This window comes from Leuresthes tenuis, unplaced genomic scaffold (assembly GCF_036924035.1).
Source record: "Leuresthes tenuis unplaced genomic scaffold, fLeuTen1.0.hap1 SCAF_1, whole genome shotgun sequence".
Classification (NCBI taxonomy): Eukaryota; Metazoa; Chordata; class Actinopteri; order Atheriniformes; family Atherinopsidae; genus Leuresthes; species Leuresthes tenuis.
The window spans coordinates 29,014,076-29,125,379 of NW_027325355.1; the positions used below are offsets into that span (position 1 = coordinate 29,014,076).

At 44.3% G+C, this 111,304-nt stretch overlaps 5 protein-coding genes and 1 long non-coding RNA gene across 8 annotated transcripts in view; 2 read left to right on the forward strand and 4 right to left on the reverse strand.

Moving 5' to 3' along the window:
* Positions 1-4,104: 4,104 nt before the first annotated feature.
* LOC140282819 (von Willebrand factor D and EGF domain-containing protein) lies at positions 4,105-36,197 on the reverse strand. The gene is made up of 33 exons (XM_072377424.1): positions 35,979-36,197; positions 30,976-31,160; positions 30,594-30,822; positions 30,414-30,470; positions 30,094-30,326; positions 27,269-27,358; positions 27,033-27,174; positions 25,209-25,426; positions 24,379-24,452; positions 23,976-24,249; positions 23,624-23,826; positions 22,640-23,541; positions 22,231-22,367; positions 21,989-22,150; positions 21,797-21,901; positions 19,239-19,353; positions 18,373-18,632; positions 18,047-18,266; positions 17,825-17,962; positions 13,399-13,857; positions 11,966-12,136; positions 10,904-11,271; positions 10,385-10,832; positions 10,115-10,210; positions 9,938-10,033; positions 9,672-9,767; positions 8,500-8,595; positions 8,333-8,428; positions 8,127-8,222; positions 7,680-7,775; positions 5,478-5,573; positions 5,194-5,291; positions 4,105-4,196 (listed from the first exon to the last, which is right to left on the reverse strand). Exons 1-33 carry the CDS (start codon positions 36,064-36,066, stop codon positions 4,176-4,178), a joined length of 6,165 nt encoding a protein of 2,054 aa, XP_072233525.1. The 5' UTR covers positions 36,067-36,197; the 3' UTR covers positions 4,105-4,175.
* A 16,986-nt stretch (positions 36,198-53,183) lies between these two features.
* LOC140293983 (uncharacterized) lies at positions 53,184-55,025 on the reverse strand. The gene is made up of 3 exons (XR_011912731.1): positions 54,856-55,025; positions 54,395-54,524; positions 53,184-53,984 (listed from the first exon to the last, which is right to left on the reverse strand). It is a non-coding gene; the product is annotated as an uncharacterized lncRNA (long non-coding RNA).
* A 396-nt stretch (positions 55,026-55,421) lies between these two features.
* On the reverse strand, positions 55,422-58,857 carry LOC140282677 (uncharacterized). 2 transcript variants are annotated; one of them, XM_072377317.1, is made up of 8 exons: positions 58,069-58,247; positions 57,732-57,986; positions 57,417-57,665; positions 57,020-57,277; positions 56,464-56,766; positions 56,100-56,369; positions 55,675-55,758; positions 55,422-55,535 (listed from the first exon to the last, which is right to left on the reverse strand). In XM_072377317.1, the coding sequence occupies exons 1-8, from the start codon at positions 58,125-58,127 to the stop codon at positions 55,469-55,471; spliced, it is 1,545 nt and encodes a 514-aa protein (XP_072233418.1). In that variant the 5' UTR covers positions 58,128-58,247; the 3' UTR covers positions 55,422-55,468. The 2 variants fall into 2 exon arrangements, with proteins under 2 accessions (XP_072233418.1, XP_072233344.1); XM_072377243.1 differs by lacking the exons at positions 57,732-57,986; positions 58,069-58,247 and adding an exon at positions 58,514-58,857.
* A 1,041-nt stretch (positions 58,858-59,898) lies between these two features.
* Positions 59,899-75,734, forward strand: cyp27a2 (cytochrome P450 family 27 subfamily A member 2). Its single transcript, XM_072377531.1, has 10 exons — positions 59,899-60,186; positions 60,756-60,946; positions 61,626-61,825; positions 61,901-62,098; positions 62,194-62,357; positions 66,326-66,492; positions 69,994-70,075; positions 70,155-70,364; positions 73,227-73,348; positions 73,831-75,734. Exons 1-9 carry the CDS (start codon positions 59,941-59,943, stop codon positions 73,341-73,343), a joined length of 1,575 nt encoding a protein of 524 aa, XP_072233632.1. The 5' UTR covers positions 59,899-59,940; the 3' UTR covers positions 73,344-73,348; positions 73,831-75,734.
* A 1,720-nt stretch (positions 75,735-77,454) lies between these two features.
* Positions 77,455-106,715, forward strand: tmem198ab (transmembrane protein 198ab). Of its 2 annotated transcripts, XM_072378585.1 has the most exons (6): positions 77,455-77,867; positions 85,464-88,557; positions 102,824-103,078; positions 103,170-103,751; positions 103,943-104,145; positions 104,313-106,715. In XM_072378585.1, the coding sequence occupies exons 3-6, from the start codon at positions 102,937-102,939 to the stop codon at positions 104,463-104,465; spliced, it is 1,080 nt and encodes a 359-aa protein (XP_072234686.1). In that variant the 5' UTR covers positions 77,455-77,867; positions 85,464-88,557; positions 102,824-102,936; the 3' UTR covers positions 104,466-106,715. The 2 variants fall into 2 exon arrangements, with proteins under 2 accessions (XP_072234686.1, XP_072234617.1); XM_072378516.1 differs by lacking the exon at positions 85,464-88,557.
* A 555-nt stretch (positions 106,716-107,270) lies between these two features.
* The window catches only part of LOC140284845 (desmin-like), an 11,058-nt gene continuing 7,024 nt past the window's right edge, over positions 107,271-111,304 (reverse strand). Inside the window, exons 4-9 of the mRNA XM_072378885.1 lie at positions 111,006-111,238; positions 110,094-110,219; positions 109,794-110,014; positions 109,672-109,715; positions 109,429-109,511; positions 107,271-107,396 (exon numbers count right to left, since the gene is read on the reverse strand). Of these exons, the coding sequence (XP_072234986.1) occupies positions 107,355-107,396; positions 109,429-109,511; positions 109,672-109,715; positions 109,794-110,014; positions 110,094-110,219; positions 111,006-111,238 (749 nt within the window). The 3' untranslated portion in view covers positions 107,271-107,354. The remainder of the gene's footprint in view (positions 107,397-109,428; positions 109,512-109,671; positions 109,716-109,793; positions 110,015-110,093; positions 110,220-111,005; positions 111,239-111,304) is intronic.

Consider the following 111,304-nt stretch of genomic DNA (forward strand, 5'->3'; position numbering starts at 1 on the left):
GCAAACACTCGCTCTCTGTGGAGGATATGTAACGGGTCGGCCTGAGCTTGTCTCACAACAGACTGCTCATAAATCCACTGCAGTGTCCAAAGAAAATCACTTCTCTCTGTCACCCTCATGATGATGTTTACAAGCTTGATTTTTAGTTGCACAGTGAGATACAAACTGTGCTGATAACCCACCAAACACTGATCCAGCAGCAGCTTCAGCAGCAGCTTCAGCAGCTTCAGCAGCAGCTTCAACAGCAGCAGCTGTAGCAGCTTCAGCAGCAGCAGCTGTAGCAGCTTCAGCAGCAGCAGCTTCAGCAGCAGGAGCTTCAGCAGCAGCTTCAGCAGCAGCTTCAGCAGCAGCAGCTTCAGCAGCAGCAGCTTCAGCAGCAGCAGCTTCAACAGCTTCTTCAGCAGCAGCAGCTTCAGCAGCAGCAGCTTCAGCAGCTTCAGCGGCAGCTTCAGCAGCTTCAGCAGCAGCTTCAGCAGCAGCTTCAGCGGCAGCTTCAGCAGCTTCAGCAGCAGCTTCAGCAGCAGCTTCAGCAGCAGCAGCTTCAGCAGCAGCTTCAGCAGCAGCAGCTTCAGCAGCAGCAGCTTCAGCAGCAGTTTCAGCAGCAGCTTCAGCAGCAGCAGCTTCAGCAGCAGCAGCTTCAGCAGCTTCAGCGGCAGCTTCAGCAGCTTCAGCAGCAGCAGCTTCAGCAGCAGCAGCTTCAGCAGCAGCTTCAGCAGCAGCAGCTTCAGCGGCAGCTGCAGCAGCTTCAGCGGCAGCTTCAGCAGCAGCAGCAGCAGCAGCAGCTTCAGCAGCAGCAGCTTCAGCGGCAGCTGCAGCAGCTTCAGCGGCAGCTTCAGCAGCAGCAGCAGCAGCTTCAGCAGTTTCAGCAGCAGCTTCAGCAGCAGCTTCAGCAGCAGCTTCAGCAGCAGCAGCTTCAGCAGCAGCAGCTTCAGCAGCAGCTTCAGCAGCAGCTTCAGCAGCAGCAGCTTCAGCAGCAGTTTCAGCAGCAGCTTCAGCAGCAGCAGCTTCAGCAGCAGCAGCTTCAGCAGCAGTTTCAGCAGCAGCTTCAGCAGCAGCAGTTTCAGCAGCTTCAGCAGCAGCTTCAGCAGCAGCAGTTTCAGCAGCTTCAGCAGCAGCAGCTTCAGCAGCAGCAGTTTCAGCAGCTTCAGCAGCAGCTTCAGCAGCAGCAGCTTCAGCAGCAGCAGTTTCAGCAGCTTCAGCAGCAGCTTCAGCAGCAGTTTCAGCAGCAGTTAGGTGCAGTGATGGTTTCCTGTGTGACTTTAGTCTCTCACATGGTTGAGCAGGAATCTTGGCCCACTCTTTAAATAACTCAGAAAAGGAGGGAGATTTTAAAACTAAGTGGTCTCAAATAAAATATATTTGTAGTGGTTGTTTGGGAGGTTTATTGATTTGCATTTTCTTCCGGTGGAGTGCTTTTATTTTGAAGGCTGACTCCATACTTCTGCTGATTTGTAGAGGCAACACACCTGTCATTGATTACCAAACGTTTAACTTTGGCTTTCTTTGAGCTCTGCTCCCTTTGTGTTAAGCAACTTAAGCGTTTCGCTCATAGTGGAAACACGGCACGTGGAATCCGATTCGTAAGTTTGTTTTAACGTATGATGAAAGGACACAATAATGCAGCTTGCACTGGATGTTTGACTGACAGGGTGTTTTGCTCATTTTGTCTGTAAACATACCGTCATATGTGTGTTAATGGCACAACGTAAGTTTAGGAAATGAGTTATGATCTGTCTGTGAAATGGAAAAAACAATTGTTTTTGCTTATTTAGCTCTTACATGGAAAAGAAGATAAATAAAGCGATTCATGAACCATCAGAGGGACAATCGATTCAGCGGAGGACGCCACACACTCTTCTCTCCAGCGCTGCTTCAGCTCATTGAGGTTTGCAGCATTGGTTTCTGCACAGCTCTCTTAAGGTCCCACCACAGCATCTCAGTCAGGCTGAGGTCTGGACTCTGACTGGACCATTGCAACACCTTGATTCTTCTCTTTTTCCCACATTCTGCTGTAGATCTGCTGCTGTGTTTGGGATCTTTGTCCTGTTGATGAGCCAGTGTCAGCCCAGCTTTAGCTGTGGGACAGATGGCCTCACATCTGACTCTAGAATACTTTGGTATCCAGAGGAGTTCATGGTGGACTCAATGACTGCAAGGTGCCAGGTCCTGTGGCTGCAGAACCAGCCCAGATCATCAGCCCTCCACCACCGTGCTTGACAGCTGGTATGAGGTGTTTGTGCTGATCTGCTGTGTTTGGTTTCCTCCAAACGTGCTGCTGTGCATTATGACCAAACATCTCCAGTTTGCTCTGGTCTGTCCAAAGGACATTGTTCCAGAAGTCTTGAGCCTTATAACCCTTCCCAGACTGATGGGCAGCAGCAGCTGCTTCTCTGAGATCATTGCTGGTGTCTTTCCTCCTTGGCATCGTGTTAAACTGACAGAACTCCTGCTTTTATAGAGCTGCTCACACTGACTGATGATCAGTTAATCAGAGCATTGATCACCTGGCTGCTACTCTTAATGTGGAAGCAGTGAGGGTTCACTTAGTTTTTCACACACTGCTTCTGTGTTTTGGTTTGCTCTGTTGAATCGATAATTAAACTGTGTTAATCTGAGGTTGTATTTGCCTTCTTCGTTTCCACTGCAGTTCTAATTATCCTTCTTTCAGGATTTTAATCGCCTGTCGTATCAAAATAAAACACGTTTCTCTCAGGTTTAATCCTCTGACTTGGCTGCTGATCACTGCGGTTCATTCAGAGTCTCAGCAGTCCACCGTGTGTGTGTCTGTGTGTGTCTGCTGGCATCCAGGCCGAAGGATAACTTGCTGCTTTGGCCGTCAGCTCTGAGCCTCCCCTGAGTGAACAGCCCAGGTGTACCAGCTCGTCCCGCTCCCTCAGTGCCACCATAATGGACACACACACCCTCCTCCACCTTGCCCAGTGCCATCTTTGGGGATGGATATAAATACCCGTGAAGGGATGATGCCTCGTGTGGGCTGCTGTTGAAGCTCACACTGACCTTGTCATTTTCATTCATTTCTGACAGAAAGATGGAGCTGCTTTAGGCCGGTTGCTGCGACTTGGTGGGACTTTACTTCCACTCGGCTTTGCTCAAACACACAGCAACAAGCAGTGAACTTATTTTCCACCCAAGTTATTCATTTTGTTCAAAGTTTTGTGGTTTCTGTACGTTTTTGACATGATTATAATTGTCGCCACCAGAGGGCAGTAAATCCCCGTTAATTCTCTCTTTAGTCTTTCCACGGGGGGGGGGGGGGGGGGGGGGCGAAGAGGGAGAACATTTAGCAGAGAAGAACCCGTAACTATGAACAGAACATTTTAGCATAATTAAGGCGTTTAAACTAACAAACCATCCCGCTCGCAGAAAGTCTCCGACCGAGGAAACAAAGAAGTCATCTTAATTAGAGCAGAGCTAATGTGGCCCCATTAATCTTTTAATCCTCCTTTCCTCGCGGCCCCTGGGGCCCCGACCTGCTGGCCATGAACTTGTCTGGCTCCTGCAGCAAAGTCAAATGCCTCTTTGCAGCTTCCCTGCAGCAGCCAGGAAAGTAAAAGCACCTACAGGTGGAGCTCCACACCAGTTGTGTTTGATTCACATCGACCAAATGAGTTTAGAAAACTTTATTCAACATATTTTACTTCAATCCCTCACATTACGACTCACAAACTTAAAATATGTGCTCGAACAAAAAGATGAAACCCAGAGAGTCATTTAAATGTTTAAATTCATACCCACAGAAATAACTTTTGATTACTGTTTTCAGCCTTTATGCTGCAAAATAATGTCCTTTTGGTGATTAATACAGAATTACTCGCTTTATTTCAGTGTTTTAATGACAACCAAGCTGAAATAAACCGATTTAATCAGAAATCTGCACCTCTGAAGGATGTTTATTTTCTCACAGAACAACCAGAAAACTGATTTTTGGTTAAAAAAACAATAGATTACACTGATTAAGATATATACAGCAAGAAATAAGTGACAATCTGAAACAACGAAATAAATAAATACTCATGGAGAGGTTTGGCTTGGTGCCGAAGAACCTGAACACGGACGTATTTACAGTTCCGGCTGGTTGTGATGCGTTTGCTTTCCGATGTTTGGATGTAAAACTGAAAGTCAGAATCTTTGCAGTTCAGCTGCTGGGCTGGAGGTCAGCCTCCGGCGATGGGGAGCTGGAACGACAGGAAGTAGCAGGTTCAGTTATCACAGGAGGCAGGAAGGAGACGTTTTTGGGTTGTTTTGCATCATTTTCTGTCCTGTTACGGGAATCTTTCTTGTGTTTTTATAATTTAGTCTCTTTTTGGTCATTTTTATGCCATTTTAATCCTTTACGTTTGTGTCTGAGTCAGTGTTTAGTCTCATTTGGGTTATTTTGTGAGGCTTTAACGTCCTTTAACTTTTTGGTTTATTTAAACACCTTTTTTGACATTTGTATAATTTTTTGGTCTTTTTATGTGTCTGTAAGTTTATTTTTCCCCTCTTTTAGTCTTTTTTTGTTTTTTCATTCTATTTTTTGTCATTTTGTGTCAGATTTGATTAATTTAGCTCCTTTGATCATAATGTCTCTTTATTCTGTCTCTTGTAGGCATAATTGTTGCATTTGAGTTAAGGTTTCATCTCATTTTGGTTAGTTTGTGTGTTGTTTTGGTCATTTTTGTATCTTTAAGATGATTTCATGTCTCTTTTCGGTCCTTTAAAGTTTAAATTAATTTGTTTTGTGTCCCTTTGTGTCTTTTTTTTTTTTTGCTTATGTATAATTTAACTGTTAAATTCTTATAATTTCTATCTTTCTTGTCTTTCTTTCCGTCTTTGCCCTTATTGTCTTCATTTTACTTCATTTTGACGTCACAGTTTGACCATCTGATGTCTTTATGATTGTTTTTGAGTCCCTCGAGGTTAGTGTTGTCCATTGTTTGTCTGTTTCTGGATAATTGAAACTCTTTTCTGATCACTAGCAGCTGAGGCTCCTTTTTCTGCTGATATAAAGGCTGACTGTATCTGAACGGGTCAGCAGAAACTCACTCAGCTCGCAAATGATCCAGAATATCTGTTGCGTTTAACTGTGGAGGCTTAATACTGCCGGACGGGCAGAACAACGGTCCAAGTCACTGTACGTCAGAACAAAAGCTGTTTTTATCTGAAAGCGACGCTCGGTGCGGTCCTTCTTACCCTCTTGGAGCACAGGGAGCCCGAGTATCCGCTCCTGCAGGCGCAGACGTTCGGCCGCACACAGCGACTGCCGTACAGACACTTCTGTTCACAGAGAGCTGAGAAGATGCACTTTTTCAATTAAAATCAAACCCACTTTAAACAAGAGCTGCAACCTCATCAACACCTGAACTTTCTCTGAGCACAAAGACGGAAGTCGGGAGGAAAAGTGGGATTAAAAGCTCCTTTTTACACGTTTAATGGTGCCACTTTCCCACATTTCTTTGAGTGCCTTTAATACTCACGGATCTGGCACAGCATGCCCTGCCACCCGCGGGCGCAGTGGCAGGTGTTTGGACCCACACACTCCCCTCCGTTCAGACACTTCTGGAGACAGCTGGCTGCGGGGCAACACATTCAAAGTCACCACATCTTTCAGGTGAAATGACTGGATCACAATGGTGGCTTTCAGCTGCCTCTTCAACCCAGGTATTTATTTTCAGACTGTGTGCTTCGCTACCAGAAGAATGTGTGTTTGACTCTTCATAAACACAAAGTCATTTCTAATTCCAGCTCACATTTTCTTGTGATTTCACTTTTTAAAATAACAACGAACTGCATCCTGGGTGCAGTTTGGGCTCAAATTTAGATCCTCTGTTGGCACATTTCTCAACAAATTTCCACTAAATTTAGATTTTCCACGTCTTCACTGATCAACTTTGTTTCATCTGGACATTATGTAGAAATGAATCAAATATGATGCAGCGACACAACCCCAAAAAAAGCTGATTGTGTTCCTTCAGCTTCCCTTAATGATGCTTTTTAATGCTTTGAACTGAGTTTTTCACAGGAATCTGAGTCCATTCCTGCTGAATCCCAGATTCCAGCTGCTCAGCAGTCCCTGGTTGTCTGGTTCTCCTCTTCATGATGCTCCAACATCTGCAGCAGGAGACAGATGTGGACTGCAGGCAGGCAGCCGAGCTCACACACTCTGTGTGTCTGAAGCTGCTGGAAGTCCTGCAGAATGAGGTCTGGCATCGTCCTGCTGAAATAACCACGGACCTCCCGGGAAAAGACGGCACCTTGATGGCAGCATCTGTCTCTCCAGAACTCCAACATCCAGCTGTGCATCAGTGGTACCTTCACCCAGATGAAGCCCTCCATGCCCTGGACTCTGCTGCAGCCCCAGACCATCACAGACGCTGGCTTTAAACCTTCCTCTGAGAACAGACGACAGTTTTCTCTGACCACAGAACACGTGTCAGCTTTTAATGCACCAGATTTCCATCACATGGTTCACAAAAAGAAGTCTGCAGGGGATTAATTCTGCAGATGGTGCTAACGTTTGCAGCGAGAAAGCCTTGTGAGCAAATACTACGTCTCAGATGTGTCTCCCTGCAGTGGTTTGTCTGTTTTTTTGTGAGCAAAATCCATATTGAAAACTTGAATTGTTCGGTTTAAACAGGGAACATATTTGGGATAAGTTGTAATGTAGCTAATTTAATAAACATCTGCATAGATTTTACCAGCGGTTGTTCTACTTTGACATAATCAATCCTCTTTTTTTGGCAGATTGAAGCAGTGTTTTGTCACTGAGCCGAACTTTTGCAAAGGAGATCTGTGATCACGGTGAGATCTGGTAAAATAAAGGAGGTGTGTTTGTGTGGGCCGGCATTATAACAGGCTACAAGTTCACATCTTACTGGTCTCGTACAGTTTTATCTCATTAACAGACGGATAAACTGAGAACAAAACCTTGTTCTGTGCTTTTCTGCAGATGTGGCGTCACGCGTAACCGTGACGACGTGGAGCATCCGCAGCTCTCTGTAACCCTGCTTCCTGTTGAGTCCAACAGCTACGGCTTGAAAGGACATTTCAAACACAGCAAGTCTCCAGCTGGCACCAGTTAAGCTGCTGATTGTAGAATCTTCCACAACAACTTCACCTGTAGCTCTTATAAACGTTGTTCGGGTCTGTGGGTTTTCCTGTTTTTGTTTCTTCTTCTTTGTTTTTCCTGATACGCTGCTGCTCCAGCTCCTTCCTTCCTGTGGCTGCACTGATTACCTCCATCTTCTTTAGCCTGGAGCTGCTCTTTCCATGCGGCCTAAGAACTGAGTGCTCAGTGATGAAGTTATCTGCCTGCTCATCCCGTTCCCTCCGTTCAGGATCTGCGTCTCTTGTTCTTGGATCTTCAGGAGCAGCTCAGCATCTCTCTCTACAATAAAGGAAGTCCTCGGCACTCTGCACCACCACTGCTACTGACGAAAGGAAGCATTTGATTCGTGCTTTTTGAAGCAAACCGCTCTCGGTCAGTGACATTAATTTACTCATCCTAAAGATTCAAGACTGCAAACTTGTGCACGAACCTCTGAATTCTCCTCCTGTGCCGTTCACACTAACCCCCCCTAAGAGACATTTGGTAAGAAATGAGGAAAAGTTCGGATGTTGGACCCCAGAGTAAACGGTCCATGAGTGTTTGGGAACATTCCTTGTAGGACTCGACTTACGTTTGTCGCATCTCTTTCCTCGCCAGCCGGACGGACAGTCGCAGACATCAGGACCGACGCACCTGCCGCCATTCATGCACATGGGCTCACACACACCTGGAGAGGCGGAGGAGGGAGGAGAACACGGTAAGAATCAGAATTTGTGAAGCATAAACTGACCTTTTAATGACCAAAATTACACAAAAATGAACATTTTAGGTTTTTTTAGTGTGAGTCACATTAGCTTCAATGCAGAAACTCATCCTGAAATGACCGTAAATGGCAATAAAGTCATCAAATCTTCCTGGTTTGCCTTTACCTTAAAATATGTAGAATAAAGGAATAATATAACCTTTTCAGAGGTAATATGGTGGACAAACGGATCAGAGAAGAGGAGTTTAGGATGAGAAAGTAGACGAAAGTGTTGCTGGGTAAAGGAAATGAGTAAAACTTTGACAAAGGACTGACTTTTCTCACAGCGTTTCCCCGTGTATCCCTGCAGACAAGAGCAGACGCTGTTCCTCATGCACACGCCGCCGTTTTTACAGGGTGGACTGCAGACAGCTGCAGGCAGGAGAGGATTAAACAACGGCATGTAGGACCAAACTGGGGGGCTTTTGTGTCGGATTCAGCGGTGATGACGTGCTTGTGAAACGCAGTAAGTGGTCATTTACCGTTGTGACACTGGGCTCCGTAGAAACCGTGCGGACACTCGCAGGTATTTGGGCGGACGCACATCCCGCCGTTCAGACACACGGGAGAGCAGAGAGCTGCAGCACACAGAGGCGGGTTAGAGCAGCTTTAAACTCACCCGCAGACCTGCTGATTGTCCTGGACTCACCGGTCTCGCAGGACGGGCCTGTCCATCCTGGCAGACACGTGCACTCGTCTGGGGACGCACACTGGCCTCCGTTGTTGCAGTGGCGACTGCAAACCACTGTGGAAACGCAGAGCATGGTGTGATCATTGGGCTCCTGGACACACCTTTGAGTTGGTTGTGTTTGAAGTAAAGTTTGACGCAGAAGTTTGAAATGTTGCTGCAGCGAAAATATGCATCAGGCTGGTTTCAGAGAAACAAGTCCTCAAGTCAAAATAAGCAGATATTCATTCTGTTTTAAATATGAGCCATAAGGACTTCAGAGAACCCCAGGTCTGCCCCGAGGCCTCCTCCTGGGGGGGTGTGTCCACCACGGGAGACCTCATCCTGACCAGATGGCTGAACCACCTGAGCTGGGATCCTGCAGATGTGACTAACCTGACAACTGAACTCCTTGCTATGAAATGGGATCTGGCAGTACCATTAGTTCAGTAAGTCTATAGTCTAAGTTATACAGCATCTCTGTACACATAAACCTGTTCTGTGAGGCCTCAGAGTGTCCAGAGGACAACTGTGAACGCACACAAAAAGGCTGCTGTTTACAGAAAGGCTTGTGGGAGACTCCTCAAACATCTACTGGTCAGAACTGTGGGAATGATGGATGGTGCTAAATTCAGGGAAAATCTATTTCAGTCCATCAGAGATCTGAGATTGGGACCAACTTTTATTATTTTAACTGTTTTCTTATTGAACTTTTTAAGATTAATGAGCAAAACGGAATAGCGGGTACCACGATTACACTGTTGCAGGTTCCCATCGCTGCTCGTCTTTTTGGGCTCTTAAAGCGAGGAGAAAAAGTTAATTTGGCCCAACTCTTTGGGTACAGTCGAGATAATACTGAGGCGGTTTTGCATTGATTGGACCAACTGTTTCCTCACCAGATGACCAGCAAAGTTTTCATAAAAAAGGTAGAAAAGTAAAGGGAAAACTGACGATTAAAGCAGAAAAAGAGCTGCAGGTGAATTCAGAGATTTAAAAGGATGGAAGAACTTTGACTCTATGCCTTTTATACAGGTGCAGCACCTCGAGTTTAGAGGGAATTTCACCTTTAATTTGGAGCAGGAGCTGCTGCTTAAAGACGTTTTTTTAAAATGGAACGAGAACTTCAAATGTGTCGATAAAGAACTTGAACTCACTCGTCTCACACCGGGGTCCAACAAAGCCGTAAGGACAGGAACAAGTCTGCGGTCCCACACAGGCGCCTCCGTTTTCACACGGCAACCTGCACAGAGCTGCAGATGGATTTTAAACGACATGTTTTTGTTATAAGCCCCTAAATGTGAGATTATACATTTTACAAGCTGCAGAGGTCTGTGGTGTAACTTCAACAGATCACTTCTAAAAGCAGCCTTTCAGAAATGAGGCTGTTGTGTAAATTCATGACTGGATGAACAAGCTGTACCTTCCTGACAAACGTCTCCATGGAAACCTGTGGGACACTGACACACAGCTGGGGCGACGCAGACGCCCCCGTTCACACACTCCGGCTCACAGATTGCTGATAAAAGGTTGAAAAAACAGTGATTTCCAGCTGAAGTTTTGAAAGGCTGAAGTGAATCTTCCCAGCTTCGTGTCTCACCTGTCTGACAGCTGGATCCCGTGTAGCCTGGCCTGCAGCGGCATGTGTTGGGCGCAGCGCACTCCATATTTCTACCACACGGATGTCTGCAAACGGCTTCAAACAAACCATTTCGGTGTTAATCCTCTTTAGCTTCATCCTCAGTTTAACAGCCGTCTGGCTGTTTAAACTGTTTAAAGACAACTTTAGAGGTACCTGTTTTGTTTTTGGTGACGGACACACTGCACCCGAGCTGTTTAAGCTTGTGTCCCGTTGAGGCCACACACTCACCTTGACAGGTCTGTCCGTCTCCAGTGTATCCCACAGGACACCTCCCACAGCGAAACCCCCCACCCGTCGTCTGCTGGCACTGGACACCAGGAAAGCACGGCCGGTCAGCGCAGGTTCTCACGCGTTTGCTGGCTGTTGTGCCGCTCCTGGCCCGCTCCTGGATGGAAGTGGCTCCCTGTGGGGGGGGGCTGTACTCGGACTTGCCCGGGGTTGTCAGGGTTATCGCCGGCACCTCTGGGCCCTCTGATCTGGGCTCAGCCTCGTCTCCGTCTGCAGAGAACTCGGACTCGGACAGCGAGAAGGACAGCGCGGTGAGGGCTGCGGTCAGAGGCACGGCCGGCCTGGGGGGGGTCCGAGGTTTGGCCCGGGTGGATGCTACGTGGTTGAGCTGCGGCTGGGCTTTCTGGTTGGGGTGCGTCGCTCTGTCAGGCTGAATGGATGGAGTTACCTTGAGGAGAGAAGCGAGGGGAATGAGTCCAGAACTGTGGCAGCTCAACAGCACAGAAACATTCTGCTCACCTTTGGGAGCAGCTCTCTAAAAGCAGGGATTCTTGATCTGGTGTACATCCTGGCATCCAGTACGGGGTTTGCACTTTTATGGGTGATGCGAGCATTAAATGTGACATGGAGGGTACCGACCGGTGTCCCAGGAGCATCTCTGGAGGCAGAAGTCCCCGCCTCCCTCCTCCCGGTCCCGGCTCCTCTCTCTGGAGGATTCTGAAGCGGTGGATTGTCTCGGTGCGCTCTGGTTACAGACGAGGAGAGGCGTTTGATGCTGTGCCTGATGGGGAGGCTGGGCAGGTGGAGCGTGGAGGCTTTGCTGCTGCTTTTGTGGGAGGATCGGCTGGACTTCCCTTGTGTCTGCTGCTGAGGGAGGTGGTTGGATGCTGGGAAACACAGGAGGTCAAATTAGGGCCTTCTGGCAGATTCACCTCTCCCTGAAACTGTTATCATCCAGTCTGAGCTCAGAAATCATAGCCTTTGTGAAGCTTCAGCTTTCTCCACAGGGTTTATAATTAAAGCAACGCTGCATATTTAAAGAGTTTGGAAGGCGGTTGCCTGTATTTATCCAGCTAAAAACCAGCAATATTACCAGAATGGTGCACACAATCTGTCCTGGCAGACGGCACCATCTGCATCAACACTTTATCTCGCTCTGACTTTCCAGACAAACAGGATCCACCACAAAAGGATTAAAGCTGGAGTTTTTCTCCCCTCATGAGAACTGTTCATTACATCCAGGCAGTCTCCAACCACAGATGCTGATCTGCTGCTGTAATAAAGGACATTCTTCCCAATCAAGGAAACACACAACACAGGGAAACTGAAACATAGGAAGAAAATGAGGATCTTTAAAGCAACCCACAGTGTATGAGGGGGGTTGCATTACCCAGGGACGCTTTCATCAACTTTCTTTGGAAAGAACAACGTGGAAAAAGCTTTTTGGGATTAAAATACAAGGAAGAGTGGGACGTACATGTTGGATAATTAAATTACTCCTAAAATAACTCCTAAAACTCACATCTTTTGCCAAATGCATTTGTAATTTGACTGGAGGAGCCAAAGAAAGGAATCCTCTACCTTCTTGGGAGGTCTTCATGCAAACGCGGCCGTTGCCGTGGAGTCCAGGAGGGCAGCGACCGCAGACGTAGCCGACATGCGGCGGCCTGCGGTTGATGCACTGGACCCCCGGGAAGCAGGGTCGGCTGGCACAAGTGGCTGATGTATTAACGGCTGGAGACTGAGCGGATCCTGGAAGAGACGAAGCGTGTGGTCAGACGCTGTCCTACGGCGAGCCTCGCCAACATTTAACCATTTAAACCACATTTACCCATTTAAACCATACCTATTACCACATTTAACATGTGGGGTTAGGGTTTCCTTCACTTGTTCGCTCTTTGTCCTCACTAGTTTGGCATTTCACTGCAGTGCATGAACAGAAACTCTTACACTGTCATGATTTTTGGCAACTCTTTGCACTTTTGTCCAACTAATGCGAGCAGAAGCCCAAACATTTTCAGCTCAAGTCTATAAAATGTTCTGCCTTAGTTAACATCTGGAAATAAAACATCTGTCTCTGTTTTTTTTGGGTTTTTTTGGACCTAACTAGTTAACCAATAAGACTATTTGTGCGTTACTTGTCATCGAATACAGTGAAAAACATCCCGTCTGGTGTTGCTCGACATCAAAAGTTAATTATCTTTTATCTAGTGAACTTTTTAGCCTCTTGAGTTGACAAAAAGTTCAAAGTTCACAAAAAGCTGAGGAAGTTTGGATCCTGTAGGTCAACAACTCTAAATCCAGATAAGTTGGCATTTCAAACTTTGAACTGAAAGAGCCATAATGTGAAATAAATACTAAACTACATAAACGGCTCAATAGATGAAATAATAAGATGATAAATGCTTTTAAAAAGTAGTTTCTGCTCTGATAAATGTGTGAAATAAGAGTATTAAGACCTTTTAGTTTTATTTATTTTACTAATGAGGTTTTTAATTCCTTATTTTCTTATTCTCTCCAAATTATTCATTTCAATTTCACAATAAATAAATCTATTTCTGGATGTTTTTATTGATCTCTGTCCTTCAGAAAGTGGAAACAAACCAGATTTAACACAAGTCTAAATGATTAATTGAAAATGAAAGCACAAAAATTAATTCATTTCACATTTTATACTCTTATTGCATAAATACGTTATTTTTGCAGCATTTATTGCCATTTTAACTTATCTTTTGAAACCGTCCTCTTAATGAGTCTCACTGCACACTTCCTCCACCTCCTCAGCAGTATTCTGAGCAACGAGTTAACTTTTGGGCGCTTTGGTTTGGATAATTAATCAGTTCTGTGGAAATGGTGTGAAAATGAACTCGTCAGCAGGCTGTGGTTTAAGTGACAGTCGCTCACTAACCAGGCAGCAGTATCCGTGCTGACTAGTTAAATGCACCACTGGGGTTCAGGGACATTAAAAAGCTGACATTTTAGAGACCACATGCAGTTTGAACTGTCCAGCTTACCTGCTGAGGCTCTGCTGTTTCCTGACGATGCAGCAGAGGTTTTGCCAGCTGTGTTGCTTATTTTAGGCTGGTCCAGTTTCACTCGGTCTGGTGTAACTTCTGCGATGTTCTTCGAGGTGTCTGTGTTGGACTTGGATGGGTTTGGGGTCCCTCCGTGAGTTTTCCTGAAAGGATGACTCACTTTTTGGGACACGTCCGCGATGCTCTTGTTGGTTTCTGCTGCTGCGAGCTCTGGGTTTGGGCTAATTCCTGGAGTTCTCCTCCAAGAGGTGAACTTGGTTTCTGGGTTAGTTCTTGGAACGGTCTTACCTGCCTCGGCTTTCATCTGCAGAGAACTACCAGCTGAGGCTTTCTGGAAAGTATCGGCCTTTATTTTGGGGGCCTGCAGGAGAACATCTGGTGTCTTGTAAACAGTTGTAGGAGAAGCAGATGTGGGGATGATGGCAGCTGGTCTGAAGTCTGATGCATGAAGAAAGACAGAGATTTCACTTTGGATTACTTTGTAGCACCTTCATATCTGATATTCTTTCAAGACGCATTACAGTGATGGTGCAACAAGGGAATAGGGGTCAAAAAGTGGTTTCTAAAAAGTCAAACCCCCAAGAGAGACCCCATCCAGGGATGAGTTTGTTTAAAGATCTCAGTTGGGCATCATCACAGCCTATCGACACAATTGCAAAGCAGGAAACAATCTGTGATTTACAATGACAGATGGCAGACATGGCAGCAAGTCAAATAAGCCTGAATTTGATTTATCCTGCTTCAGCGCTGCCAACACTTCTGGCACAAGGAAGGCAGACCGCATCATTTGGTAAGTTTGGAGTCCAGTTTCAAAACTGCCGACTCTTGTGACCGAACTTCTTTAATCTATTTATAGGATGTGGAAGGTGCTTTGTTGAGGAAAACCTTGTTGGGCCATTTTACTCCGCATCCATCTGATCCAGGCCTTTGCTTAGAATTTCACTTTATTTAGCTTCAACTTGTGTGTTTTGCCTGCAGCCCTGATCTCAACAGGCGGCTGCTGAAAATACAACTAAAGGAGGAACATTCATCATTCACCTCCTTCGCATCTCTGACATTTAAGCTCCCTCACTCATAAAGTTGTGTGTCTTTTGCGCTGAACTGAGCGAGGAAGTCAAATAATTCAAGACAAAGTCTCCAGGAGGACTTAGAATAAGCAGTAAAACAAATGGGGGTGAGGAAATCCAAAGATCTGTCCTCATTGGCTCCATAAAAATGATAAATATATTACTGCTCTGTACTCTGTTGCTGGACAGTCTTTCTATCGGGGGAAGGACTAGTTCCCAGTTTGTGTTTGAGCTGAAAAACATGCATGTAAACACAATGCCTGAGTTATTAAGCTTGGCTGGAAGCAAGCGAGGCACATGCAGGAAGGCAGCAGTATCAGCTACTATCAATCATCTGGTTTCATTCAGCACAAGCGCTTCGTCCCTGCTGAGCGCCCCTCAGAGGCTCTGCAGCGCTGAACAAATTCAGCTTTTTCTGTTGATGCTGTTGTTCAGATTTATTTGGTCCAACAGAACACGCTGCAAGTTATCAGGAAAAAGGTCAGAACCATCATCACAGCCTCGTGAAGTGGATGGTTTTATCTTATAATCTGAGACTTTAGGACTGGAGGTTGCGCAATCTCTAAAACTGCAGTATCTGATGAGCTCATGCCGACTAATGGGATCCAGGTTTAGGAGCATAAGGGGTCTCGTGTGTGACTGCTATTATCTCAGCATCAGGAGAGGGCTGTAAGATAGCACAGCATCTTAAGGTAGCGATTTCCTCAGCTTGTAATGTGAGATGACGGTTGATAGAGGCGGGGGTCAAGTTGGGGTCTGAAGGATTATCTAAACTTTGTGCAAACTTGAACAAATCAAAACAGTGTAAAAGACTTTCAGAGTGGTGGTGCATTGTTCTGTCATAAGAGTGGTAAAGCAGTGTCGGATAGATGCTAACGAGCCTCGAAACGAGCCTGATGCAGTTTGAAAAATGACTCCAGGAAAACGATCCTCATCGCACCTTCAGACCAACAGTCGTGTCTTTTGTGTTTGAGTTCAGACTTCTTGGATGTACATCATGTCCTGTAATGTCTTTAGGTTTTATCACGTTGACTGACTCAGTCCTTTCTGTGTTAAGTGCGTTTTTGCCCGGTATCGTAGCCAACTTTACATTCTTTTCTACTTCATGCTCCCTTTGTTCATTCCAGACAGTTTTAATTTTTGCCCTCCGGTGTACATGTGTTTTGTGGACTTGGAAATCTTACGACTTTGTCACTTGGGGGAGTCTGTGAGAGGTGCTGTGGGTAAATGGGGTTCTGCAGTTGCTGTTAGGTCTCTTTCTAACCAAAGCAAGAGCTGTGCCTGCACCTCGGCACAAAGTCCTGCTCAGTCCGATGCATGTTGGGCTCCTCCTGAGCCGCCCCTTGTCACTGATCCTGTTTGTGCTTCTCATGGACAGGATCTCCGGGTGTAGTCGGGGAGAGGAGGGGGTCAGGTTTGGCATCTCTGCTTTTTGCTGATAATTTAGTTCTTATTCGGCTTATTCAAGCCTTCGGTGCACACTGATCAGACCGCAGCCGAGTTGAGATGAAAACTCAACTGGAAACGGGTGGTGTGCTCGATCTATGTTGGGGATGAGTCTACACCTCATGCAGAGGATTTAAGTATCTTGCTTACAAGTGATTGCAATTTGGAGTTAGAGATGGACAGACAGATGGGGGCTTCGTTAGCCGTAATGAGGGCGCTGCTCTGGTCTGTTGTGGTGAAGGAGGAGCTTTCAGTTTACTGCTCCATCTTTGTTGCTGCTCCTCAGCCTTAAAGGGGAACTCCGGTGTTTTTAAACCTTATTTCTGGCATGAAATACGTTCATCTGCTCACCGAGAACAGTTTGGTGAAAGTCGGCGTCCTTCAGAAGATATTTAGATAACTGGAGATCCATCTAACGGAGTGAACGGGGCTTAGAGGATGCAGCCTCTAAATAAGGCATTATCCGTCTTTATTTCACCAATACTTTAAGAAGAATGAATGAATGAACGTGTGCTATAGCTCTGTTAGCTCATAGCTGCTGTTAGCTCATAGCTGCTGTGTTGTTGTTATTGGCGGCTATCGGGGGGCTTATAGAGGGCTTTCTACACACTCAAAGTTGTCGTCTAAATCTGATAAATATCCTGCCATGTTGCACAAAACTATCAGCAGCAAACTCTGTGTGAAGTTAGCCGACTGTCACAGCACACGTTCATTCATTCATTCTTCTTAAAGTATTGGTGAAATAAAGACAGATAATGCCTTATTTAGAGGCTGCATCCTCTAAGCCCCGTTCACTCCGTTATATGGATCTCCAGTTATCTAAATATCTTCCGAAGGACGCCGACTTTCACCAAACTGTTCTCAGTGAGCAGATGAACGTATTTCATGCCAGAAATAAGGTTTAAAAACACCGGAGTTCCCCTTTAAAAGGAGTCGGCTCAGGTGGTTCAGGCATCTGCTTCGGATGCCTCCCGGTCGCCTGCCTTTGGAGGCTTTTCAGACATGTTCAACTGGAAGGAGGCGCCGGGGCAGGCCCAGAACTGACTGGAGGCATTATACATCCCTTCGGACCTGGGAGCACTTCAGGATCCCCGAGGAGGACTTGAAAGTGTCGCTGGTGAGAGGGATGTCTCAGGGTTGCCTCTGCAGCTCTTCTTGTTTCTTAATCAACTACCTGCTCCTGCTTTTGTGTCCTCGCTCAGCCAAGGTAACTGATGACAGGAGTACCTCAATAAGAGCATTCTCAATGTTACCGTAGACCTCATGATTAACATCTTGAAATGGGACCTCTGTAAAGCAGAGCGTGCAAGACGGCCAAGAATTTCAAATGGGTGAGAACCCAAATATCTACATCATTCACTTTGGATCACCGCTGAATAAAATCTCTGAGATCCCAGCATGAGACTGTTGGTAAAAGTTGCTCTTTTCTGCTGACCTGTATGTTTGTTGACATGCTGTAAACAATCCAGCGATTTCAAGCGGTGTACTTTAAGCACCGTGTGCTGACTCATGGCTGCTGTGGACAGACGCTCCCCCCCAACCCCACCATTGCATTCCTGACAGTCGGAGCAGGAAAATCTGCTGCTGTTTGGTGTGACAAGCTGCTGCTGAACAAGTCTGGAACAGATTTTCTGCACCTTCTCTTGAAAGCTTTTGCACGAATCATACTGGTAAATCTTTTGCTTTGAGTACGTCTTTTTATTTAAAAAAAAAAAGTCAATCTTGCTTAACTTTATTCATTTTGGAAATCGGCTTATTTTTCATCCTCCTGGATGTTATGACCAAGGGTGTACAAACTTTCACATGACACAAAATGACTGGAAACCGAACCTGGTAAATAATGAATGGATCTTCTCCACAGCAAGATTACGGACTCTACAGAGTGGTCTTACCAGTACAAGTAGTCCCATTTCCCAGCATGCCTTTGGGGCAGGGGCCACAGCCATAGGAGCCAAAGCTGTTGAAGCACTGGACCCCTGGAAAACAGGGCTTCCTCTCGCACTCATTGATGTCCTCCAGGCATGTTAATCCTGCCAAACACACATGTATAAAGTGTAACTGTAATGAATCCTCCTCATAAAGGCTGAAGCTTCATGTTGGAGTTGAAGTCTTACCGCGCAGCCCTGCAGGACAGCCACATCTGTACCCGCTGGCTGTGCTGATGCACTTTCCCAGCCCACACGGAGCCGACGAACATTCGTCCACTTCCTCGTTGCAGAGTCTCCCCCGCTTGCCCTCAGGACACGCGCACAGATACTTCCCACTGCCGGCAGGAAAGTTGATGTCTGTCACGCATGTGCCGCCGTTTTCACAGCCACACGGCACCACGTCAATCTGTCACATGAAAAAGATGCTGCCGGGTCACATCCTGCTGGCATTGCTTTCACTTTCAGAAATGTAAACCGGGTATTTTGCTGCTGCTCCCCGTCTCCAACCTCACCACCACAGTGAAGGTGCTCTGGGCATTGCACTCGTCAGACAGGGTGAAGCGGAAGAACCGTCTCTCCACCTCCAAGAGCGAAGGCACCTTCCAGATAAGGAGGCCGGCAGGGGAGAGCACGGCTCCCTGTGGCCCCTCCTCCAGCTGGAACAGGAGCGCCGATCCCTCAGGGTCAGACGCTGCAAACTGGAAGACGAAGTTCTCTCCGGCAAATGTCCGCAAGTTGCTTTGAGGTTGGTGGAAAGATGGCGGCTCGTTGACTGTAAACAGATGGAAAAACCTGAGGAACACAACTGGCTGGGCCACCACTTTATTTTGTACTCGTCTCCACCTGCAAGCTTTCGATGACAGAACCTTCCTGTCCTGAAAGAAACTCTTTACACACAAGCTTGGTTTGGCAAAAACATCCTCAGGCTATTCCTTGAAGAATGATTGTTGGCATCCATGTCCAGTTGGGAAGAGTCTCCAGTTTTTCTTTCCACATCATGTACCATCCTCCGCTGAGATCACACTCCCCTGCAGACATCCACTACGAAGAAACTGATGTCTATAGCAGCAGAGACCTGCTCTGACTGATGGTCATAAAGTGATGGGGATAAATTCAACCCCACAGCAAGGAAATTCAAGTTTTCAGGCTAATTATTCTGTTAAGTTAGATGCTTATGTCTGTCCCACTGTGGAAACGAGTTATGTAATTTACCCCCATTCCTCACTCATAGTGGTTAGGCAACAGCTCAAGGCATGCGGGAAAGCTACTTTCATCCGCTACTAGACAAAAACCGAGCTACAGACCTCCAGGAATGGCACTAATAGCGTAGAGTTGCATGAAAAACTGTAGGAAGAGATCCACAGTAAATGGTTGGTACCTTGGTTCACAGACCAGGTGAACTTGGATGTGTCGGGCTCACAGAGGAGGCAAGGACTGCCGGGGTTGGTGTCTCCAGCTGTGAAACACATCCCATCGATGTTACATGTCCTCTCCTGACAAAAACAACAACAGACACAGAGAACAGATGAAGATCTGTTAATGTACTTCCTCTTTACTCAGAGTATAACAGGTAGGCTGCAGGACTTCAGCTCTAAACACTGGTTATCTGCTTCATTTCCAGGCACATTCTCATCTTTTCATGGCTGTTTGTGCTTGTTTTTCTGTCTACACTCAATTTTTTTTCTTAAAAAGCAACCCCCCCCCCCCCCCCCCCCCCCTTAGTCCTCTTATACAAATTAAGTCTTTAAATATTCAACTGCAGCGTGGTGTGAGGAAGGGAACTCTCTGCTTTAGTCATTCAATAAACTGCAAGTATTTCAAAGTTTTAACAAGCATTTCCACTAAACACCCACTGAATCACATCTGGGTTTTCAATCTGCTTCCTGTCTTTAAATCAACAAACAATAGTTTTATTCATAAGAGACTCGCTGAGACTGTATGAGTGATGACCCCCTCTTTTAATTCTAAGGCTTTTCTATCAGGATATAATCGGAAATCATCTGGTTTTTACCAGCTCCTAAAATGAGATAAATGCAACCTCAGATGAACAACACATGACATGTTACACTGTCATTATTAACTGGACCAAAACACAGAAGCAGGGAGTGAAAAACTAACTGAACCCCTGATGAGGTCTGGACTCTGACTGGACCATTGCAACACCTTGATTCTTTTCTTTTTCCCACATTCTGCTGTAGATCTGCTGCTGTGTTTGGGATCTTTGTCCTGTTGATGAGCCAGTTTCAGCCCAGCTTTAGCTGTGGGACAGATGGCCTCACATCTGACTCTAGAATACTTTGGTATCCAGAGGAGTTCATGGTGGACTCAATGACTGCAAGGTGCCCAGGTCCTGTGGCTGCAGAACCAGCCCAGATCATCAGCCCTCCACCACCGTGCTTGACAGCTGGTATGAGGTGTTTGTGCTGATCTGCTGTGTTTGGTTTCCTCCAAACGTGCTGCTGTGCATTAGGACCAAACATCTCCACTTTGCTCTGGTCTGTCCAAAGGACATTGTTCCAGAAGTCTTGAGCTTTGTTCAGATGCAGCTTTGCAAACCTAAGCTGTGCTGCCATGTTCTTTTTAGAGAGAAGAGGCTTTCTCCTGCAGCCCTTCCAAACAAGCCATCCTTGTTCAGTCTTTTTCTAACTGTGCTGTCATGACCTTTAACCTTTAACATGCTAACTGAGGCCTGTAGAGTCTGAGATGTAGCTCTGGGCTTCTTCACCTTGGGGTGACCTTTAACCTTTAACATGCTAACTGAGGCCTGTAGAGTCTGAGATGTAGCTCTGGGCTTCTTCACCTTGGGGTGACCTTTAGCCTTTAGCATGCTAACTGAGGCCTGTAGAGTCTGAGATGTAGCTCTGGGCTTCTTCACCTTGGGGTGACCTTTAACCTTTAGCATGCTAACTGAGGCCTGTAGAGTCTGAGATGTAGCTCTGGGCTTCTTCACCTTGGGGTGACCTTTAACCTTTAACATGCTAACTGAGGCCTGTAGAGTCTGAGATGTAGCTCTGGGCTTCTTCACCTTGGGGTGAACTTGCTGGGACGTCCACTCCTGGGAAGATTGACAGCTGTCCTGAATGTTTTCCACTTGTGAATAATCTTTCTCTCTGTAGAATGATGGACTCCAGATAGTTTGGAAATGGCCTTATAACCCTTCCCAGATTGCTGATGTCTTTCCTCCTTGGCATCGTGTTAACACACACCTGAATGCTGCAGAGCAGCAAACTGACAGAACTTCTGCTTTTATAGAGCTGCTCACACTGACAGATCAATTAATCAGAGCATTGATCAGCAGCATCTGGCTGCTACTCTTCATGTGGAAGCAGTTAGGATGGATTTTAAAACCTGGTAAGAACCAGATGGTTTTTAAAATGGTATTCAGGTCTGCAAGACCTTAGCTTTTAATGAGAAAGTGCTCTCTTTTTGACATTACGGTACAGCTTTAACCCAAAACACCTGTAAGGTGTGAAAACAACCTCAACATTGAAGCCTCTAACGTTGTTACTTTGTCATAGTTTCAGACGGACTGAATCGATTTGCTATACAGTCTTTGCCTCAATATCTTTTACACCTGAAGCTCCTTGAGGCAAAGACATCCAGTTTTGTGTCATCGTAGTTTGAATTAAGCTGAATTCTAACACCTCGGTACAAAGCCTTATTATACCCGTTTCACTCAAACCACACAGGAGACCAAGAAGCATTTGGTAGCAGATTCTACACATTCAAATGCAGATGTGTTCATGAAAAATGACTTTCTTGTTCAATAGATTTGATTTGAAATGATTGTGCAGTCGTTAAAAGGTTTGTTGCCCTGAAAGTTGTAGACTTTTTGTCCTCAACCGAGTTGAAATAAAAGCTGAAATCAATCACATGGATTAGAGTTTCCACTGAATACTGAGGAAAAATATAATTCCTTTTGCGGCTGCAAGTTACCTTTAACTTACAGAGTCCAGAGCGCGATGCTTCACAGACCTGGCAGACCCCATCATAGATGGTCAGAACTTTTTCCTGGCTGTACTGGGAGCCATCATTGGTCACCTGGGACAGGAAAGTGGAGTGATATTCTGTTGGAATTCTGTCAGGAGACCACTTAAAGTTATGGGAAAAAACAAGATGCAGTCTTGCCTTCATCTCCCAACGAGCGTACGGTTTGTCGTCCATCATGAAGTCTTCTGTGTTGACGGCGGTGTTGCTCAGAGACGGCACAACACAGTCCAAAGCCTTGGAGCTGAGAAAAGTGGCTTTTGTCCTCTGTTTTTCCCCTGGGACCCAAACTTTGTTTATGTACTGTTAAGGCAATTCAGAGGAAAAAGCAACGTTTTATCTTTTAGGCTCTAAGACTGACGTGTAACCTCGTCTTTTCTCACCTTTAGTCTGGTGGCGTGGCAGCTCAGCTCAGGAGAATCGATGAAGCCGAGGCCAAAGACCCGAACGGTGCGACAGTTAAAACTTCTGATGTCACACAGTCCACTGTTCTCCAGATCGGTTATTTCAACGGGCTGGCCTGTTGGAGGAGAGGTTTTGTTTTTTTCCATGATCAAAATTTACAATAAATGTTGATCAGAAAAAAGTTTACGATGAGTGAGGCTTTTAACCAGCTAAAATCCAGCTGTTGTGAATTAAGTCACAAAGAAACCCTTGCAGGGGGGCTGGAATGCATTTTTTTTCTTAGGAAACACATCTGCTTTAGTGATATCCATGTCGTGATTCAACCTTTCTAGAAAACCTAGATTTACAACCCCACTGTAGTGCATTAAAATGTCCACTGATACTCACTGATGGTGAGGCTGCAGTCATGGAAACTGTAACTGGGATAGCACTGGCAGCCCCACTCTGTACACTCTCCGTTTCCATTGCAAAGGTTTGGGCAGCGCAGCGCCTTCACTACTTCCCCAGAAGCACCTGGCGAACGAGCCACCTCCAAAACTCGTTGTGTGCGGTTTTCTAGCAGCCGCCGCTCGCACTCGTTCTCCAGGTAGGGCAGCAGCGCCTCTTCCCAGCCCAGGTCGTCTTTGAGTTGCAGGTCCAGCAGGCAGAGATCCACGGCCTCGTCCAGACGGCGTCCCAGCAGCCCCCGGCACACTGCACCAACGGTGGAGTTTGCCAAAGCCATCTGGCACACTTCCAGGGCTTTGGCCGAGGTCAGACCGCTCGGCGTGGGCCACTGAGGCTGCACCTCTGATCGAGCCTCTGCCAGGTGATCCTCAGGGAAAAAGTAGGCAAATTTCTCCAAATCAGCTTGGCTGAGGCTCTGTGTGGCAAAGACAGGCCGAAATTCAAATGACTCCTGTCTCTTTGGCCTGTCAATAGAAAGAAGAAAGTCCTCCCTGAACTCACCAGCCAGTTCAAAACCCCCCTCACCATTTTGATTGTGCTGGCCTTGAATCCAAATGTGCCTCCTCTCCAGCGGATGATGACTGAAAGCAGTCATCTCAAGGATCCTTTCCTCTCTTTCTGGACTCTTAATATGTTCCAATGTTGTATCCATGGAGGGGAACACAGATGTGTAATCCACATTATCATATGCAGTGCAGTCAGAGTGAGCCAAATGATTTTTGTGCAAGTTCATCATCCCTGTGCTGGCGCCATATCCTCTGTGGCACTGGCAGAAAGGCCTCCTGACCTTCTGTGTTGTCCCTGGAGGGATTTTATCAAATAAACTCTCACCTGGAGCTATCCTAACACACAAAGAAGAAGAGAAAACCACAGTAACAAATCATTTCAGGGAAACTTGAGTCTAAATTGAAGTCACAAACTGACCTCCAGTCCTCTATGAAGCGATGCAGCTCATCAGGGCCGTAAAAGCCACCCTCAGACCCCTGGAAGTCGTTGTTGCCGTTGCGGTCGAAGGTCCCGCAGAGGCCTTGAGTGTTGCTGTAGTCAACGCTGGGTGCTCGGACAGACAGGCTTATGCCCCAATCAGCCACATCCGCCCTAACAAAGGCCCCGGAGGGAAAGATCAACTGCAAGAGGAGAGTGATATCCAGCAGCTCGTTAATATTATGCAGTGGAAGGAAAGATTTAGAACTTAAATGATCTCCAGTTAGAGTTATTATCCCTCAAGGAACTGATCCTTTAGAATACACCAGTCTTAAAATGTTCGGATACCTACGGTGACCTTCTTCCCCTGGTGGGACTCCAGCACCCTGACCCGACTACCCTCATCACCATGGTTCTTCAAGGTAAGCTGTGGCCTACTTTCCTGAGGTTGGCCGTTGCACATGTCAAAGATGGCTACATCGTTCCCCTCCCGCATGGCAACGCCACAGTTGCAGGCGACGGGGTAGTGTCGACTGCCGCAATCCCATTGGCGAGTATGGACCTCAAACTCCCGAGCAAGGCTTCGGTACAGGACAAAAGTGCCAGTCTGGTGGTTCTCGTAGCGCCTGCACGTGGCAGATTGATGTCAGGACATAAATTAAATCAAATTAAGTTTGTCTGGTGTTTAAATGCCAAAGTGAAGGTCAGGTGATCAAATGTGAGAACTGCCGATAGCTGATGAGGTGGTAAATTACCTGCCATCCAGTGTAATGACATGTGGGTCAGTCAAAGAGTAGCACATGGATGTTGGAACGTCCTGGACCACGACCTTGAAAAAGAGGACAGGACAACACGGATCAAGGAGGCTACACCATCTGACCTCAGGTTTCACTGTTTTCACTAAACAGAGACTGGAGACCCCTAAAGAAACTGAAAATCTTACATGGGACACAACTAATGACCGTTTGGGCTCTTTAAAGCCATTAAGCCTCCCTTCTAATGTTGTGAACAGTAGCATTACTGTCTATATATCAACAATATGACAGTGAAACCTGTAATTTGAGCCATCATCCAAATAGCCCGTGATTAAAGTAATATTCTGATTATTACATCACAATGCTGTTATTCATAACTTGGCTTTGGAAACCACTGTTTCTTCCAGGAATCCACAAAACCACCACAGAAATGTCCTTAAAAACCCTTTTGAACTGTGTCAGGAAGTCCAAAGACTCCATTCAAGGACCCTGCTCTATGCCCAGAACCCTAATATTGGCAGCCAGTGGTGCTACAAAGACCACTTTTATTCACCCGTGACCTAGAAGAACACATGAAAGCGACTCATGTGCCTTTTTAAAAAAAAAAATTATTTAAAAATCTCCATTGAAGACCTAAAACTTGTGGAAGACCACTAAAAAAAACCCTTAAAGTTTTTATTTGTATTATTAATGTGTTGAAAACATTCAAGGATCTTCCAAATCCCCTAAAGACCAGCTTTTTTGCTGTTTCTGTGTTCCTGGAAAGCGTGCAACCCACTCATTTCCTTAGATTTAATCTAATGACCAACCTGTGACCATAAATAACTCACTTTGAGGGATGTTGGGACGTAGCTCCTCCAGAGTCGTGGCGCACCGGGTCCGGGCAAAGCCCCAACCAAGCTGGGACGGTTCCCGTCTCGTGTGAAATCGGTCACAGCCGTGACAAAAAACTTGGCCCAGCCACAGCTGCCCTCCCTGCAGGGTTTTGGTTGGATCTCCACCTGGCAGGTGGACAGCGCCACGTTGGAGGCCTCACGGTCCAGACTGTCTGTGGGTGTCAACACGGCACGAAATTAGTGTTAACGGACGGCACAGCTGCTTCTGAACTACTGTAACAATAACTTCCTATCCTTCTCTGATGTGATGACGTACATACAGACTGGGGATAGCACAAAGAGCACCAGAGCAGGGAAGAGGAAACTGTAAGTCAACAGAAGATGAGAAGTTACCCTTTTACATTCATTTTTAGTAGATAAGCTCTAAGTGCCAAAACCTCTGATTCATAGCTTTTATTCAAACATAACAAGCTGTTCTGGTAAAAAAATGATTAATTAGGAGCTGTTGTTTGAGTACAAGCTGAAAACAATTGATAGATACAGATAAAGTGTTTAAACTGGTGGCAAAATAGACAAATACACAGTATAAATCCATAGATAAATGTACAAACCCTAGATATTTGGTGCCAAGCTGAAAACGGTAGATAAATACATGGATAAACTGTTCAAACTGGTGTCTCATTTACAAATGCATGGTTTTATTGGTATATGAATTGATTTATAACCCGTTTTAAATGGGGGCAGAATTTGTGAACAAAGGTTTGTGGCTAAATTTACAAATTATGAGTTGGGATCGGGATAAATGTACGTATTTCCACCGGGGACGTGATCAGCAGTGGCTCAGCAGCGTTGCTGAACCGCGTCAAGCTCAACAGAGCATATTGTACCAGCACATGACACAGAATTAACTAAATAAACTTCCGCCCCCTTTCAAAATAAAACATCAATTACACAAATATAGAAACTGACTAGCACACTTATGAAAGAAGCCGAAAAGTAGAAGATAGATGGTCAGATAAACAGGTTATTCCACGTTGGAGAAGCAAATTAAGCTGTTTATTGGTGTTTCCTTTATAGGCACAGTTTATCGCGCGATCTCGCTTACGTTCCGGATTATCGCGGGATCTGGTGATCTCGCGGGAATACGGTTTGCTCGCAAGCCAGCGCTCCGCTGCTGTTACGCGCCCGATGGGGATTGACACCGGGCAGAGGACGGAGCAAAATCGTGGCGCAGCCGTTACGTCCCCGGTGGAAATCCCCAGTAAAGCGTTTGCTGAAACCACTTATTTCATTGTTTGAATGACACCAGGTCATGGATGAGCTTAAACTTCCTGAAGTTTAATCAAAATAAGACAGAGGTAATACTCTGTATTGTATGATAAGGTAGTCCAAGGCCATTTGCTTGTAATATTCACGCTTCTATGAAGGATCTTGTTGTATATTTTGACAGCTGCTTTTAAATAAGATCTCAGTCATCTGCTCCAGTTTCTTCCAGTTAAAACTTATAGAGAGTCTGATCCAACCTTCCTTTATGTCTCCAGAACCAACCAGAACCAGATGAAAAACAAACGCTTTCACAGTTGCTGCCCCTGCATTGTAGAACAGCTTCATTCCAGAACATTTTTATGATGTATTATTTGTTGTTTTTCCTAAGTAACTTCACTCATTAAGGCCAAAGACGGGCTTGTTTGGTTAGCCAAACTCCATTTCAGCAGCTCAAGAAGGTGGTAAACTGGCATTAAATCTTTTCTATTCTGTCCTTTCAGATCAGTAAAGGGATGACGCGGACACTATCTTCTGTTTTCCAGCAGGTCTGACCTGGGTCATGGACACTGAGCGCCAGAGGGACTCCGCACTGATGGCCGAGGTCGGAGTCGAAGCAGGGGATGGGCACCGTGCTGTGGACAGTCACCTCATGCTCTTTGCTGTTTTCTGCTATGTGGAGGGCATCTGGAGAAAACTGAGGACAAAGAAGGGAAGCAAGGCTTGATTATTTTTACTCTACATGCAGTAAAAGATGAGCGTGGCTGAAAATAAAGCTGAAACACGTTTACCTTCAGTCCAGCGTAGAAACTCTCGCTTTCTTTCGCAGTTGATCGGAAGTGGCTGGAGTTGACTCTGAATGTCGACACGCTGCAGGAGAACTGCAAAGTGAACGTTTCTGAATAACTTATAAGTTGAAGAGTTTATAAACCTCCTTCAGACCACATCTTTTGCATTCAGCGCTGGGGTTTATTTGTGCATTTGAGGGAACATCATGTTCGAGTTATCAAAAGTCTCCAGTGAAGTGTTTTTGATCCCATTTCCTTTGTACAGCACATGCTTGTTGGCTGTCTGTGTAGCTTACAGTGTGTTGCCCCGCATGTTCGAATCAGAAACATTCAACTCACACTCATAACTAAAAATGTAGGTGACCTCTGACTCCAGTTCAGCTGCTACATCAACATGTGTGAAAGACGGACCCTGTGAGCAAGCCCAGCTCTCTGCTACGTGTCCCAGACCCAACAAATCTGGAAAATCAGCAACCTTGTGAGGGTGAAATCAACTGAAAATCACGTAACTTTGTGTTGGATTCACCTAATAATCTCTCCAGGAAATGAGAGCCCAGAGCAGCCTGCATGTGAGGGTTGTTTGGAAAATAGGCCGAGCAGCTGAGTGTTGACAAGCTGGAAACATGAAACTGGACGGCTCCCGCTGAAAGATGCACGCTTCATGGATAAATCGGATCTTATGAGCCCTGCAGGTACGAACGTCTTCCTCTCCGTGATCCAGGATTTAAAAAACGGCGAATGGCCCTCCTCTCATATAAAGTTAATCCCTAAAAATGTACAAAGGCTGACAGATAAAATGCTTTATTTATATATTTATTATATAATTCATGTAGGGTGAACGGGAAAGTAGAGAAGTGGCTTGAATGGAGGAACCACAGACAACGATACTGGTGGGAACATTAAAGCCTCCTTTTGTTTTCTTCCACATGTTCAATTATCATGCTGGAAAAGATTATAGAAGGAAATAACAGATGTACAGCGCTGAGAAAAACTCACTACTTTATATATTTCCAGGAAAATAGGAAATAAGTGCAGTGTTTTCTTGAAACGTGTTCAAACATAAATGGAAAAACAGTATATGATTAAAAAAGGGGAGGATTCATCCCTCCATAAGACCTGTTGCCACTGATTTTCAGTCCACTTCTTGTGTCATTTGGCACAGCTCAGCCTTTTCTCCCTGTTTCCCTTCCTTAAGAACGGCTTCTTGACAGCCACCCTTCCATGGAGACCATTTCTGATGAGGCTTGGGCCAACAGTAGATGGATCAGCTGAAGGTCCAGATGCATCTCTCAGGTCCTGTCAGGTCACAGCTGGATTTTTTCCTCTTTCTTAAGGACATCACTTTCAGATCCTGTTCATCTGCTGGAGATAGTTTTTTAGGCCTGACACTTCTTCTTTTGTCCTCCACTTGTCCAGTTTCCTCAAATGTTTTAAGGACACACTGCACACCATGCTGAGATATGCCAAGTTTTCAGCTAATAGCTCTTTGGGAATCACCTTGTTGCTGCAGAAATCCTATTTTCTGTCTGTCAAACTGTGTTTTCTTTGCTGTTTTTCATAGATGCAGCTAAAGAAATGGGAACAAATGAAGTGTCTTTGTGACAAAGTGCCTAAAGATCCAGTTTAAAATGGCTTCTTTGCTAAGTTGTCTGTTCTGTGTCGACACAAGAACCAATAGCTGATGGCAGCAAAGTAGGAACAGAATTTAAACCATGCATCTCTCCCTTGAAAAAAGGCTCATTCCCCTTCATGAGGACATTTTTGTCCCAGTCAGGAGTGGAAACTTTCAACATCATCTTGAAGCAGCTTGGAGCTGTTGCAGAAGAAATCAATGGAACCAAAATATGTTTTTTTTAAGCCTTTTTCCTGAAACTGGTGTGTATTTTACAGTCTGTAAAGCGATCATGCCACTCTGGTTCATCCCTTAGGTTTGGGGCCTTCTTCATGCTTGAGTGACTCACAGGTCAGAGTTAAAAGTGGCTTAACAAACACATTCCTCTGAAAATGGACGGGTACAAAAACTGGACTGCAAATGAGTGAAAAAAGCAGCCGACCTTCAGAAAGCCTGGAAGAACTATTGATCAAAACCACTTTAAAAGATGACAAGAAAGTGTGGCTGCTTGGAAGGAAAACATAAAGAAATGAGGGCTGGATCAGGACTTCTGCTCAGTACTGTACCTCAAATCAAAGATGATTCCCAAACAGTCATATCTTAACTCTTAACTCTATCTTAAAGCCCAGTTTTCCTTCCTCTCTTGCTGGGTTAGTTGCTCTGTATGTGATGATCTCTGGTCTGACTGTCCCACACACTTAATCCAGTCCCAATGCCATTTTTAGTTGTTATTTTTTCTGGTGTTCAATAATGCTAAACTCGGAAGGAAAATATGAAGCTACTACGAAGTGTTTCCCACTTCTGTTGGAACAGAACAAAGATGGTGAAACATCCAAATGCAGCTGCCCTGTTTGCTTTCATTCATTCTCTTCTTATCTCCTTGTTTTCTTTAGATTCTCCCATAAAATCAACCTAGCAACAGCTTTACACATGATCTGTGTGTCTGAAATGGCTTCCTTAATATTCACGGTTCAAAGGGGACTCACGGGAAGGAAGGCTTTTCCAACCTGCAACTGATTTAACTTCCCCACCTCCCGCTTGCTTTCTCTTCACTGGACGTGACACATATTGCTTCTCTGCCTTTACTTTGTGAGGCTGAACCCGGGCGAAAAGAGGTCGGCGTGATCCAAGGCTTACGTTTCCCGCTGGAGGTGTCAAATCCTCCACATGTGCTCTCCTGAAACAGCACAAATCAGCACAGTCTGGCAGGAATTACCTTTTCTCCGAGCCTGAAGTGAACGCCATCCATCTCCACCAGAGAGAAGGGCTTCAGTGTGGATTCCTGCCTGATCTCTGCCTTCATGCTGTGGCCGATGTGTCTGGCCCAAACCACCTGGAAGCCCAGTGTCTGACTCCACGGCGGCGGGATGAAGGAGCACCGGAGGTGGACGCTGTGCCCGATGATCTCCGGGTTGATCACCGGCCTGGAGGGCAGGGACGGCACGGTAGCTGAGGAAATCATTGCAACAGTGCTGGTTAGGCAGTTATTTGGATGCAATATTAATGCTCAAGAGTTTCTTTCTTTCAGGTTCATACCTTTGCATCGACCACTGACTTCTACTTCCCCTGGAGGGCAGATTCTGGATTCTAAATCTGGAGCAAGTGAAGTTAGTTGACCCAGATACCATCTTATCAGCAGGTTAAAGACATTTTTAATCTTAGTACTTTGAAAAAAAGCAGGAAAAACAGAATGGAGCTGTAACAACAGTTGGAAACCTTTGGCGCAGTATCCCATGCAGCCCTGCGTTGGCTGCAGATAGTAGACGAGGAACTCGCCGCAGTGCCGTACGGTGATGGGGATGCGGAAAAGGCAGCAGTCCTTGGCGCTGCCGTGGAAGAACTGCCAGGTGGCGCAGGCGGAGAGCTGGCGAACCTCTCCGGGCCGTGGCATGGAGGTGTCCTTCAGCGACAGCCACACTGGAGCCTGAGTACCACAGCGGTTCATCTGCAGGGGCCCAGACAGTCATTATCCACAGGAAGGGGGTTATTACACCCTGCATCTGGGCTGGAGGTGCTTATTACACCAGCCTGCTGCAGACGAGGTGTTTGATGCCTTTAGGACATCAGGACGCACAAATGACAGATTGTGGTGTTTTACCTCAACGCAGGTGGTCGGCATCTCTGCCGGCTTGTTGTTGATCTTGAATCTGTACCAGCCAGGTGACAGCGAGTGGTCGCAGATCAGGTCCTGTATGGCCGTGTTCTGGATCTCTGTGGAGTCGAAGTCGACACTGCGATGAGGATTACGCAGAGTTCGATGTCCCCCTGGGTGGCACTCTGGAGCTGTGAATGAGGAAGACATCAAAAGAATGTGGAAAAGACGCTTAAAAGCTGCTGTGTTTAAAGCTGCTGACTGAGAAGCAGACTGTGTATGTTGTTGTTTCGGGAAATCCTCAAACAACAAAGCAGCTCTAAATACCTTCTAAATTATTTAAAGGTTTGTCTCTGCTGGAACATCCGTTATTCCCAGCCTTGAATCCCTTTGTGTGAGCTCTGTCTTTGAGTCTCTGGAAAAGTAAACTGAAGCATTTCGGGCCTTAAAAGGAGCTTGATGTTAGACAGAGTCCAGCTGTTTGGCCGTGCACAGAACAGCGCTGAGACAGCGGACCTTCCAGAGGTAGACCAAACAAAAGAAGCTCTTGATGTTGCAGGAGTCGGCACAGAGATGTCTGGCTGTCTTCAGCCTTGTCACAAGTTGAGGGTTATTGAGAATTTTGGACCTGTGGCCCTCAAATATCAAACTTGGAGTAATCTGTGTCCAGATGTACTTGGCTTTAACCACCAACTCAGCAGCTGTTATTTAGAGGTACCCAGATATAGTGAAAATTATAAATTGCTCCACAATAAACCAAATCCATGTAGAAAATTCTGACAGTTTTTGTCCTAATAACGAATGAAAGAGAAAATCAGAAGTCCTCTGATTTTTCTACACGTGCTGCAATGCTGTTAAATCTCATAAAACCTGGCTCCCACCTGACGTTGTGCATGTTGAGACTATTCCATCCTTGAACAAAATATGCAGTTTCAACGTGTTATTAGGGAAATTACCAGTGAGCTGGTGGAACAACGATGACTTTAATCCTCTATGGAGGAGTAAAAGTAAAAATCAGGACAACAGGGAAGCAGATGTGGCCAACGATGAGCCTGGGCTGGAAACTGACGGGTCCAACCCGCTGCATCACCAGCAAACTAAGGATGGGACCCTGTGGACTGGACTGAAAAGCCTCTTGATGTTCTTGTAGCCACCACTAAGTTAGTTTCTTTGTGGCCCTGTTCTGGACTGGCGACCCATCCAGGATACCTCGCCTCTCGCTGAATGGCTTGAATTAAATCAGGCGGACATAGAAAATGGATGGGTTATAAACTCCAGAATACAGGTGCTTCTAAATGTTTCTTAGGCACAAGTTGGCTTTCCAAAAGACTAAACTTTCACTGATTCTCTTTTACTTTGCTGTCTTTGGGTTTAGGCACCAAAAGCACCTGCTTAGCTGTAGATAAAACTGCTTTGTGGGGTTAGGAAACCACTTCTTATACCCAGCTTTCTGGGGTACCTGGACGGTGAGTCCTGCCCCATCAACAAACATCTCAAAATAGATTGAACGAAATTCCAGTGCGCTGGATGTCCCAAACCCCCCCAAAATGATACATCTAGTGTCCACCTACAGGACAAAAAGCCTTTGATTTCATGACTCTCACACTTGGCTGTAAGAGGCTGCACACCATCTGGGGAAAAAGGTGACAAAATCATGTTTATGTTGAGCAGAAAGGATCATTTCACCCTCATGAGTTATCTAAATTGCCAAGAATAACAGACATTCCTGTGAGCCTCTTAAATCGCCCCAGGAAAGGACACTAAGATCAATGATGCATGACTAACGCCGCCCACCGCCAGAGGCTCCAGAAGCCGGGGAAATGATTTGAGCAGAACATGTAGCTTCCACACTCTGGAGCTCTACAGCTGAGGAGTGAGATGGTCAAAGTTGTTATCAGTGGTCTTTGTCTTTGTTTTACTTCCAGAGGACAAGACGTGTTTGACTGCGTCAGCTGAGCAAAGTCACACGAAGGAAAACAAACACTCAGAACATTTGGGATCCTGAATCCCCCCCAAAGCTGTGAAAGAAAAGCTTGAAGTTACAACCTGTGATCCCAAGCCCAGACAAGGCGGGTGTTCATGTTGACAGCCTCTTGAAAGCAAACGCTTTTGTTTATGTCGTCGCCTGTCTGAGTGAACACCCGTCTGGAAGCTCCGCTGACAAGACTCGAGGTCACAGGTTGTCCAAACAACCGGGTCTTCAGGAAGGAGGACAGTCGACTAGACTGTGGTTGCTGGCTTAATGAGTTTACAGAGCCGGGAGGGGGAGGGAGCTAATGAACCGGCCCCCTGGGGTGAGAGGAGATTCCACAGGGAGGGAGGCCATCAGCAGCCCAGATGTTTGGGGAATTCTCCAGTTTGTCAAGAAAGAAAAGTAATTTGGGAGATTGTGGCGTTAACACAACTGAGGTTATGGGTGTAATTCCCAGAGGACTTACAGACCCTACAGTCAAACTGAATAGACTGGGAGTCTTAAAGAGACCTGAAAATGCATAGGAACCTCAAGTTATTTATGATTTAACACTTTAAATCCTAACTGTCTTCAAGGTCTGGTTCAATGCATCTGGTAGTGAGGATGTTGTGATGATGGACTGCCTTACAAACTTTTCCGTTGGCACAAAAACTGTCAAATGAAACGATAAGACGAGCGATATAGTGACTAAAAGGTCAACAGGATGTAGTGACGTGTCGTGGCACAAATTACAAACTGCAACAACTGGCTTCCCTCCTCCTACCTGCAGACTAGTGTCCTCAAAACAAGGAGATAAAAGGGGAGAACGGGGTAAGTTGACACACCCTCTGCATCTGCCAGACTGTTAAAAGAAGAAGCTCGTGAGGGGAGTGATGAGCACCAATTTTATTAAAAAATGGTCTTCAAATGACATCTTTTCAGATGTAACGGCTGCTCCGTCGGTGCCAGTTTATCGAGGTGTGACACACGAGGCTAATGCTAATTTACAAAGGTGACGACCCCTGTTCAACAAATTCTTTAGATTTTTAAGGAAAGCTTTTGATTCGGGTTTTAATCACCACAAGATGGTTCAACTCACACCTGCTTTGGACCAACCTGGAGCAAACGGAGCCAGAGGAAAACCTTGTGAAGAAGCTGTATTTTCAGAATACTTCTTCATTTACATTGATATCAAACATCCTGAAATTTGGTTGGTTTCCTTTATGTGTCTTATTTTCCTTCATTTTATGTAAAAAATGGTTACTTATTCCAATCTTATCCAAATGCAGAAGAAGCGTTTGGTTTGTCCATCATGGGGCACCGTAGTAACATTGAGAGGGACCAGCCTGCAGCATCTTTGGATATAAATGGCTTGTTCTCGGGTAATCGCAGCAGTTCTTATTTCACAGGGTGCATTTGTGTTGTTTCCATGCTGATGAACTCTCACTGTGTTGGTCGACTGACCTCTTTGGGTTAAAGTGCGACAGATTGTTCTGACATTTACATTCCCACAGGGTGAATGCTACTCATTTTGGTGATCAAGGGAGATTTTCTTCTGCATTTTGTTCAAATAATCATCGTATCCACAAGATTAACCCAAAAAAACTGCCATAAAATCTAAATTTCTGTCTGATGACTTGTGTTATCTCCGTATTCTTGATTCTTTTTTATTTTTAAACACAACCCATCAGGCTGAAACGCAGCAAACGGATAAAACTAACTCTGCTCAGACGTCTGTCTTCCCCCAGCTGGTTCGAACACATGGCTGCACTATGGATTTCTTTACAGCTTCTTTAAACTACTGTCAGCCTGAGATATTCGGCAACGGAGCAGTGGTGACGATGAGCAGGTTTGTTTTTAATGAGCGTCCTACTGAAAGGTCAGCAGGGTTAGAGGTGTTTTAATACCCGAGGAAGAATCTAGACAACTTGTTTCTATTTGAACTTCTCTAAACAAATTCGGTTTAGACAAAATGGATCCACATGAGTTACAAGAGATGTGGTAGACTTTCCCACAGTGTTTCATTTTACGACGGCCTGCCTTAAAGTTTACAGCTGCGTGCTTTGATAGGTTGTTGGATGCCCCGGAGACGAAGATGTGAGCAGGATAGGAGACTTGGTGGCAGGTCGAACTGACCTCATTTAGTTATTTTACCCCTATCTAATGCTCTTGTTCTGACGGCTGGAGAAACAGCAGCTCACCAAATTGTCACATTTGAGTTTTATACAAAGACTTTTGTAAAAAAATGTTTTGTTTTGCTCAGATTTCGCAATTCTCTTTTAAATCCAGGACCACATGTATCATGGGAGAAAGACTAGAGCATAATGAGAAGAAAAACGGCATGAAGCAGTTAACTGGATTACTCAGCATTGAGCAACAAGTGTATTGTGGCTGAAGAATGAGTCATGTTTCTGTTTTCTAATCTTGTTTCAATTACAACTAATGTAACTTTGTGACTTTTATCTTTTGTTGTTGTAGTTTATGCAGTTTTTGGGCTCTTTCTGTGAAGTAGTTCCAGTCTGTAAAGGGAGTCCTTCCCATCGCAGGATTATATTTCTTGTAAATGAAGTGGAAAATTAGATAATTGCCTCCAAAGAACACTGAGACTAGTGATCAAATAAAGAGTAACTGCAGCTTATTCTGATCAAAGTAGACGCAAATCTTAACGTTTCTTCGTGCGGAAGATTAACGACGCCTTTCTTTTTCTTAAATTCAACCACATCGGTGTTGTTCCTGTCGGTGTTTGGGACTGATTTGCTCTTGTCTCGTGCCTTTGAAGGTCCATCTGACCTCAGGAGCTGAGTGATGGGAATGCAGCCCCGCAGGCCAAGTCACGCAACTCTGCAAAACCCCCGAGTTTTACAGCCAGGATGTTCTTACCTCCACTTTTCATGTAAAAAATGTTGAGAGGTTCTGGGTCGCATTAGACACGTGCTTCTCCTTCAAACGCCTCTGAGCACAGAGGTGGGATGCTGCAGGTTTAATTGTCTGCCATCCTTTGTTTCCTGTGTTAAAATCAAACAAATCGTGATTCTTGAAGAGTTTCACAGCCACCTACCGTGTTGCGCGAACACCCCTAATTGCACGACCCACAGCAGCGCCACGCGTAAATATCCAAGAACCGAACCAAGTGCGCAACAGTCCATGGCTGAGGCTTCGGGTTAAGCAGACGCAGCGGGCTCGCTTCAGTCGCCAGGTCCCATTGGAAGTTTGGAGAAATGTTAGAAACAGAACAGCCTACACTTTCCTTTCCTTCACTTTTGGTAATTAAAGCAAGTCTCCGCTCACCGGAGACTGTTTTCCTGTGCGGAACGCGCAGGATGACGAGGCGTAGCAGAGGGGGGAGGAGGGTGGATCCTCACAACAAAAGACCCTCTCAAAACATCGCGTGGATACAAATCTATCAATCAGGCATCCCGAAGCGTTTTAATCAGAGCTGGAGACCCTCCGCAGCGTCTCCATCACGGTTCCGTCCTGAATAAACACGTTCCGCTCGGTGCGCTTCCGAGCTTCAAGGACCGATTAGACTCACGTTTGGAAGCGCGAAGACACAGAGCCGACAGTTTAAAATGAAGATTCAGTCAGGAGAAAGGAATCAGACATACAGCTCAGAGCAGCTTCCACGTGTTTAAGTGTCAAGTTTGTGCAAAGGACCCAGAATGAAGTGACTCCTCTGTCACCCAGTGAAGAAGTCTGAGTTTATCCATGTGCTCACAGCGTGTAAAGAAAGAAAGAAAGAAAGAAGAAATAGCAGAAACCAGTGTAAATATCTTATTGTTTTGTGCTTTTTAATGTAACCGGACTTAGACTCAACTTAAACGCACATTTAATCCTGAGCTTTTCTGATCAGAAATTCCAGAAATGCGTCCATCTTTTCCTTGATCTGACAGGATTAGCATCAGCAAATGACAGGCAGCCTCCTCTGAACCTTTAGTCTCTTCATGTGACTGAAGGCGGTTTGTGACTGAGCTGATTTCCCTGCAGGGGGAGCGTGAACCTGCAGAGCTGAAACAGAGGTCAGCCTCCCCAGTGTAGAGTAAATATCAGGTGCTGGAAGCCGCAGAGAAAACTACATACCTTTCCACTAAATAAGAGACCTAAGTGGGGCAGCAGGTGTTCTGCAGGAGCCTTTTCATTGAACTTCCCTTTAACTCTGTGAGAAAGGCTCACGGATAGATGTTCATTACGGAAGCCTCGTGTTGTAAAGGCCACTTTATAGTGAGAGACTTTCTGGGAAAGTTGACCCAGAGCTCTTAAAATTCTGATTAAGTCCCCAAGATTTTCAGACTGAGAACTTCTAATGACAAATAATCGTTTTTTAAGTGATGAGAAACGTCAGAATTGATTGTTGATGAATGGAAAATAGATTAAACACTCAAATATTTACTTAAAATCTAAAGACTTTTATTTGTATTGAGTCAGTTTTTCAAAAACACAGAAGCAAAGTAAGAGTCAGAATATTTTAATACTTAAATAAAAAAACCAAGTCTTAAATTTAATAAAAATGATCAAACGAGGGAAATTAATCTAAAACGACTTGCTTGGATGATCAAAATAATGAGAAACTTCACAAGAAATGAACCAAGTATCTGAAAAATATTGACTCTGTTTTACAGAATAATCAGAAAACCTTTTAAAAATGATAATTTCTCTGAATATCGGCTCAGTTTCTCTGAATAATGAGAATCTTCTTCACTATGATAAAGACCTGGCAGGTTCTAACTGTCCACCTTTCTGGAAGTTCTTTGGTCTTTTTATTGTACATCTGAGTGTATTTTGTCATTGAAAAGCAACTATTTGTGGTTGTTTTGCATTTCTGCTCCATTCTTATGTTTGTCACCATTCTGTGTCTCTTTTTAAGTGGTTTTGTGTCTCATTTGAAACCTTCTGTGTCTGAAATTGGGTCATATTGGGTTCAGCATTATTGTTTTAGGCCTCAGTTTTCCTGTTTGTTTCTTTCTGCAGACATTTGTGTTCCTTTCTGATTGCTTTGTGTCTGACTTTGGTTATTTTACATCTGTTTGTGGTCATTTTTACAATTGTTTCACATCAACATTTGTGTCTCTTGTGGATGTATTTTGGTCTTTTTTGTTGGTGTCTTTATTGGTTTACAGTAAAAATGATTTAGTGTATCACATATTTTCCTTCAAAGAAACCATGTTTTTGTTTGACCTTAAAGATGCGACTGAAGGTCAGCGCCTTCCATGCTGGTTAAAGCAGGACTGGGTGGACTTCCTGAAACTAAATCTCCTCAGCAGGGACGACTCATGGCACAAAACCATCCAGCACAGATGCTTCGATCTCTCAGGGCCTTCGAGATATGTTGGTGAATATGTGGTTAGTGTTTATATCTCACCTCAGACGTGGTGATAAACGTATTTTGATGTACAGTTGAGGTTGAAATCAGTGATGGATGATGTATTCTCGTACAGAAGTTCATAAAGAAGAAACCGACCAGCTGATGGAAATAAGGAATTAATGATTCTGTTAAATAAATTATGAAAATAAAGAAATATGTAGAGAAATTCACATTTATAACACATTTATTTAAAGATAAAAATCTATGAAATGCTTTTGATTGATCTCATTGATTACATTTTGGGTTTATTACCTCCTTTATTTTCTTTTTTTCTGACACACTTATAGTTCAGCGTTTAGGAAGGTGAAGATGTTGGCAGGTTTTCTTCAGATGTGCCACGTAAAGACATTTTTATCTGTGTTTTTTCCAGATATTCAGACAGAAATGAACACGCTTTTGGACTAAAATCTCTCACAGAATACGTTGTCATGCTGGAAGACGACAGAAATTAGAAGCCGACAGCCAACATCCTGCCACCCTGCTCTGAAGCTTCTCCCGTCCTGTAACTCAGCACCTGTCCACCACCGCCTCGGTCTCATTACGCTGCAGCCTCGCTGCTGAAGAGGAGCGAGGACATTATCTGCTGCCTGCTTTGAAGCCCTGAGAAACGACAAGGGGGGAGGTTTCAGCGCCGCCTCCTGAGCACTTCCAGATGTCACACATCCTCATTTTACTGAGAGAACAACAAGGGAGGAGCAGGCTGGAGGCCTGTCAGCTGTGGCCGTGCCCTCAAACATCTTGGGACCACATTGTTTCTGCACAAACTGTCAGTTTGTGCTTGCCTGCTCTCGCTTGGAAAGTAGCTCCACTGTCCTGATGTTTCATGATCATCTTTAAAGTGGAACGGAGCCTGTTTTTGGGTGCTTTGTTTGTTGGTCTATTTTAAAGGAGTTGCAACAAATGAATTGGTGATAATTCTAAAAATGGAGCTCATCTTCAAAATGGGGACAGGCAGGGATCTGTGAGAGGGGTCAGAGGTCAAGCGGCTCGACCCAGAGGGAATTTCTGTGGTTTTTACGACTGGTGTGAGGCTCCAGGTCATGGTCATTTCACAGGTCATACACGTATGTGAGAGCTCAGTCACTCAAGAGACAAAACTGAAACTGTTCCATATTTCACATCTGTAAGAGGCTAAAGTATCTCAATCTTTTCTGTTCACCGTTGAGGTGAAATTAGAGGAGTTTCTTCAGCTGAGGGGATGACGATCAGCTTTGAGAACAAGGATCTCGCGCCTCACGTGTTTGTGTAAGCGTGTGATGACTCAAACGGAGGAGATTTCTGGGCAGAAATGAAGATGTCGACGCTCCTCAGGCTGAAAAAGGTTACGATCCGTCCCTAAAGACTTTCTAAACTTTCAGAAAACCTGTTGAAATCTGTCTTTCTGGTGAAATGGAAGTGTCCTTGCAGTGGCTCCAGTTTCAATGAGGGGGCTGCACAGCTCCCTTCTTTACATAAACACATTTAAAGAGTCTGACATGGAGGCTCTGAAACTCTTAAAGATATCTGAAATCTTCAGCAGGCTGGTCAAAAACAGGTAAATCTGCTCCAACACAACCTGCAGGAAGCAGTGTTATGACTTCCCCTCAGAGGTAGTTGGTGAACTCAAAAACTTGGTGTTTTGGGGTTTTTTCTTGTTACTTTTGGTAAGAAATTGGTCTTCGCTTCACAGAGTCCAGGCTCAAAACCACCTACTAACCTACTCCTTCCACATTTATGTCCAATACAGATTTATGACCCACGAATTTCTTTGCAACATGTCCAACTGCCTCCCCGGGAAGTTTACACCAGGCTGCAGGAGAGGACTCTGACCGGTTGTTAAGCGTCTGATCCAGGAGGAGCAGAGTGGTTTTCATCCAGGTCGAGGAACCGGATCTTTACCCTCACAGAGTAACTAAGAGATTCGATGGAGTTCCACCATCCAGTCTGCGTGTTGCTGGAAGAGGCTTAATGACCAAAGCAAAAGCTGTGTCCACATTCTGGGCTGCAGGTTGAACTCGTTTCCACGTTGGACTCCAGGGCTGCCCTTCGTCACCGATCCTGTTTGTGATTCTCAGGGACAGGATGTCGAGGCGTAGTCGTGGAAAGCAGGGGGTCTGGTTTGGGAACCTCAGGGTTACATCTCTGCATTTTGTGCACGATGTGGTTCTGTTTTCAATCCAGGATCTTCAGTGCAGCTCACAGCTGAGTGCGGTAGTTTTTCTTGAGACATTTTCTGCATTTTCACTCATTTTCAGTGGACTGGTGTCTTTTTTTTTTTTTTGCTTATGTTGAACCACTTAACTCTGACCTTTGACCCATTCAGGCAGAAAAAAGGCTCCTAACTCAAGGGATGAACCAGTGTTGTGTCGACACATAACAGACAACTTAGCAAAGAAGCCATTTTAAACTGGATCTTTAGGCACTTTGTCACAAAGACACATCATTTGTTCCCATTTCTTTAGCTGCATCTATGAAAAACAGCAAAGAAAACACAGTTTGACAGACAGAAAATAGGATTTCTGCAGCAACAAGGTGATTCCCAAAGAGCTATTAGCTGAAAACTTGGCATATCTCAGCATGGTGTGCAGTGTGTCCTTAAAACATTTGAGGAAACTGGACAAGTGGAGGACAAAAGAAGAAGTGTCAGGCCTAAAAAACTATCTACAGCAGATGAACAGGATCTGAAAGTGATGTCCTTAAGAAAGAGGAAAAAATCCAGCTGTGACCTGACAGGACCTGAGAGATGCATCTGGACCTTCAGCTGATCCATCTACTGTTGGCCCAAGCCTCATCAGAAATGGGCTCCATGGAAGGGTGGCTGTCAAGAAGCCGTTCTTAAGGAAGGGAAACAGGGAGAAAAGGCTGAGCTGTGCCAAATGACACAAGAAGTGGACTGAAAATCAGTGGCAACAGGTCTTATGGAGGGATGAATCCTCCCCAGAGCCCGGACCTCAACATTATTGAAGCAGTGTGGGATCATCTGACAGAGAACGGAACAAAAGGCAGCCCACATCCAAAGAAGAGCTTTGGGATGTCCTTCAAGAAGCCTGGAGAACTATTCCTGAAGACTCCTTAAAGAAAGGACAGAAAGCTGGTCTCAGAGGGTTCAGGCTGAGTTGGAGAATAAAGGAGCTCAGACCAGAGATTCACTTTAAAGCTGCTGAGAACTGAGAAAAACTCTGTTTTTGTCTTACTGTCAGTAAACTACTGAACCTGTTTCCTGATTCATTTCATCTATAACCTTTTCTAAAACGCACAGCAGCTCTCCTTCAATCTACAACATGATTTCAGTGACTGATAAATGTAGAATTAAATTTATTCAGACCAGTGTTCCTGAACGCACCATCTGAGATTCTCTTTAAAACCCTAAAAATGTTGTGAAACTGTTTCTCTTAATGTGGGAGTGTTTTTTGTACAGCAGAAGACCCGATTTGGAGTCTGTATATGAGCTGCTGGGCCTCCCTGAGGCCTGCTGTCACATTCATCCTGCAGGTCAGAGTATAGCGAGACCTTCTAAACCTTAAAAGCTTTGGCTTTTCTCACTCTGTCATGTTTGGTTAGGAGACATTTCCCAGAGAGTGAGGTGTCTCTGAGTCGGTGTCAGTTTGCTGCGAGGAAAGGGCCTGTTTTATCCCTGAATGGGTGATTACAGTAAACACACCGCTCATCACCACTGTACAGGCTCATCTTCATCTCTTCTTAAATGCAGGATGAAAAACAAACTGCTCCTGGAAACCGAGCCGCCAGTTCCAGGGTGCTTTTTTCTTAAAGATCTTAAAGGTTTCAGCGTGGGCAGATATGTTCTACGTTACAAAACGTAACTATTTCCAATAAAACAGTTAAAAGAAATAGAAATTGTGTGTATTTTACAGGTTCTAGTCCAGTGTGTGGGTGGAAAATATCACCTTCAGCAGCTAACGTGATGAAATGAAAGCTGACGGCTTGGTGAACTGTGAGGAAGGAGTGAATAATGAGGTGGAAGAAGAGGAAGCTGAGGACCAACTCAAGGCCACTTTGGTGGTGGAAGTCAACATTTTTACACAGGGACTGAATCGCTAAGGTTTGTTATGGTGTTTAGCCACATTTATTTCATTGTAAAAAGAAAGTAGTCGTCCCTAGAATCATATTATAGCAAGAAGAAGAGTTATTTTCTCGTGTTTTCTTTAGATTTAAAGCGTGTAGATTGTCGTGTTGTAGGAAGCCACTGTTGGTCCGTTTTTCTGTGTTTTGGTACATTTTTCAAAGCAAAGATTATGAGATGTTTACAACATTTGACTGGTGTTTAAAGTGCCTTTTTTTTGTTCAAATGGCTGTTACAGGTGCACCTGGATCCAGCACCAGCGCACATCTGTTCATCTTCAACAGTGAAAACACCAACATGTGGCTCCAGTTGCTGCTTCAGCCTCTAAAATATCCAACTCTGTCATTATCGAAGATTAGATTTCAGTTAAAAGATTCTTCAACTGTTTTCTTTATTGTTCAGAGTCGATATAAAGTCTCTCAACTCGCATGACAACACCTCGCTGCCATCTAGTGGATATTAGCAAGAAGCATCACCCAACCCAGCTTTGCCTGTGGCGATAAACTGGCTGTGAAATGGACTTCCTGGGTTATCCATGTTGCCCATGAGATTAGGTCCCCCCCCAATGTTGACTCCATGGTTACGGCCTTGGCTCTAATGGCTGCCAGGTGGGCCTTTTGTGTGTTTCCTCGTTCATTTTCTAAAGCCAAATGGACCCTGTTTGTATTCCCCCTGTTGAGCGATCACACAACTTTCCCAGCACTCACTCAGGTGGGCACACCTGGATTTTCCCACATGGATTTGACCTTTTTACACGTATATTTTCAGCCTTGTTTGATTAGCGAAATGCAGATACAAAAACAGATTTGGTCCTTTCCCAAGTCCCCCCTTGGCCCCTTTTCTGTTGGGGATCAACCCTTTAAAACTGGGGCATTGGGAGCTATTTGGGTGGCTTGATGCTAAACTAAAAGGTGCAGCTTACCTCTGCAGATCAGAGAGTTGGGTCCAAAACAAGGAACTGGGACTGGCTGAGGGGGAAGGCCAGCACCCGTCCCTGTGGTTTTCCCAGGGACAACTTGCCCTTTTTAAATGGGGGCACAGAAGTTGTGGTCACCCAAATGTCTCTGTTTAAAGCCTGTTTGATCGCCTCTCATGGGGCGCCTTCACCCTGAGGAGCAGGAGGAAAAGGCCGAGGCAGCTCAGGACAGGAAGTGGGATTTGGAATAAATAAAGTCTCTCAGAATCAGATGCCTTTCGTGTCTTGTATGCATGTAAACAATGTCCATCCTTCTGTTACTGGCCTTATTCACATCTTATACTGAAACAAGGCCATGTTTGAACTACTTTTCCATGGTTTTTCTTTTTTCCTTTGCTTCTTCAGTTTAGTGACGCCACCTTCAGGACAGACAGATGCTCTGCTGCTGGGGAGGCCGAGTGCGCCTCAACACCACATTTCTCTCAGAGACACAACTGCTAACATGTAGTCCATGAACTGAGCTGTCAAATTAAAAAAATGTCGAGCTGTCCTTGTGGATCTGATCGTATCTCCAAGTAAAAACAAAACAACCAACATCAATCATGTGAACTGGGAATATTTTAGATGCAAAAATAGTCAATTTCTTAAGAAAAATGCATTATTATAAACATAAATATAGGATCAACACTAACATAAAAAAAACCCGCTTCGTATTATTTGGGAAGCTTTTATTTTATGTCCTTACCGGAAGTGATGTGTAATGGCGTCACTGCTGACTTGACAGACACTTTGCATCTGTCTCTATGCTGCCCTCCTGTGGCCATAAGCTGTAACTACACCTTCAGTCAGGATGAACATTGAAATGTGGGAAATCTTTATAAAATAAGGTTTTATGATGGAAAAGAGCAGTTATATCAATATTTGAACAACACTGTCATATTTAGTTAAGATTATGAATGCTGGAGTTTTACCACAGCTTACATTTCTTATCATTATTCAGTGAAGATGGATCGATGGAAAGTAGGACCAGTTTCAAACCTGCACAGTAACTGTTAAAAGCCTTTAAGGATGAAACTCCTCGTAAAGATTGTTGTACTTTGTCAGTTTGAATGTTTTACTGAAAGCATTGTTGTCCCGTTGTGTCTGAAATGGAGTGAAATCTGTTTGTTATAAAGTCATTTTGTTCATATGATGAAGGCAACCAGCTGCAGTCCACAGATTCAGTCTTTATACTGTGAGCAGGGCGTTTCTGCCCTCTAGCGGCCACAGATGGTATCTACAGAAAAGGTAAAGCTGGAGATATTACAAATGACTGACACTTCCTGTAAGACTTTCAAAATAAATTATATTAACGCTGTGCTGCACTTAACAGACGTAACATAAAGCTATTTGATCTGATAACAGCGGAGAATTGTTTTACGGATTAGTGACTGAATGTAAATAAATTGGTGGCCTCTTTGTGTGAAAGGCGCAGTTTTTTCCTTCAAGTGTAAACCAAGCTACAGTTAGCGCTAGCTAGTTAACGGCAGTTAGCATCTTTGTTTTCTCTGCTTCTATTCAGCTGAAATGATGAGTCCAAAAATGAGTGAATGTGGAGCTAAATCGTGGCTACTTCATGTGACAGTAAATTTAAACAGAACAGACTTTATATTTCTCGCTGTACCGTGGTTCTGGTAATCTAACTTCCGGTTAAATCAGAAAGCACTGATTAATGTAGCTGCGCAGTTTAACCGCTAGAGGGCAGTAATAAACGGCCATTTTATTTGGGCTCTGATCGGTCCCACATTCATTCTGCAGCAGGACAACCGGCCCAAACATCCAGCCAGAGGAATAAAGAACTATCTTCAGTCGCCAGAAAAGGGTTTTCTGTTCAGAATGAGTGATTTGTCCGTTTGCAGACTGTCTGATCTCAGAGGATCCTCTCTGGAGACTGGACTCTCAGGTCTTTATCTGGATACAGAGCATGAGACAGAACAGTCCCAACCCAACACAGCTGAACAAACCAAAGACAGTTGATGAGCAAAGCTGCTTCCCAGGAAACATTAAAACACTGTGGTCATCAGTCTCAGGTACAAAGTGCCAAGAAAAGCAGCTCAAACCAGCAGAGCCGTAACTCAGAGGCTCAATAAACTGCTTTGGGACTCGGAGCTCATAGGTTCAAGTCCTGTGAGCTGCTTAAAGAGTTTAAAAGTCTTCAGGTTTTAGAGGCCAAAGTAAAGAGTGAAAAGCTTTAAGGTGGAAAGTCTCTGGTTTAATGGCTCAAACTGAGCAGCTTTTAGTTTGTGAAGACGACAAAGCTTAGAGGAATAAACTCTGCAGTTCAGCATCCGAACAGAAGGATGGAAGCAGCTCAGAAAGGAGGCTGAAGCTGTGGTTTGGAGGCTCAGGTGCATACGGAGCAGCTTCTGGGAGCAGGGGGGGGGTTCAACTCCTGGGGATGGCTTTTATAGAAGGAGGCAGGTTGTTCAGCTCAGAGTCGGCTGGGCTTTCTGAAGCCAAAATAAAAAGAGAAACTTTAGGATTCAACCTTTCAGTGAGTAGCTGAACAGCTCAGGCTGTTGGGTGAAAGCTTTGAGCCTCTGAGACGTGGAAACACTCCGAGAGAGTAGCTCAGGATGATGGGACGCTGCCTGGGGTTGGACTCTTCACGGGTTCAGTTCCCTCAGATGCTCTGTGGGCTGCCAGCCTTCATTCTTTAAGGAATATAATCATCATTTCTGTCAGGGACCAACAACCAAAGTCAGCTTTGTGTGAGACCCTTAAAGGGCAGATAGCTCAGGCTGATAAAACACTGAGCTGCTGTTTGGGAGAGTTGGGATCAAAGCCCACAGCTGCAAAGGCTCCAGCTGTGGCTGCTGTCAGGTGGACACTTTAAACTTTAATGACTTTTACAGTCCAACACCTGGAGGAAGATTTAAAAGCGCTCCGAGAACTTCTCCAGATGCCCAGAGGACTTGGTGGCATCATGGTAGATGTCAGAGACAGAGAGCTGTAGCTGGAGGAGACCTGGTTTGAGTCCAGGAGCTGTCAGAGAAGAACAACAGAGAGGAGAGGGGGGGAGGAGAGAGATTAGAGAGAGGAAGAGGAGTGGATAGAGAGAGGGTTGGAGAAGAAGAAAGGAGGAGGGAGAGGAAGAGGAGTGGATAGAGAGAGGTTGAGAAGAAGATAGAGAGGCTGAGATAGACCTGGTTTGAGTCCAGGAGCTGTCAGAGAAGAACAACAGAGAGGAGAGGGGGGGAGGAGAGAGATTAGAGAGAGGAAGAGGAGTGGATAGAGAGAGGGTTGGAGAAGAAGAAAGGAGGAGGGAGAGGAAGAGGAGTGGATAGAGAGAGGTTGAGAAGAAGATAGAGAGGCTGAGATAGACCTGGTTTGAGTCCAGGAGCTGTCAGAGAAGAACAACAGAGAGGAGAGGGGGGGAGGAGAGAGATTAGAGAGAGGAAGAGGAGTGGATAGAGAGAGGGAGAAGAAGATAGAGATGGAGGCAGGAGGAAGAAGATACTGGTGAAGAAGAGAAGAAGAAGACAGAGAGTGGGGCCAGGTGGCCCCCAGAGAGTTCCAGAGGCAAAAGTAGGGGGTTATGCTGAGATTTTACAGTTTGTTTTAACTGTTTTACAGTTAGATTTACTTATTATTATACAGTTATATTGGACTCTTTTACATAATCATTACATTAGTATATTTACATTAGTTATAGCTATAGTTATAACTGTAAAATCTCAGCATAACCCCCTACTTTTACCTCTGGGACTCTCTGGGGGCCACCTGGCCCCACTCTCTGTCTTCTTCTCTTCTTCCTCCTGCCCCTCCTCCCATCTCTATCTTCTACCCCTCTCTCTCTAACCACTCCTCTTCCTCTTCCTTAACTCTCTCTGACAGCTCCTGGACTCAAACCAGGTCTATCTCAGCCTCTCTATCTTCTTCTCCCTCTCTCTCTCTATCCACTCCTCTTCCTCTCTCTTAACTCTCTCCTCCCCCCTTCTCCTCTCTCCTCTTCTTCTCTGACAGCTCCTGGACTCAAACCAGGTCTCCTCCAGCTACAGCTCTCTGTCTCTGACATCTACCATGATGCCACCAAGCCCTCTGGGCATCTGGAGAAGTTCTCGGAGCGCTTTTAAATCTTCCTCCAGGTGTTGGACTGTAAAAGTCATTAAAGTTTAAAGTGTCCACCTGACAGCAGCCACAGCTGGAGCCTTTGCAGCTGTGGGCTTTGATCCCAACTCTCCCAAACAGCAGCATAGTGTTTTATCAGCCTGAGCTATCTGCCCTTTAAGGGTCTCACACAAAGCTGACTTTGGTTGTTGGTCCCTGACAGAAATGATGATTATATTCCTTAAAGAATGAAGGCTGGCAGCCCACAGAGCATCTGAGGGAACTGAACCCGTGAAGAGTCCAACCCCAGGCAGCGTCCCATCATCCTGAGCTACTCCGTCACACTTCAGAGGTCTGGAATCAGTCCGTTTCTGTCTCAGAAAAACTCCTTTAGACTCATTAGAATAATCTAATACAATAAGCAGATGTTGCTTTGACTGTGGGCATCGAACCAGCGTCCTCCAAACCAGAAACCTTCATGCAGCAGCCTGAGCTAATCTTCCACTCTGCTGCTTCCTCCGGCCAGAAGCTTTTATCTCTTTGAGTTGTTGGTTTAGAAGTTGAAGACATGTTTGAGTGGAACCTGGTAAAGACTTGAACTCGGTCCCTCTGCCTTCCCAAGCTGATCTCCAACAGCTGGAGTTGTTCTTCCTGACAGAAGTTTGGTTTTTCTTGAAGCTTTTGTCTCTTTTTTGGAGTTTTGTCCTTCAAAATGGAACCTGGTAAAGACTTGAACTCGGTCCCTCTGCCTTCCCAAGCTGATCTCCAACAGCTGGCACCATCTGAGCTCACAGCTGAGCTGCTGAAGCAAACAAGCAGCCTTCTTTCTGAGAGCATTTCACTCTTTCTTTCATTCTTGGTGCTTTGACAGAGTTCCAGGAGGGCTCTCAGTCATCAGGACTCTGCCTTTCCTCTGCTAAAGTATCTGATGATGAAGAGGAGGTGAAGAGTTCTCTGTATTTATTCTGAATGTCGCCTCAGGGTAACGATGCAGCAACTCAACACTCAGGAAAAAACACGTTAAAACCACTTTAACTGTAAGAAATGATCAGAACGATGAGTTTTAGTTCAGTTTAGTTTACAGCTGAGTGACTCTGTGGCAGAAACACACCTGGATCTCAGAGGCCTTTTCTGTACGACCAGTTTACACCAGAAACACTTTGATCTGCTGCTGATGAGAAGAAATGTTCCTCCGTGTTCATGGACAGCTGCTGATGGACTCATTCATAAAGAGGCAGAGCCCCGAAGCTTCCAGCTGTTATGTTTCAAACTTTATTTCATCATGTGGAACAGATATCATGTAATTCTTTATTTTCTGTCAAGGTGGCAAAAAAAGGCTGTGGAACTGCATCGATTGCTCGAAGCTCAGTTTTAACAAAGATGGTTCCTTTTAATTCTTCTTCTGAGCATCATTTGTTTGTCTCAGACCACCCAAGCCTCCTTCCTGTTTTACTCAAGTTTTCTGACTTTTTAACATCGATACGCTCCAAATATAACAGCTTTTTAATAACTGGTGACTTATGCAAGTTAAAGTTGATTTTTACCTGCATCGTGTGATTTTGTTGTTGATTATTTTAACAGCAAACTGAAGTCAGACTGCTGCAGCTCCATTTAAAACTAAATCAGTAAAAGATAAAACTAAACCAAAGTGGAGAAATGAGAGAATCAAACAAATGAAAAAAAAATACAGGAGAGCAGAAAGAAAATGGAGGAAAACCAAAATAACCATTAACATTTATTACAAGTCCCTCCATAACCCGGAGAAGAGTCTTAATTCTACCTAAACACGTGTTACAGTCCAGAGTTTCATCATGCATCATGTTTGTATTACACAGACGTTATTGTGTGTATTTATTCATTCATATCTGCCATGAAAAAGCGCTGGAAAATAAAATGGCCGTTTATTACTGCCCTCTAGCGGTTAAACTGCACAGCTACATTAATCAGTGCTTTCTGATTTAACCGGAAGTTAGATTACCAGAACCACGGTACAGCGAGAAATATAAAGTCTGTTCTGTTTAAATTTACTGTCACGTGAAGTAGCCACGATTTAGCACCACATTCACTCATTTTGGACTCATCATTTCAGCTGAATAGAAGCAGAGAAAACAAAGATGCTAACTGCCGTTAACTAGCTAGCGCTAACTGTAGCTTGGTTTACACTTGAAGGAAAAAACTGCGCCTTTCACACAAAGAGGCCACCAACTTATTTACATTCAGTCACTAGTCCGTAAAACAATTCTCCGCTGTTATCAGATCAAATAGCTTTATGTTACGTCTGTTAAGTGCAGCACAGCGTTAATATAATTTTATTCTGAAAGTCTTACAGGAAGTGTGAGTCATTTGTAATATCTCTATCTTTACCTTTTCTGTAGATACCATCTGTGGCCGCTAGAGGGCAGAAACGCCCTGCTCACAGTATAAAGACTGAATCTGTGGACTGCAGCTGGTTGCCTTCATCATATGAACAAAATGACTTTATAACAAACAGATTTCACTCCGTTTCAGACACAACGGGACAACAATGCTTTCAGTAAAACATTCAAACTGACAAAGTACAACAATATTTACGAGGAGTTTCATCCTTAAAGGCTTTTAACAGTTACTGTGCAGGTTTGAAACTGGTCCTACTTTCCATCGATCCATCTTCACTGAGTAATGATAAGAAATGTAAGCTGTGGTAAAACTCCAGCATTCATAATCTGAACTAAATATGACAGTGTTGTTAAAATATTAATATAACTGCTCTCTTCCATCATAAAACCTCCTTTTATAAAGATTTCCCACGTTTCAATGTTCATCCTGACTGAAGGTGTAGTTACAGCTTATGGCCACAAGAGGGCAGCATAGAGACAGATGCAAACTGTCTGTCAAGTCAGCAGTGACGCAATTAGACATCACTTCCGGTAAGGACATAAAATAAAAGCTTCCCAAATAACTGTAAATAGTTTGGATCTTATATTTATGTATAATAACGTACTTTTCTTAAGAAATTTACCATTTTTTGTATATAAAATATTCCCAGTTCACATGATGGATGTTGGTTGTTTTGTTTTTACTTGGAGTTAACATTTAGAAGACATGCTTTTTTTTGTTCTTCTTTATTTAAAGTAAGTACAAACACACAAGGCGTATAACAATTAAACATATTCTCATAAAGAGTGAAATTAGAAGACATGAATCTTGAATCTAGTTTTCCTTTTCCTGCCTCGGCTCATGTCCCACACTCCAGTCCACTTGGTGGTAATAATCCACCTTGAAGCTGGCTTTCTTGGTACAATCTGGATCCCTCCTCTGTAAATGTGACTGGAATCTTCCACTTCCTGTCTGTCAGTGTGGAGTTTCACCTGCAGCTGCTGGGATGAGAACAGGATGAGAGGAAGAAGCTCTCAGCACCGTCCCCTCATTAAACTGCTTTCAGTAAATTTCCAAACTGATGTGAAGTTCAGCTTCAGTCCTGTTCTCAGCTGCTGATCTGCTCACATCTGACTGAATATTTCTGGGATGTGGCTGCTCACTCTGACCACACTCCACCTTACATTAGATTCAACCTTTTTGTCCTCACACATGTACAGAGCAACAAAGTGCAGTTTAGCATCTGAGCAGAAGTGCAACAAGCAGTGAGTGCAGCAGCATAAATACTGTGGGATACGGAGGTATGTCCAGCTGCTTTTTATAGCACATGGACAGCATTTACAGATGAACATCTATGTACAGGTGATGGAGAAATACACACCGTGACTGATATGCTGCTCAATCACCTGAATACAATCAAACATGGAAGCGTTGGATGTGGATGTGACACACAGTACGTGGCGGTGAGCAGGACAGCTGAGCGGCCTCTTCTGCTCGCCACTGAACGCAGGTTAAAGGGTAACAGCGGCTGTCCCTCACTCATATACAGAGCTGAACAGCAAAGGGTGGAGCTCTGAGTGCGTGAGCAGCTAACATGGTCCTTCTGTCAGCCACAGCATCTACAACCCTGCAGACAGTAAAGAGTCATCACTGACCGTTACTCTGAGCTCTGACCTCACCTGCAGCCTCCTGACAGGAAGCCATTATCTCAGCAGGGCGGAGCCAGCTGCTTTCCTGAGGATTTACTGAGAGCTGATTGGTTGACACGGTTTCCCTGAGAGGACCGATCCTGCTTTAGAGCGAGGTTAGTAACGCCCACCTTATTCCCACACACCTGAGGGGAAAAGGGCGAAGAAAAGTCTATTATCCAGTTAAAACCTGTTCTCTGACTGCTGTTCAGTGCTCTGCTGAGTCCAAATGTGTGACCAACAGGTCTGTAATCTACAGGATTCCTTCTGCCTCTGTTCTATAAGAACAATCAGTGGTTACAGGTTATTAAAGATGGATACCATCACAAAAGTCTGGAACAACAACTGAAAACAGCCCCTTCCAGTAGTTATTGATTCATAGGTTGATGTATAAGTTCACCCACTGGAGCTGGTCTCATAAACACTCTGTGATAAAACTTTCTCTGCAGTGATGTGAAAACTGAGATTAAATACACACAACAATAAATACAGAGTAAAACAGTTGAAGTAAAACCACCAGCTGACTGTCACAGGAAGACACAATGAGGGAAAAAGAAGAAAAGCAGCTGTTAACTGATGTTTATTTCTAAAAGTAATATCTTTTTTGTTGGAAAATCATGACTCAGTTTATGTAAATAGGGAATATTTTTAAATACAAAAAAATAGCACATTTCTTCAGAAAAGTACATTATTGTTCACATAAATAAAGGATGAAATTTACCTCCATAAATAGAAATGTAGAGTATTATGGTAAAATATTCTGTTCCAGCAGTTAGACTGATCCACTGGAGAAGTTTACTAATATAAAAATGAAACCAACAAATGAAATAGTAAAAATTGTATCTGGTCCTTTGGGAGTGTTTGCTTGTTTGTCTGACAATTAATTATTTGGGAGACTTTTATTTTTTAGTCCTCACCGGAAGTGATATCTAATTGCGTCTCTGATAACTTGACAGACAGTTTGCATCTGTCTCTATGCTGCCCTCCTGTGGCCATAAGCTGTAACTACACCTTCAGTCAGGATGAACATTGAAATGTGGGAAATCTTTATAAAAAGAGGTTTTATGATGGAAAAGAGCAGTTATATTAATATTTTAACAACACTGTCATATTTAGTTCAGATTATGAATGCTGGAGTTTTACCACAGCTTACATTTCTTATCATTACTCAGTGAAGATGGATCGATGGAAAGTAGGACCAGTTTCAAACCTGCACAGTAACTGTTAAAAGCCTTTAAGGATGAAACTCCTCGTAAAGATTGTTGTACTTTGTCAGTTTGAATGTTTTACTGAAAGCATTGTTGTCCCGTTGTGTCTGAAATGGAGTGAAATCTGTTTGTTATAAAGTCATTTTGTTCATATGATGAAGGCAACCAGCTGCAGTCCACAGATTCAGTCTTTATACTGTGAGCAGGGCGTTTCTGCCCTCTAGCGGCCACAGATGTATCTACAGAAAAGGTAAAGCTGGAGATATTACAAATGACTGACACTTCCTGTAAGACTTTCAGAATAAAATTATATTAACGCTGTGCTGCACTTAACAGACGTAACATAAAGCTGTTTGATCTGATAACAGCGGAGAATTGTTTTACGGACTAGTGACTGAATGTAAATAAATTGGTGGCCTCTTTGTGTGAAAGGCGCAGTTTTTTCCTTCAAGTGTAAACCAAGCTACAGTTAGCGCTAGCTAGTTAACGGCAGTTAGCATCTTTGTTTTCTCTGCTTCTATTCAGCTGAAATGATGAGTCCAAAATGAGTGAATGTGGAGCTAAATCGTGGCTACTTCACGTGACAGTAAATTTAAACAGAACAGACTTTATATTTCTCGCTGTACCGTGGTTCTGGTAATCTAACTTCCGGTTAAATCAGAAAGCACTGATTAATGTAGCTGTGCAGTTTAACCGCTAGAGGGCAGTAATAAACGGCCATTTTATTTTCCAGCGCTTTTTCATGGCAGATATGAATGAATAAATACACACAATAACGTCTGTGTAATACAAACATGGTGCATGATGAAACTCTGGACTGTAACACGTGTTTAGGTAGAATTAAGACTCCTCTTAGCTGCCAGCAGCTTCGTCTCCAACAACTTTCTGCTTTCAGCCTTTCTGCTGCACAGGATGCAGAAGCTGCAAACCGTCTTCAGAAACGTTGTTTTTAAAATCTAATTCTTTTTCAGTGGTTTTCACAGTTTTGACTCTTGGATATAAGGTCACTCAGACACACATCATCATAATCAGAGCTCTACGTGATGAAGGACACTGCTTGGACACATATTTGGATACATGGCTGCTAATGGAAGCTGAAGTCAGACCCGTTACAGACTTTGAATCAACTACAAATCCTCCCTCTCTGTACGTCGTCTTTTCCCAGTGTCTGAATCCCCCCCCCGGCGAGTCAAAAACTGTCTCTTGGCTGTTGGCTGAAATGTCTGCAGGCAGAACAATATGACGAGTCCAGCCTTTGGGAATACTCCAGCCAAGGATGAATGTCACACCAGGCTACTTTTAAGCTTCGTCTCCTGTCCCCCATCAAGGTCCTTGGAAATATTTTCAGCTTTGGCTGCGCTGCTGCTTCTTGCCAACGTTTGCTGATACCTGGAGAAAGACAAAACATATGTCAGCAGATACACTACAGCAGTGTTTCTCAATCCTGGTCCTCGAGGCCCCCCCGCCCTGCATGTTTTCCATGTTTGCCTGCTCCAGCACAGCTGATTCAAATGAATGGGTCGTCCTCAGCCTGCCACAGAGCTTAAATACCTGAAACGCTGTACTTCAGCAATAAAGAAACACCAACAGGATATTTATAGACCCATGACATTTAGAACTAAATGAGACTTAACATGTCTACATGAACACATTGTTGCTAAACTCTGTTCTGTCAGCATCACTAAGCTGATGCTCCAGTGCATGTAGATGAGGAAGCTCTATCCTCCGCCTGTCTGCATCTGTTCTTCTGTCTCAGCTGTGCTTTCTTCCTGCTCAGTTCCATCACTTTCATTGCTCACCTCTTGACCTAATTCCTCTGGATTCCTCTCTTCTTCCAGCCGCCTCTCTTCATTTCCTGTCTGTTTTTTGTGTTTTGGGGCCGGGGGACGAAATAGGACATAATGTCCCCCTTTCTCTTCATTTTGACAACTGAAGAGCAAAAAATACGAGACAGTCAAGCAAAGGGACAACACTGAATTAAATATTAACTCAGTACTGTTGCTGTTGGCTTGCATTAATTAATATCATAATGTCGCTGCGATTCTTTTAAAATTATATGTCGAAAATGAAGGAGCTGAAATCATTTCACTTTGTAACATGAACCATCGACTCGGGCCAAACGTTCAGAAACATCTGAATTAAACCTTTGAAAAACGGAGTCTCAGTCTCCTGCGGAACAAGCAACAAGTCAGCAACAACATTTTCAGACCAGGTCAAAATCTTGTGTTTTCAATACCAGGCGAAAAATAGTTTTCCTCACCTTCAATTGTTTGAACGAGAAAATGTTTCGCGCTCTTTTCCTCCGCTTCCTTCACTCACTGGAGTCCGCTCGGCTCTCTTTATAATGTCCATGGTTCTGCTCAGAGCTACAGAGTACATACAGGTGTAGATATATCTGTAGATACTCCATAAATCTGGGTCGGCTCTCTCTTGGCGGCGCACAGTGTGCGCTGCTCTAAGTGGTCCGACCAGAAACCTGCGTAGACGCTTTATTTCCGCCTTTCCCTTCAGTACAAAATCATCGCAAGAGTCATTTTATTACTGATGCAGACGCTTTGTTCGGGGAGGGGGGCCACAGGGGGCCACTGGCCCCATTCCGCAGACTTTACGTGACAATAAAATAGATCTACATTTCTGCAAACATTTTTGAAGGAGCTCACAAACACAAAGCCGCCGAACAAAGAAAAACAAAAACAGTTTATGAGCAAAGCTCCTGAACATGAAGGTAAAAAGATGTTGAGAAACTAAAGACCACTGGAATGGAGAGTTTCAGTTATCAGAGTCTGTGGGGGTCGAAAATAATCTGAAGGAAGTTTTCTCTCCAGAAAACAGCGACGCCCCGATGGTCACATGACCACCGACTGACGGCTGCTTCACCAGATTTCAAACTGCTTGTTTTTCTTAAAGGGAGTTCTGTCCACGATGCTGTTGCTGAAGAGTCTAGAAAGAGAGCGAAGCAGAGAGCAGACGTCACTCATTCAGACACAACGACACCAGTCCAGCTCACGTCAGATTACCCATGATTCCTCTGTGAGGAGAAGGCTCTTCTCTGATGGTGCAGTAATGGATGCTCGCTCACCTCACAGTGCTGATGGAGGGGCTGATGGAGAGCAGCTGGAGTAAGCCATCAGTGGAAGCATCGGTGATCTTATTGTGACTCAGACTGGAACACAAACACAACACTGAACGTTATGTTCTGCTCTGCTGAGAGCAGGTTCATGACAAAGAAAAGTAAAGATTCAAATAAAAGTGAAGCACAGTTTGATGTTCTGTTACAAACATCTGTAAACGCAGCCCTGCTGTGCAGATGTGCCTCTCCTCTAACAGGAGCGTCTCCACATCACACTAACAGGGACTCAGGCTCTCCTGAATGTGGAGCAGCTTCACGGCTCCTTGAAGGCATGTTTGGGAACTCTGTGAATGAGGTGCACCGCTTTATTTGGGCCCCGGTATCTGAACAGATGCTTGTGTTGGTCTCCAGAGGGAACAGTTTCTGACACTTACTCCAGGACGCAGACTTTGTGCAGATGTGTGATGAGCTGGAGCAGCAGCTGGTCAGTGAGCTGACAGTGACTGAGGTCCAGCTCTGTCAGATCTTCACAAAAGTCCAGCATCCGGAGCAGAGCTCCACAGAGCCTCTGATCCAGTGTGGTGTGACTCAGATCCAGCTCTCCACCCAGGGCTCTGCCCAGGAACTCCGCCCGTCTCACTGTGTCCCTCTCACTGTTCACAGGAAGCAGGGACAGCAGCTGGAGGAGGACAGTCTTACTGACTCTGAACAGGAGGAACAGAGCAGACTGTTAGGATGCAGCAGCATGAATGTGAACAAGCTTCTCTCTGGTTCAGCTTCATTAGTGGTCCCTCTCACCTGAGGCAGACCCTGTCTAGGACAGGAAACAGCAGGTCCAGCCCGCTGTCCTCCACCTCACAGTCTCGTAGGTGGAGCTGTGTGTCCCGGCTGCTGTGTCTCAGGATGGTGGAGACGGCCCTGCAGTCACCGGCACTCAGACTCAGAGGCTCAGTCTGAGCCTCCTCTGAGAGCTCCACACAGGAGGAGCAGGACAGATCCAAGCTGTGCTGCAGGGTCCTCAGCAGGTGTGATGCTGCCTCCTGCTGGCCGCCAGAGGCAGCACAGCAGTGGAGGAACCTCAGCAGCTGCTTCCTGTCCACACTGGTGGAAACATTGATGCAGGAATGAACCAAATCAAACAGTTCACACACAGATAGAAACTATTTCATTTATCTTCATTGATCGGTTACCAACATGATCTGCAGATATCCCAAAGATAAGATACTGCTTTTATCTACTTGGTTTCTGTGATCACTGCAGTCAGACTGAGTCCAATCTGACTGTCTGTTTGGGCTGATGAGGGGAGAATCTGGATGTTATTCACAGCACTGAGAAACAAGCTCTGATATCTGACCTGAGATCAGAAACTCTGTCCAGCGTAAAGAGGATGGACTTGGTTTCCTCAGCTGGGATGGAGGCCCACAGCAGCTTCAGCTGAACTCTGTCACTGTGTCTGAGGATGAAGAGCAGAGCAGCACAGTCCACTGAGTCCAGCTCTGTGCAGCTCAGGTTGATCACATGATCCAGTGACCTCAGTAAACTGGGCACCATGTGACTGGCATGAGCTGAGCAGAGCTCTCTGATGAACGTCCTCACAAAACTGGGACTGGGCCTGAAAGCATTCAGAGGAACACTTTCAGTTCATCAATTCATGAACTGATGATGAAAGATGAGCCACAACATTTCATTTATCATTAAAGAGGATAAACAGTCTTTATCTGTAAAAAGGTGAAAAAATCTAAAAGGACCACCTTTTAAAAAGGATCCTGTCCAGAAAGGGCAGCAGAGGAGCAGCTCTGTGCTGTAAGAAGCGGTTCTTCCTCAGGTTCACAGCGATGATCTGAGCTGACGACTGCTGCAGCAGATGGTGAAGAAGCTCCCAGTTCAGACAGCAGGAGCTCAGGTCTCCACCGAGCTTACTCAGGAAGGACAAAGTCAAGTCCTCGTCCTGGACTTCATGGAGGAGGGACAGAAGCTGCTGGAGGATCTTTTCATTCAGTCTGAAGATTTAAAACATAGAAAAATATCTCCATGTAGTTCTGAGACAGTTGAGGAAAGACTTTTACCTGACTGTGAGAGAACCATCATGAAGCAGCAGTGTGATGAGATGCTGAGCAGGGATGCAGGACTCAGTCAGCTCCAATCGACCGACTGTCCAGTGTCTCAGCAGAGAAGCCAAACTGCTGACAACCTTCAACAACACTCTCTCTGATGGCTGAACTTTCTCAGACTCAAGAGAAAGCTCTTCAGCAGCCAGTGGAAAGACCAGTCTGCCTCTTCTGACCCACTGAGACAGGAGCAAGGCTGTGCTGTTGGAAAGCCTGAAAATCAGAGGCGATCAGAAGAGACGGCACCAAGAACTGAAGCTGGTAAATAGTGTTAAAGAGGGACTGCACTTCCTACCTCAGACTGTGCAGCTGTGTTGTATATCTGAAGAGGAGGGAGGCTCCTCTGAGAGACATCCTGCTGGCTGTGAGGAGGAGATCCACCTTAGAGCAACACAATCTGAGAACTCTCCCCACAGAGCAGCAGGTCTTCCTGGGTAACTCTCCTGTTAACAGAAGCTGGAAATCCAGGAGCTGCAGCAGCTCCTCTCTGGACCTCACAGAGATGGAGGAACACACACTCTGGAAGAACTCAGGACCACAGCTAATACACAGATGAGGGCGGAAAAATTAGGGAAAATGGCAGGATTATATGTTAATAAACTGTTATTTTTACATTTTGTACACTGATAGATCACTTTGAATGGAACAAAGTATGTTATTAGATATGAAAACATCACAATATATTAAAAATAAAACCCAAAAGAAGGTGTTGTAACACTGAAAATGGTTGCCATGTTTACCTGAGCTGTGAGATATAAGGCAGACACTGCAGGAAACTCCTCACTTCACTCTCTTCATGTGAGCAGCCTGTCAGCTTCACTTGCTTCTTCTCTGATTGGAGTTTCAGCACTTCCAGGAGGATGGAGGTCTTTCTCTCTGAGAGGTTTATGGACCAGACTGCAGGAGCTGACTGGAAAACTGACTGTAATGATGGAAGGACACTCAGACCTGTTTCACTCTCACAGTCCTTCACATGGGCGTAAAGATCCAGCAGGAAATCACACTGACGTTTGTCTTCATGATGAAAAGGAAACCTTTGATATCTGCACACTGATGATAACAGCTCCAGCATCTTCTCTCCTGTCTGCTGCACACAACAGATTCACAAAGAACCTGGTTTCTTCTTGAAGATCTGAGCTCCAACGATGAAATGTGGAGCCCTGAAAGGGCAACAGGTAGAAATCCATTTTATTTGCACTCAGACAGAACAAATAAAGCTCCACAAAAGCCTAAACCCAACAGGAAGGTGGCCATTTGAGTCAGGAAACTAAACATTTTGTGAACACAATTTACTGATATTACAATCTCCAGAAAGAGTTTTCTTTAACTGGTCACATGTGGCCGTCTCTAAATAAAGATTATAAAAAGCTCGAGTGTTTCTTCAGAGCTGAAGCCCCTGAAATCTTAACTGAAGATTCTCAGTCATCCAGGTCATGGTAATCATGCTCTAAGGACTTTTATTTGGATCGTCAAGATCCAAAAAGATTCAGAAAGAAGTCCCTTATTAAAGCTCTTATGAACTCACACATACAACATCCAATCAGCCTCAAAGAGACGTAGAATCTCTGCAGGCACCTAAAGAAATCTACATGTCATCACTGTCTCTCTGCCACAGCCCCCCCACTGCCGGCTGGGAGTTACATGTTTCCCTCTGGGACTTATTACCCTGACCTTTATACAGTCTTTATAAATCACTCATGGGTCAGAACGGCACAAAAGTTGGACGGTTTAATCACTGATGCACCCTAAAAAGATCAAAATACTCACATCTGTGTATATATACAGATATTTATGTAAAAAAAATGTCCGAATCAGTTTATAACAGCTGAGAACATGAAACTCGCTGGTGTTTGGGGGCTCAGAAGTGTGGGTAAAATGCAGAGAATGTGACCACCAGATGTCGGTGAAACTTCATTAATCATCTTTATGATGTGATATTTGTCACGAGGCACTGGCCACCTTTACTTTGGAACCTTACAGCGTTTAATGTGTGTAAAATGAAAGCCCGTCATCACGATAAGTCTCATTTTCTGCTGATTAATCCAAACACTTTGATTGTGGGGTGAACAGAGCAGTTGCTGCAGTTCTGTCTGCAGGGGGAGACACACAATGTAAGCTCTGAAGCAGCATTCCTCCGCCAGCACTCTGCAGACACACAGCTTCCACCATGAGCTCCCGGGCGGCCGCTGCCCGGCTTCACCGTCTCCCTGCGCTCTGCTCGGGGACACTGTGGCTCCCCCCGGCCGGACAGGGGCTCCGGCACTGGGCCTCCAGGAGGAACCTCAACGTCCAGGCGACCACTGAACAGGCGGAGAAGCTGAAGAGCATCGATGACCTTCCGGGGCCCAGCTGGTCCACCACCTTGTTCTGGCTGTTTGTCAAAGGATATGCGGACAAAGGCCACCTCCTGCAGGTAGAAGACGAAGGCAGCTGCTCTGGAAGAGAGAGCAAAGTGCTTCATGGCTGCAGGCAGCTGTTTTAGAGCCAGTTCTATCCGAGAGACGTTCAGACAGAGAATGTATTTGTACTGCCTGAATTATTGAGCTAATTTAAGGGTTTAAAAGGCTACAATCAAATTGATCAAAGCACAGCTAAAGTTGCAGTTTTTCTTTATGTTGTCTCTCTAAGATATTAAAGATAGAAGGCAGTGAAGCAGCTACATATCAGTCTTCATTTGCAAAATTATGTATTTATAAAATCCTCAATAAGCTTCAATGATCTAAAAATGTTTACTATTTCAATGACTTTTTAAACCATTTCTAACATTATGGATAAAACACTTTAGAAAATAAAACCATAACAAACAAATCAACAGGTCCGAAATAACCTATTAAAAATGAAACTAACTCAGTCTTAACTGATGTGGAACAGATTCTTTATTAAACTCAATGAACCATCTCAGGTTATTAAATGAGGGAGTTCTGCAGTTCCAGACTTGTGTGAAAACATGTTCAACTCTGACACAGCAGCATCATTTCCCAGCGTTTACAGAAGAGTCTGTATGGGCCCATCTGGCGCTCCAGGTTCGGACCGTACGATATTGTCAACGTGGCGTCTCCAGAGCTCATAGCTCAGGTGATCCAGCAGGAAGGCCGCTACCCAGTCCGAGTTGAGCTGCCTCACTGGAGGGAGTACAGGGACCTGAGGGGCCAGGCATACGGCCTGCATGTGGAGTGAGTGACACTGCAGTAACATCTGTATCTGACACACAGCTGCTGGGCTCACATGTACGTCGTCATGGTTCATCACTTCCTGCGTTGACTCAGGTTTAGTAGATCAGTAAACTTCTGCTGTCCCAAAAAATCTCCCTGAAGTTAACACGTTAAAGGGGAACTCCGGTGTTTTTAGACCTTATTTCTGGCATGAAATACGTTCATCTGCTTACCGAGAACAGTTTGGTGAAAGTCGGCGTCCTTCAGAAGATATTTAGATAACTGGAGATCCATATAACGGAGAGAACGGGGCTTAGAGCCTCTAAATAAGGCATTATCTGTCTTTATTTCACCAATACTTTAAGAAGAATGAATGAATGAACGTGTGCTATAGCTCTGTTAGCTCATAGCTGCTGTTATGTGGCTACTTGCAGCTAAAGGAGAGCTAACGAAGGGATTTCTACACAGGCACTCTACTGGGACCACTTCATATACCGGAGTTCCCCTTTTAAGGTTTTTTAAGTCTGATTTCATAGAAGCTTCTTAACTGAGGTCGTTGGAACTTACTGAAACCTTTCAGAGTAAAAGCACTGCATCTGAGACTGGTTCCCTCCCTGAAGGAACATTTCTTACTTCTTTGAGAGCTGCATCCTGTGAGGTCACAGAAATAAGATCCTTATTTCTCTTTGTGACTCTGCAGCACAGGACCAGAGTGGTACCGAATTCGCAGCGTCCTGAACCCCAAAATGTTGAAGCTGCAGGAGGTGTCAGCCTACGCCCCCATCATCCACCAGGTGGTTGGAGATCTGCTGCGACGCATCGAGTTCCTTCGCAGCCGCAGTCGGGACCGGGCCACAGTTCCAGATTTGGCAGCTGAGCTCTACAAGTTTGGCTTTGAAGGTGGGAGCTGCTGCGATCAGATCATCAGACGGTTAGAAGAGCCTTCTTTTGAGTCTTTTACCTTCCAACCTACAGGGATATCCTCCATCTTGTTTGAGACCCGGCTGGGATGCCTCCAGGAGGAGATTCCCCAGGACACGCTGCGCTTCATCGCTGCCGTTAATGACATGCTGATGCTGTCTGACATTGTCATCATCTTCCCACGCTGGAGCCGCAGCATCGTTCCCTTCTGGAAGCGCTTCGTCCAGGCCTGGGACGACCTCTATGATGTGGGTACGTCTCGGCATGAAACAGCAAAATCACGCAGCCTGAGGCCCCAGCTTCGGCCCGGCTGTGGCTCAGTTACACGTTGTGCTTTTGCTCCGCAGCCCAGACACTCATCGACAGAAGGATGGCTGAAATAGAAGCTCAGGTGTGCAGTGGGGAGCCTGCAGAGGGCATGTACCTGACTTACCTGCTCGCCTCTGACAAGCTGAGCAGAGCTGAAGTCTATATCAGTGTGACAGAGCTGATGCTGGGAGGGGTCGACACGGTGACACGTTCTGCAGTGTTATTACTGATATTACTGACATGCAAACACATTAACCTCACAGCAAGCCTGGAATTTATCTGGAATCCTGATTTTAAAACACGTGACGTTGGTGGTTTTAATCTGAAAGTGTCTTTCTTATCCCCAGAGGTAGTTTTTCAGGGATTAGTCTCAAAATCTATCATTTGAGCTTCAACTAATGCCTTCTGGTGGTTTTCTAGGTGGGAAAAGTTTAAGAAGAATCAATGGAAAATTTCTAATTTCAGTCCAACATTAGATTAGACACAGAAGTGCAAAATAATGCACAGGTCTTAGCTGAGTAAAACCGCACTGTTGTGCAACTTATCAGTTGACTTTGTTGCTTCACACTTCTTGAAAAACGCTTCTGTCACACCTCAACGTGGGAAACATTTTGCTTCTTCAGTTCTGACCAGAATGAATAATACTTGTGGTTCCCAGAGTTTCTAAAATCAGAATGGGAGGCAGAGCCTTCAGCTATCAGGCCCCTAAAAGCAGAATGGGAGGCAGAGCCTTCAGTTATCAGACCCCTAAAAGCAGAATGGGAGGCAGAGCCTTCAGTTATCAGGCCCCTAAAAGCAGAATGGGAGGCAGAGCCTTCAGCTATCAGGCCCCTAAAAGCAGAATGGGAGGCAGAGCCTTCAGTTATCAGGCCCCTAAAAGCAGAATGGGAGGCAGAGCCTTCAGTTATCAGGCCCCTAAAAGCAGAATGGGAGGCAGAGCCTTCAGTTATCAGGCCCCTAAAAGCAGAATGGGAGGCAGAGCCTTCAGTTATCAGGCCCCTAAAAGCAGAATGGGAGGCAGAGCCTTCAGCTATCAGGCCCCTAAAAGCAGAATGGGAGGCAGAGCCTTCAGTTATCAGGCCCCTAAAAGCAGAATGGGAGGCAGAGCCTTCAGCTATCAGGCCCCTAAAAGCAGAATGGGAGGCAGAGCCTTCAGTTATCAGGCCCCTAAAAGCAGAATGGGAGGCAGAGCCTTCAGTTATCAGGCCCCTAAAAGCAGAATGGGAGGCAGAGCCTTCAGCTATCAGGCCCCTAAAAGCAGAATGGGAGGCAGAGCCTTCAGTTATCAGGCCCCTAAAAGCAGAATGGGAGGCAGAGCCTTCAGCTATCAGGCCCCTAAAAGCAGAATGGGAGGCAGAGCCTTCAGTTATCAGGCCCCTAAAAGCAGAATGGGAGGCAGAGCCTTCAGTTATCAGGCCCCTAAAAGCAGAATGGGAGGCAGAGCCTTCAGTTATCAGGCCCCTAAAAGCAGAATGGGAGGCAGAGCCTTCAGTTATCAGGCCCCTCTCTGTGGAACCAGCTGCCAGTTTGGCTTCAGGAAGCAGACACCCTCTCTACCTTTAAGATCAGGCTGAAAACCCTTAACAAGGGTTATAAGGCCATTTCCAAACTATCTGGAGTCCATCATTCTACAGAGAGAAAGATTATTCACAAGTGGAAAACATTCAGGACAGCTGTCAATCTTCCCAGGAGTGGACGTCCCAGCAAGTTCACCCCAAGGTGAAGAAGCCCAGAGCTACATCTCAGACTCTACAGGCCTCAGTTAGCATGTTAAAGGTTAAAGGTCACCCCAAGGTGAAAAAGCCCAGAGCTACATCTCAGACTCTACAGGCCTCAGTTAGCATGTTAAAGGTTAAAGGTCACCCCAAGGTGAAGAAGCCCAGAGCTACATCTCAGACTCTACAGGCCTCAGTTAGCATGTTAAAGGTTAAAGGTCACCCCAAGGTGAAAAAGCCCAGAGCTACATCTCAGACTCTACAGGCCTCAGTTAGCATGTTAAAGGTTAAAGGTCATACATCTCAGACTCTCCAGGCCTCAGTTAGCATGTTAAAGGTTAAAGGTCACCCCAAGGTGAAAAAGCCCAGAGCTACATCTCAGACTCTACAGGCCTCAGTTAGCATGTTAAAGGTTAAAGGTCACCCCAAGGTGAAAAAGCCCAGAGCTACATCTCAGACTCTACAGGCCTCAGTTAGCATGTTAAAGGTTAAAGGTCACCCCAAGGTGAAAAAGCCCAGAGCTACATCTCAGACTCTACAGGCCTCAGTTAGCATGTTAAAGGTTAAAGGTCATGACAGCACAGTTAGAAAAAGACTGAACAAGGATGGCTTGTTTGGAAGGGCTGCAGGAGAAAGCCTCTTCTCTCTAAAAAGAACATGGCAGCACAGCTTAGGTTTGCAAAGCTGCATCTGAACAAAGCACAAGACTTCTGGAACAATGTCCTTTGGACAGACCAGAGCAAAGTGGAGATGTTTGGTCCTAATGCACAGCAGCACGTTTGGAGGAAACCAAACACAGCATATCAGCACAAACACCTCATACCAGCTGTCAAGCACGGTGGTGGAGGGCTGATGATCTGGGCTGGTTCTGCAGCCACAGGACCTGGGCACCTTGCAGTCATTGAGTCCACCATGAACTCCTCTGGATACCAAAGTATTCTAGAGTCAGATGTGAGGCCATCTGTCCCACAGCTAAAGCTGGGCTGAAACTGGCTCATCAACAGGACAAAGATCCCAAACACAGCAGCAGATCTACAGCAGAATGTGGGAAAAAGAAAAGAATCAAGGTGTTGCAATGGTCCAGTCAGAGTCCAGACCTCATCAGGGGTTCAGTTAGTTTCTCACCCACTGCTTCTGTGTTTGTCTCAGTTTTTCTTCAGTGAATAATGACTCAGTGGAAAAGGTTGAAGGTTGATGTTTAGGAAGAAGGAAAGAAGGTCCAGATGGTTTGTGGATGTGTTAAACCTCAGAACTGAAAGAGTTTCTTTTTCACATGACTGTCAGTGATTATCATCATGCAACATATGAAGGGAAACTGACACCTGATGTGTGTTTGGCTAAAGTAGAAGAAGCAGAGTCCTATTTTCTTATATATATATATATTTAGCATTTCCTGTAAAAGAATACATTTCCTGTAAATATCTAAAGTATTTTTAAGCTATTTTTTCATTCCTAAGCCAGATTCTGGTGTATGGCGGACATTTAGTGCAAAACAGCTGAGATACAGCATTGAGAAAGTGAAATGGAGTTTTTAAATGAACAGCCTACGTTCAGCTCGTGGGGAAACCAGATCTGGGACTTGTTCGTCTTGACTTTCAGCTTCTCTTTCAGCCACATCTCAGGACTTACCTGCTTCACACAAAACAACAGCGTGTGCACAGGGACGGCATCATATCTCTGCCTGTTGTCCCCTCCAGGAATTAAAGATAGATCACATGCCCAGACACGACGAGCAGGAGACGTGAAGCCAAACAAAGTAACTTCTCCTTTGTGTGTTGTGTTCAGCAGGGATATTTATGTTGTGAACTCCTGGAAGCGCTGCGCCGCTCACAGTCAAATTACTCCAGCTAATCACTGAAATATGAACACACATTCCTTTCTTGGACACTGAAATATTCACAGTATTTTCTTCATAGAAGGTCTGGCAGCACCTCTGTCTTGGATTTCACCTGCTGGAACACATCCTGATGCAACTTCTGCTGTTAAATCGGATTTTTCTTAGATTATCAGCGATGGAAACATGTTTAAACTTTGAATTTTTATACCTTTTGAAGATTTTTTTTCTTTTTCTGTTGGTGTTGAGTAAGACTGGAAAATCTCCAGAGAACAGGTGAACTGTGTGACCGGCACACAGCTCAGGAGCAGGTGGTGTGGAAGGATGAAATGCTTCACAGATTATAGGTCATTTATGTGAATCCTGAACCATATTTGTCAAAAACTAAATTTCAACATCTAATAAGGCTGAAAATGGGCTGAAATACGCAGTGGTTTGATGCTACATTGTGTGAAAAACTCGATTTTCAGTGAGTGGATCAGATTAAAATCACTCGCTCTGAGCAGCATTTCATCAGGTAACAGTCGGGCTCAGCTTCAACACGCATTCAAAGCCCACCTGTTGGTATTTACTGCATCTTATATTCTTCCTTCTCCTCCTTCTTCTCACGCTTGATCTCAGACATCCAACACCTTGTCCTGGGCCTTGTACCATTTGGCGAGGGACCCTGGGGTTCAGGAGCGTCTTCACACTGAGGTGAACTCGGTTTGTCCAGACAGACGGGAGCCGACCACAGAGGACCTGGGCAGGATGCCCTACCTGAAGGCGGTCATCAAAGAGACATTACGGTAAATACAGCTGTCTGGAGCTGAAAATAGATCTCAGCTCTCTTATAATCAGTGAGGGGGCGTGGCTTCTAGCTGAGCAGACTCAGCATCTGTCTCTGGTGCTGTTGCTTTGTCCAACTAAAGCCAGGTTCAGTGGCTTTTTTTTGTTTTGCATTTGGAAGATATGGATAATACATATTATAAAATAATAATAAAACACAGCTTCGTTCCCATGACGGCAGATCTTCCTCTCAAACATGGTTGTCCAAAACAAACAAAGCTTTCTTCCTAAAGCGAACATTTAGAGCCAATTTTGAGGTGGAGCAGGGAAGACTGAGAACTCTGAACTCTGTACTTTCCCCTTCAAATACTGTTTTCAAAGGCTTGAAAAAGGAAAAGAACAAGAAAACAGTGGAGTGCATAAAAAAACCCTCAAATTCCCTCCCACTGCCGGGGGGACGGCAGGATAAATGTGATAGTCTGATGGAAGATTTAGCATTTTTGAGAAATGTTTTCTTTTTCTCAGTTTGAGATTAAAATCGACAGGAAGCTGCTCCCAGTCTGGGCCTCTGTCTGCTTTTGTTGTTGCAGAATCTCGGCATGTTCCAAAATGAACTCTGTTGGTATTTGCACATCTTCAAGTTTCTGCTTGTGTCAGTTACATCTTTTCACTCAAATGCCAAGGCTGTCCTTTGCACCAAGGCTTGTGTGTTTCTCAGCTTGCAGGAGGAACAATCCTTGGCCCTCATTTCTGGAGCCAGCATGTAAGAACATTCCCACACAATGTGTGGAATTCAGCCAGCTGTACTGAGGAATGTGTGAAAATACACTGAGTACAGCTGTGACCGTGCACACGCACAGTGTTACAGCCAGAGATGTGTGGCAGCTGTGATCAGCATTATTAGTAGATCATGCAACCTTGGATGGGCTTAATGTGGCTGTTTGTCCTCAACGTGTGACGCTGTGACACAGAAAAGATAAGATGAGCTTCCATTAGCGTCAAACAGGAGGGTTTCTTCTTCTTCTTCTTCTTCTGTGTACCCAACCTTCTCTATGACACCATTGTAACAGGCGCCCCTAGTGGCAGCGTATGGAATTGTAGGGAATAACACTAAAGCGCTCTCTGCAAAGAATAACTAAGAACAGAAACATAAAATAACGTTGGGGTGCCTATTTTTATACTTAGCGTTTTCATTTAGTTGTAACAACTTGTTTTCACTCCTCTACACGTGCGCTCTGGAGCGCGTGCGTCCTCAGAGAGCTGCTTTCCAAAAGATCCAAGTGAATTTTTGGCAGGAGAAAGGGCCCAGATGTGCTGTTTCCTGACCGTCACTGAGCTGGGTTATGGCATCATTACTCTGGGCCTAAAACAAGTGGATCTTCTTTGGACAAACAGGGGAGAGCTGTCAGTGTCTGTGTCCAACGGTGGGAGTTGTGTTGTTCTCCGCCCTCCTTCAGTCGCAGATATCTGTCACGTTTTTGGCTTTGATATCAAACCATTTCTTGTTTTTTTCTCTCACTGACAGCACTAACTGCAGCCTTTCTCTCAGCATTTGTTCTTTCCTTTTCTTAGTCACACATTTCTTTGTGCTGTGAGTCTTTTTATTTCAAGCAATCTCCATATGATTTCTAAAGGGACGTTTGGTACCATATTTTGTTAAATGAGGGCGTTTCTGAATGCAAATGGCCTTAAGCAGTCCTGAATGTTCTGTTGTTTAGCTTTAAAAACTCACGTCACACTGACTCTGACAGTTTATGAGATCTTCTGTCCTCACAAACTGTGTCTTAACCATTGAAAACTGCCAGTGCTCTTAGTAGGAAGCACGAGGCAGCTGACGGTGCCTGAAGGCTTCTATATTTCTGCATACATGTGATTGAAAACATCATCAAGTCTGTCCATCCATCCATTTTCTTACTTTATCTCAGATTGGGTTTTTTTTTCTTCACCTTTTTTCTCTTTTGATATTTAGTTTGATATTTGATATGATTCAGAATCCATCAGTGATGTAAATATGATTTATTTTACAGCCCTTTACAACAATCCATTTCTGTACCAAAGTGCTTTACAGCAGATAATAAATAAAGAAAAGAATAAGTACAAAACAATAAAATAACAGTAAACGCAATAAAATACAGCAAAATTGATTAAGATAATATAAAAGAGTCTCCATACTACTGGGTATTAAAAGCCATCTGAAATAAGTAGGTTTTTAGCCCTGATTTAAAGAGGCCCAGGTCAGAAATAAGATGCATCTGGGGGGGGGGGGGGGCCTTATTCCAGCAGAAAAGGCTCGGTCACCCCAGGGCTTTTATTTTGACCTGAACACTTCCAGCAAAAGTTGATTTGTTGACCTCAGAGCTCTGCCAGGGTTACAGTTAAAAGCTCAGATAAATACGATGGGGTGAGGCCTTTAAGAGCTTTAAAAACAAATATTAAAAGTTTAAAATCAGTTCTATAAAAGGACAGGAAGCCAATGAAGGGGGTTAAGAACAGGAGTGATGTGCACAGGTCTGTTAGTGTTGGTTAAAAGCAGCATTTTGCACCAGTTGAAGGCGACTGAGAGAAGCTGGGAGACGCCGACATAAAGTCCATCGCAGTCGTCTGACCTTGAACTTATTAGGGCAGGGAGGCTTCTCAAGGTCGTCACGGCTTAAAAACATTTGAACTTTGGAAAAAACTAGTCCTGACAACATTGTTAATTTGTTTGTCAAACTTCAGATGAGTGTCAAAGGTCAAAGGTCACTCCCAGATTTCTGACGGTTGACCTGAGCTTTGAAGACAAGGTGCTAAAGTCGGCCGTCACAGTTTCCCCAAACACAATATATTCAGTTTTATCATCATTTAGATGTAGAAAGTTGATGTCAAACAGTCCTGATCCAGCTAAACAGCACCAAACCATTACACTTCCTCTCCCATGTTTCACACCAGAATGCTTTCTTCTTCTAACCTAATTTGAATCCGAATGTACGGAAAAAGCTTTTATTTTAGTGTCATTTCTTCTTCAGCCCTCTGGTTTGTGCAGACTGCAGTCGGCTCTCTCTGTCTGCGGTTTACGAGGTCAGCACTCACAGATCCAGTTACAGTTTTGCATCATTTATCTACATAAATAAGGGGGTTTTGAATTCTTTATGCTCACAGGATATATGAGTCGGGGGAGGGGCTTATTACACAACTTATTTGACTTTTCACACAACATTTATAGGTAAAATCACGCAGAATATATTCAGCAGGCATTTGGCAAAGACGCCCTTTTTTTGCAACATCCCTGCACTTTCGTAATTGGTCTGAACTGCGTTTTTCCTCATAGCCGAGGCCTGTCTGCACATGCTTGCTGTAAAGTGTGGAAATTACATTTCAGTGTGTTGCTTCTGTTTTGTGATCATGCTTCTTTCACCTGAAAAAAAGATCTGAGTCATTCTTCCACTGCCCTGTTATGTCTGCAGCCTGAGCTCAGGCGATATCTTTGTAGCTAAGCATGAAACATCCCTACAAAATGCTCCCTTTCTGCTTTCCTGCACCAGTCTGTATCCTGTGGTTCATGGAAACGGACGCTTTATTTCAGAGAAGGAAGTGATTGTGGACAACTACTGGTTCCCCAAAAAGGTCAGGGTTTCATTTGAAAGCTGTTCCAGTTGTGCAGGTTGAATGTTCTCCCTGAGTAAACCAGATTTTCTGTTTCCAGACGCAGTTTCATCTGTGTCATTACGCAGCCAGTCACGATGAGGCAGAGTTTGTGCGAGCAGAGGATTTCCTCCCAGAGCGGTGGCTGCGGGCCGAGACGCCCGGCTCCTTCACACACCACCCTTACAGCTTCATCCCGTTTGGTGTGGGGGTGCGAGCCTGTGTGGGGAAGAGGGTGGCGGAGATGGAGATGTTTTTTGCTCTCTCCAGGGTGAGGGATGAGGAAATATGACTCACAAGCTCTGGCACCTCCACGAGCTCCAGATGTTTTCATATCCTTCAACAATGGGAGGATTTTTACTTTAAAAATAAGGACATAAAACGTTTCACTCGTAGTTTCAGATACATTTATTTAGGGGATAAAGTTAAATTTTTAAATCTTTCTCCAAGCATCAATTCAACACTCATTAAAACTGTTTGTGAGCCTGAAAGCAGGCACCAGTTAGTGATGAGAGTTTAACCGATGAATCAAACAGAAGGATGTGCAGAAACCAGTGAGCAGCAGGGCGAATCCAGAGAAAAGAGGGCAGCAAAACACAAGCTGAAATCCTCACTCTGAGCCAGAATGAACCATGATGTGCTGCTGAAGGCTTCTTTTAGAGTCACACTGTTCCTGGTTTCCAGCCCAGATAAGGTATCGTTCGGCTCCTCCAAAGTAAGAGCCTGTTGGAAGACGTTCTGCTCCTCCAAAGTAAGAGCCTGTTAGGAGACGTTCTGCTCCTCCAAAGTAAGAGCCTGTTAGGAGACGTTCTGCTCCTCCAAAGTAAGAGCCTGTTAGGAGACGTTCTGCTCCTCCAAAGTAAGAGCCTGTTAGGAGACGTTCTGCTCCTCCAAAGTAAGAGCCCGTTAGGAGACGTTCTGCTCCTCCAAAGTAAGAGCCCGTTAGGAGACGTTCTGCTCCTCCAAAGTAAGAGCCTGTTAGGAGACGTTCTGCTCCTCCAAAGTAAGAGCCTGTTAGGAGGCGTTGTGCTCCTCCAAAGTAAGAGCCTGTTAGGAGGCGTTGTGCTCCTCCAAAGTAAGAGCCCGTTAGGAGACGTTCTGCTCCTCCAAAGTAAGAGCCTGTTAGGAGACGTTCTGCTCCTCCAAAGTAAGAGCCTGTTAGGAGACGTTCTGCTCCTCCAAAGTAAGAGCCCGTTAGGAGACGTTCTGCTCCTCCAAAGTAAGAGCCCGTTAGGAGACGTTCTGCTCCTCCAAAGTAAGAGCCTGTTAGGAGACGTTCTGCTCCTCCAAAGTAAGAGCCTGTTAGGAGGCGTTGTGCTCCTCCAAAGTAAGAGCCTGTTAGGAGGCGTTCTGCTCCTCCAAAGTAAGAGCCTGTTAGGAGACGTTCTGCTCCTCCAAAGTAAGAGCCTGTTAGGAGACGTTCGGCTCCTCCAAAGTAAGAGCCCGTTAGGAGACGTTCGGCTCCTTCACACACCACCCTTACAGCTTCATCCCGTTTGGTGTGGGGGTGCGAGCCTGTGTGGGGAAGAGGGTGGCGGAGATGGAGATGTTTTTTGCTCTCTCCAGGGTGAGGGATGAGGAAATATGACTCACAAGCTCTGGCACCTCCACGAGCTCCAGATGTTTTCATATCCTTCAACAATGGGAGGATTTTTACTTTAAAAATAAGCAAAACACAAGCTGAAATCCTCACTCTGAGCCAGAATGAACCATGATGTGCTGCTGAAGGCTTCTTTTAGAGTCACACTGTTCCTGGTTTCCAGCCCAGATAAGGTATCGTTCAGCTCCTCCAAAGTAAGAGCCTGTTGGAAGACGTTCTGCTCCTCCAAAGTAAGAGCCTTTTAGGAGACGTTCTGCTCCTCCAAATTAAGAGCCTTTTAGGAGACGTTGTGCTCCTCCAAAGTAAGAGCCTGTTACGAGGCGTTGTGCTCCTCCAAAGTAAGAGCCTGTTAGGAGGCGTTGTGCTCCTCCAAAGTAAGAGCCTGTTAGGAGGCGTTGTGCTCCTCCAAAGTAAGAGCCTGTTAGGAGGCGTTGTGCTCCTCCAAAGTAAGAGCCCGTTAGGAGACGTTCGGCTCCTCCAAAGTAAGAGCCTGTTAGGTGACGTTCTGCTCCTCCAAAGTAAGAGCCTGTTAGGAGACGTTCTGCTCCTCCAAAGTAAGAGCCTGTTAGGTGACGTTCTGCTCCTCCAAAGTAAGAGCCTGTTAGGAGACGTTCTGCTCCTCCAAAGTAAGAGCCTGTTAGGTGACGTTCTGCTCCTCCAAAGTAAGAGCCTGTTAGGAGACGTTCTGCTCCTCCAAAGTAAGAGCCTGTTAGGTGACGTTCTGCTCCTCCAAAGTAAGAGCCTGTTAGGAGACGTTCTGCTCCTCCAAAGTAAGAGCCCGTTAGGAGACGTTCGGCTCCTCCAAAGTAAGAGCCTGTTAGGAGACGTTCGGCTCCTCCAAAGTAAGAGCCTGTTAGGAGACGTTCTGCTCCTCCAAAGTAAGAGCCCGTTAGGAGACGTTCGGCTCCTCCAAAGTAAGAGCCCGTTAGGAGACGTTCGGCTCCTCCAAAGTAAGAGCCTGTTGGAAGACGTTCTGCTCCTCCAAAGTAAGAGCCTGTTAGGAGACGTTCTGCTCCTCCAAAGTAAGAGCCCGTTAGGAGACGTTCGGCTCCTCCAAAGTAAGAGCCTGTTAGGAGACGTTCTGCTCCTCCAAAGTAAGAGCCTGTTAGGAGACGTTCTGCTCCTCCAAAGTAAGAGCCTGTTAGGAGGCGTTCTGCTCCTCCAAAGTAAGAGCCCGTTAGGAGACGTTCTGCTCCTCCAAAGTAAGAGCCTGTTAGGAGACGTTCTGCTCCTCCAAAGTAAGAGCCTGTTAGGAGACGTTCTGCTCCTCCAAAGTAAGAGCCTGTTAGGAGACGTTCTGCTCCTCCAAAGTAAGAGCCTGTTAGGAGACGTTCTGCTCCTCCAAAGTAAGAGCCTGTTAGGAGACGTTCTGCTCCTCCAAAGTAAGAGACAGGCTCTTAGACAGTTTGGAGATTAAATAATACTTTATTCCTTAAATATCCTCACCTAACGTCAGACAAATAAACCCCTTTTTGATTTCTTTGGACACTTTCTATTTGGTATTTATCTTATTTGTGCACATCTGTCCTGCAGCTGATGCAGCACTACCAGGTGGAGCCTGAGGACGGAGCCCCGACCGTGGCGCCAAAGACCCGAACGCTGCTCATTCCTTCAGAACCCATCAACCTGCGCTTCCTGCCCAGAACCTGAAAAAGGCACGAACTTCGTGTGTTTGGACTGAAACGACTCCCATCTGTTTTCCTTGTTCGGTTCATTTTTCAGCACAATGTTAATGTTTGTTTCAGAAGGTTAAAAGATCTTATCTTTGTGTGAAAGGCTCTTTCCTGATCCCGAATGTAAGTGTTTTACAATCAGAAAAAATACTGTAAAACAGTCATTTAAAACAGAGAATCATAATGAGAATTAATGAACAGATGTAAAGAGATAAGTCGCAGTTTCAGCATAAATTAGTTCCTTTTTGGCACCTTTCTGCTTTGATGAGTCAGTTGTTTCTCATCCTGATATCAGGAAGTTAATTATATTAATTACAGTATATCTCTCATCATTTAGAGAAGTGCTTCATAGTTATTTTGGAGCAATTTGTCACATATTTCTTATGTTCCTCATTTCTTTCTCCCTTGAAGACTTCCTGCACGCCAGCAGCTCTCTAACAAACATTTCTCTTCTTCTTCTGCAGTTTCCAGCAGATGAGGCCAGTTTGGCTCTGCGGGCAAATTAAATCCACACAAAGAAGAACTCTGTATCTAACGCTCAGACTAACGCATGATAACGCACGTGATCGCTCATTTGCACAGCGGCGCATCCTGTAAAATGCTGTTATAAGTAATTATATAGTTATATTATGAGAAAAGCTGCAAGAATAAGAGTTTCTGTGATGGAGGAGGCCTCCTCCTGCACGAGTCCACCTCATGTGTGGATGCTTGCTGACTCAACGCACTTTGCACCTTCATTTGCATGTTTGCTGTTAATCCTGTTCGTAACAAAGCAGGAACACGTTGGTTTGACGTCTCTGGCTTAAAATGTAAAGACTCACACAAGGAAGCACAGCGCCCCCTGTCCCCAGGAGGTGGAAACACAGCCTTTTTATAAGCGGTTGATTTAATTTTTACAAAATTCAGCTGTCGATAAAACATTTTTAAATGTATTTTTTTAATCTAATAACAGATTGTTTGTCCTTTTTTAATTCAACATGTTTTCCTGCTGTTTAGGCACAGTTTTGCTTACAATGTAAATGTTAGAAGTGGCTCCATGTATGACTGAGCTCTAAATGTTTCTTAAAAAGTTTATAATGCTTTTGCACAAATAAGAACATTTATATTTTTCTTTATTGAAACTAAATATTCCTGATAAAACATTGTGGATTTTTGGGAGACGTTACTTTCAGATGTCACTGTACTTTAAAGCATCACGAATGCTGAGATCTGCAGTAAAACTCATGTGTTTTTTAGTTGGACAATTTCAGCAATCAGAGATAACCTTTTTTAATATAGATGAATAAATCAAATAAACCATGTGAAAGAGGTTGGTTTGAACCTATTTACAGCTGGAGATACTGTTATTTCACTGATATTTATGAGCCAGATAAAGCAGCTTAAGCACCAAATGAGACCAAATTACCACCGGACCAGAGTTGAACCCAGTTTCTCTCATTATCTCTCCATTAGAGTGAACAAAACCCTGACTCATGATTGCTCTGGCTGCATGAAGACCTCGGCAATAATTTTATGCATCTGGTCTTCAATTTATGATCCTTCAACTAATCCTTGACCCTGCCATCTCTGAGCAGGATGCACAGCTGGCCTGGAGATCTAAAACATGTCGAGCAAAGGATGCTTGTGTCTGTAAAATACATTTACAACAGATTACTGTAGAGCTGAAAGAATCAGGAAGCTGCTGAGTCACTCAAATCAAAAGTTAAGTGGGATCAGCTTGTTATTTGCACACAATTTGCATCTTTGCACTTTAATTCATAGAATCCAGGTAAAGAAATTTAATTTAAGGTCACAACAAGAGGGTTCCTGGTTCGAATATATTCCCACCTTTCAGAAACGTGCGTGTTAGGTTCACTGCTGTCTCTCAATGGACCCTCAGAGTGAGCGTGAGCGTGCACGGCTGTCTTTCTTGGCGACCTCTCCAGAGCGCACCCTGCCCAGTGACAGCTGGGACAGGCTCCACCCCCCCCCCCCCCCCCCCCCCCCATCCTGAGTTGGAATAGAAAATGGATGGAAAAGGCCTGCCGAGGAACAAAAATGGAGCACACTGCCCCCTGCTGACCAGAGGTGGAAACTCCTCTTAATGTCGTTAAAATGGATTTTATACCCGTCCAGCTTGCTGTTTAAATTCAACATAAGAAAATAAGAAAATGTGTTTTTACTATTTTCTTTTTTTTATGCTGCTTCCACAGTTTTGCTAACAATGTAAAGTTGCTTATCACCACTGTATATGAACCAGAAGAGGAAGTTTTAGGGCCACATGGGGCCAAATCACCACTGGATGTCAGTTAGTTTCTTTTATTATCTCTCGATTAGGTTCTAATCCAGATACTTTAACTTATCACATAGCAGTTCATTACATCCTTTTGAACAGGCCGAAAACTCAAACTGAAAATATCAAGTTTTTCTTCCTCTTTTACACTTCAAATTCAAATAACAGTTGTATGCTGCTTCGTCTTTTGTGTTTATTAAGAAGCTGCTTCTCAAAAAACTGGAAAATAAAAAACAGTGTTTGATAGAAAAACGCAGTGGTGAATATTTCCAACTTATTTACATGTCAACGAACTATTCAGCTCCTCAAGATGTGGATTAAAGAGGCGGAATAAGAACTTTATTTCTGTTAAACTTTGCTGTTATTTCAGTTTTCGAATGTACCTTTTTGCTTAATTTTCCAAAATTGTAGAAGTATCATTCAGCACTGTGTAAAAGTCTGGAGCCACACCCTATTTCTTTACATATTGCCAGGAAAACAGGAAATTGGTGCAGCGGTTTCTGTATTAACATATCGGTAAATATAAACCCAGAATCTGAGGCAGAAACAGAGTTTTTTATCAGTTCTCAGCAGCTTTAAAGTGAATCTCTGGTCTGAGCTCCTTTATTCTCCAACACAGCCTGAACCCTCTGAGACCAGCTTTCTGTCATTTCTTTAAGGAGTCTTCAGGAATAGTTCTCCAGGCTTCTTGAAGGACATCCCAAAGCTCTTCTTTGGATGTGGGCTGCCTTTTGTTCCGTTCTCTGTCAGATGATCCCACACTGCTTCAATAATGTTGAGGTCCGGGCTCTGGGGAGGATTCATCCCTCCATAAGACCTGTTGCCACTGATTTTCAGTCCACTTCTTGTGTCATTTGGCACAGCTCAGCCTTTTCTCCCTGTTTCCCTTCCTTAAGAACGGCTTCTTGACAGCCACCCTTCCATGGAGACCATTTCTGATGAGGCTTGGGCCAACAGTAGATGGATCAGCTTAAGGTCCAGATGCATCTCTCAGGTCCTGTCAGGTCACAGCTGGATTTTTTCCTCTTTCTTAAGGACATCACTTTCAGATCCTGTTCATCTGCTGGAGATAGTTTTTTAGGCCTGACACTTCTTCTTTTGTCCTCCACTTGTCCAGTTTCCTCAAATGTTTTAAGGACACACTGCACACCATGCTGAGATATGCCAAGTTTTCAGCTAATAGCTCTTTGGGAATCACCTTGTTGCTGCAGAAATCCTATTTTCTGTCTGTCAAACTGTGTTTTCTTTGCTGTTTTTCATAGATTCAACTAAAGAAATGGGAACAAATGATGTGTCTTTGTGACAAAGTGCCTAAAGATCCAGTTTAAAATGGCTTCTTTGCTAAGTTGTCTGTTCTGTGTCGACACAACACTGGTTCATCCCTTGAGTTAGGAGCCTTTTTAATGAGAATCCATAATGGCGATGGTTAGCACCTTGAGAGGAATGCACAATGTTTGCAGCAGGGAGGGGGCATGCAGCAAAGTGAAAGTCTCTGGGGCTGCTGGTGATTTGCTGAAAACAAACAAAGAAGAAATATTCCTCTTTAAAGGACTGGACTGAAAATGATTGAGACAGTCTGGCTGCTTGTAAGAAAATACAAAGACATGAGTGGTGGATCAGAACTTCTGCAAAGAGTCATTTAAATAATTATGTCATGAAACTGAAACTGAATTAGAAGTGATGCAAAAACTGAGCGTATTTCAGAGCTAAAAGTCAACAAGTTTCTCTTGTTCAGGATGCATTTAAAACCAGTTGCCAGTAGACGACGCTGCGGCTTTTCCTGACTTTTATTCTCTCCCAGCACTGACAGAGAAGCGATGCAGCCTCTCACAAGTCTGGGCTCCTTATTTTTTGCAGCGGAGGCCGCTTCTTCACGCGACGAAGCACGTTAACGTGCGCGGCTTTTCTTCCTCCAGCCTCCCTGACCGCAGCCCAGATGGCTTGGCAGCTCATTTCGTCGTGGTACACATAGTGCAGCTTCCCAGCCGGTATATAACCCGGTTAATTATTCATTTCCAGCCCTGTTTCTGCCACCCTTTCCCTCTATGACCGACTAGTCCGGTCGGAGATCCACCGCCCTGCAGGCTGCAGGAGACGGAGCTCCACCGACGGGGAAAAGCGCAGCTCGGGGAGAAGAAAGGATGGAGATGGTGTGTGTTCCGGATTCAGGAGGGTCATTTGGCCGTGATGTGAGCGCGGTCAAGGCGCGTCAACCTGCCAGGAATGATGGTGAGTGGCCGATAAACGCGCGCGGTGCACCTCTTTTTGTTTGCTGTCAAACAGCTTGACAGCGGCGCGTTTTCAGGGATGTGACGGAGGAAGAGGCCGGGCTGCAGCAATGTGCAAATCCGGATTGTTGGGCTTTAATGGAGGTCAGCGCGCTTCGTGTGATGGATGGTGATGTCTGACCCGGCTGGCCGCAGCGGGATCGATCTGGCTGTTATCGCCTCTCATTACAGCGGATGGACGGATGATGGATGGATGGATGGATGGATGGAGGGATGGAGGGATGGATGGATGGATGGATGGAGGGATGGAGGGATGGAGGGAGGGAGTGTTTTTCTGACAGTGTGTTTGTTCTATCCTGACCAGAGGTGAAGTCTGAAATCGGTCACCTGCTTCCTGAGGGGGTCTGAGACGAACCCAGAATCAGTTTAAAGCCCATAAACTCCTAAATATTTGAGTACTTGATACAATAATGTTAACTTGCATGTGTCTTTTCTGAAAGTTTCTCTGATTTGGGGGGGATTTATCTGTAGTTGGGACCTATTTAAGTGATGATTTAGTATTTCTTGTTCAGACACATTTGAACAAGTTATCAGTAAAGTTTGTTCCCCCGAGCAGCTAAAATAAGACAGCAACTGAACATTATTTCATGCAATGTGCGGGTAAACGTGAGCCTGATTTGGACAAAGTGAGTACAGAAAGATGGATGGATTATGTTTTGAACTTGCAGCTATTTGAAAGCCCAAATATTCAGTTTTCTCTCATCAAGCAGCAGATCCACACCTGAAAGAAATGATCATTTGAACAAACACTGTTGCATTAAACTCTAAAAACCAACAGAGTCTTTTGGCTTTTTGTAGTCTTAGAAAAGGGGAAAAATGAATAGACACACATCCTTTAGGAGATTATTCTGTCGATGCGGTGTTGGTTGATATGAATGGGATCCGCTGTGGGTTTATGGGTTTGTGAGGAGCTTTTAGCGTGTTTCTATTTTTGGATCATAGCAGCTCAGCAGGTTGGAGACGCCACATGATGAGTTTAGTTGTTTAGCTGTTTGAACCCCAGCATATGAACCATATATTGCAGCAGCTATGCAGTTATGTGTTTATTCATCCATGTGATGCTCCAGTGAAGCTGAACATTTAATCTGTGTCTTTAATCTTTGTTTCGCTTTCAGAGCTCCTGCAGGATCAGGTGAGCAGAGTTGATTTGAGGTTAAACTGCAGCAAACATGCAACCAGAATTCAGTTTTCATTAGTGATGCACACGTGTGGATATGAATGCTTCAGGAAACCCCCCAAAGCATGTGTTGGACATTAGTCGTTCATGTAACGCATAACAGCGGAACGCAGTTTTTATCCGGACAAACCCGAGGTTGTTATATTGAGATCAGCGGTGCGTTCGTGCTGCTGTGGAGTGTATAAAAGGCCTCCTCTCAGGTATTAACGCTGTTGTGAACTGTGCACATTCTCTGCATGCTCTTACTATCGTTATTATGTAACATTCGCAGATTCTCAGAGGCCCGCTTTGGGACTGAGATGCCTTCAGGAAAGTAGTTTTTACCATTTTCAAAAGAAGACTTTACATTTTCATGGACTTGTTGGTTACATTTTCTCCACTATTAGTATTTGCAAAGTTAATAAATGTTTTCTAAACATTGTAGCTTGTAGAAGTATTATTTGTCTGTGCTGAGGTTGAGTTGTGACAGCGATTTATGCTTTTGAGCCGAATCTCATGAAACCTGGTGACATGTTAAGGACAAAGCCATTAGATTAGGGCTCGGATCAGGATTATTTTAGTTTAAAATGTAAACTATGGCTTTTTGCACATTGAATTTAATATTTAAAATGACTTTAACCTGTCGTTGTTTTTGGCCACAGTAAATTGCAGAAAACATTAAGTATTTGTTGTGTAATTGTTGTGCTCAGCTTCCCAAACTGAAATCCCAGCATCATGAGCATAAAAGTCTTTTAAAGGCATCAATAAATGGCTTCCTTTCAAGACTGCCATTTTGAAACGTTTGTTTCACTCGTGTATAGAAACAAATCCATCAGAAGAGAGAAGACTGCAGGGACCAAGCAGGACCCAGAATACAGCGCCGCTACGAGCCACTTTGAATATTTATTTGACTGAAACCTTCACATACAATCATGTGTACAGTCTGTGCTCCCTGAAGGCCACTGCAAAGCACTCTGGGAAATGTAGGTCATAACAAACTGACGCAGTAGCAGTTAAGGCAGGTTGAGGGAGATGAAAGATAGCATTTCATCACTGAAATAACTCCCGACGGGCTTTTAGTAGCACAGACTGAAGTTATGAAACTAAGTAGCCGCCTGATGGAAACCCAGCCAACCTTGAGCCGGCTCTGAGTGTTCTCTGTGTGTCAGGCTGCCGTCTGATTAGTGCAGTCAGGCAGCACAGCTCCAGCTCTGCAGCCCGCCAGAGGAAGGAAAATGCCACAACACGTCACTTTGGATCAGCGGGCCAGCGTCTCCGACGTGGTGCTGCTGCTCCCAGCCTCAGCCCCTCCCGTGTGTTTGAGCGTGACGTGGAGAAGGTCGAGTTTGTTCTGACCGTGCTGAGCTGGTCCAGCTCCAGACAGAGATGGCATCGTGCAGAAGAAAACATCTGCTCATAGAAAAAATGCTGCAAAGAAAGAAACAAGAGCTTCTTACAGAAGAAACAACAAAAAATGCTGCAAAGAAAGAAACAAGAGCTGCATGCAGAAGAAACAACAAAAAATGCTGCAAAGAAAGAAACAAGAGCTGCATACAGAAGAAACAACAAAAAATGCTGCAAAGAAAGAAACGAGAGCTGCATGCAGAAGAAACAACAAAAAAAATGTTGCAAAGAGCTTCATGCAGAAGAAACAACAAAAAATGCTGCAAAGAAAGAAACAAGAGCTTCATGCAGAAGAAACAACAAAAAAAATGCTGCAAAGAGCTTCATGCAGAAGAAACAACAAAAAAAATGCTGCAAAGAGCTTCAAGCAGAAGAAACAACAAAAAAAATGCTGCAAAGAAAGAAACAAGAGCTTCATGCAGAAGAAACAACAAAAAATGCTGCAAAGAAAGAAACAAGAGCTGCATGCAGAAGAAACAAAAAAATGCTGCAAAGAAAGAAACAAGAGCTTCATGCAGAAGAAACAACAAAAAATGCTGCAAAGAAAGAAACAAGAGCTTCATGCAGAAGAAACAACAAAAAATGCTGCAAAGAAAGAAACAAGAGCTTCATGCAGAAGAAACAACAAAAAAAATGCTGCAAAGAGCTTCATGCAGAAGAAACAACAAAAAAAATGCTGCAAAGAAAGAAACAAGAGCTTCATGCAGAAGAAACAACAAAAAAAATGCTGCAAAGAGCTTCATGCAGAAGAAACAACAAAAAAAATGCTGCAAAGAGCTTCAAGCAGAAGAAACAACAAAAAAAATGCTGCAAAGAAAGAAACAAGAGCTGCATGCAGAAGAAACAAAAAAATGCTGCAAAGAAAGAAACAAGAGCTTCATGCAGAAGAAACAACAAAAAATGCTGCAAAGAAAGAAACAAGAGCTTCATGCAGAAGAAACAACAAAAAAAATGCTGCAAAGAAAGAAACAAGAGCTTCATGCAGAAGAAACAACAAAAAAAATGCTGCAAAGAGCTTCATGCAGAAGAAACAACAAAAAAAATGCTGCAAAGAGCTTCAAGCAGAAGAAACAACAAAAAAAATGCTGCAAAGAAAGAAACAAGAGCTTCATGCAGAAGAAACAACAAAAAATGCTGCAAAGAAAGAAACAAGAGCTGCATGCAGAAGAAACAAAAAAATGCTGCAAAGAAAGAAACAAGAGCTTCATGCAGAAGAAACAACAAAAAATGCTGCAAAGAAAGAAACAAGAGCTTCATGCAGAAGAAACAACAAAAAAAATGCTGCAAAGAGCTTCATGCAGAAGAAACAACAAAAAAAATGCTGCAAAGAAAGAAACAAGAGCTTCATGCAGAAGAAACAACAAAAAAAATGCTGCAAAGAGCTTCATGCAGAAGAAACAACAAAAAAAATGCTGCAAAGAGCTTCATGCAGAAGAAACAACAAGAAATGCTGCAAAGAAAGAAACAAGAGCTGCATGCAGAAGAAACAAAAAAATGCTGCAAAGAAAGAAACAAGAGCTTCATGCAGAAGAAACAACAAAAAATGCTGCAAAGAAAGAAACAAGAGCTTCATGCAGAAGAAACAACAAAAAAAATGCTGCAAAGAGCTTCATGCAGAAGAAACAACAAAAAAAATGCTGCAAAGAAAGAAACAAGAGCTTCATGCAGAAGAAACAACAAAAAAAATGCTGCAAAGAGCTTCATGCAGAAGAAACAACAAAAAAAATGCTGCAAAGAGCTTCAAGCAGAAGAAACAACAAAAAAAATGCTGCAAAGAAAGAAACAAGAGCTTCATGCAGAAGAAACAACAAAAAAAATGCTGCAAAGAAAGAAACAAGAGCTGCATGCAGAAGAAACAAAAAAATGCTGCAAAGAAAGAAACAAGAGCTTCATGCAGAAGAAACAACAAAAAATGCTGCAAAGAAAGAAACAAGAGCTTCATGCAGAAGAAACAACAAAAAAAATGCTGCAAAGAGCTTCATGCAGAAGAAACAACAAAAAAAATGCTGCAAAGAGCTTCAAGCAGAAGAAACAACAAAAAAAATGCTGCAAAGAAAGAAACAAGAGCTTCAAGCAGAAGAAACAACAAAAAAAATGCTGCAAAGAAAGAAACAAGAGCTGCATGCAGAAGAAACAAAAAAATGCTGCAAAGAAAGAAACAAGAGCTTCATGCAGAAGAAACAACAAGAAATGCTGCAAAGAAAGAAACAAGAGCTTCATGCAGAAGAAACAACAAAAAAAATGCTGCAAAGAAAGAAACAAGAGCTTCATGCAGAAGAAACAACAAAAAAAATGCTGCAAAGAGCTTCAAGCAGAAGAAACAACAAAAAAAATGCTGCAAAGAAAGAAACAAGAGCTTCATGCAGAAGAAACAACAAAAAATGCTGCAAAGAAAGAAACAAGAGCTGCATGCAGAAGAAACAAAAAAATGCTGCAAAGAAAGAAACAAGAGCTTCATGCAGAAGAAACAACAAAAAATGCTGCAAAGAAAGAAACAAGAGCTTCATGCAGAAGAAACAACAAAAAAAATGCTGCAAAGAGCTTCATGCAGAAGAAACAACAAAAAAAATGCTGCAAAGAAAGAAACAAGAGCTTCATGCAGAAGAAACAACAAAAAAAATGCTGCAAAGAGCTTCATGCAGAAGAAACAACAAAAAAAATGCTGCAAAGAGCTTCATGCAGAAGAAACAACAAAAAAATGCTGGAGACACACATTCTGTCTGATTCTACATCAGAGATACAACAACAGGTGTTGAGTACTTTCTCGTGTCCCTTGTACTCTCAACACTTACGAGTGTGGTGGCGTTTTCCGACTTTAAAGCCTTAAATAATGCACAGGCTTCTCAGTTATTCGGCTTCACCTGAGAGGATGCTCTTCTGTTGCATTTGGAAGCAACAGCAGACGTCTGAGGCTGCAGGGAGCATTGTGTTCACGTCGGTCTCAGGTTCCAGAGGAGAGGAGCGCTGTGTCAGCTCCAGCTAACGAGTGTAGAGTCTGAAGCAGTGTGCTGCACCCTGCAGGCGGCCGAAGGCCAGATGTTTGTTGTTCCAGCTGACAGGTGCAGAGAGGCTGATTCCTACAAACAGATGGAGCTTTCAGCTCTGCGGGCCTCTGGTAAAGGAAGCCTTCTGCTCTCTGTTCTCGAGGTGAAATTTACACATATTTTTGAAACCATTGGCTGTCATCTGTTGGCAATTTAGCATTTTGTTTGAATAATGAATGGAGCAGGAAGTCTTTTCCTGGACACACGCAGGCTTTATGGAAAGCCCATAAATTTATGTTTGTTCTCCCATAATCCAGAAGCTGTTCCTTCTGCTTTCTTCCAATATCTTCAAAGTACTTTGAGGAGGCTTCTGAAGCTGCTCGGTGCAAGAAAACAGTTGTATCCTACAGAGAAGTGACATGATGTGGAAATCTCGCTCCTCCACACTTTAGACTGATGCAGGGGAAGCAGGGATTTGTCCTTTCTGCAGTTTTGGCTCCCTTCTCCTCACGTCTCTATCAAATAATTACTGGGAGGTGTTGATGTAAGATGCAAAGAAACGACACGAGTTAACGTGTTGAAAGCACCCGGAAGCAGCAGAAGAATGGTTGATGTGAGTCTGAAACTGTTGCTCCTCACACTCCAGTGATGGAAATGTTGAAATATGGCTTTTTTGTCCTTCTTTTTTCTCAATGTTCTGTCTTAAAGAGACAAGTGATGAAAAGATGGATGTGTTGCCAGACTGGCATCTGTCAGAAAGTGGAACCAAAAGTAAAAAAATGCCCCAAACGTGAACATTTTTACTTTTTTTCAACACAATAGAATCCAAAAACCATTGCATCTGCATCTCCATTTCATACAACAACTAACTGAGTCAAAAAATGTCCTCAAACCTCCCTGGATATCTAAAACAAATGTATTTATTCTCATTCTGCAGTTAGCTTGAAGTTTTTATGTAGTTCTACATTATTGCTGCCTCCACAGAGCTATAAACAAACATTATCTTCATGGAAGTGTGTTTTTATGGCTGTAAAGTAGTTTATAAATTATTATTACGGTTTCATTCAGTGGGTCGTTTAGCTCTGAAGCTGGGAATGAATCAGCTAATGCTTTTGAAACCCTGCCAGCGTTATTGACCTTCTGTCGATGGTGCCATGATCACAGTGTTACTAAAGCTGGCGTGTCGGGGGTTTTCTCCACGTGAGTTTAACCAAGCCTGCTGCAAACGGCGACCAGCCGCATGTGGCTTTCCCACGAGCCAGAAGAGGTTCTGTCTGCGGTTTGTTTCTTACACAATGAGAGTGAAATGAATAATTCATCCACATTCAGAGCGATCAGTGCAGCTGTTTGTGATGACGGAGCCCTGGTGGTAATGTGGCTCAGACTGAAGAGCCTGAGTGACATTTAACGGGTGAAACTGACATTTATCTCGGCTGTTTTCAGGCTCCTAACTGTTGTGATTCTTCCTTGTCTGCACCGGAGGATGCATTTCTACTGCCTGAGTGAGGATTAGTCAGATCAGTCCAGTATGTTTCATGTTTATGATGCTGCAGTTGGGAGTTTGTGAGACGTTCTGGCTTCACCAGCTGGAAGATTTCCCTAAAACTCAGCGTGCATCACTCCTGACTTCTATCAGGAAATGACTGAATGCATTTTGTACCAGTTCTTATTTATCAAGAAAGGTTTTATCATCATATTCTGTCATGCAGCTGCAACAGTAAGTCAGATCAACTGACTTCAGTATCACTGCATCTGCTTTTAGGTGGATTTCCTTGTTTTTCACTCATTCTACTACAAAGGGTGGAGAAAATGACTGTTGAGCCGCGAACCGTCACGTGTTGGTTGTTAAAGTTTTATCTCCTTTGATCGACTATTTATTTCATCGATTTGCTGTATTTGCTCTAAACAGAACTGGCTTTGTATCCCACTTGTTTCATTTTGTGAACTATGCAGAACGCAGTCCTAATCATTTTAAATCTCCCAAAGTAAACAGCTTTGGTGCATCACATTCATGAATGGATCCTCTCTTTGGAGTGAAATGATTCCTGAGATCACACCTTAAAGTAGAAACACTCCAGGCTTTCCTCCTGCCGACACCCGCCTCAGGCTCTGTGTTTGGTTTCTCCTCCATGGGAACAACAAGGCTCCCTCAGGCCGATGTCGGGCAGGAAACGGTGAACTGGATCGTCTGGGGGGAGCCTTCAGTCACGCTGAGCCGCAGGATTGAGCATGAAGAGCAGAGAAGGCCTTTATTGTAGGAGGCAATTAGATGGAGAGTGTTTCTTCCTTGTCCACAGGCATGGAGCCTCTGGCTGCTGGTCACCTTGAACAGAATATTAGCCTTCAGTGGAATCTCATTTGTGTTGTCTGCAGTGAGCTCACAGATACCAGGAGGCCTCCTTTATCCAAAATCCACCTCAGGATGACTTGCTTTTGTGCTGCATTTCAAGTGGGAAGATGGACTGATGGAAGATGACGAAGATCCATCTTTGACCTCGTGTTTGATGTAGTAAGTGGGAGAAAAACATGGCTGCCTCCATTTTAGCTTTGATGCCATCGACAAACTACTGTCAGCAGTTATAACGTCAACTGATCTGACGTCAAATGCTTTGTTAACCTATCAGGGGAGCCAACATCTGGGGGTATTTTCCTTGATTTTCCCAGTTGGAAGTCAGAAGGTTCCTGCAGCCTGTTTCGTACTGAACTCGTCTTTAAAATCAGTTTGAGCCGGATCAAGGTTGATTTGAACATTTAGTAGAAAAGTTTTGCAGTCCTTCCATCTGAACTAAAGCTGAAACAGTTAATCAGACAGTTCGAAAGATTAATTGCTGTAAGATTCGTTGCATTTCTCTGATCTGTCTTCATTTGAGGACTTCAGCTCCTGGAGCTCGTGACTTTTTCAGCAGTTTTTGACATTTTCTCGATGTATTTGTCGAGCCACGTGTTTCAGACTCTCAGCTGTCTGCTGGTGTAAAGACACAGAGATCTCAGTGTCTTCCCCCTCCTCCTCCTCCTCTATCAGCAGATTTTCCACATTTGGGCCAATGGGAGGAAGTGAAGCAGCTGTGGCAGCCAGGTTTTCGGCTCAGGCTCTTTCACTCTCAGCCTTATGTAAGCGCCTCTGTGTCGGAGGAGGTGTGAGAACGCCTCGGCCTCCCGGTGTCAGCGGTCGTGCCGAAGCTTTGCCGAGTCGTGATGGTGTTTGTGGGTGAGAGCTGATGTGCTCTGAAAATAATTCTCTGCAAACAAAGTGATGTGGCACCTTCTTCTCGGTGAGACTTCAGCACTTGAGAGAGTTTCTCTTTCTGGTGAAGCTGAAACTGGTTTGGAAATCAGTTCTGAAGTCTGTAGAAATGAGGCATGGTGAAAGCATGAAGATGGCCAGAAATTGCTCATTATAAATAGTAAAATTTCACTGGTTTAACTGAGATTATTGACAGAAAAACAGACATTGGTTTTATATTTTGGGTGATATGTAGCAGGAAGACTTGAAGCAAAAAAACTGAAAAGATGGGCTGAATTACCTCGTTTGTCTCCTGATTTTGACCTCAGCTGATATTCAAAGTGCTGAAGATCTCGATCAGAAGTTTCACAGCTTATTCCATGAATATAATAATCAGTGAAGTGTTTTTTAGGGTGACCTCATCAACACACACTGATCCAACTGTTGACCCAAATAAAGAAGCTTTCTGGAATAAAATGTGTATTTTCCATACCTAACTATGATGTTTTAACTCTCAACATTTTGATGATGTTTAGCGGTAGTTTCCATGAACCTGGGTCCATTTTTACGGGTTCTGCTGCCTCTGCCTTTAGCAGCAGAACTTTTAGCCTTTCAGGCTCATTACTGTCACCTGATTCAGACATTTAGTTCTGACTTTTAGGGGTTTTTAGATGGGCTTCTGTCAAACTTAATCATTCCTTTACTGCTGTGAGTTACAGTTATGGCTGCTTTATGTACGACTGTCACACAGATGGTTGTGACTGTCTATTTAAGTGTCTTTATGCTGTCATTATGATATAAAAATGTCCCCTAATCCTTTCAAACAATCTTTCTTTTAGGTTTTCTTACAGAGATTGCACATAGCTGGTAGTCATATCATGAGGAGGCGGATTTTAAAGGTCTTTAAACTGGGTCTGTTGGTGAAAAACAATGTGCTGATTTAACATTATTCTCAGTTTCACCCAGACTTTGGTGAGACTTTGGTCCTCAGGACACTCTGAAATGGCTGTTAAATGTGGCGATACAGTTTCCATCAGCTCATTAACTTCATTTCATGAGGAGAAAAAGCAATGTGACTGTAAAACACAATCAGTTTGGTGTCGTTTGTGGCTCTGAGGAAGAGAGCTTTTAAAAACCTGTTGGTATCCCTCTCTTTTAAGTCCAAAATGGGGAAACGCTGCCATGATGGAGTGCTCGTCTCTTCGAGCTGTCTCCTTTATTGTGTGGTGAACCTGATTTGGATCACATAAGCTGCATGGTGTCTGCTGGTAAACTGCTGGCTGTGTCCAGATGTTAGATTTATGTTTCAGAAAGGCCAGTTTGTGCATAATGACACCGTCACCCCAACCCTTTCCTTCTTTCTGATCTTCCTGTTGAGGATGAGCCGCCTTCCCTGGAAAGATGCCTTTGTTCTTGGAGCTGTTGTCCTTCTCTCTGACCTGCTTTGAGGCATGTGACGCGGTGATGCCAGCAGCCACATCCTGGTCACGTTTCCACAGCAGCCGGGCTGCTATTGATTAGCATGTACAGAGTGCTGGCCAGGTTTATTAGCAGGCCATTGACGACAGCTGCTGCTATGCGTCTTTGTGAGTCTGTCCCGGAAGCTGACATGTGAAGCGGTGACACACTCGGTCCTCCTCTGCAAGCGGCGGGATGCTGGCAGCTCACTCCGAGCTCGTCATGAGCAGGCCGGCTTCTGGCCGCTCGCCCACCAGCCTGTTACCTCGGATGGCTTCTGAATAACACTGAGAGACACATAAAGCTCTGTCTTCATCACGCTCTCAGTTTCTCATCAGACTGCCGCCATTCAGACAGCGTGAGGAGGGACGAGAGTTTGGAAGCGATCATGTGGCGGATTCCTCAGGTCAGTGATGGATCTATTGCTGGGCAGTAATTCACTGCAGCCCTGCTACTGAGACGGTGTCATATCTTATCATGACGCGTGATTAATCCTGTGGGGCCGTGTTATTTAACCCAATCAGTTTTTAAGATAAAGTCTAAATGGATCTTTGCAAACACTTGGTTTTCATTGAGAAATTTAGAGTCACAACATGAGATAACCTCGGTGTGATTGGTTGAAATAATACGCAGAATCCTATTCTAAACACTAAATATCTCCTTCTGTTTGGTCACAGCCTTCGATGTGGCCACCATTTCTCCACTTCTGCACTTTAATGTGTATTTTTTACCACCTCAAATGATCATACAGCCAAAGTTTAGGAGTCATTTACAGTAAATAAATAAAGTTTGATTTGTTGCTCTGATATTTTACATGAGAATAGTGATGAATTGACCTGCATTTTATTGATAATATTTACATTTTGCAGTAAATGAACCTGATTTTAGAACATTTAATGGGCTTTTTTCCCATGTTGCACCTGTTTAAAGGCACACGTGTTGCTTCTCCATCATGTGTGTGTGTGTGTTGAATCATGGCCGCCGTTGCCAGTGGAAAGTGTTTTTGAAAGGAGCTGAAGTGCAGTGAGTAATGCTTTATGCGGCTGTTGCGTAACAGCGTGGTGGGAAGGCCACCGGTGTTTGTTTTTTTCCTTTTAAATTCTCCTTTCTTCCCTTCTCCTTCATTTGACCTCTTCCTGCTCAGTTTATCCTCGAGTGCTTCATCTTTGACATCACCTGTCAAAAAGAAACTAAAGAATCAGCATCTAGCTTCTGTTGTTGTATCATTTTTAATTCTAATGGTTCAGCTGCACACTGGTTTTGATGTGTATTACTACAGGTTGATGAAAACTTGGTGGCTTTTGATTATTCAAAAGAGAGTCGATGCACATGGGAAGGGTTATATTTTTCCTATTTTCACCACCTGCCGACCACAATCTACAGACCAGTTTATTCACAAATCAGCTGATTGTTTTAGCAGAAGTAAAGAAGAAATAGCTTCATATTTAACTCAGCAGTCTGATAGAAATGCAGTCACTGATGTTTTTTCACACATTTGTATTCCTCTGCAGCTTTTTATGTCTTTAGCGTCAGAAACGGTGAGAAATGAGGCAATTAAATGGGGTAATAATCTCCTTTTTCCACCAGCAAGAACGAATGTTTTAAGCCTCTCCTCAGTTCAGAGAGGTGCCATGGCAACATGTCATTATATCCCATTACATGTCATTAGATGTCATTATATATGTCGCTAAGAACACCAGCTTTGTTCCAACTTCCATCCAGTTGCTTCTGAACAAGGACCGCAGTACAGAGACAGTTTGCCTCCTCCGTGCACAGTATTTTCTGACTGCTTTCCTCAGAAGGATAGTGGCTGCAGATCCATCTGCAACCAGTTTGCATTTGGTGGTGCAGCTCTGCTCTGTGTCTGCCTGCAGCAGAAAGAACAATATGACACTGATTAAATCAGATGGAGTTTGGAGAGGTGGAACTGGGATGGAAGTGGGTTAAAACAGTTTGAAAAGGACACAGCAAAGGCTGGTTAAAGTGTTAAAGGCAGCGCTGATTTACTGCTGACTGTGTAGAGGAGACACAGCTGATGGATCAGCTGATCAGCAGATGACACTTAAAATGAGCTCTTTGGTGGAGAAAGTGCTGCTTTTGAATTTTTCTGTATTCAGTACAGTTATTATAGCACCAGAACCAGGGAAGACTGGATAATGGCCTTTTCCTTCTCTGTCTTCAGAAAGTCTCATTTGACTCACTCTCTGTGCCTGTTATTCCTTCCTGGCCAGGTTTGCACGTCTTATTCTGGGCTTATTTTGAGCCCGCCTCCTGACAGGAAGTGGGACTGATATTTTTCTCGCAGCAGCAGGTATGAAACAGTCGTGCCGTCAGCGTCAGTCACCAATGTGTGACACACACGGTCACGTTGTTGGTTGTAGTTCTCGTGACAGCGGAATCTGTTGCGTGACACATTGACAGCTCTGATGGTTTTTGTTTAGCTCTCCGTCTTCTGTAAAGTTTTTCCAGTCATTTCCAGCTCCAGCATCTCACATATTCCCACACTTTCTGCTGATAGAAGACTTGGTGACATAAATGTATGGGGAGTGAATAGAAATGTCGGAAATACTGATGAGAAGTACTTAAATAAATGATTTTCCAGGCTTATTGATTATTCTTTCATTCATTCTCATTCTTCTTTATTCATAAAGCACTTTTAAAACAAAGGTTACACCAAACTGCTGCACTGTACAGGCAGAGCAATAAAGGAAATACTCATTAAAACACAGATGAGTGTGACAATGAGAATAAATGAGACTTTTTGGTCAGACAAGAGGAAATGTGACCATCACATCTGGCCCAAAGGAGCCAGCAGAGGTACAGCTCCTCAGTTGCCTCAGAGTGGTTGTTTATGTCCTTGGAAGGCATCCGGATACATCTCATACCCAGAGAGTTTACCTTCAGAGCTTCTCTCTATGCTGCCTTTTTCCTCGGCTGAGCAACTTTCTGTAATGAATTGCTCTTTTATCTCCCCTGATGTCTCCTGAGGGTCCCCGAATCTTCTGGCTTCAGCAGTTATCTCTCAACAGCGGCGCTAAATGAAGAAGGTAAACAAGTTTTCTGCTTTTACCTTCATCAGGAAGTTTGTCATTGAACTGATACCCCCCCCCAAAAGAAGACCAGCCAGAGATGCTCCCAAGTTTCCCCAGAAAGCTTTGAGGCCACGGTTGATTGGCCCTGGCCACCATTCCCTTTTAACAGAGAACATATCAACCTGATGGAAAATACTCGTGACCTGGGATCAGCCAACATGAGGCTTTGTTCACTTAAACTCTTATTTCTTGAAAAGTGAATTATGGATGTGAGTCACTGGAAGAAAAGGACATTTTTCAGAATCTGCTGCTCCGTACGGTAGAAACAGACACGTCCCAGTAAGATATTTAAATCCTTTTCAGTCTTTGGTTGCTTGTCAAATCTGCTCATGTGTGACTGTAAAAACAAAACATTCCTTGAAACTGGTTTTCAGTGATCTATTCGCAGGGTTTTTAAGCACCGCGTGGATCTAACTGCCCGTCCACAGCTTCTGAAACCGGTAAAAGTTGGGTTTGAAGCTGAATGATGGAAAAACATGGCCCAGTTTTCCTGTGAGCTGTCCAAACACTCACTCCAGCAGATTATTACAAGCAGGCAGCTCTGGATGAACATATTAAACAAACGGCTGGCCAAGCAGCGGCTGATGAGGTCACTGAGGCGTCTGTCCGGTTATTGGCTGAAGTGCTCCGACAGTGTAGCTTAACACAGGCACGTCGCCCTGTGTCGAGTTGCCTTCCGACTCCGACCAGGAGGCCTTATGGGATTAACAAAGCTCCGTGTGTCAGTCAGTGCACACAAATGCACTCTGGCACAGTTTACAGTCCAGTCTGCTGGGAGCTGAACAGTGAGAGAAGCAGGGAAACTTCATTCATGCTTAGTTCAGATCCGCTGGTGAAGCTTAAAGAACGTCTCCAGCCTGATTAATTCACAAAGAGAACAGCACTGACTGCTGAATAGATGCTTCGTGAACAGGTTTGATGAGTCACAGGGTGACGAAACCGTTTACTCTGAAGGAAAACTGCAGCTGTTGAGAGAATAAACATTCAGAAATAAGGCAGATAAGGTTCTGCCACACAGTGGTAAAACTTTTTAGACTCCTTCCTCCCAACAAACTCCAAATGAGCTAATATTTTTGATGTTTTCTACCTTCTATCAGTTTAATGCACAGTTTCCACAGTGCCTCAACCCTTTTTTAAATGATTGCAGCCATACAAAAGGATGGAGGAGCAGCCTGGCTTGCCTTTGTGATGTAAATTCATCTCCTTCAGATCATCTCCAGAGGTCTCAGTGCAAAGTGTAAGTCATGTGTTCCGTTAAGCAGCTCCTTTTTCTTACATTTGTTCTATTTAAACTGGTCCTAGTTGGTAAAAGCACAGAACATAACAGCTGCTGGCTGGTCAGTGACATCACTGACCATCACATATAAGCTCCACTGTCGCTCCGTTCTTCTGCGTTTCTTTAGCACCTGTTGCTGATTTGTCCAATATTTCACCGATGTTCATATTTGTAACGGCTGCCTTTGGTGCTGCACTGATTATACATTCAAGGACAAATCAAAAATGGGAATTTACAACTTCCAATTAATTTAATTAAATGAGAATGCAGATTTTCTACTTGCAGAGCATTATTATCTAACTTATTTCTTCAGTTAGGTGAACTCAATAACTAATGATGAGATCTGATGTTAAATCGGCTCCAGCAGGTATCCTTTGAATGGTGTTATGGTGTTTTTCCCCCTCTTTTCCCTCTTTTCTGTCTTCTCAAACCCCAGCTGGTCGAGGCGGATGGCCACCCTTCCTGGTTCTGGTTCTGCCAGAGGTTTCTTCCTGGTTCTGGTTCTGCCAGAGGTTTCTTCCTGGTTCTGATCTGCCAGAGGTTTCTTCCTGGTTCTGGTTCTGCCAGAGGTTTCTTCCTGGTTCTGATCTGCCAGAGGTTTCTTCCTAGTTCTGGTTCTGCCAGAGGTTTCTTCCTGGTTCTGATTCTGCCAGAGGTTTCTTCCTGGTTCTGGTTGTGCCAGAGGTTTCTTCCTGGTTCTGGTTCTGCCAGAGGTTTCTTTGTAGTTCTGGTTCTGCCAGAGGATTCTTCCTGAGTCTGGTTCTGCCAGAGGTTTCTTCCTGGTTCTGGTTCTGCCAGAGGTTTCCTTCTGGTTCTGGTTCTGCCAGAGGTTTCTTCCTGGTTCTGGTTGTGCCAGAGGTTTCTTCCTGGTTCTGGTTCTGCCAGAGGTTTCTTTGTAGTTCTGGTTCTGCCAGAGGATTCTTCCTGAGTCTGGTTCTGCCAGAGGTTTCTTCCTGTTAAAGGGAGTCGTTCCTTTCCACAGTCCCTCAGGCTCAGGACGGGAGATTGGACTGAAGACAAGTTTCGGTCCAATCTGTTGGTTTCCTTAGCTCGGATATTATTTTTGAATTGGCTCCATATGAATTAATTGGATTATAATTACAATGAATTGAATTCCAATTGGCTTGAATTGGACTTTATTACTTAAGTGCCTTGAGATGACAATTGTTGTAATCTGGCGCTTTATAAATAAAACTGAATTGAATTGAATTGAAATCAAAGCTGAAGGTCCGCTTGAATGGTCTATTTTTAATTTTTTTACAAACTGAATAAAATGGCCCTAAAGTTTCTAAGTGGCAGCCATGAATTCTGTCTGTTGGGAAATGACTCCACATCTCACTCGATCTTTTACCTCAGAAAGCTGCTCAGTAAATGCTGATTTTATAGATCATGGTTCTGCTGAGAACACGGTGCACGTTACTCTGCTGTGTTACTCTTTAATATTAAGGCCTTAAAGTTGGAAAACTGAATGATTTCAGTGACCGAGCTTCCTCCAAACCCTTTACACGAAGCGTTTGGAGCGTTTAAAGGAATGTTGTGACCCAGAATCACGATTCTCCAGAAAGAGCTGAGCCGTAGTGTAAATGCAGCGCTGCGTGTATTAATAGACACATTTTTCTTTATTCATGAGGAGTCCTCGTCTTGGTTTTCTTCTTATGTCACAGTGTCCACTGATGATTTCAGCACAGCAAAAACACATCAGTGTTGGGTGTTTTGCTCTATTTCAATCCTGTTTTTTTTGGTTTATATTCTTTAAGCAGTTATTTGTGTTTTTGGATACCTTTTTGTTATGTTATGTATTTAGCAGACGCTTTTATCCAAAGTGACTTACAGGTAGGCAGATAGGGTAAGGGGGCCTTGCCTAAGGACCCCTACTGGAGGTAGTAGTACCTAAGAGCAACTGGACTTTGAATAAGTTCTTTCTTTGGTAGAAATAAGTGTTGAAAACACTGTGAGAGCCAGAACCAGTTCGGCCCGAGCACCAACTGCAGTCCAAAGACCTACTGTATCTGTAGTGTTTGTTCTTTTTCTGGTTATTCGATTGCTTTTTGGAGGCCTGAACATGCTCAAACAGTTATGAATTTGTGTAAATGTGCCCAAGGAGATGCACAAACTTTGACTATGTGTGGCTCTCCTGCACGGCTCAGGAAAAATGGGCCAAAAGTGCCACCGACTGTGGAGCCCTGAAATGGCAACAGGTAGAAATCCATTTTATTTGCACTCAGACAGAACAAATAAAGCTCCACAAAAGCCTAAACCCAACAGGAAGGTGGCCATTTGAGTCAGGAAACTAAACATTTTGTGAACACAATTTACTGATATTACATTTTAGCAATCTCCAGAAAGAGTTTTCTTTAACTGGTCACATGTGGCCGTCTCTAAATAAAGATTATAAAAAGCTTGAGTGTTTCTTCAGAGCTGAAGCCCCTGAAATCTTAACTGAAGATTCTCAGTCATCCAGGTCATGGTAATCATGCTCTAAGGACTTTTATTTGGATCGTCAAGATCCAAAAAGATTCAGAAAGAAGTCCCTTATTAAAGCTCTTATGAACTCACACATACAACATCCAATCAACCTCAAAGAGACGTAGAATCTCTGCAGGCACCTAAAGAACATGTTATGTTTATGCATTTAGCCAAAGCTACTTACAGGTAGGGTGGGGGGGGCTTGCCTAAGGACCCCCACTGGAGGTAGAACCTTTCCTGCGGGGGATTTGAACCCAGGTCACCCACATGAAAGGTGGCTATCATACCACTACACCATTCTCTTAAGTACAAACAGTGCTGGAGACATCATAATCTGACCTGAGCTAACTTTAGTCTTACTGAGCAACACATTCGTACGTCAGAAGCTTGATTTGTTGAAAGTGCTGCATGTTACTGCACCATCCACAGTGGATTGGTTTACTTCAACAAATGAGCCAAAAAAGAGGTTATAGGGACATAGATTTGAACTGTTGGGGAGGTCCTTAGATTTGGGAGTTTTACAGTCATGAATAGTGCATCCGAAAAGTCCAAAAACAACAGTTTGAGTGGTAGCTCATCTGAGTCCAGTGGATAGATCTGTGTTGTTTGTCTTGTTCCAGATTGATTCAGGTTCAGGCCAAACAGCAACGGGGCAGATAACAGGAGAGCGTTCCTCATTAGACGGTGCTCCCATCCCAACATGCAACTCTGTGACGAGTGGAAACAGCTGAGCCATCAGCCGATAAGCTGAGAAAGTGGGCTGAGCTTGACCTAGTGGCTTACTTTAATTTAGGTCATTCTTCAGTTTGAAAAGATCTCAGAATAATGACGGTTAGAAGAGTTCTTCATCATCAGAATAATTCACCAATAAATGTGAGTAGATGCAGTTATACTCACCAAAAAGGATCTGTTGATAGCCAATTTGGCATTGTTCATTTCTCCTAATTAAATTACTTCATTTTGTTAAAGTTTCTTCAAGTTTGAGCTTCAAGATTAAAAATAAAACAAAACAAAAGTAAGAAGCATAAAGTAAAGTGTATTAATTCAGGTAACACCGCAGTCACGACCAGCTTCAGATTTTAATGTTATCATAAGATATGTTATTTATTATGATGTGGTAAGGCCATTTTTTCCTCTAACCCATGCTTGTAACGTATGTTTTACTTCAAGTTTCCTTTCATTTCATCAGTGAGTTTTGCTGCATCGTCCCTCAAAGACTTAACAGCTTGTAACGGTCACAATGATCAACTTTAAATGACACACCTGTTTGCACAGTGAAGCCAAGTCCCCACAATGTAAATTTCTTATTAGATTAAAATCCTCACAACATGAGCAATACAAGAACACACACACACACACACACACACACACACACACACACAGACTGAACACATTCAGAGGGAACGGACGAAGCCGCTGATTGGCTCTCGTGCTGTTGCTATGGGAGTTTCAGCTTCTCCCCTATTGGTCAGGCCTCAGATCAGGATTGAATGTGGCCTGTCGCTCAGCATCCCACCGTTGTCATGGCAACAGACAGGAAGCGGGGCAGGAGGAGGAGAGGTTGTTGTTGTTGTTGTTGCAGCGACAGAATAAAAAAAAACAAAAAACGTTCATTTAATTTTCCAAACGATGAGTCGTCTGCAAACACAAAACCGGCACATTTCTGTCTGAAATACAAAATGGCTTCATGCATACACCCCCCCAGCACACACACACACACACACACACACACATACTGGTATTGCTGGATTAGAGGGACAATTTTTCAAATAATTTATTTGCAACAATAAACACCTCTTTCCACTTATACTAGAAAGATGTAGTAAATCTTCAAAAATCCTGTTTGAGCCATACACCACAAATCTCACTTAAAAATTTAGATAAACACATCAGAAGTCAAGATACAAGAACCTGACGCAATGCTGTACTATAAGGACGATAATGAGGTACTTAGCTCCGCCCATGACACAAACAGCAATTGCCAGGGCCAACTTTATTTATCAGGACCATAGCCATACACATACACAAATGTGAAATTTCTGTGTATTAAAAAGGCCAAACATGGATAAATGGAATACAACTAAACAGAAAGAAGTAGACTGGATTTTACAGCACCTTCACTACATTTGTGAACAGAAAGGAAAATTTATAAATGGCAAAATGAAATTATGCATGTCTACTGTTAAAAAAAAGCTTTATGCATACACACACACCCACACACACACACATACACACACACACACACACACACACACACACACACACACACATACACACACACACACACACACATACACAGACACCCACACACACACACACACATACACACACACACACACACACACACACACACATACACACACACACACACACACATACACAGACACCCACACACACACACACACAGACACACACACATCCACACACACACACACACCCACACACACACACATACAGACACACACACATACACAGACACCCACACACACACACAGACATGCTGTGGGGTCATTCAGCAGCGACCTGCTAATCCCCCACTGAAAGATGATTATTAAAATGACATGTTTGGATGAAAAGTGGGATAAAAATGTAGAAGGCCGTGTGTTCGGTGTGTTTGTGAGTGTGTCGACTCATTTGTGTGTCGAAAGTGGTTTATTTTTCTTGCTCTGTTGCATATTTAGTCATCAGGCTCTTCCCTCTATTCTAATGAAAACACACTGCAGTCCACCTCAAACACCGAGTTCTCTGTCTGCCTTCAACTTTAGAACAAACCAGATTTATTTTTGCTATGAAATAGATGCTAATACAGATTTTAGTGCTGTTCCATAGAGCAGATTGAACTGTTATAGTTGGACTGGAAACATGGAGTTGGAGCAGCGTCACTCACTCAGTGATGACGCCGCTTCTTATTTACTGAAGAAGAAGAAGAAGAAGAAGTTTGTTTTTTACACCATCAGGTGACCTTCTGTCTTCTTTTCATGCATGTTTTAAATGTATTGATACCAGAAGGTCCGTTTCCACTCATATCACAGGAAGCACATCCTATTTATTAGAAACGGTCGTGTAGCGGAGTTTTACAGGCTCAAGGTGTGTCGGGGCGACTTATCTGAAAGATCTCACTGTTCATTCCTATCCCACAACAACTCATACTTGTGGTTCTCAGAATTTCCAGGCTTACTGGAAGGAAAAGCCTTTAGTTTTCAGGCTCCTCCTCTGTGGAGTCAGCTTCCAGGCTGTGAGAAATGCTGACGCCTGCTCTGTTTTTACAACTGAGCTGAAAACGTAGACTTTTGAAAGTGATATCTTTGATCTTTTGTCTCTGTGTATTTTTAACCCTTTTGTATTTCCCTTTGTTTCATTCCCACTTTAACTGATACTTTCCTGCTATTTACAAGTTGATTTTTACAAGTCTCCATTTATTCGCCTGCGTTGTTTAAGTCTGACTTTGTGTTTCCTTTCAGCTTGAAAAGTCTCATATAAATGAATAAAAAAGCAGAGCTGAGTTGTCCGAGGGCTGCCTCGGATAGCATGTCGCGTCACAGTAAGAGGGTTCCTGGCTCTAATCCCGGTTCTCTCCGGGTACTCTGGCGTTCTCCCACTGCCCAAAAACATGAATTTTAGGATTATTGGTGTCGAAATCGAACCTAGGAGTGAGTGTGAGTGTGCATGGTTGTTTATCTCCCTGTGATGGACTGCCGAGGGTGAACCCTCTCGCCCAACGGCCGCTGCGATAGGCTCCAGCCCCCCGCGACCCGACAGATTGATTAAGCGCGTACAGAAAATGGATGGAAGGAAGTTAACAGTGTGCTGCATCAGTCACTGAATCTTAGTCACCCTTATGAGCTGTTCACATTGGCCGTTCTTGACCTTGCAAATGGTTGCGCTCAACAAATTTGATGTTACGAATCCTTCTGTGATGGGAATTAAGTGGCGTTTCGGGCCAGAAGTGCACCTCTGGATCTGTGACCTGTTTGGTGCTTCCCAAGTGACTGCAGGCCAGAGATAAAGCAGATAAGAAAATAATCTTTTGCCTGTAAAAGTACACTTTTTAAGAGATTCTGTGCAGCAACCTGAAGAGTTCCCGTAGCTCAGAACGCATTAGCTTTAACTGTCACACTGAGGGAGAAAGCAGCTGGGCCCAAGAACTCAAATACAGGAGGATATCTGGAGGCTATCTGGAAGATATCTGGAGGATATCTGGAGGATATCTGGAGGATATCTTGAGGCTATCTGGAGGATATCTGGAGGATATCTGGAGGATATCTGGAGGATATCTGGAGGATATCTGGAGGCTATCTGGAAGATATCTGGAGGATATCTGGAGGATATCTGGAGGCTATCTGGAAGATATCTGGAGGCTATCTGGAGGATATCTGGAGGATATCTGGAGGCTATCTGGAGGCTATCTGGGGGCTATCTGGAGGATATCTGGAGGATATCTGGAGGATATCTGGAAGATATCTGGAGGATATCTGGAGGCTATCTGGGGGCTATCTGGAGGATATCTTGAGGCTATCTGGAGGATATCTGGAGGCTATCTGGAGGCTATCTGGAGGATATCTGGAGGATATCTGGAGGATATCTGGAGGCTATCTGGGGGATATTTGGAGGATATCTTGAGGCTATCTGGAGGCTATCTGGAGGATATCTGGAGGATATCTGGAGGCTATCTGGAGGATATCTGGAGGATATCTGGGGGCTATCTGGGGGCTATCTGGAAGATATCTGGAGGCTATCTGGAGGCTATCTGGAGGCTATCTGGAGGATATCTGGAGGATATCTGGAGGCTATCTGGAGGATATCTGGAGGATATCTGGAGGCTATCTGGAGGCTATCTGGAGGCTATCTGGAGGATATCTGGAGGATATCTGGAGGATATCTGGAGGATATCTGGAGGCTATCTGGAGGCTATCTGGAGGATATCTGGAGGATATCTGGAGGCTATCTGGAGGCTATCTGGAGGATATCTGGAGGCTATCTGGAGGATATCTGGAGGATATCTGGAGGCTATCTGGAGGCTATCTGGAGGATATCTGGATATATTCCTCAGGCTACACAAGGCTCACAGAGAAATGCACTTTTCCCATAAGTTACAACTGCACATGATGTGGAGAAAGACACTTCGAGGAGCAAACACAGCACAGCTGAGAGTTCAGCTCAGGAGCACAGACACAACATTATACTCACCATACATGAGAACCAGTCCTGAGACAGAGCTGCAACACAGCAGCTGAAGCAGCTGAGGTGAAACAAGTGCAGACCGAAAGCATGAGCATTCAGCTTGACTGCAAATTTCCCTGCAGGTGGCATGTAATGAGTTAGTTCGAGACCCTGTTTCACAGATTTTCTCACCATGTTCTGCTTTAAAAGTTGCTCTCTAAGAAACGGAAGCACAAGTGGAATACAAAGCAGCAGCATTAGATGTATACAACGATGTCATAGAGCTTAGCTCACCATTGTATGCTTTCCTAACACTTAGTCAAACATGCCAGACTGGTTTTTCACTTCTCATCAAGGCAAAGCTAAACCTCTTCTAGGGAAGTAATTAACTAAAATAAGAAAGGGATAGGTTTAGGGTGGGGGGATTGCATCCAAGTCAGGTGACGAACAAAGAGGAGACAAGAAAAGAGGTTGTGAAGGGAGAATAGAAGCAGTAAGGAGAGGAGGCGGAGGGAGAGAGAAGCTCATGAATACCAGAGTAAAGTTTCCCCGACAGGAGTTGCATAAGCACCTCTGACCCAGAAACCTTCTGCAGTCAGAATGAACTGAGATAGAGAGGACAAAAGCAGCCGGAGGGGAGGCGGGAAAGAGAAACTCCCATAAAAAGATGTAAATATAACAACATATATCGTGAAGGTTGTCCTGCGGAAAGGTCAAACAGGATGTGAGGGAAGAAGACAAAGAGAGATCTGAATAATGAAGGCAGCAGGAGACGAGGTGAGAGCATAGCGAGATTAGCTTTTCAGTAGCTGGCAGGTGAAGACACAGAGGAACAGAAGAAGAAGAAAGGTGGGTGCAAAGTGTTCAAATAGGCCTTCTCTGGAATATAGATGAATCTGCAAGAAAAGGGAACAAATGAGTTAAAACACAAAGGTTTGGACTGTGTTCTTATTTAATCACAGCGAGACCACGTGGAAGCTAAGAAACCACAGATAACCCTGCTTTAGCACGTCTTTTAGGATCTTTTATGGATGAGCAAAAAGAAGGCCTGATGATAGATAGATAGATCTGCCTGAAGTAAGCGTGTTCCTGAGAGGTTGAGCAGCTATGATCACCCTTATCCACCCAGCTCCAACACTCGCTGTGATCTGGGCTATTATTATCCTCTGTTTTCCACGATCAGGATGCCAAACTGTGACAGAATCTGTGTTTTCGCAGTGCTGCCACTTTGTTAGCAGGGTGTCAGCTGATGGCAGCAGGTGCGAGTTCTTTGTTTCTGAATCACAAAGCCTGGAACAGTATTGTAGCAAATCACAGGTCAAGTCAGTCATTTTTCAGATGAGCTGCTTTTCCAGGGATGCAAGATGGAAAGAAAGAGCTACCGAGGCCAATAGGAACAGTGGGATATTGTCACAGTTTATGTTTTAATGGTGTTGTTTTCAGGTTATGTTCTGGTCATGTTTTTCCACCTAGTTTCACCTGCTTCATTCACAGCTGCACTTCATCACTAATCACTCCCTCCACAGTATTTAGCCTCCTGGTTTCCTTTCATTCACTGCAGAATCCTCACTATCCCTTCATGCTATCACAGAAGTTAAGTCTGGGTTCCTGCCTCATAGCCTCGTTGATTTAATCATAGTCTTGCCACAGTTCTGTTTGTTAAACTGTAGTCTTGTCTTGTTTGGTTTATCCACGTTTAAGTATTTTTGAATCTGCCGCGCTTTCTCTTCTTGCCTTTTGCTCCCTGTTTTTTTGGAATAAACCTTGTTTTTGAATTAGAAGAACTGCATCTGGGTCCTATCTCACCAACGTTCGTGACAAATATTCTATCTCACATATGTCAAAGTCCGGTCCTGGAGGGCCGCTGTCCTGCAGGTTTTAGATGTTTCCCTGCTTCAACACACCTGATTCAGATTAAATGGATCTCTTCGAAAAAGATTAAGTTCTGCAGCAGCCTGCTAATGATGCATTGATCTGATTCAGGTGTGTTGAAGCAGGGAAACATCTAAAACATCTAAAACCTGCAGGACAGCGGCCCTCCAGGACCGGACTTTGACATCCCTGCTCTATCTGAATGTGGCAAATGGCTGCTGTCTGCTGAAATAGAGATTTTTATACGATAAAATCAGAAATAAACCCTTACAGCCTGTTTAATGATGTTTTTCTCAGTGAACTCGGTGTGCAGCGTGAAACCAAACTTAGTTATGTCCTAAAAGGAGTCAGACGAACGGGTCAAATCTGAGAAGTGTTTGAATTCAGAGGAAGGACAAAGTCAGCACACGGGGCTTCATGTATTTAAACCTGAGTCAGTGTTCATGATGAGAAACTTTTATTTTACATTCGTCGTGAGCTTCTGACCACCGACTTTGTTTCTCGATTTGGAGATTTTTCAGAAACCTTTGGTGACTTATTGCTTTTTATTTTAAAAAAAGTGCTTTTAGCTACTTTTTTCTTGTTTTTTTTATTACTCAGGAGGTTGTGCACCATTTTCAGGCTTCTAACTTAGTCTCTGAGCTGTAACTGAACATGTAAATGTACCTGTTGGCTTTTGATTTAGGTTAGTTTAATGTCTGATAACATATTCAGACCACAATACGATGATCTTACCTCTACAGAACTCTCCTTCTTACTTTAACAGGATCTCATCCTTTTCCCTCCTCTTTGTACTCTTTCCTCAGGTAATATGCACCTGGGCAGTGCTCCATAACATCCCTTGCTCCTTGCCTCCCACTTGATCACCTCTCCTCCTCCACCTTTCCTCTCCTCCTCCTCCTCCCTGCTCCCGGTCGCCATGACGACCACCCTTGAGACACTACTGGAGCCGAGCCCTGAGCGGCTGGACGGCTGCCAGGACACTGCCAGGCACTACAAGGTGGTTCCCTCCGTCATCTGCTCCATGTGCTGCCTCTTCGGCATCATTTACTGCTTCTTTGGTAAGCCGTGAAATTCCTAAAGGTTTGAGGCCCCACACAACAGGTATTTTTCCTCTTCCAGGCTTGTTTATGGTGTCTTGCGTTCTTTCAGGGTATCGCTGCTTCAAAGCGGTGATGTTCCTGACGGGCCTGATGTTTGGCTCCGTCGTTATCTTCATGCTCTGCTACAAGGAGCGCGTGCTGGACACCCAGCTGAGCGTGGAGGCCTCCGTGGGCATCGGCCTGGGCATCGGGACGCTCTGTGGCCTGGTCACCATGCTGGTTCGCAGCGTGGGGCTCTTCATGGTGGGCCTGCTGTTGGGCCTGCTGGTGGCCGTGGCCACCCTGGTGGGTATGGAGGAGCTTTCCGACAGCCCGCCACGCTCCGTCTGGGTGCCCCTGGGCGTGCTGCTTGGCCTGGGCATGCTGTTTGCCGTACTGACCCTGCAGTGGCAGCGCCTCTTTACCACGCTGTCCACAGCGGTGTTCGGCGCCGCAGTCATCACGGTGGCGTTGGACTACTTCGTGGAGCTGTTTGCCTTGGTTCTGTACATGTACGAGCGGATTAAGGCGGAGTCTGGGAAGCCTGTGTGCTGGCTGACGTGGGTGGTGCTGGGCGTGTGGCCCGCCCTCACCCTGCTGGGTGTCATAGTCCAGTGGAAGGTGACCGCAGGGGGATACTCCCACACCAAGGGTAAGCAAACCTGAATGGGACATTTTTTGTTGTTGTTTCTGTTTTGCTTCCAGTTGCTGATTAAAATGCTGGTTGAGGTGAAATGACAGAATAAGTCAATCGAGGAAATGTTGGTGGATTTCGTGCTGGTTTTATAGGATTTACAGCAGAAAAGGAGCCTCTGCTCATCAACTTTCCCTTGTCTGCCGCAGTAATCATCAGCCGCCAGCAGAGGAGGATGCAGGTGATGCGGATTCGCCAACGGGACGACCGCTACCGAAACAAGAAGAAGAAAAAGCAGCAGCATGGTTCCTCATCCCACCATCACCATCAGGCCAAGCAAGTCAACGCTGAGCCCGCCTACCGCCGCAAACCCAACCCCATCCGCCGCTACGACACGGATGTCCTTTCCCCGGTGAGAAGCCAAAGTGTCATGGCCTCCAGCAGCAAAAACTGTGTGCTTACAGTCACAAACCGCTTCACTTTATGTCACCTTTCTTTCCTTCAAGTTTAAAAAATCATGAAATAATCCGATGGAGAAATTTTCTTATTACACCTTCTAATCAAATCTGTTTTTCCCAGAGTTACATCCAGAGTTTCCGAGACCGGCAAGTGCAGGCACAGCCCTTCCCGGGTCGGCTGGTTGGCGGCTCCCACGCTGTGGTGGAGATGAGCTACGATTGTGGCTCCACGACTCCTCTCACTGGAGCAGCAGGACCTTCTCTGCGGGTCTGACTACTTCCTGACCCCCAGAGGCTTAAACACACCATTTAACCAGGGAGACACCTGACTCTTTGGTGACTAATCAAACAAGCTGTCACTGGGTTTAAGTACAAAGATTCTAGGTTTAACATAATTTGGGATTAGCCACTAACATACCAGGATAAAAATTATGCTTGGAGGTGAATTCACCCGAAAAGCAAGCGTGCTGAATCTTTTATTTGCTCATTTTTGGATTATAAACCTCAGCTCTTCTCACGGCTGCCTGCTGGAGGGTGATTGTGACGAAGAGAACGTCTTTCTGAACGTGCACAAGTGCATGCACACATAACTGAAACAAACACAGCAGCTACAACCTTAAAGGTCGGCACGGAGATCTGAATCAGCCTGCTGGACCCGGCTCCAGCCTGTATGTCCCAAGTGAAAACAGATCAGGGTCAGGAGATTCACTGCAAACCCACCTCAGGTTCTAACACAGCCATCATACACTGAAGCACTCTGAAACTCTCCTTCGGTGCGCTGTTTCTACCACTGAACTGATGCTGTAGAAGCAACCACTTCCTCAGCCTTTAGGCCTCTTAGAAGTCCTCATAGATAGTCTATAAAGGGAGGTAAGAACCCTTCAATGCAAACCGGGATCCCTTTGTTTTGCTTTCTGTGCCATCTGGACTACAGTGACTCTTTGAAACATATTTTTATTGAGGGGAAACCCTTTGTCACCCTTGGTGCTGGACAATACTCTACTTCAAGCGTCAAACTGCTCTACAAAGGCCAGGGAATCTATTTAAAGGGGTGCCTTGCCCCTCCTTGGACTGCACATATAGCAACAGGAGGAGGGCTGCTGGCAGATCTCCCATCAGGGGCTTGTTTTTGCATTACATGTCCGGCTGTTGGGGGGGAGCCACAGAGCTACAATAAGCAGGGTTTTGCGTTGGGTTGTTGTCTTCACAGATGCCTGGATGGAGAAGCTCGACAGCCGTATTTACACTGGCACCTTATCTGGGATCTCACCCAAACGGAGAAATGATTTAAGAGTTTTTAAGTGCTGGGAAACACACACTTTGGCAATTTTACACTGTGACAAACTGTGCAAACGGATGAGGAGAAAGATTTTTATTCCATGAACAAAGTTGAAAGATAATTAAAATTCTTTACAAGCTGTCAAAGAACAACATGTTTGAATAGAGGTGAGATTCGGTGCTGATGCTGAACATTCATACTACATGCTATGCTACAAGCGTTTTCTATTTGTTCGGCCTGACCAGAGCTGGCCAATCAGATCTGAGGGAATGGTTCACCTGGGAGAAATGTAAAGCTAACTAGTTGTTACTCTCATGGTTAGCTTTGTGTTTTAAAGGCATATTCATTCAGCTTTTTTTAATGTTGTTTTATTTGAAATTTCCAAAACTTGAAATTATCGTAAAAAGTATGCGAGCTAAAAGCTAGCATACTGCTCTTTTTTTACTATTGTGACGAGCTGGCGTTAGCTTGATGTTGAGGAACAATCGTCTGCTACAGACACACCAGTTAGTGCAGGCAGTACAGCTCACAGCACTGGGTTCTGCCCCGGCCAGGCCTCTTTCCACAGGAAAGTGGGCATTTTGGGCAGCACTATTGGGCCACTGAGTCCCAGAATAAGGGGTCATCTTTACGAGCACTGAGAGCTCCAATGTGCCTCCTTTAAAGCACCTTTAACCAATGAGACCAGGCTGAGGTGTCAGTGTGAATATGGCTCCTGTGTCTGAATGAAACTGGACTAGTGGCCATAGAAACTTGTACTTAGACCAACTCCTTCCATTGTGTGCATTCGTTTTCTTTATTTGGGACAACATAGAATCTTTGTCAACGGTAAAAATGTGAATACTTTGCTCTTGTCTTTTACCTTTTTAAGGGAAAAACAAACACGTGTGGGGGGGGGGAGGGGGTTCATTCTTATTCGTGAAAAGCTGAATTGCATGACTGCACTCTTCTGCTGCCTCCATCGTGGCACCAAACACCCTCTCCTGTGTATCAATGTGAAATTTGTACATAAACACGGCACTTATTAACTTTTTCAGTTATTTTTACCATTGAAACATTTTCTTTTTCTTAAGACTAATTTAATTAAGACAAGTTCATTCCAGTGAGATGTATTTATTTGCTGATTTTATTTATATTTGTGAGCCATTCTGCTTATCACTGTAGGCCAGTTACGTCATGCTTTTTTTAAACTGAATTATGACCGTGATTATTAAAGCATGTGTTCCTACGGGCCTGTGCACAATCGATGTTTGTGAGTCGTCTTTTAAAGCAACAACATGCTGACATAAACTGAAATCTATCAACATGTGAAAGTCACGGGGGATTATTTCTCCTGCAAACAGCCTTTCTCAGTATTTTCCACCTCCTCCCGTCCTTATCTTCCTCCACATGCACCTTTTATCTCCTCTGCCATCTTCTGCTTTTGTTTGTTGGTAAGCACAAGCAAACACGTACGTTTCACCTTATCTTCAAAATACTCCTGATGGGAAAAACACTTCAGCTGCTGATGCATTTTCACTTTGGTTGCTGCACACTTTCTGCGCTGAAAACTGATCAGATAATGAGATGCAGAAGCACTTGAATGCAGAGAAACAATAAGGTTTCTGGGATTTTTCACTCGGGTGGTGGAGCAGCAGCAGAATAACTCAAATCATTTAAAATGCTTTTGTAGATTTTAAAGTTGCATTAAGTTGAAAACACCAGTAAGTGGAGATAAATAAACCATAATGGAGTTAAGGGTAAATTAACACACTGAAGTAACTTTTAAACTAAATTTGCATTGAAGAGTTAGTCAGTCTTTGTTTTAGGTTTATTTGCACATCTTTGTTTCTGTTCTTTTCCAGCTCAGTCGGGCCAGATGTGTCTCTGCTTGTCTTCTGTGGGTCACATGATATCTTGCTGGTGTTGCGTCGACTCACTGACGACCTGGAGGGCAGAAACACAAGTCAGGCTGCATTAAAAGACGCGTAAAGTTACTTCTCATGTTTCTTTACCACACATGACAGGAAACTCTTGGTCAAACAAAGCGTTTCCACCATAACTGTCATTATAAACCAAATTAAACTGTATCACACTCTAAGGGGGTTTTGAGTGTAAGAAATGATGCAGTTTGAGTTTTAAATCTGCTCCTGTTGGATGTTATTTTCCCACAATGCAATGCACAAAGAAATAATAAAAACTAATCACAGATGTGACATTTAACTTGCAGGAGGCTCCAAAAGTTGCCTTTAATGTGTGATTTGTTGCATTTAATATTCATCACAACTATGTTTTTATTGGTGTAGAATGAAAAAAACTAAAAAAGGTTGTGAGTCGCAGCCTGATGCAGCAGCAACACGATCTGGAGATAAATTGTTCTGGCATTTGCTAAAGTCTGTGGGTTTCACATAAGACAACAACTCAAATCAGGACCCCCCCCCCCACATCTCTGCAACGTTGCGCTTTACAGTTGATGCGCCTTGAAGCCTCAGCTTCCTGCATTCTGTATCCACTGCTTCTCTAATCTTTCCTCCAGAAATAATAGCGTTAAATTATTGTAATTATTTTATAAAACCAGGTTTTAAGGTAAGATACTTAATATTAATGTTAATACTTAATTCCTCGGTCATTTTAAAGTATTTTAAGAGGTTTCAAATGTCCCCGCAGTTTGCCTAAAACTACAAAAAGCACTCCGACATTTGGCCTTAGATAATATTCAACTGTATAGAAACTCCACCAAAAATTCCTCAATGCTCAACATTTATTGCGTATTACAGCGTTTACAATGTTTAGGACGATGATTCATGTAGAATTAACTCGGTTTGTTGGGCAATATTATTTTCATGATGGATAAGTTGCTGAAGGTTTGTTTGATTTATTTTCACCTCTACAGCACAAAGCTCGACTTGTTCTCTCTTGCATTGTCAGAATCCTTCAAACTTCAAGACAAAAACAGGAGAAAACCCGAGCAAGTCAGTCCTGTTTTTTCCGGCTCAGAGCAGCGACCCCGACTCGTCCCAACCTGCCCGGGATGGATGCTTTCCAGGGGAACTGCGGGCGTAGCGTGTTTCCACAGGATGGATGGGAGGCTTCACGTGTTTACAGAGAAACACGGAGTCGTGTGAGGTGAAGAATTCTGTCTGTTTCGGTTATTTAGGCCGGAGGTGACTGAAAGTGAGCCCTGAGCCAGTCTAGTGCTCATCGGTACCGACCATCAGCTTCAGCATGGACATGGGGCACAGTCAATCAATCAATCAATCAATATGTGGGAAACTAAGAGGCTTAAAGGATTATTCTTAGTAAAATAGCTAAAATAGTATTTTAACTGCTGATCTTATGGGATCAGATAAGCTTAATTAACTGTGAAATATCTACCGTTGCCTCGGTTTAGGAGGTCATGAAACATGACTAAAGGAAATTCTTTAAAGCCTTGAAACAGGAGGAAGATTGTTTAAAATCTCAATATTTGTTTTTGAATTCAGTTCAGTTTAGGAACGAATATGTTAAATAAGTTTGTATGAGCTGGAAGAAGATCCAAAGTTCCTGGGATGGATCTTATAAAAGGTCTTATTTTGTGACAAATAAACCGTGGTGTGATCACTTTAAGCTGCCGAGGATTGTTGCTCTTGATGTTTTCTTGTACTTCAGAGATTAATCAACCAGGGATTAGCTAACTTTGAATTAGTTTGACAAAACCTACTCAAAGTTCTCAGCTAATGTTTGAGTCTGTCCAAATGCACCAGCTGTGGTGAGGACTGAAGGAAATATGCAGTCAAAATGTTTAGTTAGCCGAAGAGTTTAAAGGTTAGACTGTGTTTCCAGGCTTTGGTAAATGGTGGAAGGAACAAGTCTTTGTGTTGAAAATCAGTTTGGATTGATTTGATTCCACAGAAATCCTCCCATCTTCCATGCTGCTCGGCTGACTGGTGCAACAGTGACAGTGAAAGGAGGAAAACCATGAATAAATCTGCACTTTTACCTCTCCATCGCGGGTCTCGATGGTCTTGATGAGGACGGTTTTCTTTGAATGCAACTCAGAGGAGCGATGCTCAGGGCTGGTCTCTGTTCCAACAGGGAAACACGAAGAGGTCAGCTTACAGAGTTAGAATATGCGTGAAACTCAGGAAATAAATGGGGTTTTAAAGATAAACCAAGCTGTGGGGGGGGGGGCCTTTATGCTGGGTAAAGAGTCCTCTGGTTTTGTGCTTGGGAGAGTTCGTACCGCGGAAGCTCAGGGTGGAGTAGCTCTGCACCGGCAGGGCAATCCTGCAAGGAGACACGGCAGAGAGAATAAAAGTCATGCAAAGAGTAGTTCAGAACGTCTTGGATTGCTCCGAACATCACCTGCTCTCCTCCCCTTCCAGCAGCTTCCTGTAGGTGGCGATCTCCACATCCAGTGCCATCTTGACATTAAGCAAGTCCTGGTACTCTCGGAGGTGGCGGGCCATCTCGTCCTTCATGTTGGAGATCTCCGCCTCCAGCCGGGCGATGGTGTCCTGGAAGCCGGCGGCTTCGTGCCCGTGGCGGTCCTCCATGTCCCGCATCTGCCTCATCAGAGACTCGTTCTGGGTGTGGAAGAGAGACGAGTGAGACGAGGTTGGCGAGGACTCGGAAAGCTCCGATGAGGAGATGTGGGCGACGTACGGTGCCTTTGAGCGAGTCGATCTCGCAGGTGTAGGACTGGATCTGGTGCCTGAACTCCATGGTCTCCTGCCGGGCCTGCTTCAGGGCCTCGTTGTTCTTGTTCACCGCCTGGTTCAGGTCCGACACCTGCGGGGACAAAGGTCAGAGGTCACGTTTGAGTGCGACCTGGACCATGGGGTCAGAGGTTTCGATCCAGTCAACAACCGGACTGACGACTGACGATAAAACATCTGAAGTTTGAAGCTATTCTCACAGCTTTGTCTTATGTTTGTGTCATTTTAAAACGTCTTTAAGGTCCCTTTGTGGACATTTTGCCTGCCTTATTCCTCTACTTGTGGTTGGTTTTGTGCACCTCTTTATGATTGTTGTGTGGTCATCTGAAGTCTCTTTATGTAGTTTTAAATGCACAGTTTTTTTCTGTCTGTCTGCAGCCACTTTGTGGATAAGTCTACACTCTTCTGGTTGATTTGTGCCTCTTTGAGGTATTTTTTCTATTTACTTGTGTTAATATAACATGAAATATTATTAGTTTCTCTGGGATTTGAACCCTGAGGACAGAGCATCCAGGAGGAGCCAAGATTTTGGGTTTTGAGATGTTTTATTCCCTTTAAAAGTGTTAAAAAACGATTTCTCATCATGAGCTTGCAGTCAAAATTAGAAAAAACTAAAGACAAGACGTCAGCAGATAAGTCTGACTGGATAAGAAAATATAGTTATTTTTTATTTGAGATTCCTGCACCAGTTTCAGAGCACCCCCCCCCTGTACATGTTGTGTTTGCTGACCTCTGCTGGTCTGATATTACATGCAGTGCAGATCATAGCAGGTGTAAGTGAAGAAGTTAAAGCCCTTAAAGAGCAAAGCTCAAAGGCATAAACTCGTGATTTTTCCGTTAATGTCTCTCTCTCTCTGACCTTGGACTTGTACCACTCCTCGGCATCAGCGATGTTCTTGGCGGCGATGCCCTCGTACTGTGTCCTGATGTCCCGCAGCGCCGCCGTCAGGTCCGGTTTGGACATGTCCATCTGGATCTGGACCTGTGTTTCCTGCATCTGGGTCTGCAGCTCGCGGATCTCCTGCAGGAGGATGGGACGGAGTGAGATGGCGCTCTGTGTGGTTGATCTGACAGAGATCAGCGCTTGAAGGGCTGGATTTGAACACATCGAGCTGGAACCAAGTATCGACAACATCAGGAAGCATCAATAAAAGCCCG

Coding starts and splice junctions, on each gene's coding strand:
- tmem198ab (XM_072378585.1), top strand. CDS start 102,937: ATGACGACCACCCTTGAGACACTACTGGAGCCGAGCCCTGAGCGGCTG. Junction 103,079..103,169: donor CATCATTTACTGCTTCTTTG/GTAAGCCGTGAA, acceptor GCGTTCTTTCAG/GGTATCGCTGCTTCAAAGCG. Junction 103,752..103,942: donor GGGATACTCCCACACCAAGG/GTAAGCAAACCT, acceptor TGTCTGCCGCAG/TAATCATCAGCCGCCAGCAG.
- LOC140282819 (XM_072377424.1), bottom strand. CDS start 36,066: ATGGACTGTTGCGCACTTGGTTCGGTTCTTGGATATTTACGCGTGGCG. Junction 23,827..23,975: donor ACCAGGGGAAGAAGGTCACC/GTAGGTATCCGA, acceptor CTCCTCTTGCAG/TTGATCTTTCCCTCCGGGGC. Junction 10,833..10,903: donor TTAGAGAGCTGCTCCCAAAG/GTGAGCAGAATG, acceptor TCTCTCCTCAAG/GTAACTCCATCCATTCAGCC.
- cyp27a2 (XM_072377531.1), top strand. CDS start 59,941: ATGAGCTCCCGGGCGGCCGCTGCCCGGCTTCACCGTCTCCCTGCGCTC. Junction 70,076..70,154: donor ACTACTGGTTCCCCAAAAAG/GTCAGGGTTTCA, acceptor TTCTGTTTCCAG/ACGCAGTTTCATCTGTGTCA. Junction 70,365..73,226: donor TGTTTTTTGCTCTCTCCAGG/GTGAGGGATGAG, acceptor TCTGTCCTGCAG/CTGATGCAGCACTACCAGGT.
- LOC140282677 (XM_072377243.1), bottom strand. CDS start 58,845: ATGCTGGAGCTGTTATCATCAGTGTGCAGATATCAAAGGTTTCCTTTT. Junction 56,370..56,463: donor CTAGACAGGGTCTGCCTCAG/GTGAGAGGGACC, acceptor CCTCCTGTTCAG/AGTCAGTAAGACTGTCCTCC. Junction 55,536..55,674: donor CCCTCCATCAGCACTGTGAG/GTGAGCGAGCAT, acceptor CTCTCTTTCTAG/ACTCTTCAGCAACAGCATCG.